Consider the following 144,179-nt stretch of genomic DNA (forward strand, 5'->3'; position numbering starts at 1 on the left):
CATTGGTTGATTTAAAATTCACTAATGGTGTTAACTTTAAGTGTCGTAATAATACATAGATAGATAGTTTAGGTACTACATTGGATATTTTATATAAGTATAGGTATCAAATTTGACATTATCCCACAAAAAAATTTAATTAAATTTCAAAATTAGTTTAAAAAAATATTTTCTATATGTTTCCAAAAACATAATTCTAAAATAGTTTTGCAAATTTATAATAAATTAAATACTATTTTAATAATTAAAAATAATTTAATTTTTTTTTCAAATTAAAATGTTTTCCTTAAGTTAGCTTAAAAATCAATGTTTTTCAAAATGAAAACTGGTATAAAATTTTCAAAAAAAAAAACATTATTGTATTAATTTTACATTAATAAAAATATTTTAGAAAAAAGGTGTTGCACTAGAACTATTGTGTTTAGACCAAAGTATCTCAACATCTGAAGTAGTTAAATTTACAGAATGTTGCAATTTTTCTCCATAATTTTAAAGGACCTCACCTTCGGCTGCAATAGCAGTGCGAGCCTCAATGATGTTTGCTCCATCAACAACATTAAGTGTCATCACCATTGTTATTTTCATTTTCAATTGAGCTAATCAAGGGATCTTTAGTAATTGGCTCCTATGACTCCAATCACGTTTACAACACTTACAATAAGAACGGAGAAAATGCTCTAGCTCCTTCATCTTTCTTAATAAGATCATTCTTCTTTTTTCCATCTCATGATGTGGCCATGCTTTAGCGTACATTTGCAAGCCACTTGTGTCAATACCTTGCCTAAATTTATTGGCTTCTTCCCATCGAGGCTTTTACTCTCCATGTAGTTCTACCTGATGTTTTCCATGGTAACCAATTCATTATTTTTTAAAGATTTTCCTATCTATAACATCTATATTGAGATTTCTCAAACACATTCTTTATGCTTAGAATTTTGGTATTGTGTTTGCTATTGTGAGTATACCACTTAATAGGAAAATCAAACTCTCCCACAAATTTGTGCTTAATAAAAATGTACTTCTCTTTGTCATAGTGGGCATTGCTCATTGTATTTCTGATGATCCTTTGTTTATTTTTTGAGGGGCGAAGAATATCATCCTCTCTTTATGCTTTGTATTTGAAATGGTGATCTTATATATCATTCTAATTTTGTTTAGCACAAGAGGCTAGCCACATTGACAATAACTTTGGAACAAGTATATCAATGTTCACTATGAGAAGCCTACAAATTGTTTATGGGTGACCCCATACTCTTTCAAGGCATTCGCGAATAATGGAGGCAACTGTGAATGAAAACTTGTCTCAAAGATGTACAATGGTAGGTGAAAGTGTCAAGACCCATCTATGCATGATCAACATGTAGGACTTTATCAAGTCCACTCAAGTCCAATTATTGCCTAATCGCTAGACCCATTAATCCAATTGTCGCGTGGCTAGGAGGCTATTTTGCCCCTTTAAGGGGCATACCAAGAGAAGACCCAAACATAGACATGTCAAGGATTGAGGGATGACTGGTGAGTGAACTTTCTAATAAATACTCCCGCCTTCACCATCAAGATAATACCATCTCCTTATATCAAAACTTTGTTGGACCACCTACTATTAAATCCTTGCATGACCACCTTCTTTCCACCTTGCAAAGGCGAATTTGAAGGGAGGCAGGCAGAGGTCTTGGCTCCCCAAAATTGATTTTTTTTCAATTTAGTCCTCTTATAAATAGAGAAATTATAAATTAATATATAATGAATTTGTACTTTGGCCCCCGAAAATAAAACATTTTCAATTCAATCCTCTTATAAATAAAGAAATTATAAATTAATATATAGTAAAATTGTACTTTAACCCCCCATAAAAAAAGAAATAATCTATGTTTAGTCCCTTCAAAAATAATGAACTTATAAATTAATAGATAATAAATTTATATTTTAATTTATGAAAAAATAAAAATAAAAATTTGAATTCGTCCCTCTCTGTAACTGTATGAACCGTTTTTCCCTCCCTTTTCAATTTTGCCTAAACACTGGTTGAATTTGATAAAAACAATACATTAAACACAAACTTATTAAAGATTTAAAAAAGAAGAGTGATAATTGGAGTTACACATCAATCGCAACAAAGATGATGAAAATAATTTCACAAAAAGAAAAAGGAGTTTCGTTCTCGTGGTAGACGGCATCTATGCATTGTGTGGGAGGTGGCAGCAGCAGCAAGCCCATTTATGAATTTATTAAACTCAGTCACAGCAGTGACTTTATCTACGTGTCCTCTTGGCTAAGGCTGGGCCATCAAGAAGTAGTTATGTGTGGACCATTCCCCTTTCTTTTTTTATTTTATTATATTTGACATTGCACTTTCATTCTTTCTTTCTCTATTTTAGACTTTTCTTGCATTTTATTTATTTTCTAGTCCAAGAATTTTGGAGAGAGAGAGAGAAGTTCCTTCTAGAAAAACCAATGTTGGGCAGTTGAGTAAAATGAATGTATTCTGTTTATTTTCATTCAGTATTACAAAATACATTTTATAATATTTAAAATGGCTAAGTGATAGTATCTTACAATATGTCCTTAAAGAGGATAACAATTATGCAACTAGTTAAAATGGTCTTTGGAAGGAAAGAGGGTTACAACGGTGTGAAATTCCTCCAAGAGAGATTTCTCTTTGTTTAGTTTAATCTTCCAAAAGAAAATTTTAAGATTTTAATTTTAGACTACCTTGTAACTTTAAAACTTTTAAATTAATTTTTTTAGAGAATTTTATTTTCTAAAATTTTCCAAAGCAAACCCTTTTTTTAAAGGAAGAAAAGTCTTTTTTTATCATGGGATAAAGGGAAAAGAAAATGCAATCATTATAAACCTAACGAAACGAATTGAATAAAATTCTCTTCCTTTATTATGTTTCCACTTGGGCATGGTTAAAAAAGAAAATACAGCCAAGCAGCAATCTAAAAAGATAAGTTGATGTCACGTGTCCCAGTAGATGATGTCATTGTGTTCCTTGAATCCTTGATCTTTAGTATAAAAAAGGAGGAACCCCTCCCCACCATCACCACCATTATCATCATTATCACATCCATTCCATCTCCCTAAAACTAAGAAACAAAGAATCCATATCTGTCTCTTTGGTCCTTTACCCTAACCCCCCCCCCCATGCTTAAGATGGAATATACTAGTGAAGTAGCTGCTCAATCTCCTTCGCCTAAGTCTTCCAATTCATCGTCTTCTCCTCCTCCTCCTCCTCCTCTTCCTTCTACATCCGTTGTTATTAGCCCTTGCGCCGCTTGCAAGATCTTAAGGCGAAGATGTGCTGATAAGTGCGTCTTGGCACCTTATTTCCCTCCCACTGAGCCTACCAAGTTTACCATTGCTCATCGTGTCTTTGGTGCTAGCAACATTATCAAGTTCTTGCAGGTATCCTTTTTCTTTTTCTCCATAATCACTCTCCCATTCACCCTAGAGCCTGATAGTGTGAAATGGTAAAACACTGTAGCTTCGGGTTAATGCGTTGACAATTGAGGCCAAAACAGATAATATATTTATGGAAAAGTCATTTGGTGGAACGATTTTTATTTTCTATAAGGGTGGGGCAGGGTTGAGACGTATAGTTAAACACAAATTGAGGTTTATTGACATAGTCAAAAGACACTGCATGTGGAAAGGACCCTACTTTCTGCATTAAAATGTTGGCACTTGCTAAATATGTCGCCAAATGTACTTATCCGTTTCTCGTATATGCAAATGAGGGAATTGACTGTCCCGCATTAAATAATTATTTGTGGTTGCTCAATAGTCAATTATGATCAGATATGCTAAAACGAGGGAAATTTTCAGGAACTTCCAGAGTCCCAAAGGGCTGATGCAGTAAGCAGCATGGTGTACGAGGCGAGTGCCAGAATCCGAGACCCGGTTTACGGTTGCACCGGGGCGATTTGTCAACTGCAAAAGCAAGTTAATGAGCTCCAAGCACAACTAGCCAAAGCTCAAGCTGAAGTGGTGAACATGCAGTTGCAGCAAGCCAACCTGGTGGCTTTGCTTTGCATGGAGGTGGCACAGTCTCCTCAACAGAATCCCCACCAACCCATCAACGATTTCCTCAGCAACAGCCCACAAAGCTACCACAGCAACCCTAGTTTCTTGGATGACAACAACTTAGGTTCATCATGGGAGCCTCTCTGGACATGAAGCACTCAAGCTTTATATGCATATGTTTAGAAATTTTATGAAAATGAAACTCTCCCAACTCTAAGCCAATGGCTCCAAAGAAGGAGAAGTTGAAGGAGATTAATAAAATTAACTTGGTAGTAGATGGAAGTTTAGGGTCTAATCACTTTGTTAAAATTAAGTAGTAGTAGATTTGCTGTTGCTTCTGTTTTTTTTTTTTTTTTTTTTTGGATAGTCCCGGGATGTTGGCATGAAGTAGATATGTCTTTTTCCTCCATGTAATTTGCTCCCATGTTTGGAGAGAAAGAGAAATATGTACTCCATTTTTTTCTTCCTAAACTTTATATTTGTGTTCTGATTTTTGAAATTATAACAACTTTTAGGTCACCTACTATGATTACTTATAATTGATGTTTTGGTTTAGTTCTTTGTTAGATTAACTAGCTCTTGACCATCTCAGCAACTACTTCCTCTGATTTTGACTCGGGATTTAACAAGTAAATTAGTTTTTTTTTTATAAAATATTGGGTAAGAGATGCGATAACTAGGTTCGAATCTGCGTAAAATAAATTTTGACAAGAGTTTTAATTCTACTCCATATAAAACAAGACAATAAGTAAATTAGTTGTTGTATTTATTTTTAGAATTATCTATATATTTATTTTATAATCTATGTTCGAAGTTTATAATTATCTCTTTCAACAATATTATCTTTAAAATTTGATCCGGTATCTCTCATTGATCATATTGTGCCTTACTATTTCCCGTCGTCGTTAAATATTATTATAATATTTTTATAGAAGGTATAAGTTGTTAATAGATGAATTTTGAAAACATGTCAACAGAAATTTAACCATAAATACTTTATGAATTTTGTAACTAGTTTTAAGAAATCACAATTATTGAATTCTAAATATAAATCTGGAATCTCTTTTATCTAAAAAGACTTAATAATGTAAATGTAAACTTTTTTGAGTTGATACCTGAAAGTTTTAAATATGATATTTATATAATTATATCAATGTATGAAATATGTGTTGGTGGAGTGCTAATTTGAAAGTGGTGATACAACCTGGAATTTAGAGAGAAATAGCAGAAGAAAAGAAGGAGGAGAGAAAGAAACAAATAAGGAGAGAAAAACGTTTTTTGTAATTCAATTCCAAAATTCACATAACCACCTCCTTAACAGCTAAAAATTTAAAGAGAAAAACAAAACGGTCTTGGGAAATTAGTTACATTTGCCAGCTAAGTTCGTTATCACCGTTTCATTAAAACTTAGCCTAGGCTTGAAATGCCCCTTTTAACTAAAACTGAAACACATCATTTTAAACAGCAAGAACTTCCTTTAAACTCATCGTTTCATCCCTATTATTTTATTTTTCGAATTCTACCTCGTAATAAATATTGCCTTCCAAAAAAGACTATTGTCCTTAAGGATCAAAATAAGGAAAGTTGGCCTGAAACTGTTACAAAGGTTCCCAAGTAGCATCTTTAGCGAAAGTGTCCACCCATTCCACCAGGACTTCGGTACTTGCTTGATTCCCTTTCTTCACCATCCTCTTATCCAATATTCTCATTAGTTCCTTCATCATGGCTCCATGAATATCCACCAAGGGCAATTGAGATTGAACTGGAGCTGCTCCTATATGCTTTTTCAACTGAGACACATGGAAGGTAGAATGAATGCTCGAGCCTGGACGTAATTGTAATTGATAAACCACCTGCCCCACCTTCTTCAATACAAGAAAATGACTAAAATACTTAGGAGAGAGCTTCTAATTAAGGACCCTTCTAACTGTTTGTTGTCTATGTGGTTGCAACTGCAAGGAGACCAAATCTCCAACTTGAAAACTCATGTCAATTCTATGTTTATCAACAAGTTGCTTCATACGAGTCTGATCTCTTTTCAAGTGGAACTACAACATCTTTTGAGTAGCTTCGCAAGCATGTAGGCTTTTTTCCACCACTACTACAGGTGAGTACCCCTGCCAAATAGGGCATATGCTGTGGAGGAGGAAGCCCATAAAGAGCTTCATATGGGGTGAGCTGAATGGTTGAATGGAAAGAAGAATTATACCACCACTCAGGAAGTGGTAACCAACTTGACCACTCTGCAGGCTTCTCCCTTAACATGTATCTTAAGTAATTCTCCAAGCAACGATTAAGCACCTCAGTTTGTCCATCCATTTAGGGGTGATAAGCTGTGGATAGGAGAAGCTTAGTACCAGCTCGTTTGAACAACTCTTACCAAAAGCCACTCACAAATATCATGTCTCTGTCCGAAATGATAGAATCGGGCATTCCATGTAGTTTGTACACATGGTTCAAGTGCTCCTAAGCTACTTCCCTGGCTGAGAAAGGATGAGATAAATCTAGGAAGTGGCCATAGTTGGTCAAATGGTCTACTAAAACTAAGATTGAGTCTTTCCTCTTAAATATGGGTAGGCCTTCAATGAAATCGAGACTAATGACAGACCAGGCCCTTTATGGAACAAGAAGTGGTTGTAAAAGTCCTAGTGTAACTACATTTTCAAATTTGCATTTCTGACAGACGAGGCATTCTTTAGTCCAACGATTGACATCAGTTGTTAAACCCATCCAATACACCAAACCAGCCAAACACTTCCTAGAAGTTTGAATCCCTAAGTGCCCCTATTGCACTAGCATGAAAATACTAAAATAACTCTCTCTTTAAGTTCACATCCTTCCCCACTACAATCTTTTCCTTTCCTGTGCAAGAAATGCCCATCCTAAGAGTATTTCTCGCGTTAGGAGTGACCATGTTACTGCACTTTTTGGATGATCCAAGTGATCTTAGCATCATCTTAATAGGGTTGTTGCACCCTTAGCAAGAGACTAAAGATAACAATACTATTAGCAATGAGAAACAACTGACCTCCTTCTAGTTGAGGTTACCTGAAGAGGGCATCAACCACTCGATTATTGATCCCCTTCTTATAAAGGATCTCAAAGTCATATCCTAACATCTCAGCCACCCACTTTTACTGAAAGAAAGTGATGTCTACCTAATTAGATAAGAACTTTAGAGTGTGGTGGTCAGTTCTAATCTTAAAATACCTCCCCACCAAGTAAGCATGCCACTTTCTTAATGCCAAAAAGACAACCAACATCTCATTTTAATAAATAGAGAGTGATTGTTGTCTTACTCCCAATGCCTTACTTAAGAAAGCAATTGGCCTACCCTGCTGTTGTAAAACTGCCCCTATCACAAAATCACTAGCATTTGTATCCACAGAGAATTCCAACTAAAAGTTTGGAAAAACTAACACTGGTATTGAACATAAGGCCTCTTTCAAAGCCTGAAAAGCCAAAGTAGCCTAATCAGTCCAACCCTAGCCATTCTTTTTCAATAAATTAGTCAAAGATTTAGCCAAAATAACATATTGCCTAATAAACCTTATATAGTAGCTAGAAAGACTAAGGAAACTCCTCAATTCTTTGACTGGTTATAGAATAGGCCATTAGGAAACACATTCAACCTTGAATTGTCCATAGAGACTGTCCTATTGTGTATCACATGCCTCAAGTACTCAATATGAGCAGACCCAAAACAATATTTACTTCTCTTAGCAAATAGTTGGTGACTCCTCAAGATTTCAAGAACTTCCTTTAAGTGTTGTAAATGTTCTGCCCATGTGTTTAAATATACTAAAATATCATCGAAAAAAACCAATAATGACCTTCTGAGCAAGGGCTTGAAGACTGAGTTCATAAGGGCTTGGAAGCTTAAATGAGTATTAGTGATGCCAAAAAGCATCACCAAGAACTCATAGTATCTTTCATGGGTCCTAAAAGCTATTTTGTGTACATTTGGCTCTCACATTTGGATCTAGTGGTAACTAGACCTCAAATCTATCTTAAAAAACACCTTAGTTGCTCCTAACTCATCCAATAATTCCTTAATTATGAGGATGAAGAATTTATCTTTAATAGTAAGTTGGTTTAATTGTCTATAGTCAACACATAAGCTCTAGCTTCCATATTTCTTTTTTACCATAATAATCGAGGAAGAAAATAAGCTATTACTATCCCTAATTATCCCAACTTGGAGCATTTCCTATATCAACTTCTCCATCTCTCTTTTCTAAACAGTAAGACATCTGTAGGGTTGAATTTTAACCAAAGCCTCCTAATCTTGCAAAGGAATTTTATGTTCTTGCATCCTAGAGGGTGATAGTCCCTTTAGTGTTTGGAAAACATCAGCAAACTCATTCAGCAGGTATTGGAGTTATTGGTCATTGATGGTAGTCCCCTCTATCAAAAGGGTAACTTGAGTAGGAGAGCTCATCACCAAAGTACAATGCCCTAACTCCTGTCCAATGGCAGCAAAAAATTTGAGAAAAGAACCAACACTCTTCTTAGTAATAGAACCAGGAACAATGCCATGCATAATGCATGGTTTTCCTTTAACCAAAAATTGCATGGTCAAGGAACTAAAATTACAGATGATGTCTCCTAGAGCCAACAACCACTATACCCCCAACACCATATCACATCCCACCAAACATCTTTACACACCTCCTGGTAAATAAAAAACTACTATTGGCCACAGTAACTTTCAACTGATTATGGTGCAACACAGAAAGTGACAACTTGTGCACTAATTTAGCATCTATAAAATTGTAAGTACTGCCTGAGTCTACCAAAATGATAGTCCAAACAGACCCCGCTCGAGTTGTAACCCTCATCATATTATAACCTTGTAAATCAGTAAAGACATATAAGGAAATAATGCGAGACTAATGAGGACTCTCCTTCAAAGCAGCTTCTTCTAACAATTTAGGATATTCTTGGAAGTCTTTGACCTCACCAATAGACATAGGCTTAAGTAAATTTTGATACAATTGTGATTTGACACACTTGTGTCCCACTTGGTACTTGTCCCCACACCAAAAATAAATACCCTTTTACTTACGTTTAGCCATTACAGTGGTAGAAATGGTCTTGTAAATAGGCTTATTAGTAGGAATACTAGACACAGGTGGCCCTTGGGAGGAGGAAATAGATTTCACAGGTGCTGAAGAATGACTTGACACAACAGAATGACTAAAAAAGAACATTGCTGAGTTGTTTAAGGGAACCAAAGTCCTCTTAGAAGAATACGAGAGAATACCCTCAACCTTCCTAGCCAACTAGAACCCTTCGACCAAGGATGATGGTTGGAAGAGTTCAAGGTATTGACCAGTCTCAACCTTCAAATTACTCAGAAATATATTAAGAGCATATGGTTGAAGAAGGTGAAATTGGTTAACCAAGGTAACAAAAGCACATGATATTGTTCAACAGTACCTTATTGTTTAAGGCTAACCAATTCTTTCATGGGATCACAAAAGAAAATAGATCCAAACCACTCCTGCAAGTTACGAGCATAGCATGGCTAGGTCAAAATATGGAGGCCACCATTCCTTTAGGAGTAGAAATGGTTCCAATCTAGTACTTGACCCTCCAAATTCAGCATAACCATCTGAATCTTGTTCGTCTCAAAAGTGCCCTTAGCTTCAAATAATTATTCTAACTTAGCCCACCAACTTCAGAAATCAATGCCATCAAATTTTGGGTACTCAAGCCGAGATGGTCTGATACATCCATCCACAATAGTGGAAGCCTACAAATGAACACAACCCATATCAGCAGGTGGAGGAGGACTTACCCTGTTAGGAGCTTGACTAAATTTTGGAACCACGAATTCTTTAAAAGCAAAACCAGGTGGTGCTCCTCCTTAAAACTCATTTCCCATTGCAAGTAACCTCAGTAGTGGGTGGTCTCAAGTACTAACCAAGCAAAGACTGAAGATCGCCTTTGAATTCCTCCTTAAACTCCTAAAGTTTGGTGTTCAACTTAGTATCCTAACGAACCAGCTCCTCTTAGGTCTTGGTAATCTCCTACTGTATCATGCGGAGCTCCTTCTGTAAATGCATGGACACGCCATCACTAGCCATGGATGGGATCAGAATATCTCTAATAGCTTTGATATGACCTAGAATTTAGAAAAAAAAATAACAGAAGAAAAGAAGGAAAAGAGAAAGAAAGAAATAGGGAGAAGAGAAATAACAGAAGAAAAGAAAGAGAAGACAAAGAAAGAAATAGGGAGAAAAAAATGTTTTCTATAATTCAATTCTAGAATTCATATAACCACCTCCTTAACAACTGAAAACTTAAAGAGAAAAAGAAAATGGTCTTGGGAAATTAGTTATATTTTCTAGCTAAGTTCATTTTTACGACGCACAGTTTCATTAAAACTTCACCTAGACTCGAAAACCTTGTTTAACTAAAATTGAAACACATAATTTTAAACAGCAAGAACTTCCTTTAAACACACCGTTTTAAATCGTAACAAGTGGTTAAAGTTTTATCTCCTAAACCAATTATCAAAAATGGAATAGAGAGTGAAGGGTGAAGGTTTTGCATTGATACCATGAACTGAATCGGGCAACAGACTTTATCGCAAACTTTACTTTCAAGGCCAACATAGAATTGTAACTTTTTTGTAGAGAATCCAGTTGTTAGTAGTTAGTTAGAAGCATTTAGTAGCTAGTTAAAATTAGTTACTGTTAGGTAGTTAGTTAATATCTAGTTGGTTAGTATAAACATAATACATGGAATGTAAATTAAGTATGAATTAAAAGAAAAAAAATTACCATTCTTTCTTCCTTTCTTATTTCATTTGTTATTTTTTCCAGTTATTTTAGCATGGTATCAAAGCAAGGTTCCCAACTCTATTCCAATCAATTTCTCTATGTTTTGGGGTTTTTTTATTACTAGATTTACTATAGTGTTCTTGATCTAGTTTTCTTGCAGTGTTTCGTTGATATTTCTGGTTTTTGTTTTCTTAGTATTTGACGATGGTTGATCCACCACATATAAGTAATCGTATAGTAGATTGAACACCATGATCGTATAGTAGATTGAACACCATACTCTTCTGTGCTCTCTGGTTTCAATCATCCACTATTCTTGCATTTTTCTGACACACTAAGTACATTGCTTGCTTCTAATCAGTTACTTGGCTTTGAAAACTATAACATTTAGAGTTGATCTATGAGGATTACCTTGTTAGCCAAAAACAAGTTGAGTTTCAATGATGGCAGTTGTAAGAAAGAGTCTTATAGTTCTACACTTCATTCTCAATGGGAAAGGTGTAATACAATCAGTCTTTCATCGATATTGAACACAGTGTGCAAAGAACTTTTGGTTGGCATTGTGTTTGCTTCTAGTGCATTTCTTGTCTAACAAGATTTGAAAGAATGCTTGGATAAAATAGATGGCTCTCGTGTCTTCTTTCTTCACAATGAGATATCATCACATGTTCAAGGTACTTTTGGATCCGGTGCCCTAAGTGTAGTATATTCATTTGTATACTTGTATTTTTCTGAACAGATTGGTTTAATAAAATTATTTAAAAATTACATTAATATCATTTGTATATTGTCCTCAATGGTTTTTGCACGCAAAAAAAAATGAAAGAAAATATTGACTCATTGGTTAGCTAATCTTTAATTAATAATATGATGTGTTTCATGGTTAGATTGTAATATAGAAAGATAGCTTTTATTAGTAGATGAATCTAAACATGTCCTCAGTTTAATCGAAATGGAGCAAACTAATTGAAAGACTAATATATTATCTATCAAGTCCAATTGGGGAGATATTTTGTCTTAAGCATCGAATTGGATGACTCCTAAAAGATAGAGACATAGATGTGATTGACTGGACTGACAATAAATCAGACAAGACCCAAGTAGAATAGATTCTAAATCCATTTATGGGTTTATTCACTTGTAACGTTCATAGTGTGACATAACTTAATCTTGAGTGGATGATGGACTATGTATGCATGACTCGTATACTTTTATGTAAGTAAAGTCTGAGTTCAAATAGATAAGGAACCAAAAGTTGGTGCATTGGATATATAAGACTTCTACAGTATGTAGCATCATTCATAGTAGTAAAATTGATAGCCCAAGAAATGAGTAAATGATATCATCTCATTGGCATTACATGATAGATGAAAAGTAAATGTGGCCACAGGTCGTTTGTCTTTATGTCAAATGATTTAATTACTATTTGATAGTAATTGACTTTTAATGAAGGAAGATGTAATGGTTACTATGAGATAAAATAAGATAATATTGGAAGAACGGATTTATCCCAAAGAAGTTAATGATATCCTATGAGAGTAACACACTTATAACAAGATCATTAGATGAGCACTGATTGAGTAGCTTTCTTAACAAAAGATACACATTAGTACTCTAAGGTAGGTTGCAAGATCCTCCAACATTATAATGCACTCTCTACATAATAAATTATATGTATGAGTTTCTAATCTCCACCTCCCAACCAATGTGGATATCAACTTTATATACAATTGAAATCCTTCAACTGGTACTGCAACACCAAATTTGGCCACAACAGCCGAATACATGGATCTATTGTCAATAAATGTAGCTTGTGGGTCCTATTTTGTAGATTATGATCCATGACCTATTTATATTTCATTCCAATAATGCTTAATAATTTAATTTAATTTAATTTAATGTTACCAATAATTTAAAGGGTTAATATTTGGTATATTGGCAATGTACTTTTTTATTCTATAAGCAACCTTAAAAATGTCATGTGTCTTTTTTTTTAATATTTACCTTTTTAATATTTTACTATACCTCTATAAGATATTTATCAACCCTCTAACCCTACTTGTAGAGTCTAAAAACTCCACTGACAGTGTACCAAATATTTTCTTTAATTTAATTTAATTATTTATCATATAAAAAATTGCAAAGAAATACACAGTACTTATCAAAAAGACGAGGATGATGATGCCATTTCCAAAATATGTGAAAATGCAAAATTTATTAGTTCAATTAATATATTATTTTTATGCAAAATTGATCAAGCCTATCGAGCAACAAAGCCCAAGAAGGAGCTCTAGATCAAGGGTGCTTTCAAGAAGGTTGAATGATTATGTACTGAGTGCCATGTCAACTAAAGCCAAGTCAAAGGCAATCTAATGGTACTAGCAAAAAGGAATGGAAGATACCACTTATAGGGAATAAGGCATTAAAGGTTGTGTTGGAAAAAATCGATTAGAAAACAGATTATTTTGCCCAGCTAAAAATTAAAATTTTAAAAACCGGCAATCTAATTTGTGTTTTCAGCTAAATGGATCCTTGTCGTTCCCAGGTTTCAACCGAACAGCCATCTTCGCTATTCTCGTACCAAGAATTGCTTTGAGTGTTGGCTTGAACGAATTCGAATCAAACACAGAACCAAAAGTTATTTATTTTACTTTTAGTGGGAAAGCAAAATTCTCTCTTTAATTGAAACTGGTAAAATTGTAATTCCCAGAAAATAGAATTTATTCTAAAAATAAATTTTCACTACTTTCTGGCAAAATAAAAATATCTCAAAATTGTATATTTAACCCTACTGGTGTCATCTATTTATAAGGAGAAGAAGTAAAACCCCTTATTGAATTAGTAAAATCAATTTCAATAGAAAAACAAAATCTAAGTCTAACTAGGAGAGAGAGTGGTGACAACCCTAATTAAATATACTAGGGTTTGTCGTCCCATGTATTAGCATGAAGGGCTTTTGGGCATCTCTCGTATCTAGTCTAAATTCAAATATTTCCTAAACTTTTAACCTAACACTTTATAATTCAATCCAACTCAATACATGTTTTTCTATCTTCCAAAATAAATATAATAAATTAATTTAAATTAAATAATTAATTAATTTTCCAATTAAATAATTTTCTCAACTCGATTCTAATTCCGTTAAAATCATGATAACTTGACCGTAAAAGAATATATGAGAAAATATATTTAATATTTCTACATTCAACGAATCCACTATGACCAATTAATTTAATTCTGTTTTTGAATTTTAATTAATTAATTAATTAATAATCCTAAAAACCGTAGATTAATGTTTTAAGTCATTTCCATTTCTATCCATTTTTATTCATTTGATTTAACATGCAATTCATTTTCGATTCCAATGAGCTAATGGAAAGGTTGAGTTTTAGTCCTACAAATTTCTTTGAATCTTACAATTATTTACATCTTGAACGGCTGCTTTTCCAACTATAAACACGTCATTTTATATATAAAAGATAAATTAAACCAGAAAATTGCGAAAGAAATTCGTTGCGCGTTCTAATCACGATTAAACATCTTAATTCAGTTTGTTTATAACATATTCGTGAAGAAAATAGAGGTTTGATTTGAGAGAGATCATTTCTTGTTTCATGTTTGGACAATGCACATTGTACCACAAGTATCAGCTCACGTGCTAATGTTTGATTAACTTTTATGGGATTAGCGGATGGAAATTTTATGTAATAGATATATAAATATTTGAGACAAAAATAAAATTTAGCATTTGTGGAAATGATATTGTTTTAAATTATATGTAAAAACATAAAAATACTCTTAAATTTTTTGTTTCTGATAATTTTATAAATGAATTGGGATTCGGTTGAAGGTGATACCTATTTAGTCAAAATTTTAAATAATAGTATAAATGTTTATTTTATTAATATTAGATTATTGTTAGGTGAAAAAAATATGTAAATAACAAATGAAGTTTTAGTTTAATGGTAAAGTATAAATGATGAAAATTAACGAGGTGTAGGTTTAAATCTGATTATGTGTGTATATTTTTTTTTATTTTTCTATGTAAAAGAAATAAAATGATAAGAAACCTTCAAGTTAACACAATTTACTTTGTAAAATGATGGTATTTTCATCTTTTTCTAATCGAATCATTACTTGATTAATTCGTGACACCAACATAATCAGGAACTCAATAATAAATATAAATAATTTTTTTATATATTCTTTATTTATATTTTACAGCCCATATTCAGAGTTCGAGGCTACCCCTTCTAACCATGTTGATTTCAAAATTTAGACTTTCGTGTCCTCTAAAGTATTCATTGGTATTAATTAAATAAAGACAGGTAATATTGAGTCGTGAAACCGCAACAAAACGCGGTTTTGGAAGGATAAATCAAATGATGTGCTTCCCACGTGAAATGATAATGAACCAACATTACGTTTAAGATTTGTCGGTTTTGATAGCCAAAAATTCGTCATCCTTTACCCAACATATCATTTCTGCAACTGGAAAACATTTATGTTCCTTTTTGACCAAATTTTGCTTTAGCTTCATCATTTCTTGGATATGTATATAGGTTAGCTTCATCATTTTGTCCATCTCTAAATTACAATAATAAAATGACACAAATCATTTTATTTAAATATTTTTTATATTTACATAAACTAAGATGAATAAAAAGACAAAGCAGGACTTAATTAGCAAAAGTAAGGTAGTTGAAGGACTTAAATAAGATGGGGTTTAGAAAGGTCAAAGTGAATCCAATAGTGTCCATGGACTACAAATATGACAATGACTATGTCCCCATTCAAAACCTTAGAAGAATATATGAAAAACAATGGCATGTACTTTGTTAAGAAATTTTTAACAACACAATGTGCATGCTTCCAATTGTCATGTTGATGATTTTTTTTTAATGTTAAATATATATTATTTGGGACCTTTGGCACCTAATTTGACTGATCAGATATATATATTGGGGGAATTTATTACTTAAACTTTATAAAGTATCCTAGTAATAAATAATAAGTTTCGGGAAAAAAATATTTTTGGTTGTCTGTTGCCGGTTAAGTCTTAGTTCGATTGATATGAATATTGTTGTCAATGTAAGAGGATGTGAATTCGAATACACTAAAACGTATTATCCTCCTATTTATGAGTTAGGAAGGGACTATAGATAATTTTAAGCATTATATCAAAAAGAGTAAATATAATCGAAATATGTTTACTTTGTTTCGCATTTTATTGTTATAATATTTTATTTTGTCAGTTGGTTTAGAATGAAGACATTAAAAAAGCCATCGCAGTCCTTTTAATTTCACTTGCTGCTTTCTTTCTCACTAAAACTGATTAAATAGGTGGATCCATATGGGGATGTGTAAGAAATTTTTTAAAAAATCCATTTTATAAATCTAAGGTATTTGGAGTCTAAATTTGCGATTACTCAGAAATTAAATCAAATTTTATTTTTAAAAAAATATATTTAAGTTTATTTTTTATATAAAAATAAATATTTTATATTTAAAATAATAAAAATAATTTAAAAGTTCTTAAAAATTATTATTTTCTAGAAATATCTATAAAAAATTGAAATTTTTTCAAATATAATTCAAAAGCCATAAAACAAAACTTGTCGTCTTGTCAAAATAAATTTAAACATTTAAAACAAAAAAATTATATGAAAAAAATCAAGAATCGAGCCAAGCGGAGCCGAACAACCGATATCATCCCTAATTATATACAAGTCAAGAGAATCTTGGCCTCCAATTTCTTTTTTTTTACTAGATAAAAACTTTATATATATTTATAGCATAAATTTAAGTATATAAAGAAAGGGGAAATTAACTACCATTTTTGTTTTCACTTATTTATAGACTCTTCAATTTAATTGGTTTATCATAAATATAAACCAATTAGTGGTGAAGAGTATAATTTTACGTATATGTGTTTATATGGGTAAAAGATTTAGAAAATTAGAATAATTGATGTTTGAGGTGTGAATTATATTATTATTGTCGAAACCGTTTTTTGAAAGCAAAATTTTAGTTGTCGACTTTAAAAACAAAACTGGAGTCGCCACCGATCCTTAATTGAGGTGTGATCGGCTCACCTTAAAAACAATTTTGGTCTACGAAATTTGAGAAAATAGGTTCGGGAGTCAGTTACGCACGAGGATGGGTTAGCACCCTCGTAACGCCCAAAATCGGTACCAAATTGATTATTTAATGTCTTGGTGTCGAAAATTTGAAATGATTTTAAAAGAAAACTTTAAACTCGTGAATGAATTAAAATAATAAAACATTCTTATTTTAAAGAAATAAAACATCACACCCAGTAAGTTAGGGCACAATATTTTTAAATCTTCAAAATACCGAATATTACCTTTTGCTTTAGAAATTCTTATTTCGAGATAATAAAATGTCATGACCAGTAAGTTAGGACCCAACATTTTTGAATTCCCGAGAATAAGCTTTTATTTGAAATTTGTGAATTTATTGCAAACAAATACTTGGCTTTCTAAATTCATCGAAAAATAATCGCAATCCAGTAAGTTAGGACACGATCTTTCTCGAGAATCATGAATGTCAAATATTTTGGAAATTTGTAAAAATATGATGATTTTAATGCTTTGGTAAAACCAAAATATATTTCCCAAAAGGTATGTTAAAAAGTTAATGTACAATATGAAACAAAAACTTTAATTTAAAACATATGTGAATAAATATTTACAAAATATATATACAAGTACAATATACAAGTAAATTTGCAAATATGTGTACACATTTATTTAACACACATATACAAGGATACATATAAAAAGGAATGAAACATGTAAAGCAAAAGCCTTGTAATAATTTCTAAAAAAAAAAAAACATGTACGTACATATTATAGAAATATATATATGTACATGTAAGAATTATGAAAATAAAATAAAAAAATAAAAGTATGTACATGTGTATATATTTACAAAATAAAAGAAATATATAAGTATATATATATAATATAAAGTATATAAAGGTTAAAAAAGATAAAATATAAAAAATATAAAACGTATGTAAAATGCATGCATTCATAAAAGTTATATATATTATATAAAGAAATATGTATATATATACTATATAAAAAATGCGTGTATAAATATAGAAATAGTAATAAATGATAATAAATAATATAGTAATAATTTTAAAAAATAAAAATTTTAAAAAAAACGAATTGCAAAAAAACAAAATAACCAAAAAATGAAATTAAAATAGAACGGGGATCAATTTGCAATGCACGCATTATATGAGGGGCCAAAATGGAAATAATTCCTTTCCCCAAACAGTGCGTTTAAATAAGGATCAAAATGAAACAAAATCAAAGTGTGCAGCCACATTTAAAAGAAACAAAAACTGATTTAAAAATGATTTTAAAAATTGAAGGACCAAATTCGAAATGGACCATTTAAAGGAATAGGCGCGGATCCTGGAACCGGGTCCGGTCGACGCGCGGATCCCCTCCCAAACGGCGCCGTTTTGCTTTAATAATAAAACCAACATTTTCCTTCAAAAAACTGTTTCTGCTTCATTTCATTTTTTCCTTTTTTAAAAACATAAACAGAGGGGAAAAATGGGGAAGTTTGTCTGCTAGGTTTTCCAACCCTAGCCTTCATGGCGCCATTGACTGCCATGGAACCACCGTGAACGGTGCTCGGATCCGGTGCTCAAAACCAGGTAAGCACCCTTTTATATTTTATATTATTCTTTTGTAAAAAAATGGAAATCAAAAAAGAAAATGGGGAAAATCACCTAAAAAAACTGCTTGTGTATTGCTCTTTGACCTTTTTTTTACATCCCCTTTTACAGATTTTTTCCATCCGTTTTATACCCGAAAACAAAGAAAGATAAAAAAATAAAAATCCCGCAAAATACGAAAAGCATCCTTATTTTCTGTTATTGTTGCGTTTGTATATGCCTTTTTTTTTGTTGTTTGTTTCTATTCGTTGCTGCAGGTGTGACGTGCGCGATGTTCGCGGAGGTGTGCGTGCAGACGGAGGCGCGCAATGGGGCAGCAGTTGTGGCACCAGTTTGCTGGCACTGCTTAGGGTTTCCTGTTTTTGGGCTGTACAAGGTTAATGGCTTGGGTTTGTTAGTCCGAAGGGTATTGGGCTAGGGTTAATTTTGTTTTTGTTTTTTTCTTTTTGGGTTCTTTAGTGGGCCGGGCAAAAATTGGGCTCTACAATTAACTTTAATGATATTTTACGGGTTTTGTTAATTGGTAAGAAAATAATAAGGAACAAAGAAGAGCGAAGTGTTTATTGGTAAGAAAATAATAAGGAACAAAGAAGAGCGAAGTAATTAAACACTCAACAAAGATTGGAGGAGGAAGTCTTTTCAAAAGAAAACGTGGAAGTTAATGAGTAAGTTTGAAGGCGGTCATGTATGCCAAAAAATAGAAAATATAATGGTGATTCTGTTAACAAAATCTCCACTTAGTTTCACTAAAACAATAAGAATAAAATAAAGATGTAAAAAACCCGTTTGAACTAAATTGAGCTATCAAGCTCAGGCCTCCTACACCTGTGTCATCCTCTTATTTTGCTTCATTATTTAAACCATGTAACCTTCCAACAAAATATAATAAAAATATTCAGTAATATATATATATATATAATTTTGAGGTTAAAAAGAATAAATTCACCTTAAAAAAACTTAAATTATAAAATTTTAGAAATATCAAAAATCCAATTTTATCATACAAATAAAAATCCCTTCCGATTCACTCCAAGCTATAAAAAAGGATTTTGTTAACAATTTTTAATTTTATTATAGTTAAATGAGGTTTATAAGCACTAAATTAAGAAAGTTTTTAAATTTAATGCACTTCCTTTATTAAATAAAGAAACTAATCGGTTTCAAAAAGTATAACCTTAACTAAAATCTGATGATTGTTGTTGAGGGGATCTACTCTTCCAGAATGAGTTTTCGAAGTGACATTCTCAAAAACGTTGATTCGATCTCACAATAACAAATATACTCCAACAATTTACCTATATAGAGTATGTCAAGAGTTTGAATCCCACCAAGGGTGAGACACTCAAGTTGCCTCTTGTTCGCTGGTTATACGTCCACGTAAGATCAAGATGTCTTCCTCCGTGAATTGTACACAACTCTCCAAAGGACCAGATCAACATCCTCTAAAACAATACTTCAAAAAAATTTACCAAAGAGTCGATCCCCCTCAATAATCATTCAAAGTATATATGTTATAATTTTTGTTTGTCATTTATTAAGGTTAATAATAATAATAATAACAATGTAGTCTTTTTTAAGAAAAAAAGAAGAATCTAAAAGGAGTAAGAGCATAATTATTATTAGTGGGCAAAGGTAGAAGTGTGGTGCGGCCAAAAATGGAATGCTTGGCCAATGGCCATTCATTTATGATTTATGAAACATTTCCTTGAAGTAAGTTTTGTTTTGGTTTTCAATTTAATGAGTTCCCCCATATGTATTTACCTCTTTGGTTTCCAGCCCTTTCTTCATTAATTATTATGTTTTTAAAACATCACCTCATTTAATTATCACTTATTTGTTTTCAACATAAAATTGTACAATTGTGACATTTCATGGGACAACATTTTGGACACACACATTAATATATTTTTAACTTCATCCTCATTTTAATTTTAATTAACAAAAATATGATGCAACTGAAAAATAATATTATGTATGTTGAAACCTTTTTTTTGAAAACAAAAATATAGTTGTCGACTTTAAAAAAATAAAAATTAGAGTCGCCACCGATCCTTTATTGATGTGTAATCGGCTCACCTTAAAAATTATTTTGGTCTACAAAATTTGAGAAAATGGGTTCGGGAGTCAGTTACGCACGAGGAAGGGTTAGCACCCTCGTAACGCCTAAAAATCGGTACCAAATTGATTATTTAATGTATTAGTGTCGAGGGTTAAAAAGATTTTTTTAAAACTCAAATGATGAAATCTGAAAAGGATAATCAAATGTTCAAGTTAGATAAAGAAATCGAGACCCAATACGTTAGGGTACAATTTCTCAAAATCCCCGAACTTTGGATATCGCTTTTTAGCTTTCAAAGAAAATCTTCATTTCGAGAAAGTAATATGTCATGCCCAATACGTTAGGACACCACAAATTAAGTTCCCGAAAATGATTTTTATACTTATGCACTTTGAATAAAGAATATTCTCGGTTATTTAGAATTAATAAAGAAAATCGGATCCCAATACGTTAGGGCTCAATTTCCTCGAAAATCCCGAATATCGAATATGACCTTTTGTTTTAGAAATTCTTATTTCGAGACGACAAGATGTCATGACCAGTAAGTTAGGACCTGACATTTTTGGATTCCCGAGAATAAACTTTTATTTGAAATTTGTGTGAACTTATTGCAAAATAAATACTTGGCTTTCTAAATTCGTCGAAAAATAATCGCAATCCTGTAAGTTAGGACACAATTTTTCTCGAGAATCATAAATGCCAAATATTTTGAAAATTTATAAAATATGATAATTTTAATGCTTTGACGAAACCAAAATATATGTTTCTTTAAAAGTATGATAAAATGTAAAACACGTACTTTAAATTATACATGTATATGTATCTACAAAATATGCATATACATAAGTATGATATATAAGTGAATTTTTGCAAACATGTATATGGATATATTAAAACATATATAATAAAGTTATAAAAATAAAGTATAAAAATATGTATAGGTATCTAAAAATATATATATAGAAATAAATAAAAATAAATAAAATAAAAATATAAATAAATTATGTTAATAAATTATGAAAATATATATATGTTTATATATAAGAAACATGCGGAAAAAAAATATTTATAATAATTTTGAATAATGTACGTATATATATTATAAAAAATGTATATATATTTGAATTATAAAATATATAAAAAACTATATAAATATTATAAAATATAAATATAGTACGTATATATATGTATATAAAACTAAGAAAATAAAATAATAATAAAATATAAGATATGTATATATTAATAAAAATATATATATACATATATATAATAAGATACATATGCGCATAAATATATGTAATAATAATAAATAACATTATAATAATAATGATGCAATAACAATATCGATAATATAAAAAAACTAAAATAAACCTAAAGCTATCAATTAGGGATCAAACGGTAAAATAAACAGAATTAAAAGGCTGAATTTAAAGATATAAAACACTAAAAAGGATTAAATAAAAATGCGCGCAACAGAAGGAGGATTCAAAAGGAAATTAACCCCATCTTCCAAAACGCTGCGCAGCAACACGGATCAAATTGAAACAGTAATAAAACACGTTGCAAAATTTAAAAGAAATAAAAAAATAATTTAAAAACACTGTAAAAGCAGGGGGACCAATTGCGCAAATGGCCCACTTTGAAGAAAAGCGCGGATCCTCCCCGATTCAGATCGGGTTGCACACGGGCATGGCCTATACGGCGCCGTTTTGGGGGTCACTGCAGACCCCAAACGACGTCGTTTTAAGCCCTATAAAATCCCATCTTAAAACCCTAAAAATCAATCTCCTCTGCCATTTCCAATTGCGTCGTTGCCATCTCTGCTCTCCGTCACTCCACCTCCCTCTCGTTCCGACGACGAAATGAAAAGATCCCCCAACGCTGCTCGTGACAGTACGTCCCCCCTTTACTCCCTTTTTCGTTTATTTGTTTTAAGAAACAAGGAAGAAAATAAAAAAAACAGTAAAAAGAAAAGAGAAAGCAAAACAAAACCGATCACCTTCAAAAATTGTTTTTGATTCTTTGTTTTTTTGTATTTCTTCAATATTTTCTTTACAATATTCGTCTCTCTTTTTACAGATTTCTCTTTAGCTTTAATAGCCGCCATAAAAATCAACAACCCCCCTTTTGTTTGCTGTTTTCAGTTCTTTTTGTTGTAGGTACGGGCATTGTGCGAGGTGTGCTCAACGTACGGGGCTATTGAACTTGGGTGGTTGCTACGCCAGGGGCGGTTGCTGCGACGTGGAGCGTGCTGCGACGTGGGGCGTGCGGCGCCAAACTGCTGCTTAGGGTTTCTGTACCTTTGGGCCAATTGGGCCCTGTAATTGGGTTAAGCTTGGCCCAAGTTTTATTGGGTTTAATTGCATTTAATTTGGGTTGTGCAAATGATTTTGGGTTGGTCTTATTTTGAATGGGCCGGGCAAAAATGGGCTATTACAATGTAGAAATATTGAAACTCAAACTCTCTTACGCTATGCTTGTTTCACTGAAAATGGCTTCTGGAAAATGACTTGTTTTTTTAAGAAAAGTTAATATTTTCTGGTGTTTTGATGAATCTGTGTAAAATATTTTTTTGTTGTTTGGCATATTTCTTGAAAATATTTCATAAAAGCTATTTTCAATGAAACAATCATACATTTGAGATTTTCTTATCTTTTCAATGTTTAATTAAGTTTGTTTTATATTTGTTAGGGATTGACCCGATTAAGCAACAGGTAACAAAAAAAAAGCGGAATAAATTGAGAAATTGAACACACAAATTTAACGTGGAAAAACCCCTCCAAAGAGGATAAAAAACTACGGGCAAAGATAGTTTTACTATAATGGCAAAAGAACGAAGAGTACAAAAGATGGAGATAAAACTAAACCCCAAAAACCCGAAAACAAATAACCCTCAAAACGTAAACACAAAATTCTCTAAATGTGTTATGAGTTCTAATATCTAATGGGTGTTTTTACTAAGGTTGTAAAAGAGCCTATTTATAGGCTAAATTCATATGTCAAATAATAATAAAATAATCTAAATTAATCAGTGTTTGACTGAAACAAATAAACAGAGTTTAACTAAAAGATTATTTCTCAAATTTGACTGAAAATAGGAGTCATACTTAACAATATCTATAAGTTTATATTTTACATTATTTTTTGCAAAACAAACACGACATAAATATATTTGTTATAGAATATTATACAACAAATTCTTTTTAACAATTGAAATTTATTTTATAATAAGAAAATATTTTTATTATTTATTCATTACATAAATTGAGAATATAAATGATATAGATTTCGGGTCTAATAAAAGCTTTATGGGTTGACAAAATTTCACGATTGAAATAAATAGATATAAATAGTATAGATCTAATTTCATTTATAACAAGAGAGAAAAACTTGTACAATTACTTTTGGAAAGGGATATGAATGAATTTTGATATAAATTGCAATTTGATACATGAATTTTGATTTAATTTAATTATGCATATGAGATTTTAATTATGGTTCAAATGTATATACAAAACTTTAATTTTGATCTTATTAATATAATATTTTGTATTAGTCTGGATAGTATTGAATGAAAGATAAATATTGTAATTTGAATATCTCATTTTAAAAACAAATAATAATTTATTTTAATTTCTAATAAAATAATATCCACTTAATATTTTTTACCTTATTCAACACTTTTTTTATTGAAAATTTTATATAAAGTACAAAATTAAAATAATTATCAAACACATCTAAAATATAAAATATTGATAAATTTTGGTTTAACAAAGACATCCTTAATTTGTGTCAAAAAAAATTATAATAAAAGAGAGTAAAGTAAAAGGCCCAAAACTTGAAGAGCCCTATCCATCACCGAACCACTAGCGTTAAAGGCCCAGAAATAAGCTCACGATAATTTTTGGGTCAATTTTCATCGTAAAATGATAATTAATATTTATATTTTCCATTTTTGAAAATTTTCATTTTGCGAAAAAAAAATATTTTTTAATATTTAATTTTTTAAATGCGTTTCATAAGTATAATAAATTTTCATTTAATTCACCAATTTTCAGTAAAAGAAGTGTTAAATAGAATAAGCAAGGAAATAGCTACTTATTATTTAAGGTTGAAAAAATTAAGTTGATTTTATTTTTTTAAATATATTCAAAATAAAGGGACAAATCTCAAAATTATATACTACTTTTGATTCAATATGCAATTTGATATATGAATTTTGATTTGGTGTAATTATACACATGAAACTTTGATTATAATGGATACATGGAACTTGAATTTTGGTTCAATCATACACATTTAAAGAAATAAATACATCGATCTATTTTTGTATCAGATAAATCTAATTATACGTGTATGCAATATATAAACAAAAAATGATGTCATATACAAAATTGTGTTAATAATATGTGAGAATTGGATCAAATCAAAATTTCGTGTATAAAATTGCACATTAAATTAAAGTTTATGTAGAGTTTTGAGATTTATCCTAAAAATAAATGATCTCTTTACTTTTGTTAAAAATTAAAATATTAAAATTATTTTATTTTATTTTATTTATCCAAAGCTATCTAAAATAATATGTTAATAAGATTCAAATTAAGAAATAAGTAGTTTTAAAAAATCAAGATTTATTATTATCAAACAACATAGTTATATTCAACACTTACGTCCTATTTGGTTGGGTTGATATTGGCTTATTGTGTACTCTTTTTAAATGAGTTTTTTTTTCAAATGAGTTTCTCTTCTAATTTTTGTCTTGAAGTTGAATCAACTTCTCGATTCAAGATACTCTTTTTATTTTATGACTTCTCTTTATTTATTTATTTTTAAGTTCGATTTTATTATATTTTTTAATGATCTGCTAATGGATTTGAGTGACAATGACATGATGTTAGAATTTTTCATGACATTTTACCAATTGTCTAGACTATTTTTATTAGGAACAAGATGATTTCGTGGTGGTTTTGTTTAGGAGTAGATTGTATTTGCTTGTGAGTAATTATGTGAATATACACATGTAATGTCAAGAATATTGTGATGTTAGTTTTACAAGGAAAACTATTTCATGTTCTAAAATTCTTAAAAGTTTTTTGTTGGATGCTATTCAGATTGTCGTGATTGAAAGATTGCATTAGGTTATCACTATTAACTTTGATTATTGTTATTTGTAACATTATATGATACTTGATCCTATTTTTTTTTATGTTACATTGCTGGGTATGTCTTCTATTATTCGTATTAAAATTGTCTTTGCAGAGATTGTTAAACAGTTACAGGTATTTCATAAAAAAATTGACTTGCTCCAATATTAATGTTAAGAGAAGTACTAGTCGAGCTTTTAACTTGATTGGTTCTACGGATTAAAGGAGGAGGACACTAGGTGCAGTAAGTCATTGGAGTGAGATGATGACACTAGTAAATTGGTTTTTTGTTCACCTAATCATGGAGAAAAGTTTAACTTATTATATGCCTAAAATGACATCATACACTTTATATATATATTTGCGAAACATCATAGGATTAGAGTTTTTGCCCATAATGATGAACAAACATGCATTAATGAATTAAGAATGTCTAAAGTTGTCTTTTTTTTAATTAGGGTGAATTACTACAAAATAAAAAAGTAGGTTGAACGACACAAAAAAACTTGTTAATTGATGAGCAAGTTGAAATTTTCCTTTTCATATTAAGAATCGAACTTGTAGTGATACATTTCAAAGATTAGGTGAAACAATGAGTAGGTATTTCAATAGAGTCCTTATTAGTGTTATTAAAGTCGAACACTTGCTATTTAGAAAGACTAAATCTATTCATAGTGATTCAACCAATGACAAGCAAAAATGGTTCAAGATAATCATTTGAAAATAATGTTATTGATTTGATATACATATTACTAATATTAGTTAAATTAATTTAAATAATCTTTGTGATTAAGTGTTGTTAGAATTTTATTGTGACATTAGATGGAACACACACCAAAGTATGAGTGCAACTTGAGAAGAAACTTAAGTATGGTACAAGGAAAAAGTTTTCTAGGATCCCCATTACTTGAAGAGGTACTCTAAGTTAATCCTGAAGAGGTTTATTAATGAATAAAACATTAAAAGAGAATAGCTTTGTCGATCATGGCATGATCAAATTCTTCATAATATCGGGTTATTCGGGTCTGTTTGTTTTGTTCAACTTTATGTTGAGAAGATTGTCTATAAGTTCTATGCCCACTTGAATAGAGGTATTATGGTTGTGAACAGAAAATGCTACCACAAAGTGTTCTTACGAGAAGAGTGGTTCAAGTTTGGTCTAGAAAAAAATTGAAAGGTGCTAAATTGCTATACAAACAACATCGTTGAGCTTGATGAATCCCTAGATGACTCAAATGCAGCATTAACTAACAACCTCTACACCTCCTAGCCTGAGAAAGGTACATTGCGTGCTTTATCTTTAGCTCCTATTTATGATACACTTTTTGAAATTGTTATTCGTAATTGGCTTCCTATAGCCAAAGAGATATTGTGAGTAAAAGAATGGTTTCTATCTTAATAAAGGTTGTTGAGATGATTGAGTTTGACCTTGGTCAACTCATATTTGATGAAATTTCAAAGTATAATAAGAGGTTGTTCACAAGTTACCTATTGCCTTATTCGTCCTTAATCTTTCGAGTCATATCTTCTAAAACCCAAGATTGGTTCGTGCCACTGGACAATATGAGAAACCAGCTCTTGAGCTCAAATTTTCCCACAAATGGATGGAGGGAAAACATTTTGTGAATGAGCTATAAGAAATCTTAGACCTTGAGTCTAAACAAAGCTGAACAAGAAAATACTACTTCTTAGGGAACATCTATTGTCACAAACACTACTTTTATCCTTTAGGGCATCAAGGCTAGAACCATTGTTGACCTTCAAGCCTGCATTGAGTTTAATTAAAGACATTATGATAGGTCAAGAGTTGAGGCCAAAACTGTCTAGAAGATGATCAACAGAAAGGGCCTTGCTAGTTGATCTCCTACCTTTGGAAGATGATGAATAGGTTGACACTTTGTTGACCAAAATAGGGGAGAATGAAGAGGAGGTGCTGGAAGCTATGGGTTGAGGGGGAGGATATTCAAAGGAGGAGATGTGTTTCTATTATGTGTTTTTGTTCGGCTGGTATTAAGGGGGGCTTATTATTTTGAACTCTTTTATAGTCTTTTATTCTTTTGGATTAATGTAATTAATTATTTGTTGCTACTGCTACAAACTTCATTTGTTTTTGATAAATTTATGATACATTCTGTTATGAATTTCATTTACTTTGATGCATTCTTCAATTGCATAAATAGCTTGCTTAGTTATAATTATGGTTAGATGGTTATGGATGCAAATTCATTTTAGTATTAATGATTAATTGCTTAATTATTTTTTTAAGTTTTTAAGTTAATGGGAATATTCTAAAGGGGAGTTGATGTTTCTTGATGATATAATTTCTAATATTGTAAATGTTTTGTTCAACAAATTGTTGAAGAGGGAGATTGTTGAAATGGAACTGGTATTTTAGTGTCAAGGGAGTATCCACTCCTAGACCACATGAACTGTTTAAGTCATTTTTATATTTGAAGGTTGACAATTTATTGAATGGTATATATAGGTTGTACTGAGTATATGGGTGATATTTAGATCATTAATGAAGATCATACCACTTAAGGAAACATATTTTGGAGATTGGATCGAATCAGATCACCTTATTGAATCCCTTGGATGATAGATATTGAATTGGATTGAAACATTGATTGCTTGGTTTAGTTGCCAAGAGTGTATGTTTACTTTATACTTTATTATTATATTGTATTCATCTTATTCTATTGTAGTTTAATAGGGCTCGATATAGATCTTCTTATATTAGCAAGTCTCGAAATATTCTATACAATTGAGAGAGTTGTATAGGTTATTGTAGAGGTGTTCATGGGCCAAATTGGATTCTGATCGGGCCCATGCAAGGTATCTAGACCAATTTTGCAAGCTCGGGTTTGGCCCGACCCTAAAAATGAGCTTACTTTTTTGCTCAAGCTTGACTTAATTTAAGAAAGGTAAACCCGATCAATCCATATTTGACTTTTTAGATTAGTTTTTATTTAAAAATATTTTTTAAATATATAATACACTAAATGAATTCAAAAAATGCTAAAATATATATAATTATTATTTAACATATATAATTAATATAATATTTTTTAAAACATAATATATTCAAGTTGGGTTGGATTAGGCTTGGGCTAAAAAATCTTACCTCAGGCTCTACCCATATAAAAAACGGGCCTTAAATTTTACTTAAGTCCATTTTTTGGGCCTTATATTTTTGTCCAAACACTCTCATTTTTTCGGGTAAACTTTCGGGTGCGGGAGGGTGACCCAAGCCATGAACATGTCTAGGTTATTGTATATAGAGAGAATTAAGAATTTAATTTAATCTTGTGAGGAAATTTTATTTTCTAAGTGCACATTGATAGTAAAATCTTTTGTGTTATGATTTTACTTACTGAAATCATAAGGATGAATTTAGTGGTGAGAGTATCGTTCTTCAAGGTAGAAAGGTGAGGAAATTGTCACGACTGTGTGATAGATTATAACCACTTGTGGTAAGTGTTGAATATAGTGGATATTTCTCAATAGTTTAGGTTCTTAGACATGGAGAAATTGAATTGCGTAAACAAAATTTCTATTCCTATTTACTTTATGTTTCAGGTAATGTTAAAAGGAGTGTCCACACCCTTGTCACTCCTTGCTTGTTTGCAAGCTACCATTTTGGACTAAAAGGTTTCTTCCCTATCTTTCTAATAGATTCTGTTGGTGATTTGAATCTCGTCAATTCCAGTTGGGTTCTGGATTCATATTTCGCCTTCACCTTCAATATCTCATAGGGTGTTCTGATGTATATATGTGTTTGTCTTGTCTCGATCGTAAAATGGTTTGCTTGAACTCTTTATTATTTTTTTTGGGAGGGAATTTTGATCGGTCTTAAGATTTATGTTTCTCGGTTTGTTCTTTCTTACCGCAAGATCCTTGGCTTTTATACAATTCTTATGGTTTTCAAGTCTCCATTTGTTCCTAACTACCATCATCCTTGCTTGAAAAGTTGATGATACTTGGGAGTGGATCCTGTCACCTGATGGAGAGCTCAAAATGAAAAGGCACTGGACCCAAGCCTTCTTCAATGAAATTTGGTTAAGTCTTTGTGATGGGTGTCAAAACCACCAAATATAAATTCCTACGATAAATATAGCAGTAAATTGAAATCTAGAGCAATAGGGTCGAATCCACAGGGTCTGGTTATCTAATTTTGCCTTTTCTTATGACTAGATTTGCTGTCACGATCATAGCCGTGCCCACGACTTGTGCGTAGTAGTACTGAAAAAAAAGGGTTTAAATTGATTAAGATAATAAAATAAGGAAATATAAAGTGTAATAAAATAAAATAAAAACAAATTTGAAAATGCAAAAAAAAATTTAAGAAAATAAAATAAATTGGTAAATAAAATATTTTTAAGGTCAGCCTTAGCCTCGGTGTACTCTGATCTTGAATCGATCCTTGAAACAAATTTTTCCTTCCAAGCGATAAGCTGGTTATAGCAATTGAGGATCCCTCAAACTGCCAACTCTTCCTCTCGTAGTTGATCCTGGTATCACCTACAAATCGACCCTTGTCGAATTTCTAACCACGTGGCACGTACCCGTAATTTAAGACTTCAATAGCCTTGTGATTTGAAAAGCCCAACTTGAATTAACGGCCTCAACCGTGTGGGTCTTTTAAATCCGATCACTATCTCCCTTGACGGAATCCAACTAGCTTTTTCCAATTGAACACGCCAATTTGTTCGCAGGATTTTGAATACAGCATTGTTGACTCAACTTCCTAACTGTACACCAAATGATTCCAACCCAACGCGCGCTTTTTGAATTGAAATCGAATCAACTTTGAGGGACGAATTTGTACTATCCTATATACCGGAGAGATAGCGAATGTTGAATTGCAAAGTATTTAGTGTGGGTTCATATCTCACGATTATTTTGTCGAAGTGATAACTGGGCTAAGGCTAAAAAGGATTTAGTTAATCATGAAAAGAATTATAATAAATGGTTTAAATGAAATTATAGAAAGTGAGAATGAAAAGGGCTTTGGAAGGTAATTAAGCCTAAAGTTGAAAGTAAAAGAAAAAAAATTGAAAAAACATAATAAGGGTAATAGTGGAAAGGGAAAGAAAAAAAGAATAAATAATTTATTAAATCCTAAAGGAAAAAGTGTGTTCAATTGGTTGTAGTCACTAGGTATTTATACACACCTTTAGTGCTAAAATTTAGCTAGATTTTTCCTAAATATTATTACTAAATAATTCTAGATATTATCACTAAATAATTCTAATTATTATCACTAAATAATTAAAAATTTAAAAATCGAATTTAAACTAGTTACAGAGTTTTAACAATATCAAAAATGCTTCAATCTTTATCCAGCCACTTTTAAAAAAAACTTCAACCCTTCAATCTTTAGCCAATCATCTTTGAATCTTCAATCTTTCAATCAAGCCATCTCTTTGCTTTTTGTTACAATTTAGCCCATTTTCGTAAGAGTTTAAATTCAGCACACCAACTTTATTCACTATAAAAAAAATCCAAATTTAATAGCATTTTATCCGATAATTAGCCAAAAATAAATACATTAAAAATCCGAATTTATCTTGCTAATAAATTCTCCCTACTTAGCCAATGCTTGTCCTCAAGCATGATATCCACTAAAAATAATTTGTCAATCCCTTTCAAAATCAAAACTCCCTTTCCTAGTCAAGTATACATCAAACAATTAGGTTAATCAAAAATAAACAATTGCTAATCTCAATCAATAAGCATTTTATAAAATCTCAAACAGCATGTTAAACTCAACTATTTCACTAAATTTAGGCATCAAACATGCGAAATGGTCATACCCAATATATACTTTTATTTATATCTATATACATTTTTTGTTTTTATTTTTTTCAAATGTAGTCAAGTCTTTTAACGCGAAGTGAGATGACAACCAAGCATCTCACCCAAGTTACTCAACCCGACACGTTCTCTTTATTTATTTTTAACTAATTTAGGACATAATCAAACCTTTTTACACGAAATGAGATGACAACCCAAGCACATCATCTTGGTTACTCAATTTCATAGGTCCCTAATCGATTTATTTCAAGGTAGCTTAGTTAGTAGAGTGTTACAAGCTTCGGCTCGTCACCAAACCTTTTGATGTGAAATGAGATGACAACTCAAGCACCTCATCCCGGTTACTCAACTTGGTTACATTTCTAAATCTTCACTCTTAACAGAGCTATTAGAAAATTTATTTATTTATTTATTTAAACGAGTATTTTCATTAGGCAAGTTCAACAAAACCAATAATTTTCATGAAATATCGACTAAGGTATAACATTTTCAATTCTACAAAATATTCATTGATCAAACAAACAATAGTTATTCATAATTCACTCACTTATTTAAGTAAACTAAACATAAGAATTAGAGGTTTATTTCCGAAATGAATTAAAAATTAATCTTAGCAAAATACATGTAAAAAGAAAGTATGACATGATGCTACGAACCCCCTACTTAGCCTACATTGCCCCCAATGTGCTAAAAGAATAACAAGAGTGGAGAAAAGTATACTCCCCGTGTATATTTAATGGGTCAGAAGATGGTGGAAATGACTGCTTTGCAAAATAGTAAGGATGCTTGATATGTTGGCTTCCATTATATCGAGGTAAGCTTCAATGCGATGAAGTTGTTCTTCTACAACTAAAGGTGGTTGCTCCTAGAAAACAATACGATCAAATAGATTAAAACAATATTTTATTTAATTCTCAAACTAAACTAGAATTCAAAATTAAATTAAATAAATAAAATAAAAATAAATGTGGGTTACCTTTTATAAAGCGCTTTTGTTTAATGTTATTAACTCAACGACCTGAGTGTTATTCATTATGTTTCTCAAGAATTAACTCTTCCATTATGTGCAGTTGGAATTCCTCCATTATTGGTGGATTAAGATGTCCTTGAGCTTCTCTGTTTGGGTTTGCTTTTTCCTTTATCAGAATCCTTAAATGTTCCGATAACGATTTGAGTTCCAGTTCCGAAGCCTACAAAATAGCAGGCAAGAGTTTAGTTTTAAAAGGAGAAAGTTCAAAATATTTACCTTGACTTCTAGGAAATTGTGGAGTCTCCTATAAAATAACGGTTTCACAAATCGGTTCTTTGAACGTCATTAACTCCTTTAATTTATCCATCGTATCAAGGTCTAAACTCTTGAAAAGTACAGTTTGTAACACATCCTCTTCATGATACTCAAAATGAAATTTCGTTAGTGATTCAATAATATCAACTCTAGAAGTATTCGACATTGTACTGGGTTAACCCATCGCCTCATAAACATTAAATTTTACCACATCACTGTCAAATTCCATAGTGAGGGTTCCACATCAAACATCAATCTTTGTACATGTGGTATTTAGGAACGGTCTCCTAAGTAGAATATCGGAAGCATTTCTTGAATGGTCGTCCTCAATATTGATGATGTAAAAATTTACAGGAAAAATTAGTTTATTTACCTTTACGAGGACATCTTCCAACACCACTTCTGGATATACGCATGACCTATCTGCCAATTGAATAATCACCCCTATTTCTTTCAAAGGACCCGTGTTTAGCAATTTAAAAATAGATAAAGGCATTATATTACCTATTTTGCAGGATATAAAAAACATACTTTGGTCCTTACACTTAGGCATGATTTTCCTTTGTAGCACTAGAAAAAACATTTTCTCCCCCACTCACCCATTTGTTTCCTTGGAACTTCTTTTTGTCGGTACATAGTTCTTTCAAAAATTTTGCATAGCTTGGAATCTATTTAATTGCATCAAGTAAAGGAATATTAATTTCTATCTTTCAGAATGTCTTAAGGATTTCTTTTTCCTCTCATTCTTTTTTAACTTGAGCGAGCCTTCAAGGGTATGGGGGAGGTACAACACATGGTTTATAAGGTGCCGACTCAGTGGGAGCTGCTGGTTTGACTTCCTGTTCAACGTTGTGGTCACGACTCATGCCTGGCACTAGTTCTGACTGTTTTCCATCATTTACAGTCACAGCACTTGGATTTGGACGTGGGTTCAGCTCAATTTGATATGGTAATTTTCCTTGGTTCTCCAAACGACTAACCGTAAGAGCTAACTTACTTATTTGCTGATCCATTTCTTAGAGATGCGCTTCAGTCTTTTCTTAGAACTTTTCGGTACTAACAGCTAACCTTTCTACTATGGTTTCAAGAGATGACTTTGGAGGTTGATACTGTTGAGGTGGATGTGGTCTTGTTTGATATGGTTAATTGTATCGAGGGTTCAATCCATAGCTTAGATTTGGGTGGTCTCTCCACCCTGAATTGTACGTATTCGAATATGGATCATAGCACCTTTGAGGAGGCACTGGGAAGTTCCCAACGGCATCTACTTGTGCAATTGTGTCTTCAAGTAAAATCGGGCATGAGTCAATAGGATGATCAGACTTAGCACAAATCTCGTACAACCGAGTTGGATTCGTCTATCTTGTAAGCATATTTTTAACCACGTTAGTAAGTTCATCAATCTTATTTACTATGGAAAGAGTACTTAGCTCATGAACCCTTCCCGTAGGTTCCATAGGTGGTTGATACTGTTGAGAATTTACAGCCATAGTTGAAATTAATTCTCTAGCTCTTTGGGGAGTCATGTTCACAAAAGCCCCTATACTAGCAGTATCAATCATCTTCATATCCATTGGGAGTAACCCTTCGTAAAAATACCGTATGAGTAGCTGCTCAAATAGGCCATGTTATGGGCAACTTGAGCACAACTTATTGTATCATAAAGTGATTCTACTTCCTTTTGTTGAATTCCGACTATACTCCTTCTTAATTCGGCTACTTGAGCTGCTAGGAAAAACCTGTCAAGAAACAATCGAGACATATCAATCCAAGTATTAACAGATTCCGAAGATAAATAAAATAGTCATTCTCTAGCAGAGTCGACTAATGAAAAAGGAAAAACTCGTAGTTTTATTTGATCCTTAGTTACTCATTTTGGTTCCATACTTAGACAAACCATGTAGAACTCTTTCAAATGAGTATGCGGGTTCTCATTTTTCAAACTGCAGAAAGTAGGCAATAAATATATTAATCTCGACTTCAACTCGAAAGATGTTTCACCTGTTGGATAAGTTATGCATAGCAATTGTTGTTCGTCCAGTGTAGCTACAAGTTGGCGTATAGTTTGATCTGCCATGTCGTCTAAATATTCGGATGAGTAAATATCTTCGATGTAAGATCCTTCTTCAAAGTCGGGTTGTGGTTGTTTACCGCGCCGAATAGCTTCTCTTCGAAGTATTCGAGCCAACTTTTCTATTTCAAGTTCAAATGCTAGAGTCCTCAATTCCAACTTGGTCATAAAGAAAACAAACAAAAATTAGAAATTTTCACCAATCCCCGACAACGACGCCAAAATTTGATGGGCGTCGAAACCACCAAATATAAATTTCTACGACAAATATAACAGTAAATTGAAATATAGAGCAGTGGGGTCGAATCTACATGGACTGGTTATCTAATTTCGCCTTTTCTTGTGACCAGATTTGCTGTCTCGGTTACAGTCATGCTTGCGACTTGTGCATAGTAGCGCTGAAAAAAAATGAGGGTTTAAATTGATTAAGATAATAAAATAAGGAAATATGAAGTGTAATAAAATAAAATAAAAACAAATTCAAAAATGAAAAAAAATAAATTTAAGAAAATAAAATAAATTGGTAAATAAAATATTTTTAAGCTTAGCCTTAGCCTCGGTGTACTCCGATCTTGAATCGATCCTTGAAATAGATTTTCCCTTCCAAGCGATAAGCTGGTTATAGCAATCGAGGATCCCTCAAACTGCCAACTCTTCCTTTCGTAGTAGATCCGGTATCACCTACAAATCGACCCTTGTTGAATTTTCAACCACGTAGCATGTACTCGTAATTTAAGACTTCGACAACCTTGTGATATGAAAAGCCCAACTCGAATTAACGGCCTCAACTATGTGGGTCGTTTAAATCCGATCACTATCTCCCTTGACGAAATCCAACTAGCTTTTTCTAATTGAACACGCCAATTTGTTCGCGGGATTTTGACTATAGCACTGCCAACTCAACTTCCCAACTGTACGCCAAATGATTCCAACCCAACGCGCGCCTTTTGAATTGAAATCGAATCAACTTTGAGGGACGAATTTGTCCTATCCTATATACTGGAGAGATAGCGAATGTTGAATTGCAAAGTATATAGTGTGGGTTCATATCTCACGATTATTTTGTCGAAGTGATAACTGGACTAAGGCTAAAAAGGATTTAGTTAATCATGAAAAGAATTATAATAAATTGTTTAAATGAAATTATAGAAAGTGAGAATGAAAAGGGCCTTGGAAGGTAATTAAACCTAAAGTTGAAAGTAAAATAAAAAATATATATTGAAAGAACATAATAGAGGTGACGTAGGAAGGGGAAAGAAAAAATGAATAAAGAATTTATTAAATCCTAAAAGAAAAAGTGTGTTCAATTAGTTGTAGCCACTAGGTATTTATGCACACCTTTAGTGCTAAAATTTAGTTAGATTTTTTCTAAATATTATTTGTAAATAATTCTAAATATTATCACTCAATTCGAAATTTAAAAATCAAATTTAAACTAGTTACGGAGTTGTAACAATATCAAAAATGCTTCAATCTTTATCCATCCACTTTTTAAAAAAAACTTCAACCCTTCAATCTTTATCCAATCATCTTTGAATTGAATCATCTTTGAATCTTCAATCTTTCAATCAAACCCTCCTCTTTGCTTTTTGTTCCAATTTAGCCCCTTTTTGCAGGAGTTTAAATTCAGTACACCAACTTTATTCTTGATAAGAAAAATTCAAATTAAATAACATTTTATCCGGTTATTAGTTAAAAATAAATACATTAAAAATACGAGTTTATCTTGCTATCACTCCGATATGTCTTTTTCATTTTTTGCTATTGTGTTTTGGTTGATGTTGCATTTTAGTTTTTATGCATATATGTTTGCTATTGTGTATAGTGCTGATGTTGCTATATCTTCTTGCAACATTAATGAATATAACTATTGTGATTACCAATGCAGTAGAGGAAGATTATGGTGGTTGACACCTTGTTTAAAGGCTTCAACTTTAGTCCTTTGATATAAGCTCTTCCTAACCCTGGGGTCTGTAATCAAACTCGAGGGGTTTTCGTTGTGTTCTTATATTGTCTATTACTCGTCTTTTGTCTCATGTCTTGTATGGCTCCTTGATTCTATTTTTGTAAAGAGTCATATTATCGACAAACCCTCTTTTATCCCTAGTTAAATCCTTTCTACCTTATGCCATAACCTTTAATTTGAAAACAAATAATAAGATTTTTTCTTATCATTGTTTTATATTTAAAATTTAAGGCTAAGAGTTAGGGTTTGAATATAAAACAAATAATAAGATTTCATTGAAGCATAAAATAAGTACATACATGTAAGGGATAAATTTCAAAACTAATTTAATATACAATTGTATATATAAGCTTTAATTTTATGATACATAAAATTTTGATTTTTCTAAATATATATCATTAAATCAAAATTAAGACTTAACATGTACATTTAAATTACAATTAAAATTTCAAAAAATTAAAATTAAAAATATAATTACAAATTAAATCAAAATTCACCCTACATTTCTCGACGCTTACAAAGGCTAGATGGCCTGATAAGTTCCCAGTTACGTCAGGACTAAGGAGTAAAGGTACATCTAGAAGTCAATCGACGGGGAATCTGTTTGTTGGGAATGGCGACGACAGCAAGAGGAGTAGGAGACTCAAACCCAGACGACGACGACGAACTCAACTTTTTACTTTCCCAGCAGCACCACGAACTCATGGCTGCCCATTCCCTCGAGTCCGACCTCGACTTTGCCTTCCAGCTCCAACTCCAAGAAGCCCTCTCCGCTTCCCTTTCTCCCCACACTTCCCAACCCCCACCGCCGCCGCCACAGCCCCCCGTCCAAAACGACACCGTCTTCTCCTTAACGTCTCAAATGCTCTCCAAACTCCAACAAGAATCACTTGATCACAAGCGCTGCCTCCTCGAAACCCAGAAACTCAAGGACGACCTCAAGCGTCGGGTCCACGACGAGAAATTCGCCCGCCGGATTGCCGACATGCCCGAAGAACTTTGGGAGGATTGGGGCGATTTCTTCGAACGTCCCTTCGGTGAAGGGTGTTCTAAAGAACTTTGTTGGGATGAAACTGACAGCGAGATCGACTCCGTTGATGGTGTTTCTGACAATGAATATGATTTTCGTATTTACTTCAAGGGATTGATTAGTGAAGAAAAGGTTAAAGACAAGGCATCCAACTACGCGGGGATTGGAGTTGCGATTTGTGATTTTAGGGATAATTTGATTTTGGAAATTACAAAGCCTTTAGTTGGAGTTGGGTTGAGCAAACAAGCAGCTGAGCTTAAGGCGTTGATCGAAGGGCTTAACGCTGCTTTGTCTTTGGAGCTTGATAGGATTGAATTCTGCTGTGATTATTATCCCATTTATCAATACGTAAGTTCCTATACATCCTTTTATTTTCCCATTTTGTTACAATTCATGTGAATTTCTCTGTTTATTTATGTTCATTTTCTTATTAATATTAGTACTTTCTCTTTTGCTACGGGAACTAAACTTAAAAGATGGTTTTCAATTCAAATGTATAATCATCTTATCGAGTTCAATTGCCACCCGTCCTCGGTTCGATCCTTGGACAATCCTACCCCCTATCCCTTATCATAATATGTATAATCATCATGAATCTTAACTAATTTATAGATGATATATGCCTTTCATTCTCATTGTTTTTATAGCATATAAAATCCATATACATTCTCTAGAATTCATGTCTCCAAACATAACACACAAGAAAATTTGAAGAATTGATTGTCTGACCGAAGTATATAGTACATAGTGTTTTGAAAGGATGGAATTTGGCAATTTTCATCTTTTATATGGAATAAAAATTAAGAGTTAGTATTGCATTTTAGTCATTGGTTCATTTCTACTTGAAAAAAAAAAGTAAAATGGAGAAGTAATAAAGAATCAGAGTAGGAGGAAGTAGATATGCTAGTGTAAATAATGGAGTCGACTTGGCTCTAGTGAATGAATTGAACTCATGAATCAGTTATGTCTTAAAAAGTTGTATTTAAGTCTGTTTTTATTTCCTTTACAAAAAAATGTTATGTTTTATTGTCGATGAGTACTATATATCCTTTCAGGGTCACTGAGAGTTTGGTGGGGTTATCTTGTTTGGAAAATAAGTACTAGGATTTTAAATTTAGAGAAAAATGTGGCAAATTAAATAAAAGGGAGTTATGGTGATACAGAAGGAAAGCAACTAAATGAAGGAGATAATTAGGGTTCCATTGAAATGCTCACTACAAACCCCAATTCATTTTTATTTGATAACTACTCTGTTGTATGGTGCCAAAGCGTTGGTAAAATGCTCTTTAGCCATGTTTACAACAGGTGATACACACTATCAGCAGCATCTCATTGACAGGTTGTTGTTTTGACTGAGATCAGGTTATGCTGTGCTTAACCATGGGCCATTTAAGTTTTCTGGTTGTTAAAATATTGCCTTTGATCAAGTAATGCTGGATATACATGTCACAAGATTGAAAGAACATCATTGATCATACTTGGGTTTAACTGTATTTGTGCTTTGTAATTATATAAAACTATCTATTGAAAGCCTCTTTATCTTCAAAATAAAGAGCCAAAGGGAATGTTGTTTGTGATGTTTTTGGCAATACAGATTACTAGGAGATGGCCTCCAAAGCAGAGGAAGATTTCAATGTTAGTGAATCAAGTATTACTTCTTCAAAGAAAGTTTACTGATTGCCGCCCCATACTCATGGCACGTAACGATATTAAATATGCCTTTAAGCTTGCAAGGGAAGCAATAGTATCTCAGGTCACTCAGCCTGTAGAGCAAAATGAAAGCAAGAGTGTGAAAGAGACTTGTGTTATCTGCTTAGAAGATACTGATTCTGGGAGCATGTTTTCAGTTGATGGATGCATGCATCGATACTGCTTTTCTTGTATGAAACAGCATGTGGAGGTGAAGTTGCTACATGGGACGGTGCCCAAATGTCCTCATGAGGGTTGCAAGTCTGAGCTTACTGTTGACAGCTGTAGAAAATTTTTGACCCCTAAAATGATTGAGACATTGAAACAAAGAACGAAGGAGGCATCAATTCCTGTCACTGAGAGAGTTTATTGCCCATATCCTAGGTGCTCAACCTTAATGTCAAGAAGTGAGGTTTTAGAATATTCTAAGGATGCACTTGTCAGAGCTGAAAGATCTGGTGCCAGGAAATGCCTGAAGTGTCATGCCCTTTTCTGTATCAACTGCAAGGTTCCTTGGCACAGTGACATGACATGTCAAGATTACAAAAGAAAGAATCCCCTTCCACCTGTAGAAGATCTTAAGCTGAAGTCACTTGCAAGCATGAATTTGTGGCGCCAGTGTGTGAAGTGCAACCACATTATAGAACTTTCTGAGGGTTGCTACCACATGACTTGCAGGTATTTCATTTTAGTTATGGTTTTTAGTTTTCTTTTTTGTTGTTGCTTTTAAAATATTTTGTCCCACAAGTTAAGTTTGTTCAAAAACCAAGATGAAGGGAAGGGAAGGAGACGGGGAGTGGTGGGTTTGAGAAGGTGCTCGCAGGGATGCTGCTTGAAAACAAGGGATGTGTGCTTGAATTGGAAGATCATATCATGATTTTCATATGAGTTATCAACATTTGGCACCATTCCCTTGAATACCTGTGCCTTGACCGTGTTGGGACTATTATTTCCCCTGCCATGTCTTGATGTATCCCATACATATTTCTGTGTCAATGGCATGTATGTGTCATATACGAGGGTGTTTCCCATGTCTGTGCTTTGTAGATGTCATATGTCAGATAGTGTTTAAGCTGACAGCTACCAGTAAACCATATTCGCTATATATATTGTTATGCCAACAAAAGCTGCATCTCATGGTTGGTTGTTTTTGCAGATGCGGATATGAGTTTTGCTATAATTGTGGGGCTGAGTGGAAGAACAAAAAGGCAACTTGTTCTTGCCCGCTTTGGGAGGAGGATTTGATTTGGACTGAAAACAGAGACACAGATGAAGAAGAGATGGATGAAGACTCTGACTACGATGATGGTTGGTTTGTCTTCTGAGGACTCTTAACCCAATTTTCACCATACTCTTCTCATCCCATCTCTCTGGCCAATTCCAAAACTTGGTGACCATCTTTATATGTTTATAGAAGTGTTTTTGCATATACAATGTTTTTAGCCAGGCTTCTGATCCATTTGGAAGAATAGTGAAATGCATCAGGTTTCCTTTAAAAGAAACCGTCCTATAATAAATCTAATCCTAGTAGTGGTTGCATCACATAAGTTGAAGATTTGAAATTTAACATTTCTACCTGGTTTTTTTTTTTTTTAATCCGAAGTTTCATCTAATTTCACAGCATATGTACACATAAAGAACAATATATAATGTTAAAATTTTATAAATAAATGAACATATACGTATATGTATATATATGGTCTTCTCATAAATTTATGCAACAATTTTATCCATGGGTGTAGTTGCATTCTTGATCCTGATTGTTTCTTTATTTCTAACCTTTACCCGGATGAGTTGGATTCATTATTCATATAATTGATGAATATTTTAAAAAAAAATTGTATTAATTAAATCTAAATTATAAGATAATATTGTATTGTTAAATAACAATGTTATCTGAGATTCATGAAAATATTGTACCGTTCGAGTTTAGTACGTGTTTAGGGCAAATCTTAAGAATTATGATAAGAGGATTGATTCTCTTATTTAGAGAAAATTTTAAGGTGGGGTCTTCAAATAATAAAAATATTGAGCTTAATTTTTAATCCACTAAAGAAATACTTTTTTTATAATTTCGACTAAGAAGGGAATGTCAGATGAAATTAGGTGTAAGGAGCAGATGAGTCATCTGACACCAATCATGTGCTGGGGGATCAACCTTGATTTCTGCTCTATCTGCTTTTTCTTTTCAATTATTTATTATGTAGGGTAAAGTCGGTGGATAGCATCCTCCCATGGCTTCTTTTGCCTTCAACCTACACACTTTCAAACAAACAACACTTGGAAAATATAAATGTTCCTTTTGGTGTCAAACAGGAATAACTACTTCAATCTTTATTTGATTATATTTAAAAGGAAATTTATAATCCAACCTCTCTTTCTCTTTTAGAGAGAGCAGCAATCGGAAAAATTCACCATTTCTTGGTGAAAATTAGAGGATCTTTCATGTTAATCATAAATCTATTTACTCATTTAAACGATACTCACTTTTCATGTTTTAGTTTAGAATTTTTAATGGTGTTAAAAAATAGGGGACACATTTAGTCCATAAAAATATGTTATCTGATATTCCTTTAACATGACATTGGCATTCATAAACAAATTTCAATTTTAAAAATATATAGAATTCTATAAAATGCTTTCAATTTTATCAAAAAATAAAAAAATATATATAATCCATATATAAATTTTTTTTAAAAATAAAACTCTGAAATTCTTTTATGATATATAAATTATTTACATAAAGAATTCAAAATAAAATAGAAAACTAAAAATATAAAAGTTCTTAAATTTTATATAAATTTTGAAAAATTTTAAAAAAATCACAAAAATATATCAAAAATTTAAAAATATATTTCTCAGTAACATATATATATATACACATATAAATTAGTTTTTTTAACATGCAATTAACAAACAATTCATAGTTTTTAAATATGTGGATATTTATTTCAAAATCGAATTTGATTTGGAATTTCTATTACTTCTAACTGAAAAATGAGTGAACATTACAAATAAAATGAACAAGTTTGTATGTTAAAAAGTTAAAATTAAAATCTAGTAAAATTCTATTAAATTGACTAGTCAATGTGAATCTAATAGAGAGATGGAACTTCACATTCTTCCATGGATTTTGGGTCGGACTTGGAAGAGAATATGTAGTGTATTAAATAATTATTATGATACGCAAAAATATATAGTGTATTAATATCAATATTATAATAAGTAAAAAGCTTATATAAAAAATAGATACAAATTTTTCTATTTAGGTATTTTAAAATTAAAATTAACATTAAGTAACAAAAATTCCATCTCTCTCTTTACCTCTCCCGCCCCTTCCTTCTTCATGTTCTGTGTCTTCATCATCTTACAATTTGTCATGTCCTCAAAATAGAGAAAATGGGCTTCTCTTTCTTTCCTGTTTTGATTTTTTAATATTGAAAATGGGGTTTGTTTCAATGGCAAAGAAGATGAATGTTTGTTTTAGTACTGAAAATGGAAGTTTGTTTTAATGGGAGAAATTTGGAGTAGAGTTTATTTTAAACCATTTTAAAAATTTCTTTGTAGAGAAAATGAAAATGATAAAAATGAAGGTGGAAGGGGAGAGATTGAGAGATTATATTTTTTATTTTTTATTGAATCTTAATTATAAATATTTTTATTTAATTAAAATGTCACGTGTTTTAATTTGATTGGTTCGAAAATTTTCTTACGTGGAGTTAACTATTGGTACCTAAAGTGGTGGCATAATAAAACTTTAGATACCTAATTTGACAAAAAAAAAATACATCACCTAAATAAGAAATTGCATAATTTGGGCACTTATTTTTTATATAAGCCTAATAAAAGTTGAATTTTGCATTAATTATAAGTCAACACACATTTGAATGTAATGGAGCCCAGGTAATATTTTAATTAAATAATATTTATTTAGAGAATTAAAAAAATTAAAATCACACAAAAAAAAAAAAACTCAACCACCGTCTTTACTATGTTATCATTTCATTTTTCTCTGTTTTAAAAAATGTATAATTACGCGGATTAAGTCTTAACTCGATTAATATAATATTATAGTTGCTAATACAGAAGGACGTGGGTTTGAATGCGCTGAAGCGCATTATTCTCCTATTTATCAGTTAAAAAAGAGCGTTGAATACTTCTAAATATTGTATTAAAAAGAACGAATATCATCGAGAACTTATAATCAGATTGTTAAAAAATATATATGTAACTAATTACAGCGGGTCAATAGAATAATATAAGTAAATCCTAGGTGGATCTTCAAAAGAAGCGGCAAAAGCTTAGCTCAGGGAACCGGCGGGAAAAGATTGAGCAAAAGCAAATAAAGAGCTTGGCGAGTAAGAAAAATGCGAACTTGAAGGTATCCAACACATCTTCCTCTGTTGTGAACGTCTTAAATCCAATCCCACCGCTTTTAGCACTACAACTTCTACGGTTGTCCATAATCTCCATCTACAAATCAAAGCAATGCTTTTCTAAGAGACATAACACAACTATAGAGGCGGCAAAAGACGAGAGAAAAAGAAGGATAAGGAGGAATGGGCGGCGGAGGGGTGACGGAATGGTGGAGAAGAAGAGTTGAGTGCTGATGTTGGGTTGGGTTGGGTTGTTCTTTTGAAAGAGAAGAAAGAAAAAAAGAATGTAGAGGGGTTAAGTTGGTTTTTTTATAGCTATCTATAATAATTTTTAGAATTATTTGTAAACGTTAAAGTTCAATTTGTTAATTTTTGTTTTTTAAATTTAAAATTAAATTAATAAATATATAAATATAATAAAAAAAACTCACATCAACATCTCATATCATAACATGGAATGACTATAGTTTTCAAGTTTTCTATTGTCTACATATACATGAATAGCTTAGCCTTATAATTTTTTTAAACTACATTATTATAAGGTCTTTGAAGTATTCAAAATTTTTAATTAAGTCTAATTATGATCGATTTTATACACTTTCTTTGTTAGCACTAATTGCATTAATCAATAACATCTTTCATTTTCCTTTTATTCTACAGTTCAGACTTTTTTCATTCTCTTCTTCCTTCCCCTCTGCTTCCCTGGTCGTTTCTTCCCTTTCGACCTTGCTTCTTCTTCCACCTGTTTCCATCTTCCTCCGCCCACAAGCTCATGGTCGGCGTAGCTCTGGCCACCATGAGCTCTCCCTTCCCCGCTTTCTTCCATTTGCTCCTATCTACTGTTATTGTTTGCTTTTATTTTGTTTCTATGTGCTTGTGTTTTGTTTTAGGTACGGATCTTGGTTGCATCATTGCTTTGCCATGGTTTGACTTAATGGGCTCCCCAAAAGAGGGTATTTGGCTTCTGTACCGGGTAATCTCTGCCACCCCCTAATGCTCCAAGTTCGCGGAGCAAGTCTAAGGTGTATGTTTCCGCCTAAAGGCTTTCGTGGTTGGAGGATTCCAAGTGGATTGCAATGTCTATCGAGGTGAAGATGAAGACTAAGGGATTAGAACTAGTGTTGGTTTTTTGGTGTTTAGAACAAAGTTGACGCTTTGTGGGGTTTAGTCTATTTTGTTTTTTGTTGGCCACTTGTGGCTTGATAGGCAGGTTGTGCCTATTTTCTATTCGTTGGACGTGGTGGTGGTTTTGAGATTTTCTTACAGTGTGTTTGGTTGGGTGTATTGGCTAATCGGTAGCCCCACCCAATCCCCCCTCATTCCTATGTTTGGTTCATGGTATTGCTAATACCATTGTAATCGGTTACTAATTTAATCGGTGGATTTCACCGATTTGTAATCCCCCCATTTTGCCCAGATTAGGCGCCGCATAGGTTTACCATCCCTGTTATACCCTCTCATCTGCTTCCCCTTTGTTTCTCTTCTGTTCCTTCTAGCCTCTGCCGATTTTCTTGTTGGTAAGTTAATCCCCTCCAGATTTCCTTGTTGCTGAAGCCTTAGTTGCAGCTTCTTCAAGCTTTCGAACTGCACTTTCTGATTTCCTTGTTGGTAAGTTAATGGGTTCTTCAAGTTTTCTTCTTTTATGATATTATTGGCATAACTGAGTAGTTTTTCCTTGTTGGTAAGTTAATCCCCTTCAGATTTCTTTCACTCTGCTGATTCTGCATGTAATCGGTTTCCCCTTTTCTGATTACAGCTTCTTCCTCATCGCACTGTGCCCGGATTTCTTCATTTACAGGTGAGTTTTCCATGGTTATTTTGTTTTTGGATGAGGGTGAGGAATTGTTTCTTTTAATTCTTTTTCGAGTTGAGAAAATTGATAGTCTCCTTCTTGCATCTACATATCTCTTTGATCGTTTAGTTCTTATCTGGTTGATAATTGTGTCCCGTATTTTATTTTATTACATTACTTGTAAGCCCATTCCTGTCTCCCTTATGCCAGTTATTTCATCTCCTGCAACAGCATCTAGCTTTGTGGGTATTTCTTCCTTTGTTTTGCCATATTCTATCTCCTCATTTATGGCTCCAGTTCCATGTTCGCTTTCCTTGGAAGCCAATGTTGAAAATATAGTTTGAATTTTCTCCTCTGGTTCCTCATTAGGAAGACCCTCATCAGCAATTGTGTCTACTACTTTAAGCTCTCCTTGTTCTTCTTTTGGCAAGCGTACCTCTTCTATTCTCTTTGTGTCAGAAGAATCTTCTCGGCTCTCATGTTTTACTTCAGCATCCTTGTGGATCTCTTCTTCAATATTCTCAATCAGGTTTGCAATTCTGATATTTTCACCCTCAGAAAGCAATGTGCAAGCAGAACTTTGAAGTTGCTCATCTAGTTTCTCTTCAGTGTCTTCAGTTTTATTGGCTTCCAGTTCTGCTGTTGGCCCTTTCTCAGGTTCAGCAACCTGATCTTTCTGCATGTAAAGTGCATCAGCATCTCTTTTGATTACCTCCGCTTCATTGTTGTCATTAAGTGGGACTTCAAGTGCCAAGTCGGAGGATATATCTTCAAGCTGCCCCATCTCTACTTCTTTAGTCTCTTGATTGGCATCACCTTTAATGGTTTCTAGACCCATCTTGACTGAGCTGATATTCAATGTATTTATGAGCTCCTCCTTCACAGCATCGTTTAAGCTCGTCTGTGCTCTTAAGTCTGTCACAACTTCAATATGACTCTCTTCATGGCAGAGTTTCAAGTCGTCGATAATATCAGCTTTTTCTTCTGCTTCTCTATCTTCACTGGACACTTTTGCAGGATCTGTGGACTCTTCACCCTGTCTCCTTTCTTCTAATTCTTCTATAATGTGGGATCCTTCTTTGTCATGGGTTGATTTTCTTTCAACCTCTGTTTGTTCTGCTTCTATGTGCTCTCTGGACTCAGCTTCCTTGATACATTCAGTTGAGACTGAATTGTAGTCTTTTGCCTGTTAACACATAGTTAAAATGTTTGAGATTTTGACACATAAAAAGAACTATTTTAATAGAAGTATATAACTATTTATTAAGAATTACTGAGATGACCTTATTTGCTTCATCTCCTCTTGATACTGGAGGAAGTTCATTTGTACTACTTTCTTCCTCCATGACATGTTCTTTGATGGCTTCACTACCATCAGCTTTCTCGACTTCCTTATCAACCTGCCAACAATGATAATGTAACTGAAATGCACCTTGAATAAACATGAAGACAAAATATCTCTACAAGCTCTTTACCTTTTCAGACAAAACGACAAACTTGGTAACCTCGTTTTCATTTTCATTACTTTGGTCTTCAGCCACGGGTTCCGAGTCAGATTTGGGCTTTTCTTCAAAACCTGCTAGTGCTGGCTCAACATTCTGTTCGAAATTAATACATTAGTCGAGGGCTTGAGAAATCTGCTACTTAAATGAAGAGAAGCAATTGAATGGTGATAACTGATATGAACAAACGAACAAGATTAGACATACTATACAACTATGTTTTTCCATTATCGTATACATATGAAGTTTTGGTTTTTGTTTTCTATTGATAATTTGATTTGACGAGGTTCTTCATTGAGTTAACCATGTTCTATACTAAAATCTGAATCCAGTTTGTCATTAGAACGTGAATTCAACAAGTCTGTTGCAGTCCCTATTACATTTACATTTGCATAAAATATTATGCTAACTTTGAAAGGAGGGTTGAAAGTAGTCTGACCTCTTCTGTTACTGTTATAGTTTCAATCCTGGAAATTGAAGCATGGCTTGGATCCTCAAAAGTTTTATCTTTAATCTTGCTTGGATTACACAAATTTAGCATTCACATACTCATGTAGCCAAAACTAGCGGAAGCAAAGTTGCTATGAATTAGTCATTGTTATCTATGGTGATTATTGATTACAATTTTACTAAAGAAATGTATTTATGGATTATGATTTATAAAAATATTATTACATTTTAATTTTTTTAATTGAATTGGGATTCATTTAATAATCAAAACACATTTAAAATAGTAATATAAATTATAAATAAATATATTATTAACTTCTTTTTTTATCGAAAATACAAACTTTTTATAATTTTCCCTCATAGAAAATTATAAATTATTTTTAAATAAAAATATAAAATATAAATAAATTTGTATGATTGATACAATCAACTAATTTCGTAAAGTACTACTAAGCGAAAGCATGTTTATAAATAAAATTGGTTCTACTTTCTTTGATAGCAGTGGCACTAATAATGGTTCAGTTTATTTTCAAGTGTCGATGTTTTATTGATTGTAGTTTTAGTAATTTTAGATCTAGTGTTTCCTTTTTCTTTTTTTTAGTTTCATTTTTTAGAAATTTACTAAGGAGATTATGTCATTTAGGGGATTGATTTTGTTAATATAAGGGAGGGCAATCAGGGATCTAGCTTCCCTTGAATAAAAATTTGTAACAATTAATTTTTATTTGATAATGTGTAACTGCAACTTCAATTCTTTGATAGTGTCTTCTAATTTTAATATGTTGCAGTAATGGCCCGTCTGCCTTTAATTGCACAACGTGAGAGGCGTAAAAGAATTGGCATTGCATTGACACTGTGGTTGGAAATTTGTAGAACTGCGATTTGGTTCTTATTTAGAATGGGTGCCAGCCTTAGCCTATAGACTTATAGACCAAGGATTAGGTTCTATACCTTAGATTTTTATGCAAAACGAGATTATGTGAAAAGGCTTGTATATGCTAGTGATGAGACTTGTATTGAACAAGTTAAGATGAATAGAAGTGCCTTTTTTAAACTATGTGAGATGTTAGAATCGATAGGGGGATTGAAGTCGTCAAGAAACGTGCTTGTTGATGAGCAAGTAGCAATGTTTTTACATATCATATCCCATCACCTAAAAAATCGAGTTATCAAGCATCACTTTAGAAGGTCCGGGGAAACTGTTAACAGAGCATTTCATAGTGTTTTAAATGCTGTCATACGCTTACAAAATGTGTTATTTAAAAAGCCAGAGCCAATTACAGCCGATTCTTCTGACACAAGGTGAAAATGGTTTAAGGTATTGGACTGAGTTTTATATATAGCTTGTACAACATTTAGTTGACTTAGATTTAAATTAGTATTCTAACTCAAGGTTTTATATCATGTGATATAGAATTGCTTAGGTGCTCTTGATGGAACCCACATCAAGATTAGGGTACCAACAGTTGAAAAACTTAGATATCGAACGCGAAAAGGTGACATAACAACAAATATGCTAGGTGTTTGTACACTTGAGATGCAATTTGTTTATGTTCTTCCTGGTTAGGAAGATTCAGTTGCCGATGGACGGGTGCTTCGAGATGTCATTAGTAGAAGACATAGGCTAAAAGTTCCTCATGATAAAGTGTATAGTTAGAGGAATTTGAATTATTCATTAAGATCAAACTTTGTGTGTTGAATTAATCATTTTAAAAAAAATTATTTTATAGGTTATTATCTAGTTGATGCTGGATACACAAATTGTGAGGGATTTCTTGCACCATTTAGAGGACAGCGATATCATCTGAACGAGTGGCGTCAGGGTTACCAGCCAAGTTCTCCGCAAGAGTTTTTTAATATGAAACATGCCTCAGCACGTAATATTATTGAAAGATGCTTTGGCTTATTAAAACTTAGATGGAATACTTAGGAGTCCATCGTTTTATCCTGTAAGGGTGCACAATAGAATTATTATTGCATGTTGTTTGCTCCATAATTTTATTCGAACCCATATGAGTATTGATCCCATTGAAGCGGAGGTGGGAGAAGGATTACCTACTAATGTGGTGGATGACGATGAACCGAATATCACAAATATTCATCCATCGGATGCTTGGGTTACTTGGAGGATGGAACTAGCCAACCAAATGTTCGATGAATGGCAAGCATCTAGAATTAGTTAGGTTTAGGGAAAAACTGAGTTTGAATTGATTTGTTGATGTTATTTTATGTATCTAGTATATGAAACTTTGGTAGTGTTTGATTAAAATTCTGTATTGTTCTAAATTTTATGTATCTAGTATTGAACTAACGATATAATATTATAAACTGTTCACCTTTTGATTCATGATATTAAAAATAGTAAATAATGTTAATTTATTTTTTTTCTTAAGATAAATATGTCAGGTGTTCCACAATCACATGCTTCTTCTCAAGCTGCTCGAGGAAGCAAAAGAAAATGGGTTCCAGAAGAAGATGCAGCCTTGGTTTCTTGCATGGTGGATTTGCACAATGTAGGAACATTTAATGCTGATACCGGGTTCAAGGCCGGTTATTTGAACGAGCTAGAAAAAATGCTAGAAAAGACTTTACCAAGAGCAATGTTAAAGGCGAAGCCAAATATTGAATCTCGGATTAGGTGCCTAAAAAGGGAATGGTCAGTCGTCTACGACATGCTTAATGGCCAAAACAATAGCGGTTTTGGTTGGGACGAGCATAGGCAGCTCGTTGTTGCTAAAGATGCAGTTTGGGAATCCTATGTAAAGGTAAAATGTATTTCAAGTATTTATTTTTTTTCTACAAAACTTATAACTAATATGATTTCCTATTTTTTTTAGAGTCACAAAGAAGCCTCTCAGTTCAGACATCGTTCTTTCCCTTACTACAATCAGCTTACTGCAATATACGCAAGAGATCGGGCAACTGGGAAAGACACTTAAATAGCTGCTGATGTTCTTGAAGAAATACATGCTGAGGATGAACGTACTATAGATATGAATGAAGAGAGAAACACATTCTATGACTGTGAAGACGACATGGATGTTTCTGGTACGGACCCGCGAGGAGATAGAGACCAAGGGGGTTCCTCATCTTCAAACAAGAGAAAGAAGAAATCTGATGCTCGTGATAATGTGTATTCTTCATTTGAAGATGCTGCCACTTTGTTGGCCGAAAACATCAAGGCCGTTAGCGATCAAATCAGTAGGAGTATTGCCTCCAAGTGGGTAGTTCAGCAGAAGTCAGAATAACATGAAAAGATGGAAGAGAAAGTTTCAAATTTATATTCAGCCTTATGGTCAATTGAAGGTTTAACCAACGATCAGCGGTATGATGCTTTGAGTAAAATTCTCGATCATCCAACTCAAATGATCGTTTTCTTTAGTTTACCTTCTGTTGCCTGATTGGAATGGGTCAAAAGATTTCTTTCTCACCATTAAATATCAATGTTCAAACTTTTTGATGTTGTAAAATTATATAACATATGGATTATGATGTACAATTTCATTTTCATCTAACCTTTTCTTAATATAAGTTAATTATGTTTATGCAGAATATAATTCTCAAGTTATTTATTGATTTTAGTAAATTCATATAAGAACATTTTATTATTAAAAAGAATTTTATGAAATTATATATCAGTATTAAATTATATTTAATATTAATTATTTTTAATTGTATAAATTCATATAAGAAAATTTATTATCAAGAATTTTATGAAATTAAATATTAATCATAAAATTATATGTAATAATTATTATTTTAAATTATACAAATTCATAAAATATAATTTATTAGTTATAATTATTTTAAATTTTATTAAATCATATATTTTAATTAAAATATATTTAATATTAATTATTTCAAATTTTCATTTATAGTATCATATATTATGACTTGAGTAAATTCATATAAGAATATTAATTATTAATAATTTTATTAAATTATATATTTTAATTATAATATATTTAATAATAATTATGTTAATTTATATTTTACAATATTATATATTATGATTTGAATAAATTCATATAAGAATATTAATTATTAAGAATTTTATTAAATTATATATTTTAATTAAAATATATTTAATAATAATTATGTTAATTTATATTTTACAGTATCATATATTATGATTTGAGTAAATTCATATAAGAATATTAATTATTAAGAATTTTATTAAATTATATATTTTAATTATAATATATTTAATAATAATTATGTTAATTTATATTTTACAGTATCATATATTATGATTTGAGTAAATTCATATAAGAATATTAATTATTAAGAATTTTATTAAATTATATATTTTAATTAAAATATATTTAATAATAATTATGTTTAAATATGATTAAAATATTTATTATTGATAATAATAATCTTATTAAAATTTAAATAACAATAACAATAATCATTTACCAAAACAAATTTATGCTAAGGGTATTTTAGTCATTTTAGTTTTTTCCATTATGCTATTACACCTCTATTCCATTCAACCAAACACAAGATTACTATTACGCCTCTATTCCATTACATTCAACCAAACAGTTAATTTACTATTACACCTCTAATCCAATACAGCGAACCAAACGCACTCTTAGAGCATGTTTGGTTGGGTGTATTGGCATAGCCAATACACCCCTAATCGTGGGCCCCACTTATTACGCCTCTAATCCTTTGTTTGGTTCAATGTATTGCTATTACGGGGCTAAACCATTACTGACCTAATCGGTGAAATCCACCGATTTCTAATCCCTGTCTTTAGCTCAGTTTAGGTGCTGCTTCAAGTTTTATACCCTGTTTACCCTCCCAATCGACACATCCCTTTTTCGCCTTCTGTTCCTTCCTTCTAGCTTGGGGTTTCTGCCTATTTGCTCCCTCTGTCCCTCTGCCTATAATACTCTCCAGCAATATACACACCGACGCACAAGGAAAGCACTATTGGTAAGCCTTTATTTCTCCTACCCTGAACTTTTCTCCAGAAACAATCACTCTTATCATGTTTTTCGTTTCCTTCATGTAAAGCAGTTGCTATACTTTGCTGGGTCTTTTTTTTTTTGGTTTTCGTCAATGATGGGATGTTCTAGTTCGAAGTTAGAGGATCAAAAGGCCCTCCAAGGAATGTTTTTGAGGTGATTAGAGAGATACAGGTTCAGTTTGTTAAAGCTTCTGAGTCAGGGAGTGAAATTGTAAAGTTGCTTGCGGTGGGAACACTTCCCTATCACCGTAAACATGGTAATGATTTTCATCATTATTTTACTAGATTGTTGTGTTATTTTATCTATTTGCTCTAATAGTAATACTAGCTGCGGGGTTTGGTAACTTTTCTGCAACAGCTTCGAAGATGTTGCAAGTAGTTACTCATTCGTTATCATTAGTATCATCTCATCCATCTACTTCTAAGACTTATTCATCGGCTAAAAATACTGATCCGGCTTTTCTAGACTTCAATGAAGAATTGGCCAAGAAACAGAGAAACCTTTCCTCTACATTGCAGAAGTTGTATCTTTGGGAAAAGAAACTCTATTATTTTGCTTTTTCTGTATATTTTATTTGTTAATTTGAAGCCTTTATGTTTCTCTTCAGTTCCTGGAAGAGTTTGAGTGGCTGTGAGATTACGTCCACATAATGTAGAAGAGTTAGTAGCAGATGCTGATTTTGCTGATTGTGTAGAACTTCAACTAGAGGTATTATGTTGCTATCTGACAGTTGGATATGCAGGGAATACAATTCTCAGTGACCTTAATTTTGTTAGATGTCTTTATCTACTTTCTTTTATCTGTTTGATCTTGAAGTACAAATGATTGAGGAAAAGCTAAGAGAAGGGCATATCGATTATATTTTGTCAGGGTTGGCATCTTGAGGGATGCATCAGCCTAAAAGTGAGTTTATTCAAATGAAAATGGAGAAAAGTAGCAAATTCTTGAATAATTATCACTTCATTTCAATTAGTCAAGAAGGATTTAGTTTCTAACCACCTAAGAAAAAGTGAAGTCGACATGCCTGTACTTGTTCACGTAGCTCACCTAACTAGCTTTTAGATTTATTGAAATTAACTCCCATCCAGTTTCTGTAAGTGTTTATTACTTGATTTTGGTAAAGTTCTCACCAATGCTTCAACTTTTCTCTTTCAGCTTAAAAGGTTAAAGCTTCGCAAAAACAACTGGGACACAGACACCTATGAGTTTGATGAAGCGCTGACAAAGTTTGCATCGTAAAAACGTGTGTATGAAGTTGTTGCAAAGCCAGTTGTTGAGGTTTGAGTACAGGGCTTTTCTAATTGTACCAGAATTTGTTAGAATTTTACTTGTTATTAGTTATTCTTCCTTGGCAACAGCAGAGGCGGTGGCTGAAAATAGTTTCAACCTATCATTGTGTTTTGTGTCGGTCTTCTCCCAAGTTATCAATTGTTTTGTTCTGCTGTACATAACTGCTGTGTTTGGTCATAGCTTATAAAGGATTTGGTGCCTTTTTTGATGCATTATTCATTTTATTAACAAGGTCATTGTGTATTTGTGTTCATAGGGTGTTTTGGATGGTTACAATGGGACAATCATGGCTTATGGTCAGACTGGTACTGGCAAAACATATACTCTTGGTCGACTTGGGGAGGAAGATACAGCTAATCGTGGAACAATGGTCCGTGCTATGGAGGATATTTTGGCAGAAGTTTCACCATAAATTGATTCTGTTTTGGTCTCCTATTTGCAGGTTGCATATTAGATATTCTTTTCTAGGAGATACATATTACTGCAGATCTTGGTGTTTGATTTCTGATATTGTCATGAATTGTGCTAATTGGTCTAAGCTTACTTTTCTTTTAGAATTTTTTTTTATCATTTTCTCCAAAGTTACAAGAATTTTAAATTTTAATGTGCCTAATAGCTCTGTTCATTGAAAATTTTAAATTTTCTCCAAAGTTTCTGCATTCTTCCTGAATGGGCCATGTGCTATATTTTTGCATTCTACTTTGTATGCTTTAATTAATGCAGATGATTAGGCTTTGTAATTTAGATATCACAAGGTTTGATTAGATTAATGAATTACTGCTAGGAGAACAACTAGTGCTGGAAAAAGAGAAGCAGCACTCTGTTCTGAACTAGATCACATAAACCTAAGACATGATTGTTCATTTTCTCATTTTCCTTGTCCTTATTCTTGCTCTACATTTCTTGTCTTTCCAATTTAATGTTGTCCTGCATTGTTGCTATTTTCTGCACTAATAATTGATGGTTATATGTTTGTGATTTTATGTAGTGGTAAGACGTTCACGATGCAACCATTACCTCTCAGAGCTGCACAAGACCTTGTTAGATTCTTGCATCAGCCAATTTACCGCAACCAGAGATTTAAATTGTGGCTTAGCTATTTTGAGATATATGGTGGCTTAGCTATTTTGCTTGCTTACTTTCTGAGGCTGTCAAAGAACAAGTACTTGGCTGGTGATTTCTTCAGCCTTGCTGACCTGAGCCACCTACCATTTACGCAGTACTTGGTGGGTCAAATGGGAAAGGAATACATGACAACCAACAGTAAGCATGTGAGTGCTTGGTGGGATGACATTAGCAGCAGACCGTCCTGGCAGAAGGTTCTCCAGCTCTATGCTCCTCCTTTCTAAGAATTGAAAATGATGCAATCTGGGGATGGGGTCTTTTTAATGATGTCTGCTTTGTTGTTTAGCAGTTTGGTTTGGTTTGGGGTCTGGTCTTTGACTGTTTTAAGAGGCCAACTAGTTATCCTATGTTAGATATAGTTACAATAAAATGTTGGTAGGGGTAGGGGGTTACAGTTATCGTTTTGTTTGCCTATGTTTGATATTATGAATAAAGATGAAGAAATCATGTAGATATCAAAGAGAATCAAGTGCTCAATTGAATGTGCTTCAAAGGCAATTTTTTTTTTATTTTCTATGGTTTTATTACTTATTGATTTTCTTTTTGTTGGTTTAAATCTTCGAAATAATTGTCCAAAAGGTTTTGGTAGTGTTGGCATTGGCATTAATAAAAGTTTGAGCTTACTATGAGTATAATTTGAACCCAAATGTGGTAGTGTTGGCATTGGCATTAATAAAAATTTGAGCTTACTATGAATCTAATTTGAACTCAAATCACATTTGCGGTCACCCAAATCATATTTGAGGTGATAAATACTTTATCCATCAAGTTAATATAGGGTTCAAGTTAATTATGGTGTTTATTTATTGTTAATAATTTATACAAACTTATGATTATAAGTAGTGTAAAAAAGGTAAATTATTTACTATGATATCAAACAAGTGAAGTGGCTTAATATAAGTTAATAATGTTTATGCAGAATATAATTCTCAAATTATATTATGATTTTAGTAAATTATATAAGAATATTTATTATTAAGAATTTTATGAAATTATATATCATTATTAAATTATATTTAATATTAATTATTTTAAATTATATAAATTCATATAAGAAAATTTATTATCAAGAATTTTATGAAATTATATATTATTATTAAATTATATTTAATTAAAATATAACTTTTTCTTAGTATAAGTTAATTATGTTTATGCAGAATATAATTTTCAAGTTATATATTTAATAATAATTATGTTAATTTATATTTTACAGTATCATATATTATGATTTGAGTAAATTAATATAAGAATATTAATTATTAAGAATTTTATTAAATTATATAGTTTAATTAAAATATATTTAATAATAATTATGTTAATTTATATTTTACAGTATCATATATTATGATTTCAGTAAATTAATATAAGAATATTAATTATTAAGAATTTCATTAAATTATATATTTTAATTAAAATATATTTAATAATAATTATGTTAATTTATATTTTATAGTATCATATATTATGATTTCAGTAAATTAATATAAGAATATTAATTATTAAGAATTTTATTAAATTATATATTTTAATTAAAATATATTTAATAATAATTATGTTAATTTATATTTTACAGTATCATATATTATGATTTCAGTAAATTAATATAAGAATATTAATTATTAAGAATTTTATTAAATTATATATTTTAATAAAAATATATTTAATAATAATTATGTTTAAATATGATTAAATTATTTATTATTGATAATAATAATCTTATTATAATTTAAATAACAATAACAATAATCATTTACCAAAACAAATTTATGCTAAGGGTATTCTAGTCATTTTAGTTTTTTCCATTATGCTATTACACCTCTATTCCATTCAACCAAACACAAGATTACTATTACGCCTCTATTCCATTACATTCAACCAAACAGTGGATTAGCTATTACACCTCTAATCCAATACACCTCTAATCCCAATACACCTCTAATCCCAATACATCTCTAATCCAATACATCTCTATTCTGCAAACGTGATTGGACATTAATAATTAGGGTTTACATAGGGGATTAAGGACCCATTGTTTACAAACCCCACCAAATACAACTCCATATTGATCTTCTTTCACTAGAAAGTTGAAATAAAATTGACGGCTGTTATTTATTACCAGTAAAAAATGCAAGGAAATCACACGACCAAACAGCCCACCGTCCCTCATAGATAAAAACACACTGACTGACAAATACCCATTTTGTCCACTCTGTAAGTTTCCCACCTTTCATCACCATTTAATAAAAAGGGGTCACCTTTTTTTCCACACCAAACCTTTTTTCCTTTATACTAAAAGACAGATCCCCTTCTTCATCGATTCCCTTTAACTTGTGCTTTACGTTCAAGCTTTTTTCAGTGGTTCTTGTTAAAATTGGACTTCAGCTTTTTCATCCTCTGTTTTCGTTGAAAAAAATGATGGGCGGCGAGGGGTTTAGAACAGCATCCGCCGCCGCCGGCGTAGCACCGGATAAAGCGGCGAGTTTTAACGATGTGGTGCGTGAATTCATGAAGGGATTGCTGGAGATGAGCGTGGAATTCGGGAGAGGTTGTCGGGATGTAGTGCGGCAGAGTTTGGTTACAGAGGATTCGTTTTTAGTGAGGAATTTCGGTAACGATTCTTACATTGGTCGAAAAATCAAGGTTCCTAAAGACAATGTTTTAAGGAGATTGAGATTGTTTAATGAGTACTTGGTTCCAGAAGACAAAGATCCTTTGCATGCTTGGTCTGTAATACTCTCCGTCTTCCTTCTTGCTCTTGCAGGTATTCTTAAGAAATAAAATGGAACATGGTTACTAGGATTATTTCTCAAGTTTTAAGATTCTCATTCAGATTCAAAACCTTATTATTGCCCACACAAACATAGGTACCTTTGGTTTTTATTTTTCTGTTGATCAATTACTGATAAAAAGGAGCATTGCTGCAGTCTTGAGTTTAAGTATAGAGTATGATACTGCAATCCCGGTGGCAAAGAACGTGTACATACATCCTCCTAGTGCCGATCGAATAATTCTACCGGACGGTAGATATATGGCATATAGAGAGCAAGGCGTTCCAGCCGATAGAGCTAGATTTTCGATCATCATTCCACATTCATTTCTTTCTTCCCGACTTTCAGGTTTGGTATAGAAATGCTAGAGTATATAGCAACTTGGTTTTATTGACCTATATGTGTTCATACAATTCATACTTAATTTTCTCAGTTTGTGTCCTTTTGCCCCCACCCCCACCCCCCCACCAAATGCTAGGGATTCCTGGACTTAAGGCTTCGCTATTAGAAGAATTTGGAGTGCGGTTGTTGACATATGATCTTCCGGGTTTTGGTGAGAGTGATCCTTACCCCTATAGGAACCTCGAGTCATCAGCATCGGATATGTTGTTCTTAGCAAATGCGCTTGGTGTTAGTGACAAGTTTTGGGTTGTAGGATACTCAACTGGTAGTGTGCATGCCTGGGCTGCTCTCAGATATATTCCCGATAGACTTGCGGGTACTAATTTCATTTAACTTCAGTAACTTAAGTTTTTACAACTGACTATGCACTCTTGGGGAAGTGATCATCTTTGGTTCACCATGGCTAATTTGCAGGTGCAGCTATGTTTGCTCCAATGGTCAATCCTTATGATTCACTGATGAATAGGGGAGAAAGATATGGAATCTGGGAAAAGTGGACTCGGAAAAGGAAATTTATGTATTTTTTGGCTCGAAGATTTCCTAAATTTCTATCTTACTTCTACCGGCAAAGCTTCCTCTCTGGAAAGCATGGTCAGATTGATCAATGGCTAGCATTGACACTGGGAAGAAGGGTGAGTGATTTTCTACACTATGAGCTCTCTAAGGTTCCGGAATCCAGTTAAGTACAGTGCATAATATGCAATTTTTTGTTTCCAAGGCACTCTACGGTCTTAAATGTGGAAATGCATAATATTCTAAGCGAGTTACTAGATTTTTGCAGCATTTCACTTGTCAAGCATCGAATCTAAATTCATATATTGTCTTTACAGGATAGAGCTTTGATAGAAGACCCTATCTATGAAGAATTCTGGCAAAGGGATGTCGAAGAATCAATCCGACAAGGAAATGCAAAACCTTTTGTGGAGGAAGCTGTATTGCAAGTTTCTAATTGGGGATTCAGCCTTGCAGACCTCAAATTACAGAAGAAACAGAGAGGAAAAGGAATCCTAAATTTGATCAAGTTTTTTCTTAGTGGCTCTGAGGAAGAATATACTGGTTTTCTTGGTCCAATACACATATGGCAGGTATAATTTCATCCTATGTTGCTGTGACTCTTCCATTTTCTTGAACTACTCGTATCTTTCACTTGTGTCCAACACATATCTAGACATATGATCCTTCAAAGACCCTCCAATTACATGGAAAAACTTGTTAAAGAAAAAGAACATACCTATGTTGGAATGGACCTGTATCTGGTACTCAAACTCACCTGAGTAACATAGATTCCATCCTTATTCATACATTGCCGCTGCATTAAACTGTTCTGCTACACTTTTTCCTGTTCATTGAAGCATTACGGATTTACTGATCTATTGTTTTCTAGTGTAATATGTGATAGCTGAGAAGTTCTTTGCTTTAGAGGCTTCCATTTTACTTTTGTTTTTGTGGTTAATTTGTTGCCAACTATTATCATATTTAACTTGCTTTTTACATTTTGGATTCTTGCAGTCACGTTAATATAATTTCTTGGAACTACATTTTTTCCAAAACCTATTTGCTCAATTTGGTAACAAAGAAGCCTCCTTGTACTAATAATAAAAATAAAAAAAGGCTAGCTTTCTGGTATTGCTTAAACATGAAATGTCTAACCCATAGAGCACTTGATAGATGCTTAGTACATCAAACTTTCTTTTCGGAAGAAAGTACCATGGCACTAAGTTACTGCGACACTTCATTTTTCTTGAAGAACCCCTTTTCAACTTCTATGTCCAGCCCATAGGTATAACCTCCATAGACCCACATGATATGATATATGGAAAAACTTAGAAAAGCTTGAATATACCCATGTCAAAACCTGAGTCCTAGTAACAAAGCCTTGGTATATAAGATCATCAATGAAACAACATTTGGTTTTGATTCCCAAGATATGAACTTTTAATCTAAAATCGTACGAGTATTAGTTTGCTTGCAACGTATAAACTATGGTTTTATTTTGCAATTTGAGAGCAGAACAAGACATGGATTTCTATTCCCAAGGAAATTTTAGTTGAACCTTCTTTCTTTTTAATTTTATTTGCTAAATTTTTTGGTGTTATACAGGGGATGGATGATAAAGTAGTCCCACCTTCAATGACTGATTTCGTTCATAGGGTTCTGCCAAGTGCTGCAGTTCATAAACTCCCATATGAGGGTCATTTTACATATTTATATTTCTGTGATGAATGCCATAGACAGATATTTACCACACTTTTTGGAACCCCACAAGGCCCTCTCCCTGTCAACAATACCATAGAAGTGGAACAAACACCATTGGATGATATACAAGTGCAGGAAGATGCTTCAACTCAGGATGATTTTAAGACAGACTGAGATATCGAAGTTTTCTACAATTAGGTTTGAGTTTTGACATGTAATGTAAGGTTGGTTGTATATATAGCATAGGTTTATTCTATCACTTGTGATTAGAAAAGTTGAATAAAATTTTCTCATATATTTATGTGGCAATGGAATGGAGATTTGAGAAACATTTTGAAGTTGTTGGCTGGCTACAATGGAAATAAACATAATCAAGGAAAAGGTGATGACTTGTTCTGATTTGTTGTTAGCTGCTTTCAATTTAATCTTGAGACAATAGTTTTTTTACAGCTTATTATTGTGAATTGTGTTATGGGCTGACCACCTAAGGCTAATTGTTGCCTTAGCTGTATCTAATGTCTGCAATAAGCCATGACCACTCCACTGCTAAACAAACTAGATTTAACTGTGAACTCTGATACCCCATGTCCTTAAGAGACTTTCCACGTTTTCTAGTCAATGTTTTCAGCGAAGTTAGGTTTGGCTGGGGAAACAAAACATAGAAATTTGGCTAAATTATGTGATAACATAGGGGATGGGGTTTGATTAATGGTTTGGCCTTTAAATTATATCAAGGTACTTTGAACATAGAGTTAACGACGTATGTTTTAAAAATACAGTGACATGTGAAAATTATTATAATGCATTTATCCATGTTAGTGGCATTCACATAAATTAAATTTTAAAAAAAAGATATGCAACAGTCTAAAAAGTTTAAAACATATATATGCAGAAACAAATAAACACCAAAAAATTAGATGAACATATTTAAAAATTATAAAGATTCAAAAAATGGAAATTAATAAAATATATAAATTTGTGAAGAATATATATAAAATTATAAATAATTAAATATTTTCAATAATTACAAAAATTCAAAACAAAAATATTTTCTAAAATATTCAAAATTTAAAAAAAAAAGAGTTTAAAAGTTTTAGAAAAGGAATTTAGTTAAACTTTTAGAAAATTACAAAAATTCAAAAAAAAATGACTGACTTTGACCACTGTGGACTTGACTATCGTTGATAGATCATTGATGGGCCATTGATCGGTATTGACTGATCAACAATGGTGAATTTTTAATTTGAATTTTTTTTTGTATTTTTAGAATTCTTTTAGAAATTATATATTTCAATTCTTTTTTGAGTTTTTTGAAATTTTGAAATTTTAAATTTCTTTTAGAATTTATATATATTTTTTGTATTTTTACTTTCTTTTATAAATTTCTAAAAGTTTGTATTTTATTAATTTTTAATATATTTTATTAATTTTCAAAAGTTTTTAGAAAATATATATATTTTTTAATTTTAACTTCTTTTTTTTTTTGAAAGTTTAGAATTTTTTAGAATATATACATACTTTAAAAAAAAAATCCGTGTAAATGCCACACCATCGTTGACACGAATAAGAATGCCACATGATGCACTCTAATAAGCTTTCATGTGTCGGGTTTTCAAGTATCAAAGACAAAAAGAAGTGATATAATTAACTAATTAAGGGTCAAATCATCAATAAAGCCTAGAAGTTAAGATTCAATCTAATATCTTTTGCCATTTGCTGTTCAAATACAGGTGTAAGGAATGCTTTATAACATCCTATCAAAAGGCTCACGGACAACTTGTAATACCAAACTTAACCAAACCAAAAGCATTATTGCAATTAAGGATGAAATGTGTTTTGACTGAAGCACTTGGGTTTTAGAGTTGATATGTAAACTAAATAATAATAATTGAAAATTGAAAAAATGTCAGTCAACTTTCTGCAATCCCAACAGTTATCAAGCTGTGTAATAAATTCATGACTTACAAGTTCAACTTTATATCAGCTTCTTCTACTATCATGTTCCAGAGCTAGAGTTGGTAGAATTGCCATGGCCTCACCATCAAGAACAAGAAGCTCGCCATTCTTTAAGCACTTTGTTGATAGTTTTGCTCTGAACCGTGTAATAACACCGAAACCATTAAGTCAAACACTACAATCTGTTGTTTAGTTGTGCAAATTTTCAAATTAATTGAGGGCATCTAACTTACATGTATCTCTTCTTGCTTTGTTTAATGCTGATAGCTTTTACCACACCCACAATTTCATCTCCAACGTAAACAGGAGACCTGAAGTGCAAGCTTTGGGAAAAATATATAGCTCCAGGCTAAAAAAATTCAGGTATTCAAAGAGTTAAATTTCAGTCGCATAATAACACTTTACTGAAATAAGGAAAATGCTGTCCGAAAAGAGAAGATAAACTAAAAGGACAAATACATGTTTCAATGAACTTAATTCCAAATTTCCACTTAAAAGTGCTAAATAGATAAGAGATAATTCATATAAATCTTACTAGTTAGAATCCATGTATCCGCTTCAAGAGATATTTTGCAAGCAATCTAACTTGGTCATCCAAAACAATTGTACCTTTTCCTACTGTCTTTTCATTCTAAGCAAAAAATCATGATCAATGTTATTTTCGTTAAAGATTGGTGAGTTTAAAAAGAAAAGAAAAGAAAACTCTTTTATTGAATATTTAGTAAGTCCAAAAATTTATGCAGTCACACCTTCAACAACATTCATAAACACCCTGTTAATTCCTTTTCGTTATTCTTCACTTACTCCCCCACCACATTAACAGTGAGGCAACCACGGACATTGCATCGAAACAACTAGTAGATTCATAGAGAAACCAAGAATACATCTTATGGATGCAGCTAGATGTGTAAAATAACTATTGGTTTTGGACTTCATAAAGGGGTATTCCATGTCAAGTTATAATAGGTTAGTTGCAATGCTGGTTATGGTGGAGGTCATGATACAAAACAATCTATATACCTGGTTACATGCTCAGTCTTGGGTTCAACATAATCTATTGATGTAGCAAAGACAACCTACAGTATTGTTGTCACTTCAAAAGCGAAATATGGACCAGCAGTTGTGGCAACATAACAAAGCACGAGGTTGATACAACTCACACCAACTGATTGATTCTCTAGTGCAACTCCATTCCCATAACAAGTCAGCATACACTAGACCGAGAATTCATTCAGAACCAAACACACAAACATGCACTCACTTTGAACGAGAAAAAGTGATTCAACATTAAGTTGAACTAAATATATCAAGACTGAAGAACAAGTAAGTGACTTGTAAACCAAATGGGCTTAATGATGCAAAACTCGACGAGTCTAGAAGGCAGCTTGGCAGGACTACCAAACCAACATCAGGAGAGTAACCAATGGGGGAGTATTTAAATTGCTAACCATTCTCTAGAATTCTCTTCCCTCTGCTTTCTTTAGATTATATTTTAACACACATAATAGAATGTTCTAAGTTGGTAACAACATCGATCTAAGAACCTATAAATAGAGCTTTTCAATTTAGTGTGCTATGCGTGGAGTGAAGTAATCAATGAGGAATGAGTTAAAAGTTTAAGTCTGAGTAAACATGAGTAGGTGGTGCTTAGTAGGGTGTGACCTGAGTGAAAGAATGACTGACATGAGGTGAGTGTATGCAAGAGTCAAGTGTGGAAGTAAGTGAGAATAAAGAAAAGGAATTAAGAGAATGTTTATGAGTGCATAGTTTTTTTTGCTCTTCCTAAACATTCAATAAAATTATTTTTTATAACTCGCCAATCTTGAAGAAAGTGGTATCAAAGTTGGTTAGGGGACTGAAAAATCAAAGCTAGAGAATCCAAGGGGCTGAAATATAAAAGCCCGCCAATCGAGGGATACATGTGGTTCATGAGAATGGAAAAGACAGGCAGCTAGGGTTACTTGGACTTAGACAATTGAGAATTGCAATTATTGTAGACAGAGCAAGTCGTGTAAAGGGAACCCTGGAGTTGTGCCAGAGTTGTCACAAAAAGAGGTGAAAGCCACTGCCAGAGGAAAGAGCAAGATAAGCATGTAAAATCTTTCTCAAAGACATGGAAACTCAGACAGACATGGACTTCGATAGGATACAATCTTGAGGCATTTTCAAGTTGAAATGGAAGATTTTTCAAGTATTGTTAGTAAGATTTAGGTAGTATTCACTTGCAACTTCACCTTGAGGACAAGATTTATCAAAAAATAAAAAAACTATTAGCAGGGATAATACAATGCCACCAACGGATGTCGAAGAAATTCCTCAGGCAAGTATAGATTCCTCTTCATTGTTCTAATATCTAGATTCTTCTCTAGCGATATAAATGCTTGATATTTCCTTGGGTAAACCAACATACTGCGATGTTGTAAGTCAGTTTAACAATATGATCACCAGCATTGTATCAGACAATTAGATACCCCTAAAGAAATGGTTGAGGAATTCAGGAAAAAACCATTAGAATTCGGAGATACCATCAGAGCAAGCACTAACTTAAGAAAGTTGAAAGAAGGAAAAAGCGACTTACAAAGTGGGAGGAAATAATCCAAGGAAACAGTGATGCAACAAGCAAGCCATGGACAAGCCGATCTTCAAACCCAGCAGCTCGAGCAGACTCAGAATCAAAGTGCAAAGGATTTACATCGTGACTCAGTTTAGAATACTGGCCAACATCGTCATTTGAGAATGTTCTTGTTTGCCTTAAAACATCTCCAATTTTTAGTACACCTGACGACGACGATGAAGAAAAGTATCTCAACAAAGACCCTTTGGCTAAAACAGAACTCCTACCAAACATCTTCGTAAAAATAGGTAAAATGTCCTAATTTTTTCTGTGGGTCATTTCGGCAAACGTTTAAAGTGCAAGCCAGTGGTGCCTCTTGAAAATCTAATAAAACTCACCAGCCGAGGAGGGTCCCTATTAAATTAAACGTTGATAAAATATGATTGGGATATGAGCTATTGGCAAAGGCCTGGTTCAATATTATCTGCTGTATTGATTTCATTTTAATATTGTTAGGAATTGAAATTCGTGTTTGTTTTTACTATTTTAGGTTTAAAAATGATTTATAATTGTACAAGCAAAGGATACAGTCTCTCCCGAACATAATAGACAACTCAAAAGAAATTACAACTAAAAAAAAGGGGCAAGACAACCATAAAAGGCCAAAAATAAAGGATTGGGCCCAAAGCCCCAAAATACAACAATGAGTACAAAAACAAGGTCAAGAATCCAAGCCCAAAGAACCCTAAGTCCACTCTAAACGAAACCTTAAGGCCGGTCGGCAAGAATACAGCTCTCGTCCCTACCAATAAGCAGGGGAGGAAGAGGTTTTCTTGCCTAGCGAAAAAATAAAAAATTTTAAAAATCGAGTTGTTTGTTATATTTATAGTAATAAATATTTTCTGAAAAGTACTTGTGTTTTATGTGAGACGAATTCTTGACGTTCCTGGCTTTCATCTGAACGACCTTCTTTGTTATTCTCATACCACGAACTACTTCAAATGTGAGCTTGAACAATTTCAAACCAAACACAAAACTAGAAATTATTTACTTACTTTCAATAAGAAAGCATATCTCTCTCTTATAAAAATCAGTAAACTCACTATTCACAAAAAGTAGAATTTATACTTAGAAATAGATTCTGACTATTTTTGGACAAAATAACAGTATTTCAAAAATTTTTATTTTTAGTCCTATCAATATCACCTATGTATAGGGAGAGGAAGTAAAACCCTAGTTGAATTAGTAGAATGCATTTCATACATATTTAATAGAAAAACAATCCCCTAATTGAATTGAGAAAGAGAGGGGCTAATAGGGTGTGTCCTCCCTCATATGTATTATGATGGGGATTTGAGCCTCTCCACTATTTGGTCCAGTTATATGTGATTCCTGAACTTTTAACCCAACACTTTATAATTTAATCCAACCCAACATATATTTTTTCTGTTTCTCAAAATAGATATTATTTATCAAATTGATTTTAATTAATTAATTTTTTAATTAAATAATTTTCTCTACTTAATTCTAGTTTTGTTAAAATCATGGCAATTTTACCAAGAAAGAATCTATAAGAAAATATATTTAATTTCTACATTCAACGGATTCAGAATGACCAATTAATTTAATTCCATTTTCGAACTTCAATTAATTAAATAATAATTCAAAAAATTCATATTAATTCTCAGGTCATTTCCATACTTAGTGAGAAACATTATTCATTTTCGAATGTAACTCATTTTTCTAACTTTATCATTTCTATCAAATTTTGTTCATTTGATTCAACATGCAATTCATTTCTAATTTCAATGAGCTAGCGAAAGGACAGATTGAATATATGTAATTAGGGTTCAAATGATTTATAATTAAGTTCTAGCTAGATCTGATCATGGGTTGGGCCACCCACCCAGACTCGAAAACTCGCCTAAAAAGTGGGAGGGTTTAGGAAAAAATATAGGCCTGAAAAATTGGCTCGAATAAAAAATAATGTCCATTTTCTAAACGGTTCAAGCCTCGGGTAAGAATTTTTTAGCCTGATCTCAACCTGAATTTGCCTTTTTTTTTCACTTCTATTTACTACTATTTTGCTAGTTTTTGTTGTTGTTTGATGTTATTTTGTTGTTGTTTGATGCCATTTTGATGTTGTTTTGTTTCCATTTTACTATTATATTACTACTATTCTTTTGTTTTTGTTTGAATATTGTATAACTCTTATTTTATTGTTATTGTTGCTACTATTTTAGAGTCATTTTTCTTGCTAAGTTGCAACTATTTTAGTATTATTCAAGTATGAAGACTTTTTTAATGTATTTTCAATTTATTGGAAAACATTTATTTTAATATTTTTAGTATATTTGATGTATTATTTTTTAAATTTTTTTATATAAAAAATATAAAATATAAAAAAATTAACACAAAGGATCGAGCTGGGCTCAAGTTTAGAATTTTTTATCCGAGTCGAGCTTGGGCAAAATTTTAGGCCCATTTTCGGGTTAGGCCAGGCCCAGGCCTAAAAAAATGGGCCTGAAATTTTGCATTGGCCCTTCTCGGTCCATGATCAAGTCTAGTTCTAGCTTTTCACCTATTAATTATAAATTTATTTAGTCATGAAGTTATTCCACTATAGGATCATGATTGAGCTGTCCTTAATTACATATCATTACGAAAGATACTCGATCAGTGCTCGTCTAATTACCCATAAGTGTGCTACCTTCATAGGTTATCCTTAATCTCTTTGGGATAAATCCGCTCTCTCAATATGATCCTATTTTACCTAATGGTAACCATTACATCTGTAACAGCCCGATTCTGGGTCTAGTTAGAATAGTGGTTTCGGGACCACAAATTCGACGAGAGAAAATATGATTATTATTATATTTTCATGGTTTACAATTTTACGAAAAAGTTTCGTAAAAGCTTTCGTTCGAAAATTTCGACGTTTGGGCACTCAATTTAGTCAAAAGGACTAAATTGTAAAAAGTGCAAAAGTTGAGTTCTACATGTTAGAAGTGTCTAATTGTTATGAAATTATAAATTGGGGGTCCTTATATGGTAATTAGACCATTAGTTAATTGATGGACAAAAATAGACATAAGAAAAGGGTGAAATATATTTTTTTAAATGGGGGCATTTTAGTCATTTAGTAATAAAAAGAATTAAAAAGGGAAAAAGATGGCAAAATGTACTCATCTTCTTCATGGTGAACGAAATCAGCAAGGGGGAAGCCATAGTTAGGGTTTTTAAACTTCCAAGCTCAATAGTAAGTGATTCCAAGCCCCGTTTTTAATGTTCTTTACGTTTTTGGAGTCCCGGTAACTTAATTTAGCTTATTCTATCAATAATTCGTGTTAGGGTTCATATTTGGAAAAATACCCATAGGTGAAATGTGTTTACTTTGCTGTTTTATGGTGGAATATGAAGCTAGAAATTATGTTAAACAACTTTTGCTAAGCGATTTTAAACGAAAACGGGTAAATTGACATAATCGGTAAAAATAGTTAATGTTCAAAAGTATGTGTTAGAGTGAGAATTTGATGTTGCCATAGAAGGGAAAAATGTTCAGTATGTCATAAAACCTAATAATAAGTGATGAAGTTTAATTTCCGAGCTTAGGGACAAAAGTGTAAATATGTAAAAGTTTGGGGGCAAAATTGTAAATATTCAAAAAGTTGGGTGGAGGATTATTTTAATAAATGTGAACATTAAACGAGTTAAATTTGCTATTATAGATCAAGAGAGACGAGAAGATTATCTTAAACGAGGAAAAGAAAAGATAGTGGAGTGAATTGCAAAATTACGATATTTTGCACCGAGGTAAGTAAACACGTGACTTAATGTATTATTTTGGTATTATTTGATATGTGTTGAGATTTATTTGAATATAAAATAAATGTTTGACAAGATTCCAAAAATGTTGTTAAATTGGGAAAGGTGGTAAGGAGTTGCAAAACACGATTTTTGGTTGAACACTCGGAATAGGCCGGAGCATATTGCATATAAAGGGGTTGCTGTGTGCTGATTCCCCTATTCATTGGTGGTTGCTAAGTGCTGATTCCACCGTATTTTAAATCTGAAAGGGGGTTGCTAAGTGCTGATTCCCCGACCCATTTGGTGGTTGCTAAGTGCTGATTCCACCGCATCTGAAATGTGAAGGGGGTTGCTAAGTGCTGATTCCCCCAAGGGGTTGCTGTGTGCTGATTCCCCGATTCATTGGTGGTGCTAAGTGCGGAATCCACCAACAACGGTTAACATTCCGAGTGTTCAACGAGCAAATTGAGAAGGTGAATATTCATATATGTGATGGACGAGTTTATGGGAGGAATATCGGGTTTGATACTTAATCAACCCATGTATAAGATGGGAGGAAAAATAAAAAATAAAAAAGAAACAATTTGAATGCAAAACTGTTTTGAATGGCAGCAGTTGGGCAACTTTGAAAAATCACCATAAATGGTGAAAAATGAATTGGAGGTTGAATAAAATATGAAATTGAAGCGGAATGAGTCTATTTTCATATGAAAGAAGTGGGGAAAGCAAAGGAATTATATATTTGGGGATATTTAAATTTTACGGAGACAGGGTTGGATTGAATTCGAAATCCCCTGTTCCAACTTTGGAAAATCACCAAAAATTATAAAAAAATAATTATGGCTTTAAATTTATATGACTGGATTCCTTTTTGAGTCTATTTTTAATAGAAACAAACGAGAACATTTTTTGAAACTTGTATAGAGAGTTATGTGAATTTTTGTAAGGGGAGGTCAGGACTGTTGGGTAGTGAAATAGGGGAAACTTTAATGAATAAAATGTACTAATTTGCCTGACAAAAAATTCTTAAAATTTTATGGTAGAAATATATATGAATCTAGTTTCAGGGAAAATTTACGGAATTTGATTTGGAGCCCTGTAGCTCCTGATAAAAATAAATTAGTGACTATGACGCAGAAATACTGCTTGCTGGAATTTGACCAAATAATGAAATTTGTTTGTGATAAAAGTTATATTTTGGTGTAATCATGTGGGAAATTTATCCACTTGTCATATGTTTACTTACTAAGCTATATGCTTACTTGCTTTTATTTTTCCCTTGATTATAGTGATATCCATCAACTTAGAATTGGGACGGAGTCGGACAATCATCCACACTATCATCCGCGTTTGGGTATTTTGCTACTGGTATTCCGGAAATTATGGCATGTATAGACGACTTTATGTAATGTGGCGTCACTGTATATATATATATGTTATGGTTCGATCTAAAATGTGGCGTTTATAAATAGTTAAATTGTGTATCTTTATACAACTGTTTTGGTTGGAAATTTGAATTGTGGTTGGAAATTGTAGGGGGTTTAAGCAAAAACAAGCAGAAATGCTGTCGAAATTTTTTTTAAAAAAATAGTAATACCTCGTACTCTATTCCGATAAGGAATACAAGTAAGGGGTGTTACAATATCTACCTTTATGAAAAGTCAATTACTATCAAATAGTAATTAACTCATTTATCACAAAGACAAATGACCTGTGGCCACATTTATTTTTCATCTATCATATAATGCCAATAGGAGGATATCATTTACCCATGTCTAGGGCTATGAATCCCACTTTTGTGAATAATGTTACATACTGCAGAAGTCGTATATGTCACACCCGGATTTCCTTAAGACTTGGATTTAAAGAAATTTTGGGCAGTTAATTGAGCAAAGTAAATAGTTGGAGAACTATATTGGGAAATTTTTGAAAGTTTTGTGTTGACCGAGCAAATAATTAGATTTCAATTCTAGTTTGGTTATGATGGAATCGACTAGTTCCATAGTGGGAGACATAATGATCTCTGACAATTGGCTAAAAAGGTTTAAGAAATCGTGTATAATATATATAGGTGAAAGTGGACATTCTGGAGAATAAGAAAATTCTTTTTAACTCAGTCTATAAGTTCATTTGTATTGCTTTGTCTTCTTCTATTGATTTGAAGAATGGGAGGACTTAGGAGAGCTCTACATGGAGCTGTTGTTGTAGAAGGTGAAGTCTGGATGTAGAGAAATCAAGGGACTAGTAAGCTTTTTAACCTTTCTATGCTCAAGAATTTGGGAAAGAATAAGGGTAAGGTATGGGTTTTAAGGTCTGAATGTATTCGATTTAACTAATAAATGGTTGTCATGCTTAGCTGTTGGACAAAAGAGGCTCTGGCGTTTGGACAAGCTAAGCTGACGATGATAGAGGAAGCAATGTGAGTTTCTGTACTCCACTTTTGGGTGATTGATAATGTTATATTGCATGTCCAAACCATTTCACATCTATTCTGAGACATGACTAGAACTATGGTTGTGTATGGTTAAGGAAAATGAGTATTTGGTGTATGAATAATATTGTGAGTGTGTACTCTTGCAAGTCTAATTACTGAATGTTATTGGTTGAGTTTAACACATAGATGAATGATGTACTGTTTATGAAAATATTTAGCGAATGAAATGCATGAAAATAATTGTTAAGATTGTATGCTTAGTACGGATGAATTTTACCTTGATGGGGTAGATGAAGTTAAGAATAAGGGGCGGAATAGAGGAATGGGTAGATTGAAAAGGGAATTCAAGGGAGTTAGATGACATCGCGAAATGGTTAGCTAATGGATCGCTAGAATGGAACCGTGATGACGATTATCGATTGATCCTTCCAGGCGATACTGTGACAATGGTAATTAGGTTCCTTAGAGCAACACTGCTACGGTAGTCTGCAGGCTCTATGCAGCGACACTGCGACGAGGGTAAGGTCCTGCAGGGCTACACCTCAAAATAGGTTTATTTATGTAAGACCAACTCAACTAGGGTAGCCAATAGGGTCCGCTAAGACATTAAACATAGGGTTACATGTGTAAGACCTTAGTTCGGCTATGGCAACATGGGTAGTCTGTCGGACAGTAATCACAAGGTAGTCTACCGGGATAGTAAACACGGGGTAGTTTGTCAGGATAATAAACACGGGGTAGCTCGTCAAGACATTAAACATTAGGTTACATGTGTAAGACCTTACCTTGGCTATGGCAACATGTAAAGTCCACATATCAGTAAACTGAAAGACCTGCCAAGATATAAAAGAGATGTCACGTTGTGACTTGCACAGCAAGTCAAAAGACAGAATAAATTTAACGTGTCTGGGGACACGGGCTAACGGGGCAACTAGGGGATTTACTAAAGGCCATGATGAAGCCTAGGAAGCGTCTTAACTTAATACATGTAAAAAAAGGGGGGAAAGATTCCTTAGGAAGCATCTTAACTTAGTATGTAAGGTTAGACATACTATAACGACCCGATTTTAGACGGTGTCAGGAAATGTAGTTTTGAAACCTCATTTTCGTAAATCAAGTCTATAAGGATTAAATAGGAATATTTACAGAGTTAGTATGAATATATATTAAAGACCGGTTAAGTTATTTAACCAAGAAATCGTTAACTAAAGCTTAGGGACTAATTTATAAAAGTGCAATTGCTATTGAGTTTTAAATTAAAAAATGCTTGAGGACCTAGTTAGAAATTATCCAAATGACCTAAATGGTGATTAAACTATTGTTTTTCCAATAGTAAGTGGGAAGTGATGGTGAAAGCCACTAAACTCTTATAATTGTGATTAGTACATATATATATGTCTTAAATTAGCAATGAAACATGGCTAATTAAGATTAATTAAATCTTAATCTTAAATATATATAAGTGAATGGAGAGAGAATTGAATTATGCAATTCATTCTCCTTAAGACACCATCCATAGTCATTTAAAGAGAAAAGAAAACTTTCAAGTTTTATTACAAGCTTCGGCCTTCAATCTCCATAGGTAATCAAGCTATTTTCTTCAAAAAAATTTATAGATTCTTGATCATGGGAGCTTCATTAAGCTAACCCAAGCTTAAATTTATCAAATTTCTAATTATATGTGAATTTGTTATTAGCAGGGATTTGTGAAATTGAGCTTAATTTTGATGATAATTTGAAGTATGAGCATGAGCATTTTAGGACTAAGTTAAAAGGTAGTGAAAAGTAACGGAATTGACTAGAAATTTAACTAGGTTTGATAATTGATTTTGTGACATTCGGGACTAAATGGAATAAATTGTTTAAAAAGTATAGGGTCCCTAATGTAAAGATGTGAAATCGTATTTTGATTTGATGTTAGATATCGAAAAATATGAGTATTTTGAATATAGAGACTAAAATGAATAAAATGCAAAATATGTTGATTATGTGTTTGTGTAACAGCTCGTTTTCAGTGATGTCAAAAATAGTGGTTTCGGGACCACAATTTCAACTAGTGAGTTATTATTTTATTATTATTTTAATGTCTTCGGGATTATATTAAGGTCGTATTAAAATTTCGTTAAGAAATTTTGAAGTTTATTTAGTTAATTAAGTAAAAAAGACTAAATCATAAAAAATGTAAAAGTTAAGTTCTATTAGTTAAAGCGGTCTAATGGCTATGAAATCTTAAACTAAAGGACTTGAATGGTAAATATGTCATTTAATGAGATAGTGGATGTGCATGGCAAGGTTTTATTGTAATTTTGATAGTTTTTAAAGGTTAAAATGGTAATTGAATATTTAAAACCTAAATTAAATAAAACCAATTTGGCTTCATCTTCTCTAATCTTCTTCATCACCGAAATTAAGAGAGGAGATAGCCATTTTTATATTTTGAAGGTTCGATCAAGCTGGTTTCTTGCATGTAAGTGATTTCGAGTCTCGTTTTTAATGATTTTTATGTTTTTGAATCTGTTTTAGCTTAATTTAGCTAGCCCGAGAATTAATTTGCAAAATTATTAAAAGTTGAGGGGCTTGTCATGGTTGTTTTTGAATAAGTTTTGATGTTAGTTGATGGATTATTGATCTTTGTTGTTAAATAAACATGTTTTGTTAAGTGATTTTTAGGCTCCGTTTGTTTGCCAGTAAAACATTTTCTGCAAAATATTTTCCTTATTTTACGGTGTTTGTTTGGTGGAAAATAAATTACTATGGGAAAACATTTTCTAAAACACAGGTAAGTGAAATGGCTTTTTACTGAAAACGTCTTAGCGATTTTATTTTTTAAGACATTTTCCATTTTCCTCTACTCTCATCATAGCAGTCATTCTCCTTCACTCTCTTCACAGCAGTCGTTCTCCTTCCTCTCTGTCCATCAGCCTCGGCCTTTCCTCCCCATCTCTGTTTGTTGGCCTTACCTTCGAATCTGAGTCTCGTCATCTCGTCGTCCTTACCAAGTTTGCATTTTGAAGAAACCCCAAAATCTAGTTTTCCAATCCTATCAAGGTATATCACTACCTTTTATTTTGATTACTCTGTAAATGAGCAATTGGAATTTCCTTCATCGGGTTTAATTTGTTGCTTTTCTCTTTGGCTATTTCCCTGATTATTTTTTTCTTCAAAGTTATTGTATTTTGGTTACTCTGTAAATTCGTTGCTTTCTCCATAGCCACATGTGAGTTTCTCTTTTTCTCTTTCTATGTGATTTTTCAGAGTAAGTTGACCAAGATTTTAATTGGGGGTTTTGGTTGTTTTTCAAGCTTGGTTCTTGAATTAGCATTTTTTTTTTGGTAATCTCTTGAATTAGTTTTTGTGTGTAAGGGAAAAGATATTTGGTATATTTGGTTTTTGTTTTGTTAAGAGACTGGGATTTTTTGGAATTGGAATTTGTTTCTTGAATTGTTAAGAGATTGGGATTCAAGACCGATTGCCATTTTGGGTTTTTATTTAGCATATATATATATCAGAAATTATTTTTCATTTTTTCATTTGTTTAATAGTCTATTTCCAATTGTTTTTTCATTTTCCGTTTGTTTTAAACTCTAAATGTTAACCTTTTGTTTTATCGGAGAACATCAATCTAAATATTTTGTTACAATGCAGCATGTTTGACACTATAAAAAGCTAGTTCATCTACAATTTTCTTTTGTCGCATGCAGCTTGTGATGTATACGCTGTTGTAAAGCTTGAGTTAGCATCTTCCATCCTTTGCAGGCAATAAAAGTTTATTTCTACTATATTGCAGTGAGAAGAAACCTGTATATTTTTGCCTTTGTACTTCCATTCTGACATGCACGCTCTGACATGTTTGATAGTTTCTGATTATGCTACCATGTTATAGACTGATAAAGCTGTAAATTTGCTTGTAGTAATGTAATGTATCTATGCATGCATGACATGATGTAGACCTTGCAGGGCCACTACATTTGTTGTGCATATTATGATCTTTAAGCCTGATGCTTTGCATTCTTTGCTTTGAGATATAAGTCATAAATTAGATGTTGGAAATGCTTGAGTCTGATAGATGAATTCATAACTTTAAAAGTCTAGAAAACCTGTTTGTCCCATTATTAATCTGACATGACTTGTCTAATTATCTCTTTACAAAATCAATAAAGATTTTTAGCAATTAATTATCTTATCATTGCTTGAGAAACTTTCATATATGTATGTATGCACTTTAGTCATGGTAGCTTACTATTGTTTCAGGTAGTTTAGGAGTTCCAAATATTAAAATTCCAAAGTTGTGTTTCGGGAAATTTGTAGAAGGCAAAGACCAATGCGATATATTTATGGCGAGGGATAAATCTCTGCTTGATGTACTTTATTATTGCATAGTGAGGTATGGGGATATAGAGTTGAGATAATAAACTATTGTGCCTTCACTAATAGTTCTTTTGGTTCTTAAAGAAATACAACAGTCTCATAAAGACATATTTACTATGTAATTTTGCTTGTTTCACATTAGTAGCATATTCCCTCGTGGATGGCTTTACTAACTAATATTTTCTTAAAAGCCTTTCGTGAGTGTTTGGTAAATAATTCATATATGCAGAGTTGTGTTTATATGTATAACAAAAGAAATACACATTACTTGTGTAGTGGTTTATAAATAGAAAAGTAGTTTTTGGTTTGTTTACATTGGAGGAGAATATGATAGTTTCTATGGTGCAACTTGACAACATCAATTTCTTCTCTCGTTCCTGTTAATCCACAGTCTAATATTATCCAAACCTAAGCCATAACATGTATGTGGATATTATAAGGTAATACTCCCGAATGAATATGTTTTATATTAAAATTATATATTTATAAAATTATTTTAATAAATAATTATAGGTAAAATGAAAATGTAACAGCCCGTTTTCAGTGAAATCAGAACAGTGGTTTCGGGACAATAAATCTGAGTCCAGAAGAAATTTATTTTAAAATTATTTTATGGTCTACCGTATGATAGGAATATCGTTTAAAAATTTTGTTAAGAAAATGTTATCGATTACATGTTTAATTGATAAAATTACCAAATTGCATGAAATGCAAAAATTGAGTTCTAATAGCTATAAGTATCAAATAGTTATGGAATTCAAAATTTGAGGTCCTTATATGGCAAATAGACCATTAAGAGAAGTTAGTAGGTAAGTATGATGATTCATCCATGGAAAATCAAATAAAGAAAATGACTAAATTGGAAAGTAAAAAAATAATTAAAGATGATAAGTAATAAAATAATGAAAATATCATCATATTATCATTTTCCCAAATTATTTTACATGGAAACCCTATTTAGAAGAGCTTGAAGGTAGCAAGCTTATTTGGTTCAATTAGGTGAGTATTCAAGTCCCGTTTTTAGTAATTTTTATATTTTAGAGATCGTAATAGCTTAATCTAGCTATCTCAGAGATTAATTTGTAAAGTTATCAAATTTTTAGGATTTTTCCATGGAAGAATATAGTTGAATTATGAAATTTTATGGTAGCAAATGAAAGGTTGTTGATAGATAAACAACTTTTGTAAAGGGAATTTTGATGAAATTATGATTTAAGGACTAAATTGAAAAGTTGTAAAATTCATGGAAAAATTCTAAATTTTATGAAATACATGAGCTGTTATTGTGATATGTACAAATCAGCTAGGCTTGGAATAAGGATTAAATTACATAAATTTCATTTTCCAAGCCTAGGGATGAAATTGTAATTAAATAAAAATATAGGGGTAAAATGGTAATTTTGCCTAAGATGTGAATTGGATTGAATTGAGTATGAATTGTATTAAATTGAGCTAAATTTTCTCGTATAGATCTGGATAGACCAAATACGGAATTGGATCGAGGAAAAGAAAAAGTATTGGATTAGTATATTACAATTCACGAACACTTGTCAAGGTAAGTTCGTGTAACTAAATTATGTATGTTTATATGTTTAAATTTAATGTTGTATATGTGAATTTTATGAATGCCATATGTATGAAAATCGGTCACATATCTGATAATGCCCGACAAATATTAAGTCTCGTTTGAATAAATGAAATTCGATGGATATAGGGTTCTCATATTGGTTGTGGTTAGACCTGTCCATGGGCCGGGTCGGGCCGGGTTCGGGTCGGGCCCGGAAAAAGTTTTTGGCCCGCCTCCTAGCTCCGAGCCTGGCCCAGCCTGAAATATGGGCCTAAAATTTTACCCAGGCCCAGCCTGGAAAAAATATCATAAGCTCGAGCCCGGCCCGGCCTGGCCCATTTTTAAAATAAACATTAAAAAATTATTTTAAAAATAAAAAATAAAAAAAATTATTTTAAAAGTATTTTAAAATTAAAAAATAAAAATAAAAAATATATTTATTATATTCGGGCCCGGGCCAAAAAAGTGGTGCCCAAGGCCCGCGCCCGTTTTTTAAACGGGCCTCATTTTTTTGCCCAAGCTCATATTTTGGGCCTATATTTTTACCCGAACCCTCCCATATTTTGGGCGGGCCGTAGGGCCGGGCCGGGCCACCCGGCCCATGGACAGGTCTAGTTGTGGTCCTGCATATGTTGTGGACACACTACAGTTCCAAAGAGCGTCCCGTTATTAGCTCTCATGAGCATCCCGATATTTGGCCCTCTCGAGCTTCCCGTTATATGGTTCTTGCGAGCTTCCCGTTAATAGCTCTTCGGAGCATCCCGATTTGGTTTTGTTTCTGCATGTGTTGTAGACACACCACAACTCTTATGAGCGTCCCGACATTTGGCTCTTCGTGAGCCTCCAGATTAAAGGCTCTTTGTGAGCTTCCTAATTAATTGCTCTCTGGAGCTTCTCGATATGGCTCGCTTGAACTTCTCGATATATGGCTATCCGGAGCTTCCCGTTAATGGCTCTTTAGAACTACCCGTTATTGGCTCGCACGAGCTTCCTAATTATGACTCTTATGAGCTTCCCGTTATACAGCTTGGATAAGCTTCCCTTTACATGGCTCATATGAGCTTCCCGTTTTATGGCTCGAGAGAGAGCTTCCCGATAATGTGCTCTAAGGAGCTCTCCCGAATATGAATTGATGAATTACAGTTTGTACGCTTCAGGTGCACTATCTGTGTATCCATCGATATTTTTAATAAATTCAACAGGCAAAGTTCCGACATGGAATAATCTGAATTTGAGATGAATTATTATGGAAATGAACATGTTATATGGATATATGATGTGGAAAGCATATGTATATGAAAATTTTTACATGATAAGCTCATCTTTGATTCTTGATATTTACATGAAGTAAATGACTAACATGTTTCTTGAGGTTATATGTGTTTAGGCAAATTGCCAAATTTCTTTGGATGAATTTTGTATTCTTACCTTAAATGTAAATGTATGGTAAGTTAATTTCCCGTTATACGAACTTACTAAGCATTAAATGCTTACTCTGTTCTATTTCATCTGTTTTATAGTACTTTAGAAGCTCGTTGGGTTGGAGGCTTGACGGAGATATCTCACACTATCCATCAGCTCGTTTCAATATAAATAGTAAATTAAATTTTAGGTTATAATGACATGTATAGGCTAAAAGTGGTCAAGAATGGCATGTGTGTATTTGGTTGAAATTAGCCATTGGTATGGCTTGTAATTGATATGTAATAAAGTGGCCTTAATATGTTGATGTGTGTTTGAAATGGATAAATGATGGAAATCATATAGGCATGTTGAGGATTGGTTTGAGATAGTATAAATTTGGTAGAATATGTTTATATATATATGGTTGTATTGGTAAGTTTGTACACTTGGTTATATGAGGTATTATATCATGTAAAAGACTTGATTTTGGTTGGTTTTGAATGTCTTGTATTGGCTTGAGAATATATTTAAGTGTTTATGTAGGTGAAGGGCAAGTTTGGGTGAGAAATATGGCTTGGAAATGACCCTATTTCGTCCATACGGGCAGAGACACAAGCGTGTGTCTCAGCCGTGTGTGACACACGGCCTAACACATGGGCATGTGTCTTGGCCGTGTGTCCCCTGCATCTTTAAAATTTAAAACATAATGCTCAGGATTTTTCACACGACCTAACACACAGGCGTGTGGCTTGGTCATGTGACCCCTACACCTACACACAGCCTAGCATATGGGCGTGTGACTTGGTCATGTGACTCAAGTTAGAGAGTTACACGGGTACAGACACAGGCTGAGACATGGCCGTGTGCCCTAATTCGAATGCCCACAAGGCCTGAAACACGGGCGTGTCTCTTGGCCGTGTGAGCCACCTGGGCGTGTGTCCCCTACACCTTGGATAAATTTTGAAATTTTGCGAAAAATTTTTGAGTAACCGATTTAGTCCCCGACTTGTTTCTAATGTATGTTTTGGGCCTTGAGGGCTCATATAAGGGACTTTATGAATAATATCTAACATGGATGTTAAATAATATGAAATGTCAGTATTTGATCTGTTTATTTCGGTAATGCTCCGTAACCCTATTTCGGCGACGGATATGGGTTAGGGGTGTTACAAAAAAACTAAAAATAGTGTATTTACAAGTTACCAACCATGTATAATCACACTCAAATATAATTATTTAATGAATATTTATTTTTATATTCAAAACTGGAACCTTTGAAAATCAAAAGTGTAAAACGAAAAAACAGTGAAAAATAGAATTTTGTCTTTATAATTAAATTAAAAAATAAATAAATAAGAATGAGGTGAGAAATGATATTGTGGTCACAATATATATAAAAAAAATGTAAAATATAAATTTATTGATAGATATAAAATAAAATCAATTAAATTTTCAAATGTATGTTTCATTTAAAATAATTTTTCTAAAATATTTTCAGAAAATCTGCCAAACAACAGAAAATATTTTACACAAATTCATCCAAATACCAGAAAAGTAAATTATTTCCAGAAATCATTTTCTGGACAATATTCTACTGGCAAATAAACGGAGCCTTATTGGATTTTGGAATTAGGGATTAAATTTTTAAAAGTGAAAATCTATGGGTTTTACTGTGAATTGACGATAAATATGGGTTGCTCTAAGGTCCCTTACAACATGGGTTAAGTTTGAATTAAGTTAAAATGGTTAGATTTCAAATTATGAGCTTAAGAACTAAATTGTGAAAAGTTAAGGTATTAGGGGTAATTTTATAATTTTGCATAAATATGAATTATGGATTAAATTGAATTATATAAGTACTTAATTGAATGAAAATATTTATTTAGATCAAGATAAATCACATACGGACTTAGATCGAGGAAAAGCAAAAGCTTCAGATTAGCTCGACTAAACTACTACGCCCTAACTATCAAGTTAAGTTCGTATGAACTGTAATCATTTTAGTGTTATCTAAATTGAATGTTAATTATGTTTTTTTAATATGGATGAATCAATATATGAATGTATCAATCCTATGATGAATTGACGGATAACGAGTCTCGGTTGAACCTTAAGAATTCTTAGGATACAAATGACATGTCATTAGGGATTTCATGTTCCGGGTGCTGGTTCTGAATGTCCTATCGATGGTTGAGGTCCTGCATTTATAGCGAATTCTCCACAGCTCATGTGAGTAGCATCGTGTAGCTTACATTCTGACCCGCAGCTCGTGTAAGAAAACCCATTTCACAGCTCGTGTGAGCATTGATGTAAAGGAAATGTTACAGTTATATTTAAAGGCACACTATGTGTGAGCTTTCCCGAGTATCCGATGTTATTTTAGATGGTTCAACGGGTATGAAAAGGGAACGAAATAGTAAGTATGCAAATGGATTGAATCATGACTTTATGAAAGCATTTATGAACTAAATGATGTTAGTACATATGGAAATTTATATATCTTATGGTTAATTTCATTTTGTATCATGGACAAGTATAGGCTTTTTTTAAGTTTATGGCATTGGTAACGATTTATACTTATTCTATGAATTGAATTATTGAAATGGTAAGTTAAGTTTAAGTCTATACGAGCTTACTAAGCATTCGTTGCTTACGTAGCTTTTTTCTATTGTTTTATAGATTATCAGAAGCTCGACCGATTGGAACTCGTCGGAGACCTATCACACTATCCAGTGGTCAATTCGGTAGTTTTTGAGTATTTTGGCCAAGGTTTATAATGGCATGTATAGGTTGTTTTGTAATGGTATTTAATGAATGGGTTAATGTAAGTTTTTGGTAAGTTTAGGCCTTGAAGATACGTTTGATTTGGTGAACTATAATGTAACAGCCCATTTTTAGTGGAATCAGAACAGTGGTTTTGGGACCACAGATCTGAGTCTAAAAGAAAATTTATTTTAATATTATTTTATGGTCTGCATTATGATAGGAATATCGTATAAAAATTTTGTTAAGAAAATTTTACCGATTACGTGATTAATTGATAAAATGACCAAATTGCATGAAATGTAAAAGTTGAATTCTAGTAGCTAAAAGGATCAAATAACTATGGAATTCAAAATTAGAGGTTCTTATATGGCAAATAGACCATTAAGAGGAGTTAGTAGATAAGTATGATGATTCATCCATGGAAAATTTAATAAAGAAAATGACTAAATTGAAAAGTTGAAATAATAAAATATGACAAGTTAATTAAATAATAAAATATCATCTTTTTTATCATCTTTCCCAAATTTTTTTATGGAAACCCTAGCTAAGAGAAGAGAACTCAAGCAAGCTTACTTGGCTTAATTGGGTAAGCATTCTTGTCCTGTTTTTAATGATTTTTATGTTTCCGAGATCGTAATAGCTTAATCTAGCTATCTCGGGGATTAAGTTGTAAAGTTATCAAAGTACTAAGGTTTTTCCATGGATGAATATGTATGAATTATGAAATTTATGGTAGAAAATGAAATGTTGTTGATAGATAAACAACTTTTGTAAAGTGAATTTTGATGAAATTGTGATTTAGGGACTAAATTGTAAAGATTTAAAATTTATGAAAAAATTCTAAATTTTATGAATTACTTGGGCTGTAAATGTTACATGTAAAAATCAACTAGGCTTGGAATAAGGATTGAATTGCATGAATTTCATTTTTCGAGCCTAGGGATAAAATCGCCATTAATTAAAAGTATAGGGGCAAAATAGTAATTTTCCCTAGGATGTGAATTGAATATGAATTGTATTAAATTGAGCTAGATTTACTCGTATAGATTCGAATAGATCAAACACGGAGCTAGATCGAGGTAAAGAAAAAGTAACGGATTAGTAGCAACCAAGTTCACAAACATTGTCTAGGTAAGTTCGTGTAACTAAATTGTGTACATTTATATGTTTGAATTAAATTTTGTATATATATGAATTGTGTAATTGCTAATTGCATGAAATTGACTACATATCCGACAAAGCCCAATAAATGTCAAGACTCGTTTGAATAAATGAAATTCGATGGATACAGGATTTCCCGTATTGGTTGTGGTCATGCTTATGTTGCGGACCTGCTTATGTTGTGGACACACCATAGCTCGAAAGAGCGTCCCGTTAACATCCTTATCGAGCTTCTCGTTATATGGTTCTTGCGAGCTTCCCGTTAATAGCTCTTCGAAGCATCCCGATTGATTGTGATTCTGCATGTGATGTAGACACACCATAGCTCTTATGAGCGTCCCGTATATATGGCTCTTCGCGAGCTTCCTGATTAAAGGCTCTTTATCAGCTTCCCAATATGGCTCTTGAACTTCCCGATATATGACTATCCGAAGCTTCCCGTTAATGGCTCTTCAGAGCTACCCATTATTGGCTCGCATGAGCTTCTCAATTATGGATCTTATGAGCTTCCCGTTATACAGCCCGGATAAGCTTCCCTTTACATGGCTCACATGAGCTTCCCGTTATATGGCTTGAGAGAGGGCTTCCCGATTATGTGTTCTAATGAGCACTCTTGAATATGAATTGACGGATTACAATTTGTACACTTCAAGTGTACTACCTGTGTATCCATTTATATTTCAAATAAATTCAACGGGCAAAGTTTTGACATGGAATAATCTGAACTTGAGATGAATTATTATGGAAATGTATAGTTATATTGATATATGATGTGGAAAGCATATGTATATGAAATTTTTGACATGATGAGCTTATCCTTGTTTCTTGATATTCACATGAAATACATGACTAACATGTTTCTTGAGGTTATATGTGTTTAGGTAAATTGCCAAATTTCTTTGGATGAATTTTGCATGTTTACTTTAAATATAAATTATTGGTATACGAACTTACTAAGCATAATATGCTTACTTTGTTTTATTTCCCTCTGTTTTATAGTAATTCAGAGGCTCGTTAGGTTGGAAGCTTGGTGGAGATATCATCACACTATCCATCGACTCATCTCGGTATAAATAGTAAATTAAATTTTAGGTTATAATGGCATGTATAGGCTAAAAGTGGTTAAGAATGGCATGTATGTGTTTGGTTGTAATTAGCCATTAGAATGGCTTGTAATGGTCATGTTTTGATATAAATATATGGTATTATCATGTTTGAAGTATGAAATTGATGAAGCATATATGCATTTGGTATCTAGGTAAGTATAAGTTTTGGAATGACATATTAATAAATTGTCTATTAGGGTGCCTAAAAGCACTTTGGTTGTATGTGTAATATGTCAAGTTTAAGACATGGTTTTGGTTTGTTTTAAGTGATTTGATATGGTTTGTGAATGTATTTAAGTGTTATTGTAGGTGGAAGACAAGTTTGGGTGAGAAATATGGCTAGGAAATGGACTTATTTTGTCCACATGGGCAGAGACACGAGCGTGCGTCTCAGCTGTGTGTGACACATGGCCTAGCACAAGAGCGTGTGCTTTGACCATATGTCCCTTGCATCTTTAAAATTCAAAACAGAATGCTTAAGATTTTTCACACGGCCTAGCATACGGGCATGCGACTTGGCCGTGTAACCCCTGTACCTACACAAAGCCTAGCACACGAGCGTGTGACTTGGCCGTGTGACACAAGTCAGAGAGTTGTACGAGTACAGACACGGGCTGGGACACGACCGTGTGCCCCATTTCGAATGTCCACACTGCCTGAGACACGGGCGTATCTATTAGTCGTGTGGGCTACACGACTTGACTACACGGGCGTGTATCCCCTACACCTAGGAAAAATTTTAAAATTACGTGAACAATTCTCTAAGTACCCGGTTTAGTCCCGACTTATTTCTAATGTATGTTTTAAGTCTCGATGGCTCATATAAAGGATTTTATGAATAATATTTGACATGATGTTAAATAATATGAAATGTTTGTTTTGATTTGTTTATTTCGGTAATGCTCCGTATCCCTGTTCTGGTGGCGAATACGGGTTAGGGGTGTTACATATAATCCCTTACCAAAACATGTCATTTTGGTCACTTTTAAATACATGTATATAAGGTTTTTTTGGTATGTTTGTAATGGCTTGATAATAGTCATTTGTGATATAGCAGGTAATTGAACTAGGTTATAATGTTTGAAATAAAGTAATGTTGACTTATTTTGGTATGAAATGTTTTGGTATAATTGTAGTGCCTTCGAATGGAATATTGGTTAGGTGATTTAAGATGTTTGAAATGGCATGTTTATGCATGTTTGAACCCCTTGAATATGTGCTTAAATGGTTTGTATAGTTATGCATGAACTGGTTATGAAATGACTTGATTTTAGGTAGAATTTTGAATCCATACGGCCTGAGACACAAGCTGTCACACGGCCGTGTGAGACACACGGCCTTGCGACACTGCCGTGTATCATTTGTGAATTCTTAGGGTTGCAAGTCAGTGAGCTACACGGCCTAGCACACGGCCTGGCATATGGGCGTGTGTGGCATCTCAGTGAGTTACACGGGTGAGGACACGGGCTGGGACATGGTCGTGTGTCCCTTGTTCGAAAGTTACACGGCCTGACCACACAGCCATGTGACCCTTGTTTTCCAATTTTTACAACTTTTTCTTAAACTTCTCATTTTGTTTAAAACTAGTCCCAAATTGTTTCTAAGTTATTTTTAAGGCCTCGAGGGCTCAATTTAGGGATAGAATGCATGTGATTGAATGAATTGTGATATGTTTAATTTATTTAAATAATATGATGTTAAATGTTTTCAATTGTACGGTAATGTTCTGTAACCTTAATCTGGCGACGGAGACATGTTAGGGTGTTACAGTTTGAATGTGATTTGGATGTGAACTAGTGTCATTTTTATAATTAAATTATTGAATGTAGCTAAAAACGACGCTGGGTTATCTCAAGAGAAAGAAAAAACGAAAGTCATAGATGAATGATGAATCTATGATTTGTACTTTTATTATTCGAATTCAATATATTTGTATATATATGTTTTGTTACAAATTGGCTATTGAGGTAAGAATCCTACTTGTTTCATGATTCGGTAAGTATATAGTGATACGAAACGTATAAATTGATTTGAGATACGTATAGTATAGATGAGTAGCATATGAGAATATGATATGTGAACATGTATATAATGTGTAATTGGAACATTTGTTACCCTATTAACTATCTCGAGCAGAGTCGAGTATAGTTGACATGCCATAGGATTGGATTTGTTTATGGGATTATAGTTCGGTTTATACTAATGAGGTGTAGAGTGCATAGTATACTTCGGACATCCAATGAAGTGCGAAACACACTTTACTTCAGTTATATTGATGAGGCACACATCGCAATTTTTACTTCGAACGTTCCGTTGGGACACTGGGTGACAGATATGTTGGTGTGATGGTTGGATGATCTGTGTATCCATCTTGAGCCTGTATCCGATTAATAGGGATTATAAAACATGAACTTGTTAAATGATAGTCGATATGAAATGTTGATGAAAATGGTATACCATGTATATATATATGAAATATGACAAATGATAGCATGTGAAAGATCATGCGAACCGATTAAAGAGAGCCTTGAAGGTCGATACAGATAAGAAACGAATCAATAGATTCGAGAAAGAAATGAGATAATGAAATAAATGTGATGTGATGATAGAAAACATGGTATGATATATTCATATGTGTTGCCAACTGAAATAAGAAATGAGTTTGAAACGTGAGGCATGATTTGTAAATTGAAATGGTGAAAACTAAATTGTGCATTGATTGAAATCTTGTTATGCTATTTCTAACGTATTACTGATTTGAATCATGAAAGTACCATTGAGTTTTATCGCTTAGCGTATAGTTTGTTTATTCCGTGCACAGGTACCAGTAAATCTCAAGGTTCCGAAGAGTGAGACAGCATCCAGATCGCAGCTTTTGATTCAACAAGTTTGTATAAACTCACTTTGTGATCAATAGATGGCATGAACCTAAGGTTGAGTCAGTCTTAATTTGTGAGTTACTATTTTGGTATTTGAAATGAAAATTGTAACTTGAATATAAGTAGATGAATTGTAAGCATGTATGGATGAAGTTAAATGGGTAGTTGAATTAACATTTGAGATTAGTTGAATTGCATTTTTGGGTTATTAGACCAATTGAGTTATGGATTTGGTAGGTTGAATCGAATGATGCAAGGTTTGAGGGAGTCTTCCTTCAAAGTCACGATACCATTTTATGGATGTCACGACACTAGCCCTCAACGTCGCAACGTCCCTTGCTGAAGTCACGACATCAACCTTCTGTTTTCAGAGTCGCGACACCACACTATTGAAGTCGTGATATCCAGCATTTTGCGTTCAATGTCGCGACGTGATTCCCTAAACGTTGCGACGTCAACTCGGTACTTTGGAAAATTTTACATTTTAGTCCTCAATCAACCTCAGTTCACATAAGAGCTTTTGTAAGCTCGTTTATAACCTAAATTTGATTGAATAACATGTTATAATTAAGAATTGATCATAAAGACTTGTATAAATTGTTTATTTAATATGCAAATGAAGTTGTAGTTGCTCTAGCAACAAATGTGACATCTTGTATTAGGACCCGATGATCGGGTCGAGTATGGGGTGTTACACATATATTGAGGAACGACAATCGGACAGTTGATCAGCTGGCTAAGGAAGCATTTGACAGAGAAGGAAGCTTATTCTGGGTGGAGGAAGCTCCGAAAAAGGTCTTTGAGATTTGTGCGACAAATCGATGGTGGATTGACCCACTAGATTAGATGCAGGATTAGGCTTAGATGAAGGGAGAAACAACTGCTTGTTGGGAGTATTAGCTCATGGGACATTGTCTGGTGCTCTTCGATGGAATGATTGAACTTGGCTGGAGGCTTTTTTGGATTTTCTCTTGTGATTTTCACAATTTACATGTAAGGGGATTTCCTTCTGTAGCTGTTGAGGAAGGGAGCACTATGTCTATTGGTTTTCTAATGAGAATTACAAGTGTGAGTGACACACAACTATACTCAATTGCCTGTTCTCTTATCTTTTAATGAAACTTTTATTATTCAAAAAAAAAAAAATTCACATGCGTCCTTAATTGATATTTAAGAAAATAAATAGATTAAAACACTGAATAATTTTTAAAACTGCTTGCGAAGTTAAACTACTTTATTAGTACTGTGTGTAATAATCTATTTTTAATGAATTTGACTTATTGATGGTTTATTTTTTACTATGTAGAATTATATTAGTAATTATTATGAGAATCAATTATTACAAACAGCAATCGGAATAATTAATTTAATAAACTAATTGAATTCAAATTAACTTACTCACACTGTTTAAACAAGTGAAGCTCAAACATAAAATCTCAAAGTTAATTAAGTGAATTGATATCATAAATAAATATTAATCTATACTAATTATAAAGTGATTGATTGAATTAGTATTACCAATCAACATCACATTAACTCGATAAAAAATTTTAAAAATTTATAAATACTAATATAATAGTGTTGTGTTTTTATTACTAAGGTTGATTATTTGTTTTTATTTTATAAATACATTGGATATTAAGTTTTGCGCTGGTGTTTTTCTTTTCTTTTCTTTTTCTATTTTTCAGCCATTTACATGTGCGAATTGTAACCAGACTTTGCCTTTAAGAGATCTGATAAATCTCACCAGATTCCAACGGTGTCTAAACTGTAATATGCCACCTAAACTCTCAAACCATGCATGCATTCCACGCGTCTCCCTTCATCCTTTCCTCTCCTCTACATATACCACTCCTTTTCAACTCAAAACCAGACCCATAAACAACTACAGAGAAGATCATCGATCAGTTAAGGGGAAAAAAAGGCTAAAAATGGGAAAAGGAGTGAGCTTTTTGCTTCTAGCACTTGTTCTCTGCTATGGGGTGACAGTGACAATGGGTTACAGAGGCGAGAAACAATGGAGGAAAGAAAGAGAAAGGAGGGAAGAGGAGATGGAACCTGAAGAAGAAGAAGAAGAAGAAAGTGAAAGTAGAAAGAGTTGGTTCTTGATGCCAAAATCAAGGCCTGTGATGACAACTGATGCTGGAGAAATGAGGCTGGTGAGAAGCCCTGGAGGGAGGACCGTTGATAAACCGTTGCACATGGGATTCATTACAATGGAGCCTCAGTCCCTTTTCATCCCCCAGTATCTTGATTCCAGTTTGATCCTTTTCGTTCGTACAGGTATTATCCTTTTTCTTTTTGTTTTCCACTAATATTACTCTCTCATCCCTAGCCAGTAGGGGGCAATGCTGATGGGGTTATTGCAATGGTTGCAGGGGAAGCCAGGGTTGGGTGCATTTACAAAGATGAGATGGTGGAGAGACGATTGAAGATAGGGGATGTGTATCATATACCTGCTGGGTCAACATTTTACATTTTGAACCCAGGTGAGGGGCAGAGGCTTCACATCATCTGCAGCATTGATCCCTCAGAGAGTTTAAATTTGGATACTTTCCAGGTAATAATGAATTAAAACCATCCATTATTTATCTCCCCCATAACATTTTCTTAGCTTATTAAAAGTTGGTTGAATTTGTGGATTGCATGCAGTCTTTCTTCATTGGCGGAGGAACCCATCCAACATCTGTCCTTGCTGGTTTTGGTCCTGAAACTCTTTCTACAGCCTTCAATGTAAGCAAAGTACATGCTATCTATGGCACCAGAGCTTGGTGGTTTCGTGCAATGGGCTAACTCTAACATAATAATCAATTCACATAATTACAGGTGTCGATGTCGAAATTGGAGGAAATAATGAGAGGGCAACAAGAGGGTCCAATTGTGCATGTGACCAAGTTTCATGCACCAAGCATTTGGACAAAGTTGTCTCAACTTCAAGAGCAAGATAGGCTAAAGCAGGTGAAGAGAATGATCCAGGGAGAAGCTGATGAAGACGAGAAAGAGTGGTCATGGTGGAAACTGTTTGGTATGTTTTCTGGGAATGAAAGAAGAGTTTTCGGGGATAAAGCCCCCGACTCATACAACATCTACAAGAGAAAAGCCGATTTCAAGAACGACTATGGATGGAGTGTTGCAGTGGATGGATCCGTTTATAAACCTTTCAAACACTCTGGCACCGGCGTTTTCCTTGTCAATCTCACTGCGGTAATCAGTCTTTGAACTTGGCAACTCTATCCCATTGGACAATTGCTTATAAGGTAGCTCATGTACAATTTCAGGGATCAATGATGGCTCCACATGTGAATCCCAGAGCAACTGAATATGGCATTGTGTTAAGGGGAACAGGTAGAATCCAGATTGTGTATCCAAATGGAACATTAGCCATGGATGCGAGGGTAAGAGAAGGGGATGTGTTTTGGGTACCAAGGTACTTGGCATTCTGTCAAATAGCATCACGATCAAGCCCTTTCGAGTTCTTTGGGTTCACAACAACATCAGACAAGAACCGGCCTCAGTTCCTAGTGGGTGCAAACTCCCTGCTGCACACCTTCAACACCCCAGAGCTGGCGGCTGCATTTGGTGTGACGGAGGAGAGGATGAGGCGTTTCATCAATGCACAAAAGGAAGCAGTTATCCTGCCATCAGCATCAGCAGCACCGCCTGACGAGGATTTGAAGGAGAGGGAAGAGAAATCTGAGGATGGAGGCCCAAAGGTGATAAGGAACTTTGGGGATCAAATGATTATGGGTTTTGATTAAATGAATTGAGTTGTTGGGTTTGGGGTGTGAATGGGAATGGGAATGTAGTAGGGTTATTGCAGGCTAGGAAGCTTCTTGTTTTCCAGTGTTAGGTTTTTGAGCTTTTGCTTGTTTTAATGTTTTATTTTCAACCTTGTCTTCTTCTTCTTCTTCTTCTTCTCTTTTCATGGAATAAAATCAATAACCATGTTCATCCTTTTGTAGTTTGTCATACAATAGTCTCCCGATCAAACAATATAAAAAAAATTTACACCATCTTTTCTTTCAATTCTAGGATTATTATTGAGCTCAATCAAAATGACAATTATATTTATTTGAACGTTGTTAAACGATATTTGCTAGCGGGGCCTTGTCCACTTTTTAAGGTTTTTAAAATAAATTTAAATTTTAGCTTTTTTTTTATTTTTTTGAATTTATAATATTTTGGAATTTTTAAAGTTTTTGTAATTTTATTGCTAACGAATTAAATTTTTAATCACCACTAACAACAATTATTTCAAAACTAAAATCAAAATCAAAATGCATATCCTACCATATAAATTAAAACACCAAAATTGACCCTAAATTTTTGTAAACAAGTCAAAACATAAACCCCAAATAAAAAAGAAAAAGGAAAGGTAAAAATTGAAATCTATCTAGTGTAATTGATGAGCACTAAATAGTGGATGGTTTATAAATAAATATTGGTTAACTTTATTAAACATAATTAAATAATCATTAATTTATTATCCTAAATCTAGAATATTAGTTACTATTAATGTTTAATTATATTTAAATAAAGTTATTAATATTTATTTGCAAATTCTCTAAATTTTTGTTTAATTTAATGATGATTGTTATATTATTATTTATCTATGGTGCATGAGATTTATTATCACGGTGCATTAAACATTATTCATAATTCATTTGATGTTTTAAAATATTTATATATTAAAAAGGGGTAAATTACCTCATTAGCCACTTAAAAATTAGGTCATTCTTATTTTAGTCACCCCAGTTTTTTTCTTTTGTTAATTTGATCACCACCGTTAAAGAAATTGAACAAATTGGTCATTCCACAGTTAAATTTAACAGAATACCCTCCTTTTCTTTTTCTTTTTCTTTTATCTTTTATCTTTTTTTCTCTCTCTCTTCCTTTTAACTCAAAAACCCTAGTTGTCATCTCCTTTAAAGATGTCGTTGCTTCCTCTCTTAAACCACCATTGATCATCGTTGTCTTGTTAATGAACGACGCCAATGGACACTTCTTTCTCCCTATTTTCCATGTTTTCTTTCCCATTTCTTCTTCTTACCCACAACCGCCTTTTCTAATCATCGTTGTTGTGATCATCCGATATCTTTTCTAGAGTAAACTTGTCAATCCAAAGCCACCAAAGCAAAGCTTAAAGACTCCTATTCTTATCTATAAGATTAGATTTCTCAAAAAACCCCTCAAAAATTGTGAGGTCATTCCCAAAGCTTTAGAAGTTTTGTGGTTTGATCTCCTAATCCCGCCATTGACATGGTGTAATTTTGAAATGTCTTTCTATTTTTGATCTCGCTGGTAGTGGTTTAAAGGAAGTAGCAATGATACCTTTAAGGGAGGCAATGGCTAGGATTCTTGGGTTAGAAGGGAGAAGATGAAGAAAATGAGAGGAGAGAAAAAAAAAGAAAAATTATAAAAATTATAAAAAGGCAATTAATTATGAAAAGATGGATTTAAAGATTGAATGATCAGTTTGATCAATTTCTTTAATGACGATGATCAAATTAAAAAAAAAATTTAGGGTAACCAAAATAGGAATGACTTAAGTTTAGAGTGACTAACAGAGTAGTTTAAAAAATAATGATAAAAAGCAGGAATTTGGAAAAAAAATTCAAATTGGCGAGAATAACAGTTTATTAGTATTATTATATGATAATGATAATAATAAAAGTAAATTTAATTAAATATTAATTAATATGAAATTAGTTAATTTTGTTATATCTTTTAAATGTTCTACTTAAAAGATAACAAACATATTAATGATTAATAAAATTATAAATCTATAAAATCATTAAATATGATTGGAGAAATTAAAAATAATAATAATATTATGTTTTAAATAAATAAATAAATACAATTTTATTTTAAATATGATATAGTTAATAATGTTAAAATTAATTTTTTATAGTTAATAAAATTAAATGTGAGAGATTAACCTTATATATAGGGTTAACATTATATTAGCCCCCTAAAGTTGCACCAAATTGTCATTTTGGTATTTAAATATTTTTTATATCAATTTGGCACTTAAAGTTTCTAACTGTGTATCAAAGGCAATAAAATATTAAAGTAATAGTTCTTTGTAGATAAAATTTTGACTGAAATGACAAATTATTTTGTCTAATTATTTAATATTTTACTAATGAGCTGTTTTTCCCATTTTTATTTTCATTACTTTTAAAATTTTATTTTATTTTTCAATTATTTTCAGAATTAGTGGACTTTTATATAAAGTAGACCGATTTTCATTTAATTAGAAAATATATATTTTCTCAAAAATTATTTCTATAATATTTAATATTTTTAAAAAAATTAAATATATAAAATCACAATGATTATTTAAATATTTTTTATTCTTATAATAAATTAAAATAAAAAATTAATGAAATTATATTTTGGGCCTAAGTCTAGAAGGTGGCCTGAGTCCATGAAAAAGAAAAAGAATGAGGTGAAAAGGCACGTGACATGTAGCTTCGTTGGGTTGTTTTGTTTACCGAACCTCGGCGGAGCCGTTGAGTTGAACTGAGAACTGAGAGAACTAAAACTCCCAAATCTCAACATATCTTACGATACATCTCTTCCTCCCGCTTTTCGATTCTAACCCAACAAACACACACAAAAGCTCACCAGTCATGAAAAACGACTGTCGTTTCGCTCTCCTCCTCCTTTTCTTGACTTCAATTACCCTTCACACAAAAGCGGAAGTCATAACCCTAACTCCCGACACCTTCTCCGACAAGGTAACCCTTTTACCCTCCCTTTATCCCCCATTTAATGTCCCCAATTTAAATCAAACAAGCTCTCTTTTTAGGGTTTTTTTGTGTGTTTGTTTTTGTCAAATTTTAATAGCTTTGTGATCAGTTCCAATTTTGTTTAATTTCATTTCGATTATAATTTATCCCTTTGCGCAACTTCTTAAACATATTCTCTTCTATGGTTATTGATCTTTTTCAAATTCAAAATCTGCCATACTGCACAACAGAAAATCCCACTGGTTAACAATTGGGTATATGAATTCGGATTTAGGGGTTTCTTTTTCCCCCTATGATAAATAACTCGACGTATATATTGCATTTCCTTTCTTTTTCAGGTAAAGGAGAAAGACACGGCCTGGTTCGTGAAATTTTGTGTTCCTTGGTGTAAACATTGGTAATAATTTTCTGCCTGGTTTATTAGTTTTGTTGGATCGAGCTAGACCTGATTATAGAGCTTCCACCATTGTAGTTTTTTTACTAATGACTTATGATAATAATGGGTTTTGATTTTCCTTTTTCTTTTTTTTTTTTCAGTAAAAACTTGGGGACGTTGTGGGATGAGTTAGGAAAGGCAGTGGAAGGAGAAGACGAAATAGAGATTGGAGAAGTTGATTGCAGTGTAAGCAAACCTGTATGCACTAAAGTAGACATCCATTCATATCCCACGTTTAAGCTCTTTTATGATGGCGAAGAAGTTGCTAAATATCAAGGTGACATTCTAATTTCACTTCTTTTTTAATGCAAACATTGAATTTCAGTTCAAACTCAAGATCCTCTCTTTGTGTTGTATATGAAGGATTAATGTTTTTTTTTCAAAAATGAAGATATTGCCATCTGTACTTAGTAATTAGCACCCTTTACACTTAGTTACTTCAACTCACTAGGCATTGAATGCTTTTGAGACCTAGATTGGATACTCAAACATACCAAAATAGGCATTGTATGGTATTAGTGTAGGTCAACTGTGTACTCTGATAGTAGAAGCAAAGAGGCTCAATCGAGTAGAATCTTTTATAGAGTAGTCTCTATACGGTTGAACTACTTTATCTAATGCCTATCTATATTGCCTGAGTTCTTCTAAAAGGTACCTTTACCCTGTCCTTAGTGCATCTAGTGTGCTGCTTGTCGGTTCTTCTGGATCCAATGTCTGAGAGGCTGGCATTGTCCTGAAGTATGCCGCAACTGCTTCTTGAGAGGGACATGTCCGCTTTTTTTAAATAATCACATAAACCAGTTGTTGTGTAGTGAATTCTTAAGATCCATAAAAAACATAGTAGAAGCCTAGAAGGAACCTGGGATGATTAACCTACATCTGAGAGCCCTTTAAGTTTTATATGTAGGAAGAAAATGGAGAATCGTCTTCTGCTGTGTATTTTCTTGTAGCTCCGGCTGTTTTGGGTTTAAGCAAATTCAGTTGGGAAAAATAAGTAAATAAGTGGTTGTATATCTCTCATCTTATCATTTTTGTTCTCCTCTATTTTTCTTGAGCATTTTTCTTTGGAATTGAAAGACTTGAAAAGTAAACCACATGTATATCGTCTCATGTGTGCATGGCACAAAAATCTAGTTCCATTGGTTGTTCTAAAATTAGCATCTGTTACATTAGTGATTGAATCATGTTGCCAAAAGTTTGAGTTCATTTTTCTTTGGAACTCCGACCATTATAAATGGTTATGATGTCGTGAAATGTCTGATGTGAGCATTCTTGTGTATTTATCGTAAATCTGTTTCTGCTTAAAATAGTAAATTTTCCTTAGTGTACAAGGCTTTTCTTTTTAAAGGCTATCTAACATGGTGTTGGGTTTTGTTGTGATTTGCATCTGGCATTCAAGGAAGCCTGATTTTAGTCTTCGGAACTGCTTGAATATTCTTTTCCATTCTGAGTGATTTGAGTTGATTTTAACTGAATATGAGTCTAAACCAGCGAGTAGAATAAATCTGGTTATTTGTAATTGATCTGATTTTGTTGCATGATGCTTTATAGTTGTTTTGCTTTTCACCGTGAAATATATTTGGGTTTAACTTCTATGCATAATAATAAGCTTCAGCTAATAAAGATTTCAAATGACTATGTTTCGGAACTATTTTTGGTGTTGAATTATTTTCCCCACTGCATGTCATGCAAAATGTTAGGGAAAAGGGATGTAGAATCGCTAAAAGCATTTGCTTTGGAAGAAGCAGAAAAGGCAGCAGAAAAAGCACAGCTAGACACTGATAAAGAGTTATAATCATTCAAAAGGTAAGCACCAAAGTCTCTGCATTGTGCTTAGATGTTCTTCCTTTATATAATTTGCCTGAAATCTTTGGAAGGAGGAGAGATCCACTTATACTGGTGCAAAACTAATATTACTTTACACCCTTTCATAACTTTTTCTACAATTGATATTTTAACAATCCAACCATCATATTTCACTTTCTATTCATGCAGATCGTGCATGTAAAGTTTGGAGTAAAGAAATGTTTTTTAACTATTTGTTTTATGTAAAAAACTCTCAACTGTTAAATATATGTTAATATTAATATTTTAAATTGATATGATAGAGATATTAGACCGATTCGAAATTTTACATGCATGACAAATATGATTATATTAATAAATTTAACGGTTAAATCATTAAAATATTAATAGTAGAAAAAGTTATGAGAGGGTGTAAAACCATGTTATTTACAGCACTGCAAGTGGATTCTTCTCATTTGAAAGTATAAATCTGCTTCTATGAAACCAAGATCCAATGTAAAAAAATGCAGCTGATAGGTTCCACAAGATAGGACCATCTAAGATCCACTTACACCCGTTTTACACCGTTTTTAAACCATTAGATAAAAAAATGATTTAGGGCTGAGATTAAAGCACATCTTTCATCGTTTTCATAAATGGTAAAAAATTAATTTTTTTCTTCTTTTTGGCACACAAAAACTTTCCTTCTCATTGCTGCAATATATATATATTTCCTTTTTTGGTTCGTCTGAAACAGACAAAAATGAGCAAGATCATTAGTCCTCAAGAAATTATCTCCATTTTAAGTTTTTATTTTATTAAAATATGTTTTTGAAATCATTATTTACGTACTTGTTTTTATATGCGTAAGTTTGAACTTCTAGAACTATTAAACAAATCAAGAAAACTCAAATTCGAGATTGAAATCAAGCTTGAAAATAGAACTTATTTTTTTTCTTCTATAAAATAAATAAGCTTAACCAAATGAAATACAAAGAAAATCTGATTTTTTATGTCAAATTTTAAAAATAAAATTCAAACTTAATTGAACCAAATTTTAGACCTTGAGTTTCGAATTGAGCTCCTTTATTCTACTTGTGCAAACTACTTTATCTGTACCAAGAAAATAAACTTTCAATTCATCTCAACATTTTTCGTATTGAAAATATAATATCAAAGCTAAAGCATTGCAATGCAGTGTGATTGAAAATATAATGCTGAGAAGGAAAATTTGAACCAAAAAAGAACGACCTCTACATTTGTGTTAATGTTTTGTTGCGGATCTTGCTCATCTTCATCCATTTCATTGGAACCAAAAAAAGAAAAATTGTAGTAACGAAAAGGAAAGTTCTTATGCCAAAAAGAAAACTTTTAATGTTTTACAATGAATGAAAACCAGGAAAGGTGTTTTTTAACTCATTAATTTTGATCTAATGATTTAGAAATGGTGTAAAACTCATTTGAGTTTTATATTGATGTAAGTGGATCCCTTCCTCTTAGAACAGTGCAGCTAATAGTTCCACAAGATAGATGACCATCTGAGTTGCACACCACCAAAATCACTTATTCATGCTTCCAATTTATGGTGCACAAAGTACAGACATAAAATCTCTTGCATCGGATGAAGTTGCAAGTATGTATATATATATATATACATCTTGCCCTGTTGCTGTAGAATCTTGCATAAATGTTTCTCAGGGAAATTGGTTTTACATACCGACTGTAATTCAGCATGTTCTTGGATTACTGCTTGATGCATAATCATCCATGCAGGAATGGAACTCCCGAGCAGAAACAGGGTACTGATGGTCGTTTACTAGGGGATGCTTAAATTTTGACGGCACCCCCAACCTACACATGTTATTTGCTTTTCTGGATTTTGTCACTGATCTGATGTTTTTTTTTAATGCTTAAAACATGTCTGAATTTGAGAATTTTTAATCTTTAGTAAAACAAACCAAATTTTCCATAAAAGGAAAAGAACAGTACCAGAGATTTTCAGGATCTGATTTTGTATTTGTTTTATAATATTCTAAGTAAAGCTTGTACAAAAATGAAATTGGATAACTTCAAATTTGGACAAGGTGGACGGTCTAAATTAATTTAAATTTTTAAATATTTCATATGGTAAAACAATTCTTTTTATTTTTAATTATTTATCATATACATGTATATATTTTTGGGTATTATCAAAAATTTTCATTTTAGGTATCTAAAATAAAAAGTTTGCAATTTAGACATGTATGTTACATAATCTGTTCATTTTGACTACTTCTGTTAAAAAATTTAACAGAAATTTGACATGATATTTTCTTTTTTTATGTGTGGATTGACATAATTTACCATTACATACTACTTTCTTTTAAAATTTAAAGGATTAAAATATAATTTGTTTAATAATTATTATTATTAATCAAAATAAAACATTTTATTATTTTCTTGGTTTGGGTTCCGGCTCACTCCGCCATCGCTGGGCCAGCACAGTCCTAAGTTGTTCGACTTAGCCGTTGCCTCCCAGCTCTGCTCAGCCATCCAGTTCCTGTATTTTCAAGTGACTTGTTCTCAAGATAGCTTGTTGCCGCTAAGATACGACTCTATCAAAGCTTCTAGATTATCTAAACTAGAAGGAATTACCCCTTCAAGCTTGTTTTCAAGTGAAACCCTTTGGAGGGAGACCAGATATCCCAAACTGGGTGGCATTTTCCCACCTAGTTGGTTGTTTTGTAGCTTTAAAAATCCAAGCGTGGGCATTTGACCAAAATTTGATGGAAATGGTATCTCTCCCTCTAGATGATTAGCATACAAATACATGACTGAAATGGATGTTAGATTGTTTACCGTTGCTTACTTAGTAATGCATCATTCAAGAGTTCCATATTCCTAAGGCCAAGACCACCTCCATATAGCAAAAACATGCCTCCACCAAAAGCATCTTATAAAACGATCAGCTCTATCAACAATGTATGGAGCCTTAAAACAAGCAAAAGATAAATAGGAATAGAGGACAAGACACTTGGAATTAATGTATATCTACCTCCTGGGAAAAAGGTATGAAGATCTCTAACTTGCCAGTTTTGATTGTATCTTCTTGAGAAACGATTGAAAGAAAAGCTTCTTATTGCTTACGAAGCCCACCTGAATACCCAAATACTTACCCAGATGGTTAATTTGCTTCGCCCCTAAAATATTAAACATCCAATGTCTTTTTCGTATCTGCCCTAAATGGTTAAAAAATAGTTTTCACTTGCTCAGATTAATCCACAATCCAGAGAATTCTAAGTATTGAGCTAGTATAATTTTGAAAGCTCAACACGACTGTATCGTAGTAACTAATAAATATTTAACACTCATGTCTAGTATTTCCACTTTCTCTTAATCGTAGCTAGTATAATTTTTTAATAACTAAAATGTTTTTGGTGCAACTAATCCCAAAAAACCCAAAGATATTTTATCCACTAGCAACTAAGGTTTAACCCTTCTTAATTTTTGACTTAATCTCTTTTCGCCTTTGTATTTGTTAGGATTTGCTAACTGTCAACCCAAATGGCCAAATAGAATTCGGATTTTCGACCTTGAAGAAGAATGTTCGCCAACACAGATAGTTCACTGTGGACCTTGCTGGGATGCTGGATGCTCGCAAAGATAACTCGCGCAGAAAGCTCACTTGGAGGGCTCGCATAAGCCTCGCAGGAATAAGGTTGCAGGCTATGTTCGTAGAAGGGATCGCGAGCCCTATAAGAGACCCTCGCCTATAACTAGCAGGTATGAGGCTCGTTAGAGGAGTCAATCCCAGGATAAAAAAAGACCGCTTGCTCTGCAGACACACGTCCAACAAGCCAACAGAGGCCCAGTGAATGTCATCACCAAAGACAGTGAATGTCAATGCCATCAGTCCCAAGACTAAGACAAAATAATGAGCCCTATTGTGAGTTGTAATAGTAGCAGTAGAAACATGTATAAATACCCCATGCATTCCCCTTAATATGATACGAGAAGAATATTACTCAACAGTATTATAGTTAAATTATCATTTTGGTGCCTATATTAATTTTTAACACTTTGGCCTTTGTAATTTTTGCTATTAACTTTAGCCTTTGTATTTTATTTTTGATATATAAAATAAGGGTAAACCATATAAATGGTCATCCGACTATTAAAAAATTTCTTGTTAAAAAATTCGAATTAAAAAAATTACAAAATAATTATTTGACTTATCAATTTATTTTTGGGCAAATTACACATAAAAGCCCTATTTTTTAAAAATTTACCGAAATGGGCGTGGTATTTTATTATTTACTGGAATGGGTCATTTTCCCCGAAATCGCGTCCACATCAGCGCGATTACTTACGTGGCAACAAATCGCGTCCACATAAGCGCGATTTGCTGACGTGGAAGCAATAATTCATGAACAGTTTATGTTTTTTAGCTTGGAAAACTTTGAAAGGCCATAACTTTTGGCTCGATTGTCCGATTGAGACGATTTTTTTTATTTCGAATAACTTTCGAGATCTACGCGCTGGCAAATTGCCGGTAGTTTTCATCGAAAAAAATTCTTTTTGCCTCTAAATTTTGATTTTTTCGGTTTAAAATTGAATTTTGAAACATTCAAATCATTATTTTCCTTATTTATTTGAAGTAAACACCGGATTCTTTTACAGAATTGTTGTATTATTTTTTCTGATTTGACACGTGTATGGAATAGGTCCGATAAATCATTAGAACGTAAGTAATATAATTAAGATAAAAACAATGTTTTTATAATATGTCAATTAATTAGTTTAGTTTAGTTGGTTTAGATGCTTGCTCTTTTCCCTTAGTACCTTGGTTTGAATCTTCTTGCCAATTAATTAGTTGCAACTTGCGCTAACGTGGACGCGATTTCCTGGCGCGTACCCTGGCATCGCGCTGACGTGGACGCGATTTCGCGGAAAATGGACCATTCCGGTAAATAATTAAAAATTGGCCCATTTCGGTAATTAAAAAAAAAAGACTTTTATTGGTAAATTGCCCTTCATTTTTTTAGTCTAAAACCGTTAAAACACTAACGGTAGACTACTGTGGCAGTTAACTTAATGACATGTATTTTTTTTTCTATTATTTTTTTCCCATAATTTTCATGTAATTTTATAATTAAAAAAAACTATTTTTAACCCCAAAACGGTGTTTTAAAACTCTTTGATTGTTGTTCATTATAACAGCAGAAACAGTGAACTAACTCTAATGAAAATTTGAAAATTAACTGAATCAAACAACATTAGATAATTACAAGCTTGCCACCCATCCATCATTTATAATATTAAAAGTTAAAAAAATGGGGAAATAGTGTAATTTGATTATTTTTAGTTACTGATTCAAGAATAGGTCATCGATCCCCAAAAAAATGAGACCGGGTTGGGTCACGATTCATAGTCCAGCTCCAGCTTTGGCGCGATATATCTTGCCAAAAATGTGGAGAGCGGCGACAAATGCAATAAAACAAAGAGTCATGATTAGGACAACGGTAGGGGAGATCTTCAAGCCTGGAGCATCGTCTGTGTAGAACCAGAGCATGTTGCTTCCAAAATCGGAGCCGGCGGAAGGCGGGGCAGAGGTGGTAGCGCCTCCCATAACCCTGCAGCAATGCATTCTTTTCCCCTTTATTCTTCAGGGCTTTAAAGCACCTAAAACTTATCAAAACGGTACCATTTTGGGTTTATTTTTTATTTTATTTTAACGGTTTTGGACTAAAAAGATAAATTGATAAGTTAGGCGACTTGACTAGAGGTGTCCATGGGCCGGGTCGGGCCCAAAAAAATTCAGCTCGCATCCTAGGCCCTGGCCCGACCCAAAATATCGGCTTGAAATTTTGTCCAGGCCCGGCTCGGGAAAAAAATTCTAAGCCCGAGACTGGCCCATTTTTTAATAAACACCAAAAAATTATTTTAAAAATAATAAATAAAAAAGTATTTTAAAAATATTTTAAAAATAAAAAATAAAAAAAATTTATTATATATTCGGGCCGGGCTGGGTCGGGCAAAAAAGTGGTGCCCGAGGCCCGACCTGTTTTCTAAACGGGCCTCTTTTTTTACCCAAACCCATATTTCGGGCCTATATTTTTACTCGAATCCTCCCATATTTCGGACGGGTCATCGGGCTGGGCCCGGTCGCCCGGCCCATGGACACCTCTAGACTTGACAATAAAATTTCTAATAATCAGATGACTGTTTATGTAATTTACATTAAAATAAAAATAGAGATTAAAAGAAATAGCACAAGTACCAAAGTCACGGTACGGGCCAAAAGAGTTTAAGCAGAGAATTAAGGGTTCTGAAGGCATCTGGACGTAACCTCTAACTTAACCCGACCCGCGATCACTTTTTCCGCGAACCTTATTTCTACAGATTCTTGAATCTTCCGTCGATTCCGATTAACCCTAGAAGGAGCACTTTATTCTCCAAGTTTAGCAATGGAGATGAAGACGAAGACACTACTCATACTATACGCAACTCAGACGGGAAACGCATTAGATGTAGCCGAGCGTATTGCACGAGAAGCTGAGCGAAGAGCCTGCACCGTCGTTATTAGTTCAACCGACGATTATGATGCTGTAATTTATCTCTTCCTTTTTCTTTTTCCATTTAAAAATATTTTCTGAGTAACTTACTTGATACTGTTTTGCAGAATTCGTTGCCTGCTGAAGACACTGTCATTTTTGTTGTTTCTACCACAGGCCAAGGGGATACTCCAGATTCTATGAAGGCAAGGCTAACCCTATTTTTTTTCTTCAAATATCCTATTTTTGTTCCTAGTATGCCTCAAATTTATTGTTTTCGCTTTCCTAATCTTTTATATACATACATTTATTATATTGCAGGTATTTTGGAGGTTTCTTCTGCAAAGAAATCTTGGCAGCCATTGGTTGGAAGGAATTCACTATGCAGTGTTTGGATTAGGAGATTCAGGGTACCAAAAATATAATGTAATGGTTTTCTACAGTTGATTTTATTGCATTTTTAAATTCATATCTACTGTTTTTCACACAACATTTATTTATATTATATTTTGTTTTTATTCTTCATTTTTTGTGGCTTATATCAGTGCTGTTAATGTTCCTCATCTTTGAGTACAATGTTTGAGGAGCCCAATGACTTCATATACTCTTGATGACATTATGATTATTATCAAATGCCTATTTTCAATGCGGATCACTATTATCCATATTGCTTCATGAAGGCCACTAATTCCAATGTCCCGAGACATCTTCACATTGAAGGAAAAATAGGGAAACAGGGGAGGCCACTCTAGAAACATGCGTTAATGTCTCGAGACACATTATGGGATTTTGATTTTTAGAGTTGGATTCAAATCAGGACTCCGCATTCGACCTCGTATAGCCCCGGGGTTTAATTAATGAGATTGTTATACATTTGTAAGGCATGATTACATTCGTGATTGATATTAATTTGATTTAAGCCATAAGCTATGAATACGGTGGCTTTCTATGGGTTTCTTGTTTCTATTAAATTGCTTGGCATGTAGTTTGATTGACGCTGTTCCTGGTGCATAATTAGAGCGAAACTTAATTTGGCATGTGGTGGCTGCAGTTTGTTGCAAAGAAGCTTGATAAAAGACTTTCAGACCTTGGGGCTACAGCTGTTGTTGAGAGAGGTTTGGGAGATGATCAGCATCCTTCAGGGTATTATAGTCGAGTACTTTTAAGAAGAATGTCATTTAACTTGGTCTGATAGCAGTTTCTTCTACAATATTCTTCTTATTTCTGCTTTCTCTAAATGATTCACTGTTGAATCAAAACCTGTTAGAAGTTAGAACATGCTGCAAAAACCATACAGACATCAAGTGAATAAAGTCCTGTGGAAACAAAATGTTGGGGAGTGTGCATGATAATCTAGATTTTAGAGAGATTTAAGTGATTTATAGATGATATTTAAAGAGAGATGTAAGCGTCCATTGGTGAATGGTTACATTCTTGGAAAGCATCACCTTTACTGCCGAGAGTGGATAGTTTACATCAACACTGGTATTCTGAAAAGTATTAAAAGCTTTAGAAGCTATGTACTGTCATTTAGAGCTAATTGGATATGGATTAAAAGCATAGGGTAGCTTTGAGGAACCTTGTGGCTTATGTCACACAAACTTTGTACTTCATGGTTAAGAAATATCTCTATGCCACAAATGCATTCCAAGATCATCCAAGTTGAAATAAGACATGAACCTTTGTTGTTACTGGTAAAAGTGCCAAATAGACTTAAGAATCATTTAGATTGAATTGCAAGAGATATGGATTTCTTCTTCACCCACCAAAATACAGGATAGTTTTTCTTTTTTTAAAAAATTGGAACTTTAATGATGCTTATTTTTAAATGTGAGTTAAAATGAAACTCAACTAGGATAATATATTTTCCTTCTAATTTATAAAATGTTAATTGATATTTGCACAGGTATGAAGCTGCTTTGGATCCTTGGTTATCATCATTGTGGAGTAGGTTAAATGAGATCAAGCCCCATTTCTTTCCAAAAGGTCCAGATTTTTTGGTTCCAAATGAGGAATTAATTGGCCTACCGAAAGTTCAAGTCACTTATCATAATGTCAATGACATGGATTCCCGATTATCAACTGCAACAGGTAACTCGAAAAGAAAAGAAAAAAGTAGAAGGGTATTGAGCTAGGGGATGCTAAAAATCAGAACAGGCTAATACCAAATTGTTGTTTAAGTAGTCATATTGCAATTGAATCGTCAAGATGTGTAACATGGGGGAAAAGAAAATAACAACACTATTGTCCATTGACTCTAGATGATTAGTTTGGTTTGAATTGTTTTCTCTTTCAGGGGGTGAAAAAAGAAAAAGAAAAATCAAGCAAAGCAAAGCTAAAAATCTGAACTTTCCCCTTCTCAGTCTTCTCACTGACAGAGAAAGATTAAGCTGAAAAGATGTTTTTCTTTTGAAGGTTTTTCCCCCTTGTTATTCAGTTTCAACCAATGTCCTCTCTGACTGAAACCTTTGTGCACTTGGTTGATTCCTAGATATAGTTATGTCATCTTCTTTTCTCTTTTCTGTTTTTGTCTCTCCTCTGATAACATGCTCTTGTCTTGTACTTTCTCAGATTTTAAATACCTTCAGATGCAAATTGGGAGGGCTCGTTCAATGTCTTCCGGAAAAGTTCCTCATGAGAAGAGCAAGCCTGATGCCTTTCTCAAAATGGTAGTAGTATATTTTCTATGTTATGATAAAATCTATGTTATTTAATTCAATGTTCTTCATTTTAAATTCATATTTCGTGACCATCTTGTTCAATCCTCTGTCTTGCCCATTTGGTATTATACTAAACGATGGCACAGTTTTCACATGGAGTCATATTTATCCACTGTTTACTGATTGTTAAAACCTTTTTGGCAGTTGCTTCCCATGGTTGGTTTTTGGGCTGTTCATAAATATTAATTTTGGTGATATTTGGTCTATCTTTCTTCTTATCCCTGATGTTTTAATATTCCTTTGCAGGTGAAAAATTTCCCATTGACCAGAGCAAGCCATGAAAAAGATGTGTGTCACTTTGAATTTGAATTTGTTTCTCAGGTAGGTCGTTTCCGTTCTTTCCATTTTATTGGGTACATCTTTACGAATCAAACCATGTGCCTTGTTAGTTGCTTGATGTTTCTGTTCTTTTCTATATGTTGTAGGTGATTAAGTATGAAATTGGTGATGTTCTAGAGGTTCTCCCTTCACAGAGTCCTGCAGCAGTTGATTCTTTCATACAGCGCTGTAATTTGGATCCTGAATCATTCATAACAGTAAGTTCTTTTGCATATTGGTATATGGTAGTAATCCTTCTTTCTGATTTACATGTGTCCTTTATCGATATTATAGATTTTGCATAGACTTCATGTTCAAACAATTTTACAGCATTCATTTAGGGACTTGTCCTGGAAGCTTAGATTTATGATTTATTTGAGAAAACTTTTACCCCTTTCTACCTAACATTATGCTTTGACTAGATTTTGTAAAGGAAGGAAGAGAAAGGAAAATAGAGGTTTTTAAGGGGAAGTTTGCTTCATTCCACTGTTTGGATAGCTAAAAATGAACAAGGGAAAGCAAAGGAAGGGATTATGAAAATCCTTTGTTGGTTAAGGAGTGAAATGGAAAAGAAAGAGTATGCTATGTTATATTGCTCCAGTTATACCCTTTGTCAATTAAATGATTATGTAAGATAAGAACAATTTTTAGATTTTTTTTAAGTCAATATGGAAGTTGAAGAAGGAAAAAGTTTTTCAATGAAAGGAGTTATTTACTGCTTTTCGTGGTTTGACTTATTTCAATCAAGGTAGAAAGCTTGTTTCTACAATAAGTAATATCGTCTATTGTGGTTGTGTAAACTCTTTTGGCCCTGTCCCAATCACATGCATAAGAAACCTCAAAACCTGATCTTGCTATATACTAACCTTCTTGTGCTGTTAATATGGTTTATTTCAGGTCCATCCTAGAGAAATGGAAAACCGCCATATTGATAACAATGTAAATACTTTGGATGTACCCATTAAATTAAGAACTTTTGTGGAACTGACAATGGATGTCACATCTGCTTCTCCCAGGCGCTATTTCTTCGAGGCAAGATCTTGTATGTTTTAACTTCTTTGGTTTTCCATCATGGTATTGAGCTGTTCCTTCAAATGCTTTGTTGAAAGGTCTTAAAGGTTATTTTTGAGAAAAAAGAAAAAAAAAATCACAAAGGTTTCTATGATTGATTCTGGTCTGACATCAATGTTTGCAGGTGATGAGCTTCTTTGCCACTGCTGAACATGAGAAAGAAAGACTTCAGTATTTTGCTTCACCTGAAGGAAGAGATGATCTTTATCAGTACAACCAGAAGGAAAGAAGAACTGTTCTGGAGGTAAAGTGAAGTGGATTTTTTACATAAATGATATTTTCTTGCTTTTGATTTTTTCTAATGCTCGTCCTTTGTATGTTGCTCTTTTTGAATTTCATTATTTTCTCCTTAATTTTTGATCAAGTAGAGTATAACTTTTGAGAATTACACCTAAAATTAGAAGTGGAACATTTTTTTACATCATTCTGTTCTTAATTGCCTCCTGTTAGTGGGATGCTTTTCTAGTTATTGGTACATGTAAGCAGGGCTAGACTTGGGAAGATAATGATTTAAATCTTGCCAGAGGAAGGATTTTCATTACAAGTAGTGGTTTATTGGGGTAGTCTTCTTTTGTTAATTTTCTGAACAATTAGAGCAATGCTCATTAGATATTTTAGTTGTAGATTGGTAAGTGCCAAACTTAATATTAAATCATACCTAGAAATGTTAAATTCTTGTATCTTATGCATGCCTTTATATTTTCGCTTCTTTTTAGTATTTTTGGTACATATACTGATTGAATGGTTAGAATCAGTTAAGATAAGCAAGCAGATATTATTAGGTGATCTCAATCATATCTTATGCTTGGCTCGTGTGAGATTTTTATTCTGTCATTTTTGGTGTCGATATGGTCGAAAGTAGGATAGCATGAAATTACCCTCCATACAGTTGTGTACTAAACACTGCATGATTTTAAAGAACGAGTCCAACTTCAGCTGAAAAGAAATGGTCTCAATATTTGTGATAAAAGGTATTGGAAGATTTCCCTTCTGTGCAAATGCCATTTGAGTGGTTTGTGCAATTGGTTCCACCACTGAAAACAGAGCTTTCTCCATTTCTTCTTCCCCTTTGGCTCACCCAACTCAAGTGCATTTGACTGTGGATGTCGTGTCATGGACAACACCTTTCAAGCGGAAAAGACAAGGCCTCTGCTCAACATGGCTGGCCAGTCTCGATCCTGAACAAAGTATGATGTGCTAGATAGCTCCGATTCTTTTGCTTTCCTTGTTCCAAGTTATGCATATAGCTTGTGTTAGTCTTACTGATGCGGTATTTTGTTCTAACAGGTATATACATCCCAGTATGGTTTCATAAGGGTTTGCTGCCTCCCCCACCACCTTCGCTTCCCCTCATTGTCATTGGTCCTGGAACTGGTTGTGCACCTTTTCGTGGATTTGTGGAGGAAAGAGCTGTACAGAGTCAATCTAGTACGATTGCTCCAACGCTTCTCTTCTTTGGTTGCCGTAATGAGAATAATGACTTTCTGTATAGAGATTTTTGGTTGTCCCATTCAGAAAATGACGGAGTGCTTTCAGAAGCCAAGGGTGGTGGGTTTTATGCTGCCTTCTCGAGAGACCAACCCCAGAAGGTTTATGTCCAACATAAAATGCAGGAACAAAGTGAAAGGATTTGGAATTTGCTGTGTGAGGGAGCGGCCATCTATGTTGCAGGGTCTTCAACAAAAATGCCATCAGATGTGATGGTAGCCTTTGAGGAGATTATATCTAAGGAAAGTGGGGCTCCGAGGGAATCTGCGGTGAGATGGCTGAGGTCTTTAGAAAAAGCTGGTAAATATCATGTTGAAGCTTGGTCATGAGACTGGGCGTTGTGAGTAAAGGGATCAAAATTGAAGGTACTGAGGCAATTTATGAAACCATATAAAAAGCAAAGATTTGATTTGTCTTACTGTGACTGTTCTGTATTGTGGTATGTTTAGGTGTGCAAAATTTGTTGGTCGAGAACAGAAAATCTCAAGAATAGTACCATTATTGAGGTTTCCAGTTTGGAATTCTTAGCTGTTGCCATTTAAATCTCTGGTTTTTAAGTAGACTTGAATCCAATATAGTTGGTTCTGTATCGGTTTTGGCGGTATTGGTTGGTGCAAACTGTTCCAATGCTAATTCATTGTTTCACATAGGTGAAAATTTCAGTCTATATTGAACGTATTGTCTTGTTGGACGTCACATTTATCGCATTGGTTGATGTATAAATAATGTTAAAAATATATAAATTTATTATTTTTCATCCTTTATATAGTCTTCAACTTTAAAGTAAAAAAGATTAATAAATTAATAAAAGACGAATGTATAAAACAAACAAATGAAAGAGGAAAAAAAAGGGCAAAATCTTGTCTATGTTTTTACGGGACTTCTTGTTTGATGAATGAGATGATATTATTTATTGTTTATTTCTAAAGTTTATTGATAATTATTATATAGTTTGATAAATATATATATTTGAGAATACTGTCAGGAACAATAATAACATAAATTACATAAAAAACGAAAACTATAAAGAAAATTGGGAAAGCAAACCAAACCCAAATGAGGCCTCTCTTTGAAGGAGACCTTAACCTGCGTTGAACCTTCAAGCGAAACAGCAAGTGGACGAAACAAAGATATCAAGAAATTCCCTAATTCGAAGCCTATTGAAATCTGGACTGAGGTGGATCGAGCAATCTTCTATCTTCGTTAGCAGCAAAGGTGGCCAACAACGATGCTTCCTTCACCCAAAAACAATCTTCTGTTCTTGACACGCCCCTTTGAGCCACTGCATGTGCAACCTAGTTCCCTGGTCTAACTATGAAGGCGAACCCGTAGTCCAAAAACATAGTGTAAAGCTAGCCACACATCCCTTGCAAAATCACAGTATTGTAGAACATGATTCACATCCTTGACAACTTGATAACATCTAGGGCAAAGAGGGTTATTCGAAATCCTCTTGTTATATAATCTCGATTTTGTAGGCACAAAATGTTTCAAAAATTTCCACAGAGCAATTCGAATTTTTGTAGGGCAAGGGAGCAGTCATATCTATTGATATAATCTTGTATCCATATGTGTAAATTAGGAGGGCTCAGTAATAATCGGTACCCACTACGAACACTATACAAGCCTGAGTGTTCACCACCCCATACTATACGGTCTTCTTCTGGGAAACTCAAAAATGAAATGCTTTTAATAATATTAGCTTCGCCGTGGGAAAATACAGAATTAATCAGATCCAAGTTCCATGACATAAGATCTTACACCATAAGGTCTGACACCCACGTAATATGATCCATTTGTGGGTACTGAATCTTTCGAGAAGTAGGGTCAAGCTACCACTAATCATTCTAAATTAAGATTGATGGACCCATGCCAACCTTCCATCTGACGCCTAGTTCCAAAAGTCCACACGCACACCATATGTTTCGCCAAATCAATGAAGGGTTAGAACCCAGAGACGTATTAAGGAAACATGTAGATGGATAGTACTTTACTTTTAGTATCCTTCCACTAAAGTAGTCGGGTTTGTTAGAAGGCGCCAACCTTGTTTAGTAAGTAAAGCAATATCGAACTTTGATAAGTCTAAAAAGCCAAGACCACCGTCTCCTTTTAAGTCACATAGAGAAGACCAATTACACCAATGAATTCCCTTTTTCTTAGTAGACTTTTGCCACCAAAATTGAGTCATTAAAGCTTTCAGTTCTTTGCAAAAAGATTTAGGTAATAAAAATACATCATTGTATACGTCTGTAAGGCCTGGAAAATGGACTTTATGAAGACTTCCTTACTCCCTACCAGAGTCCGAGCACCCCAATAAAGGATCCTACTTCAGAACCTACCCTTAAGACCTGAGAAAGCTCTTTTCTTATTTCTCCCAAACATAGGTGGTAGGTCCAGATATCTCTCCAAGTTATTTGAATTAGCAATTCTCAAAATTCGTCTAACATCTGACTGATTCCCCTCAATCACATTTGTGCTAAAAAGACGTTCAACTTCGCAAATTTTATAAGTTGGCCTGAACGTCTAGCATATTGTTGCAGAATTTGTTTTAAGGTATCGGCTCCCGTAGTTATAGCCTCCCCAAAAATAATGCTATTGTTAGCAAAGAGGAGGTGAGTAATCAGAGGCAGGGATTTAAATTGCGGTCGCGGTTTCGGTCGCGTCGCGTTTATCGCGGTCGCGGACATAACGGACGCTATTGCGGTCACTGCGAGTATCGCGGTGGTAAATTTTTTTAAAATTCGCACAACTTATTGTAAAACATAGTAATTATAATTATAATTATAAAAAAGTCACTTTTAATGATTTTTAGAGTGTTTTCTAACACTTATGAACCTTTATTAATATGATATGAGAACACAACTTTTATAATCATTAATTATTCTTACATTTATTTACGAATTTTCTAAGAATGTTATATTAACTAATAACAAAGTAAAAAAAGAGAGGAAATATTAAACATTTATCATATTTAATAAGTTTCAAAGTTTTTATAGATAAAACAATTGAAAATTCATACCTGAGAGATGTCTTCAATATTTCTTGACAGTTTTGAAGATGGTGAAGATATAAACATTGTATGCTGCAAAAGGAAAAAAGGAATAGATAAATGTATAGATTTTCATTAATTATTCCTATTTCCTACCACTTATTCTCACTCTCATTCTACTTTCATATATAATTTAACATGCTTCGATTCTTAATTATCTTTTCATAAAATATACTCCATTCATTTATCTAAAGATATCTATTATTTTAAATGTTTTAATATAATCAAAATTAAGAACAGTAACAAAAGTTCTCTTTAAAAAAAACATACCTTACAAATGATGATAGTGGTACAATTTAGTTTTCACCAATTAGTCGAATGACGAGGAAGATCAAATCCTTCACCTTCACTTTGGGAGCATTCTTGACTTCATTCTCTTGGCCTTTGTCCAAAAATATATCCAAAAAAAGTAACATTTTCACCTTGGTTTTCATTTAATTGATATGGAGGATATATTTGAGGAGGAGGATACATGAGAGGTGGAGGTGGGTGATACATTGGTAGAGGAGGATACATTTGAGGCTGATATGGCACACCATAATTAGGAAATGGTGGATAATAACCATATGGTTGTGGATAACCATGTGAAGGTTGAAAATATGAAGGTTGTTCTGGTGGATAAAAACCTTGAGTGCTAGTAGATGAATCACTATACCCAAGGTTACTAGAACTCGATCTCCTACCAGATGAAGAGCCTATAGAAGTATGCTTCTTGCCTTTTCCCTTTGATGGAGCTCTAAGTTCACTTTTATCTCTCATAGGTTCAGGAAACATATTTTCATCAAACTTTGATCTGTCACGAAAATGTCCACCAGTGGTACCAACCCCATATTCTCCTCCATACTGACTAGAAGACCTAATTTCACCTCTATCACCATTATATCCATCATCCTCATCAATTGGACTTAAGCTACCACCATCGGGTCCATTGCCACTTTGACTTGGAGTTGAACTAGAACTTGAATGAGACAAAATTTGTTGTTGAGATTGATCAACATCCATTTCATCATCAGAGGTATCCACAGGCAACACACCGACATTTTCACCATCTAACAATGGATTCTCTTTCTCATGAAGCCATTCTGATAGTGGATCAACATCTTCAAAGATATGATCAAGGCTGATAGGATTAAAACTAGCATTTATATCATCAGTGCTCATTCTTTTTTGATGCCTCATCTTAAGCCTCATATTATAATAGGTAAACACTAGTTTTTAAAGTTTTTTATACTTTAACCTATTTCTTGCCTTGGTGTGAATATAGTTAAATGTGCTCCAATTTCGTTCGCAATTTGATGCTGAAGTTGTTTGACTAAGCACTTTAATTGCTAATTTTTGTAATTCGGGAACACATGTGCCGTATATTATCCACCACTCAGCTGCATAATATTATTTAAATTTCAAAATAACTTCAAAATGTACAATATAATTAAATAATATAAATTAAATTAAATAATTTAATTAACTATTTACTCGGATTCATTTGCTTCCAAGCTCTTTGTGCCTGTGGAGTACCGAATGTCTCATGTTTATCTCTAAATAGTAACAACTGCATAAATAAAAGATAGAGTAAAAATAAAAATGAAAATTCTATTTCAAATTATGTAACCAAGTTACAAATAATAGTACTTGAATCTAACCTGGTTAACCATTCTAACTTGAGTATCAAGAGAAGGTTCTAATCTTTCAATTACTGATCTTGTACCTTCTAATGTTTCTATTAGTACATTCTCAGAATGCTCCACCCTAAATTGAAATTGAGGATTGAGAAAATAACCTAAGTATAGTTTATAAGAATATCATCAAATAATAATCTAAAGCTTAAAATAATAAAATATAAAAATAGTTCTTAATTATATGAAACATTTTTTCTTACCAGCTGAATGCAAGTCGGAACGCATAAAATTCCATCTATTGTCAATAATCTTTTCATACTCTGTGAAATATCAACAATCTTGTTGAGTTGCTCGTTTAGCTCTATCAACAGCCTCATAAATAAAGCCCATCGTTGGTTTTTCATCACTATCCACCAGTCTCAATACTTTTACTAAGGGCTCGTAAACTTTTATGAGGTCATTGGCTTTTTTCCAAAAATCTTTTCCCAAAACAATATTTTTGGCTTCATAAGCAGGCCCTAACTTTTGCTGTCCCCACTTTGATTCCTTAAATTCCTATATATTCATAAGAAAAATTTTAAAATAATATAATTTAAATTATTTGGAGCTAATAAAATCACTAAAGGTTGCTAGATTTAAGTAATTATATTAACTAATTATAAAATACTGACCTTTGAATTAAACATTTCTCTCAGACCTTGCTTTTGTCTTGTTATCTCTTCAAGTTGAATGAAATGAGTTGCAAATCGAGTAAGAGCGGGTTGAAGTATTTGTTTCCCTTGTGTATACTTCTTCATCAAATCAACAGTCCAAATGTGATTGTATATAAAGCAAGTCACTTTCTTTGCCTCATCTAGCACTTTTGCTACACTGAGCTTTTTTCCCAATATCTTCAAGGCATAAATCTAAACAGTGAGCTGCACATGAGGTCCAATATAGATGTTTCCTTTTCAACATTAATTTTTTTCCAGCAGCTTTCATTGCTGCCTCATTATCAGTCACTATTTGGACAATGTAATTTTCTCCAATTTCTTCTACAACTGAATCTAACAAACAGTAGTAGAATTCAGCATCTCTACTACGGACACTTGAGACATCTACTGATTTCCAAAAAATGGTTCCTTTACTGCAATAAATAAGGAAATTAATGATGTGCATTTGATTCAAACTGTTGGTCCAACCATCACACATTAGAGTTGCACCCAAATCTTTCCAATGAGTCTTTAGTCCATTTACCCAATCACGAACTCGCTGATACTCTGACTCCAAATACACATCTGAAACCTCATAAGGTGTTGGGAGCTGTACACCTTGTCCAACTTCTGTTGACACTTGAATTAAGTTATACAACCATGGAGAGCTTGCTAATTGAAAAGGAAGTATTTCATATATTAAAAATTTAGATACCGTTTCACCTATCTTCCTTCGAAAACTCTTTAAAAAAGAGTCATTGACCTTTGGTTGCTTTGAACTTTTGCTTCTAACCAATTCAGGTATAGCTCCCCTTAAGGTAAACTCAGACTCACTTGGGATGGATTTACTTGTTCTTTCTCTATGATATTCTCTAGCTAATCCTTGAGAAGATCGCCCTTCTTCATAAATGTTATCCCAACCACCAGTACTTCGTCTGAATTCTTCCCTTCTATGCCACTCATGTTGTGATTGGATACTTTCTCGAGTTGCTTGCCTTATAGCAGAAACCTCATTAATGAATTCCTCGTGTTCATCCTCCTCTTCTCTCAATTGAGATAAGAATTCATCTTTTCTCCTCTTTTTGTCTACTTTCTTTGTGTTTCCTTCTTTCAGCAAATTCATCATACTTTCTCTAATGACACCTGTTAATAAAATAAAAATAATTCACGCTTTATATTATTATCAATTATATATAATCTTTATTGATAAATTTACAATAACATTTAAAAATAATAATAAAGTATCACATACCAGTAACATTAGGGCATGGTGCAACATTGCCGGTTTTATGAGCAATGTGCTCTTTAAATCGTGTTATTCCTCCTTTCACAATTTTACCACAAAGTTTACATACGATATTTCCTTTCGCATTTGGCACTGGAGTTCCAAAGTGCCAACCTATATCATTACTTGGTGCACCCTCCAATCCTTTAGTCGGGAACTCTTCACGTGGTGGCATGCTTTATTTTTATTTATATATAAGAAACATAAAAATATATTTAGAAATATAAGCAACTCATTTATTATATTATCAACAATATAATACAAAAAAAGTAAATATCATTAACATGAACAATTTAAATTTATTGTATAATCCATACGTTATTTATTTATTTTTTTAAAAAACAACAATACACTATAACCCATTATTACTTGGTTCCAAAGTTTTTGGTATAAATAGTTTGTTTTGTTCCATCTTAATAAAATTTAAATTCAAATTGGACCAAATTTAAAAATTCAAAATTTTCTTATTATGCAAACAAAATTATATTTCGAAATCTTTTTTTTTAACTTTCTTAAGTTAAATCTAAAGTTTTTTTTTCTTTATTGTGTTAATTTTGCTAATAAATGAGAAGCCTTTCTAAAGCTTCTTTTTTTTTTCCTCTCTAATATGAGTTTATAAATATTTGGGTCAATGCAAGATTCTTCTTTAAATTTTTGGGCTCTTTCATTTATAAATATTTGGGTCATGCAAGATTTTTCTTTAAATTTTTGGGCTCTTTCATTTATAAATATTTGGGTCATGCAATATTCTTCTTTAAATTTTTGGGCTCTTTCATTTATTGTTTCTAAATAAAATGAATATTTTTTTCTCTCTCTTTTTCTTAGATATGTTTTACTTTTTTTATTTACTTGTTACAATTAGATTCTTAAATTGCTTAACATTTATATTTGAAGGTACCATTTCATTGGAAATTTAACTATAAAGTACATGTCATATTTAACTATAAATTTCATTGGAAATTTAACTATAAAGTACATTTATATTTACTCAAGGGACTTAAGGGGAAAATTAACTATAAAGTACATGTCATATTAAAAATTGTGTCCAGAAATTTATATATGTATTTTTAAATTTAATAAAGAAATTTTCTAATAATTATTTTAAGACAATTTTTAACAATTGACAGGTGGATAAAAGCACAATTTACATGCCTATGTTCTAGTGGTTAAAATGGACGGTGGCTGTTCCTAATTAATGAGTAAAACAAGAGTCAAAGAAGAAACAAAACAGAGCAGCTTAGCAGCATGCGAATTGCCAAAGCAATAAAGCCATAATCCAAAACAAAAAACAGAAAAAATAAAAGAAAATGAAACGATTCTTTCCTTTCTAATCTATTCCGTAACCCTAACAAGTAACACCCTAACCAGTAGCCTTCAAGGCTCCAAAAGCCTCCAACTCATCTCAACAAAAATGGCCGAATCTCTATCTCTACTGCTGTTGAAACTTCAAATGGTGTCCTCAATAGTCAATTCTAAAGAACATATTTGCACTGCACTGCAGATTCAAGACAAACAAGCAAAAATCAAGACAAAATTTCAGGTACTACTTACTTGAAAATTATCGATCTCTGAAGTCTGAATGTGCAAGTGATTAGGGCAGGCCAGCAGGGTTTGCTTTTCAGATTCAAGTCCTCGGCAGTCGGCTCCTCCTTGCTTTCATCTGCTGCTTGTTGTTTGCCCATATATAAGAAACAAAATTTCATATTTCTTTTTCTATTGCTTTTGAGTTTTGAAACTTTTGATTACTTTTTTTTTGTTTTTTTGACTTATTTTTACTTCTTTTGATTGAAAGCTCTCTGATTTTGCACTTTGCAGGTAAGGGAATATATTCCCTTTTGTTTTTCACTGTTTCTGTTGATATTTTTGTTTGAGGGGATGACTTTTTTTTTTAATTTACTGTAACAGAAAATAACGGGAATAACGGCCCATTATTGCCGCAATTGGCCGTTACCCATTAAATTGAGGCCGCGACCCACCGCTATTGGCGTGACTCCGCTTCACACTGCTATTTTCAGCAAAAATGGTTTCGGATTGTGCCGCTACCGCTATATAACGGCCGCTATTCTGATATCGGACCGCTATTTGAATCCCTGATCAGAGGTGCTCCTAAACAACCCTTGCCATTCGAATCTGTCCATCCAACGATACCATTCGTAAAAGAGAAGAAAGGCCTTCTCCATAAATAAGAAATAAATAGGGACTCAAGGAATCCTTCTATCAAAGACCTCTAGTCGGACTAAACTTGTCCCCCACTATTCCATTAGCCACAATCAAATATGTCATTACTGAAATAAATCGCATAATACGAATAACCCATCTAGAAAAGAAACCCATCTTCAGTAGCATTACCTCAATAAAGTGCCACTCAACATGATATTAAGCCTTATTCATGTTTAACTTTACCACAAAAGACCTTGCTGACCCATCCTCTTATTTTTAAGAGAGTGAAGAATCTCATAAGCAGCCACAATGTTGTCAGAGATAAGACAATCAGGCGCAAAAGCACTTTGAGCCTTGTCAATACATAAATAAATCACTTCTTGAAACCTGTTAACCAACATTTTCGAGGCAATCTTAAAAATAAAATTGCAAATACTAATAGGTCGAAAATGAGTCATATTAAGGGGATTAGTAATTTTTTAGATTAATGCAATGTTGGTGGGATCAATAGAGGCCAAAGGGACTTCACCTTTCAAGCTAGCAATGCAAAAGCTAGAGACTTCTCTTCTTATGATATGGCGAAACCTTTGGTAGAACACAACACAATCCATCCTCCCCTGACGCCTTGAGGGGACTCATTGAATGTAAAACGGTAGTGACTTCCTCACTAGTGAAATCTTGAGTCAAGTGTTCATTCATATTAGCCGTTATGCATCTATCAACACTTGTAAGTATCTTACTGACATCTAAAATACCAAGTGAAGTAAAAATCAATTTGAAATATTCATGAGATACCCATTCTAAATCACTGTCCTCTTCTACCACCATACCACTATTATCTTCCAACTTATGGATACGATTCGTCTGATGTCTTTGAGAAGCAAATCGATGAAAAAATATCGTATTCTTATCCCTATGTTTTAAACAGTTTGCTCTCGCTCGATGCTTATAATATAATTCCTCCTTGTCATAAGCTAGATTCAAAGCAAGTTTAATATAATTGGCCATTTTTACCCGGGCCCAGACTAAACAAAAAACAAATAGTCCATTACAACCCAAACTATTACCCAGCCCAAATGAAATTACAATAGCCCAAAACCTAGCCCAAAACCCAACTAAACCCTACAGCAGCCCAACACCAAATCAAAAAAAAAAAAGAAACCCTAGCCACCTAGGTCTTCTGCTGCCGTCCAATCATCTGACTAGTGCCGCACCTACCTTTTGCCCATCTACTCCAGCGCCACCTGCAAAATGAAAAGAACACGCAACATCAGCACAAATAGCAGAGAAACAATAACAAACAGTAGCAAAAAAACAACTATGTATTTAGCTATAAAAGCAAAAATTCAATGTAATCGGAGGGGGGTTTTGTTTTAGAAATAAAAAAAAAAGAGAAGACGATTCAAAAATAAAAATAAAAACTTGAAAAGTGGATTTATTTTTTCTTTTACTGTTTTCTTATTCTTGTTCATTTTCCTTTTATGCTTATTTTTTTATATAGGAATCAATAACAAAAAAATAAAAAAGGAAAAGAGGAACTTACCGGGGTAACAAAATTGGTTGTTGAAAGGCCGGTGGTCCTCTTCCTTTTTGTTTTTTGGGTATTTTGAGATCGGATCCGTATTTAGGAGGCCGGAATCTAAAAACGAGGGAAAAAAGAGAAAACTTTTTGATTCTCTGCCGCCGTGCACGACGCCGCCGGCGCCGGCAACCGGTGGCCAGTGCGATGGCGCTCGGCCGGGCCATTGGCCGGACTCTATGACCAGGGGATAGGGGATTTGAGAGAATCCTCTATTTTTTTTTTGAAACAAGAAGAAAATGAGCCTATTTTGGAAAATTTTGGCTTTTATAATGCTAAAAAAACGACACCGTTTCATTCAAGGGCATTTAGCACCAAAATGGCGCCGTTTTGGCCTTTACCCGAATTTCAACCTGACTCGCCTGTGTAGGATCCGCGTGTTTTTATGCGGAGGGGTAAATAGCGCTTTTAGCCCCTCCGCTTTTTAATGTTTTCTCAATCAGGTTTTCTTTTATTTTTAAATCTGCCCCTCCAGTTTATTTCGATTTCAATTTAGTCCTATTCGAGCGTCGCCGTTTTAGAGGAGAAGGGAAAATTTTCCTTTCAGTCCCTCTATGTTATTCGCGTGTTCAATGTAGTCCTTCCTTTTTCATTTATTTACAGATTTAAGCCCCGAATCTTGTTTCGAAGTTTAATTTAGTCCTTTTGTTATTATTTATTTTCTTAATAATTTGATATTATTACTATTATTATTAATTATTATTGTAATTATTTGTTCATTTATATTTTTTTAACTTGAAATCTTTGTTATATATATACATATACATGTGTTTTTATATATATATATACATATGCATATTTTTATAATTTATCTATATATACATATATGTGCCTATATACATTTTTATATTTCATAATTATATATATATCTATATATATGTCTATAAATGTATTTTATTTTCATAAATATATATATTCTTTATACTTTTTAAAATGTATATTCTTTATATTTCATAATTCGTATATACCTACATATATACTTTTTATATATTCCATGATTGTTATATACGTATATGTATGTACATACACACTTACATTCTTTTTTATGTAAAATAATCGTAAAATATGTGAATATATTTTTCATATTTCTATATATTTTTCATATTTCCATAATTTTATACACATATATATACATCTTTTATATTGTTATAATTTTATTCATTTTCTTCGTTTATTTATTTATTTACATTTCTGTTATTATTATTTTTATGCTTTAGTTTTTATTTATTTATTACATGTTATTATGCATACATGATTGATTTTTTATATATATATTTGTCTTCTTATTTATTTATCTTTTTGTTTTTGCTCTTATTATTTTACTTGCATGATCATCATAGTTATTCCGTTATATATAATTTTTATCCAAATTCAAAAGGAAAATTTTTCTAAATAAAGGCAATACTCGATATTTGGGATCTTTGAGAAGATTGAGCCCTAACGTATTGAGTTCCAATTTTCTTCGCTGAATCTAAATAATCGAGAATGCTCTTTAATCAAAAATATAAATAAAAAGCTCATTATTGGGAGTTCAATACGTTGTATCCTAACGCATTGGATATGACACGTTGTTTTTTATAGATGAGGATATTTTTTCTAAAAAATAATAAATGCAATATTCAATGTTTAGAATTTTGAAAAATTGTGCCCTAACGTATTGGGTTGCGATTTCTTCATCTGACTTAAACAATTGAATATCTTTTTAAATTTTATTGCAAGAGTTTTTTTTGGACAAGCTCATTTTTGAGGAGGTGAAATATCATGCCCTAACTCATTGGGTGTGACATTTTCTCTCTCCGAAATGAGAGGGTCTTAACGGGTAATTTGATTTATACAAGTTTTTTAATAAATGATCGTATTTTAAATCTCTTTAAAGTTTTCAATTTTTGACACTAAGATATTAATTAATCAACTAGGTACCAATTTTGGGCGTTACAAGGGTGCTAACCCTTCCTCGTACGTAATCGACTCCCGAATCTGTTTTTCTGAATTTCATGGACCAAAATCGTTGTTTTTATAAAATTAAATTATTTATTAAAAACAACCACTTTTCAAGGTGGCCCGATCACACCTTATAAAAAAGGATTGGTGGCGACTCCCGTGTTCGTTTTCATTTTTCAAATCCAAATCGACCCCGTTTTATCAAAAAAATGGTGTCAACAAAAGCAAGTTTAACATCAACATTTTCCCCATAGAACCTCATTTGTTGGAGTTATTTCATTTAACTTTTCAAGTTGTTTTTGAAGATCTAGCTGAACCACACATTTTATTTAACTTTTCATTTAACTTTTCAACTTTTTGTCACGTTTTATCTTCCTAAACCACACATTCAGCCTCTCACTAATGACTTGGAGCTTATCTGAGACAAAACCCAACGAGTTTACCCAAATCCTATTCACTTCAGATTCACAAGAGTCTTCCAATAACCATGCAACCTCTAACTTGAAATGCCACCGTCTAGGTGACCTAATGAGACCAAAAGTAGTCTAAACCAAAACAGGGCAATGATTAGAAAAAGGATGCAACAGATGTGATGTTTTATATTACAGAAACAACTGCCCCCAGGATCCATTCGTAACACCCTTATCAAGCCTTTCCCGAATATTATTACTCATCATTTTCCCTCTCTCCCAAGTAGACACCATTGTAACCCAAATCCTCCAAAGAACAATTCTCTAAGGCACCTCTAAAATCATTCATTTGACATTCATTTCGAAATAACTCTCATTGCTTCTCAAAGGAAAAAAAAACAATCTCGTTTAGGTCCCCAATTACAAGCCATGGTACCTCCGGGCAATAATCCAGCTGTCTTAATAGATTTCAGGGCTCCACTCTTCTTGGTTCTTAGGTGCGCCATAAAACCCTATACATTTCCAACAATTTCCTTCAGAATCATCAATAATTAGAACATCAATATGTCTTCTTGAAAAAGAATGCAAAGAAACAATACAGTTATGTTTCCAACCAAAAGAGAGACCACCACTTCTGCCAACTGAATCAACATCAACTTTATTCTGGAATCCACATATTCGACGTATATTCGTCATTCGAGTACTCTGTAATTTCGTTTTAATTGAAAAAATTACAGAAGGGGTTTAGATCCCTTAGCACATGCTAAAGGCAACGAACTATTCAAGAGTTCCCCAAACTTCGGGCATTCCAATTTAAGAGTTTCATTGTGATAGGCTAGCTTGTTGAGCATGGCCCATCGATAGAGAAAAATTTCCATCATTTAAAATTATATCACTAGAAACTCCTAATTTATCTGACTAGGAGTAGGGTTGTTTAAGTCTATCCACTTGCACAATCGACCTGTCTTCCCCTTCAACACCCATTTCTTCATCAAAATCTATATATAGTGACCCTTGATTATGGGCCATAATTGAGTCAACATTCGACCCAATAGTAACCTTGTTTCGTGGGCTTGAGGACTTCACACCTGCTGACGTCACATTAATGGTAATATTCTCAACCATATCTTTTTAAAGATTATCACCTAAATTATAAGAATGAAATTTTAGATATCTCTCCTGATGTGAGCACGAAAAATCTAACAGATGCTTTACAAGTGCCCATGGAATCAATTACAAGATCAAGGGCTAAGAGGCTTAGAGGCTATTAATAGTTTGATAACAAACATTTGGACCAAGTACGAATATTTTGTGTCACAATTCGGGTCGAATATTGAACTAAATCCTTGCAACATGTTGATTGTTGACCCATGAACTTTTGGGCCATGGAATAATCGTTCAGTATTTCATATTGTTTTTATTTTAGTTTGTGTTTATTTATTTTTCGTTTTATTTAATTAAAGCGTGTTTGTTGTGTGTTATCTTTAAAAAAAAATAAAGTTTTGGTGATTTCCATTTATAGCTTTACAGGTACATCTGATAATAATGAACGAATCTTTAAACAATAAGCATGGATGGACGGTTTCAAGTATGGAGCATGGACAGTTTCATTGCATAGAGACATTTTTTATCATTCAAATACATGATTATGGATGGTTTTAATGCATAGAGACGTTTATCTCATCTAGATACATGGCATGAACGGTTTCAAATGCATGATGTAATACCCCTAACCCATATCCTCGCCAAATTAGGGTTAGGAGGCATTACTAAGCATAACATAACTCAGAACAAACATACATTAAAATTCCATAATTTTAATAGTCACATATGATAATCTGAACCTAATATTAAACATGCAAATTTTAATTTTTAGATTTTTTTTCTAACCATTTAAAATAAACAAGGATATTACAAACTAATAAGTCCATAAGAAAATAAACCATTTTCATATATATATATTATAATCACTTACACTATTACAAAATACGACCCACAACTCATTTATCTAGTCTGTACATGCCATAGTTAGAATTTAAACATTTTAAATACCGAAACTACAGATAGGATGATGAACTTGCTGACGGCCCCTGAGCTTGAAGCTTGATCTTTTTAAACTATAAAATAGAAAGACATGAACAAATAAAGTAAGCTTTTATAGCTTAGTAAGTCTATAGCATACCCAAAAATATAATAATTAAATATTACATAAAAATCAAATAATTTCCTGATTCCATAAATATACATTGCAACCTTCACATATCCTATTAAGTAATACTTAGAATCAAATATACATTCACATCAATTGTGTATAAGCGAATGCTTATTTATATACATATATATTCAATAACTGTTAAAACCGAATATACATATGTATTTATACATATGCATTTAAATGTCAATCTAATATAACAGAACACATCTTTACTTGTCAAATTACAAATCACCAGACTCATAGAAACTAATAATTATATATATACGAAATACATATATATTCATATGCTTAACAAATATAAAGATTGAATAGGTACAGGTATTTATCTTAAACATATAACTAAAGGTATATGTGTACTTACCCTGTACATATACTCAAATATAAATATGAATATATTAATCACATTTCATAACCCATCACACATATTTGTATATTAATCATAAATACTAACCTAAGTCATACTTAAACATAAATAACCAAATGCTTTATTGATCAACAATTACTTGCAAATAAATAACCAAACATATTTATGTTCCCATACGCGCAGAAGTATATTTCTTCAATTTCTTATGCCAAAAACACATTTATTAACATGTATATACCTTTCAATTACATTTAACAAGTGCATAGATATATACATAAATTTGTCAACTACTTAGGCTGAATAAAAGTGCAAACTCCTTCAAATACTTGAGTCTGTACAACTCACACATTTTAGACATATTCACCGGCAACTAGTCTGCTAGGTTTTTTTTTAAAAAAAAAAACTTGATTCAATTCACCGACAATTAGCCTGCTAGACTTAAAGTCCGAATTATTTCACTGGTATTAAGCCTGCTGGACATAAAGTCTGAATTACATCACCGGCCTTAAGCCTGCTAGACTTTAAGCCTGAAAATTTCCATTTCAGATATACAAAATACTTCCTCAAATAATCATTAATAACAAACACACATATTCGTTGTAGTCCATGTTCAATCATAAAAGAGTTTATAAATCATATTTTCAACTCAATTCAAACACTTATAAATTTTATAAACACACATATATATATTACTACTTAACTAAATTCAATACAAGAACTTTAAATATATATATACACTTATTCGAAACTAACTATACATGTATATTTGTATGTATTCAATACTACCCATATATATAAACTTAACATCCATATCTTGAAATATGTTTAAGACCTATTCGAATGTATACATATATGTTTCAACTCACATTTAAACACTTATTCGAAATTACCTATGCATATGCAATATACACACCTTTAATCCATCCCAAAAGTTATACATGAATGTACATGTATATGTTCGAATCTTATGTTTACATTTATAATTCTCATATCATCAAATATTTTCAAATAAAAACATAAACATATAGATATATATTTAAGTATTCAAACAATGTATATATATTTATCTATATACCATTCGTAACTATATTTAATTCCAAAACTTATATAGGCATATATCCATATATTCGAATATGGTATACACATATATACCATTCATATTTCAAACTTATTCATTCAATGAATTTTTTATTATAACTCAACGAAAATACAATAGATATACATACATATATACTGATTTAATAACATTAAATAGCTAGTAGACTTACCTCGGACGATGAAAAATCAAAATCGGATGATTATTCGACGACTTTAGCTTTTTCCCGATCTAACTCTGATTTCTTTGGTTCTTGATCTAAATATATTCAAAATGAGCTAGTTTAAATATTATCACATTCAATTTAGTCCAAAAACACATAATTGGGCAAATTACCATTTTCCTCTGACATTTACACTTTTTGCAATTTAGTCCCTATTGCATAAAACACAAAATACTCAAAATTTTCCCACACTATGCGAGGGACGAATGTTCATAGACTTCATACAAGTCCACACATTTCTTTTAGTTCACATTTTAGTCCCTCAAAAATTTATTTTCACAATTTAGCCCTATTTACTTAATTTCACCAAAAATTCAAAGCCAAAACATGTTAATCTAACACCTATGTTTCATATTTCATCAACTAACATCACAAATCACAAATTATCATCAATGGAAAAACACAAACTAATCAACAATTACAAAAATTCAAGCAAGGGTCTTGTAGTACACAAAACAACGATCTCAAAAATATAAAAATTATTAAAAACCGAAACCAAAACATAGCTTAATCTACAATAGAAATGCCGAAACCCTAGGAAGCCATAGATGAGTTCTCCAAGCTTAATATTCGGCCAAGATGAAGAATGTTTTCATGTTTTCTTTACTTATTTTAATTATATGATATAATTTACTAATTTACTAAATTAATCTTATTATAATAAATATATATAACATATATTAAGGACAATGTTGTCATATGCCACCCACTAACTATTTCTTGGTCTAACTGAATCTTTAGACCTCCCACTTAAAAAGACAACAACAAATAGGTGCTTTTAAAATTTAACCTCTAAATTTTTATTTTATGTGATTAAGCCTTTTTTTCGAATTGAGCCTTCAAACGATCAAATTTTCACACGAAATTTTCACACATATAACTTAACATGCGATAGACACTAAAAATAATATTAAAATATTTTTTTGACTAGGATTCGTGGTCCCAAAACCACTATGTTCGATTAGGGTCAAAATTGGGCTGTTACACATGAATACATTTTCCCTCAATCAAATACCTCAGCATGGACAATTTCAAAAAAAGGAGACATTTTTCATCCAAATAAATTTGCATGACTGTTACAAAGCTTGGATGTTTCAGTTATTCAAATTGGACATTTTATTACATTCAATTGCATGTTTTATGACCATTTGAGTCATCTTTTTACATTTTAGACACCTATAAATAGGCATCACTTGTAAGCTTTATGGAGACAAGATCAATATACAAATTGTGAGTTTATTCTCTTTTGTCTCTTTGAGAGAGTTTGTTCTGAACTTATCAAGATTTCAATCTTGTGGCGTTTATCCTTTTTTTGATATTATCACTCCCCTTTCCCATCCCTTTTTGTGAGTGTGGCGATCATTATACTGCTGGTTCCTATCTCTTTATAGATAGTGGGTCACAATCATCTGCTTTCAACTTCCATTTCTGCTCAAACTTTGTAGAAAACGGGTTACGTTCTTCCATAATGTTGATTCTTTTTTGGGTTTGTGTCGGGTTGAAGTTTTATCATTTCATCCATTATCTTGTTTAACTTATTCTTACTTTGTTATTTTGTTTTCAAGTTACCTGTTAGAATGATTGAATAACCAATTGTACTTGTGATCATCAAATGATTACGAGCATGCATCATCCCCTTTATTCCCAAAATTCTAATATTGGTAACCCCATAATTTGGGGCACCAAAACTATTCTCCTCCTTCAGCCAAACACTCTTTGGCGCCATCGCTTGCCTAGTCGGAGCTTGAAGGGAGATGTCCAACCCTAACTTAAAATCTTACTTTTCTTGGAGAATCCTAACAAGACAAAAACTTTCCCCATGACCAAGTTTTCCACAAAGAAAGTAAAAAACCACTCGCCTACTTGCATTATTCCTTTATACCCCAATGAAACAACTTTCACATCATACTCAAGGAACACCCCAATAAAATTACCTAGTTGCTTTGCCACCATCTCGGGCATGAACCCATGCGGTAGATCATGGAATAGAACCCAAAAATCTACAGTAAACAGTGGCATAACCATTGGTTCGTCCCCATCTTTTAACTGGTGCATAACGAGAAGATGAGAATTGAAATTCCATGGTCCTCCAGCCTTAATTCTGTTTACATCCACCGTATGATATAATCAAAAAATATACCTTCTTTCATTCTGATCAGAAATCGAAATACCCTCAATCGAATGCTAAACGTTTGCCAAAGTTGCTTGCATTGACTGAAAATTAACTAGACTCGACGTTAGAAAAGAGCCCACAAAACAATTATCAAAAGAGACCATTGAATCTGGTTTCTTTGTACCCAACTACAACACCTCATCCTCCTCATCCCATGGGATAGATTGGCAATATTCTCTTCCACATCTGTCATCCTTTAACAATGGTGGAAATAGAGAGCAATGAAACTAGAAAATAGAGAAAAGGAAAAACGTGCTATAAAGCAAAGACAAGAATGCTACAAAGCAGAGAATAAATTTACTTCATAGTTGATAAATATTTTATATTTGAAATGCTTATATTATTTAAACTATTAAAATTTATAGATAATTAATATCTTATTATAAAATATTTTAATTATTTTATATTACATGAAATAAATAAAATTAATTGTATAATTGTATATTTTTTAAATAATAATTACTCTAATTAAGTGAAATATTTAATTAATTAAAATGAAATAATTAAATGGGTAAATAGTGACATAAAAAAGTTAATTAATAAATTTAAGTAAAATACAAATGACAGCGTTTCGCCAGTAGTTTCGATAGTGTCCAGAGAGTTCCCAGAGAACCCCCGGCTTTAACTGTAGTCAATCAAACGAAATACAAGGGCAATTTCGTAAAACTGCCTTAATTGGATCTCCTTGTGTAACCCTAACCCTAGCTCTTGTTGCTTTTTCTCAATATATATAGTAGGCAGAGCCCTTACCGGTTACCCCAATTCTTCATTTTCATTTTATTGTTCCTTCCTTCGCCGTCTACTGCTCTTGTGACCTCGATTTCAAGGCGAGTAGTCTCATCTCATTATCCTTTCTTTTCTTCTATTATTTTTATCTAAGACGATGATTTGAAGCTTTGTATATATATATGGATTCATCTTGTGTTGAGATTTATGATTTGTTGTTGATTTTAATCTGTATTTTTGAGGTTCGATTTTTTTTCTCTTTCAATGTTGATTTCGCGATAGATCTTGTTTTTATTGGATCGAATCTAAGATAATAAGGTGATCTGAAATTATTTTGGTGTATATTTTTGTTTACTTTGCTTTTTCGGAATGATACTGTTTGCCTTGGGTAAACAACTTGTCTTCTCATTTTCTCTTTTTATTATTGTTCAACATAAGCTTAGTTGAGACCATGTCTTTCTTCATCTCTGAGTTATGAATTTTAATCAGCCTAGCTCTGAGTTTAGAGATTTTCTTTCTAGCAGCTTTTGAAAACACATTTATGATCCATGTGAAATTTCATATGTACGTTTTTTTAATATTTTGATTTTAACTGTTCCCCTCTTTTTGTTCTTGTGGTTTTGTACAGTGAAACAGAATGGGTAAGGAAAAGACTCACATTAACATTGTGGTCATTGGCCATGTCGATTCCGGAAAATCGACCACCACTGGCCACCTGATCTACAAGCTTGGTGGTATTGACAAGCGTGTGATTGAAAGGTTTGAGAAAGAAGCTGCTGAGATGAACAAGAGGTCATTCAAGTATGCTTGGGTGCTTGACAAGCTCAAGGCTGAACGTGAGCGTGGTATCACCATTGATATTGCCTTGTGGAAATTTGAGACCACCAAATACTACTGCACTGTGATTGATGCGCCTGGACACCGTGACTTTATCAAGAACATGATTACTGGTACCTCGCAGGCTGACTGTGCTGTTTTGATTATTGATTCCACCACTGGTGGTTTTGAGGCTGGTATCTCCAAGGATGGTCAGACTCGTGAGCATGCTTTGCTTGCTTTTACCCTTGGTGTCAAGCAAATGATTTGCTGTTGCAACAAGGTAAAAATCATTATCTGTTTACATTTGTGTTATTGGGAGACTTTGATGCTAATTTTTGTTTGTTTTTTCTGTATAGATGGATGCCACTACCCCTAAATACTCGAAGGCTAGGTATGATGAAATCGTGAAGGAAGTCTCTTCCTACTTGAAGAAGGTTGGATACAACCCTGACAAGATTCCATTTGTTCCCATTTCTGGTTTTGAGGGTGATAACATGATTGAGAGGTCTACCAACTTGGACTGGTACAAGGGCCCTACACTTCTTGAGGCTCTTGACCAGATCAATGAGCCCAAGAGGCCTTCAGACAAGCCTCTCCGTCTACCACTTCAGGATGTGTACAAGATTGGTGGTATTGGAACTGTCCCGGTTGGTCGTGTTGAAACTGGTGTCTTGAAGCCTGGTATGGTTGTGACCTTTGGTCCTACCGGTCTGACCACTGAAGTTAAGTCTGTTGAGATGCACCATGAAGCTCTTACAGAGGCACTTCCTGGTGATAATGTTGGGTTCAATGTTAAGAATGTTGCTGTTAAGGATCTCAAGCGTGGTTATGTTGCATCCAACTCCAAGGATGATCCTGCTAAGGAGGCTGCAAACTTCACTTCTCAGGTCATCATCATGAACCATCCTGGACAAATTGGAAACGGATATGCCCCAGTCCTCGACTGCCACACCTCACACATTGCTGTTAAGTTTGCTGAACTTTTGACCAAGATTGACAGGCGATCTGGTAAGGAGCTTGAGAAGGAACCCAAGTTCTTGAAGAATGGTGATGCTGGTATGATTAAGATGATTCCCACCAAGCCCATGGTTGTGGAGACCTTTTCTGAGTACCCACCCTTGGGCCGTTTTGCTGTGAGGGACATGCGTCAGACCGTGGCAGTTGGTGTTATAAAGAATGTTGAGAAGAAGGACCCATCCGGTGCCAAGGTCACCAAGTCTGCTGCTAAGAAGAAGTGAACCGTGCTGGTTAAATCTAATGAAGTTTCCGCAGATGGAGTATTTTATTATCATAATAATAGTTTGATAGACTTTATCATTTATGATATAGTTGGTCTTTTGCTTGGTTTTGCATGTTATAGTGTGTTGCCATTGTTGTCTGGTAACTGTTCTCAGTATTGGGTGCTTGACAGACGGTGGCATATCTATGGGTGGTCTCTAGCGTTACCTGGTTTTGTTTAATTTACTACTGTATCTTGTCATTGTCAAGAGGTGCCCCCTTGGTTTTCCAAGGTGGCTTGAAACTTTTGTTTATGATTTTCGTTGAAGTTGCGGAATTATTTATTATGAAATCATGCTGTATTTTTGCGTTTTGGTAGATTTCAGTCTCTAATCATATCTTTTCCTTAATTTGCTTTTACCTCTAAAAGATAATGGATTTGCTTTCATAAACTAAATATTTGCAAATTTATTAAATAAACTTCTAAATCGTACCATACAGCAAATATAAACATCTCATTTATTGGTTTTTTCTATTCGACCGGTACCTACTGATATGATTGATACGGGCAATAATGTTTACGTGAGTGGAACCTAAATTTTGTTGTTTTCTTCACTATCATAACAATGCATTTTGCTCGGTACCAAATAGACTCTCGTTATTGGAACCCTTGTGCAATCAGTTTTCCAATTAATAAAGCACCTAATTGAAGTCTTAGTATTCATAATATTTTTGAATCAATTTGATATTTCTTTCATGATACTATCTCTATTAATTTAACAATTGAATTACCTTCATAAATTAAATATTTAGATATTTTTAATATACTCAAAACTCGATATATATTATCTATGTGAATGAAATATGAAATGTAAAAGTTGAATTGTTAAAATATTAATCATACAATAAATTATAGAAATATTTAAAAACTATTTTAGTTTTAAATATGCACTGATGAAGTATTTTGACTTTGATATCATTATTTTTTGTAACCTCGACACCCACAAATTTTGAATTTCATACTTTTTATTAAATAATATGTCCAAAATCCATTATCCAATCATTTCGTGATCATAAAAAGACTATATAATGAACTCAATAGCAGTGTCATGAAAATACTATATAATAGCAGTGGGTATCCAAGTACTTATGAAAGTAACACCAAGGGTCTGTTTGTTTCATTGAAAATGGTTCCCTGAAAATAATTTCTAAAAAATGACTTACTTTCCTGGAAAAGTTAATATTTTTTGGTATTTAGATGAATCTGTGTAAAATATTTTCTATTGTTTGACAGATTTCTTAAAAATATTTCATAAAAGCCGTTTTCAATGAAACAAACATACATTTAAGATTTTGTTATCTTTACATTGTTTAATTGAGTTTATTTTATATCTACAAATTTATATTTTATGTTATTTTTTCATATATTAAAAATATTTTGTTAAATTCAGGTTCATTACAACGTCATTTTTTAGTTATATGACTACCAAGTGAGTATTTTTTATTTAAAAATGTGACATCAACAAAATTGACAAAAAAATTTATAACAATGTAAACAATTGGACTTGATTTTCAAATTTGAAAAGTAGAGGGACTAAATTTTTGAAAATAAAAGTACAAAGACTAAATTGCAAATTTGTGAAGAGTACATAAACTTATGACATATTTTAACCTTTATACTACAAAAACATTTATTATTAAAATATTTATAATTGTAATAAATATTTATTATTAAAATATTAATATTGAATTTTTTAATATGTGAAGAATATTATTTAAAATTATTATTTTAAAAAATTATTACTAAAATAAAATTGAAATATTAAATAATTTATTAAAATAATAAATTAGATTAATAATTTATTATATGACTAAATATAAATAATTAAACATGTATGTTTAATAATATTGAAAAATATAATATTTTATATTAATATTTTTAATATTTTAAAAAATAAAAATAAAAATAAAAATAAAAATTATTATCAATATAATAATATTAAGCTTGATTTAAATTAAATTTTATATAAAAATAAAATTACCTCTAGAGGAGCTCTTTTCCGGAGAATGATTTACACTTTTTAAAAGTTGTAAGTAATTTTATAGAAAAAATAGTTTATTTTACGTTGACCTAAAAGTCATTTTCCGTTGACCAAACTAATTTCTATAAAACAAATAAAAAATGTAAAAAATATTTTCCGTAAAATCTTCTACATGTACATGTAAACAAACGGACCCAAAATTGGGCAATGCCACACTCCTCCCCCATAAATTGTAAGGTTTTATTTCAAAAGCAATGTAAAAAATCATACAAAGTTGTATTTTTTCTCTCAAAATGTTGTCACCTGTGATCGTGTTACGAAAATATGCAATACCTGTAAAAGGTTCAGTAACTCAATTAATTAAGTGTTGATTTTTTATAATACATAAAATAGTAGATGTGATTAGTTTTGTAGCCAATGTTAGGTTATTATTATGTTTATGAAACATTGAAAGTAAAATTTTAAGTTGTGTTGTGGGAGATAATGTTATCTTATTAATGTTTTACACATGGGTAATCCTCGTTAATTTTATCTGAATTATTGTTATTAAGAATTTTTAAAATTTTTTTGTTATTTTTAATGTTACATTTGTTGAATATGTTTTTTTGTATGGTATACGAAAGTTGTGTCATTATATATGATTGTCATCGTAATAAGTTAGCGATCAGGTTGTTGGAATCATTGTTATTAAGATGACGAATAAATTACGATTTGACAACTTTAAAATGACGAATAAATTTTTGGCATTAATATATTTGAATGGAGATATGTATTTGATTGATAGTGAAATCATATTTCAATCAAATACAATTTTCAACATAACCGTTAACGTAAAAACAAAAATATTGAGAAAATCCAGATTAATAATACTAAGTGCATATATATTTCTAGGATCCATCAGAAATGGTGTAATACAAGCCCCTTAAGCTCTTGAATTGTCCAAGGGTTCCCAAACCCTTTACAATTCCAACATAGGATCCTCGTGATGCACAGGGGGTTGCTCTCCAGCCACTGCTGCTTTGGGAGCGAGCAAACCACTCCCCAAAGAGCTAGAAACCACACCATCCATTTGAGTCATTTTAGTTTTCTTAGTAGTAGATTTTGGACTAACTGCAACTTTATTAAAGTTGAGTGATTAAAATGAATGTACAATAAAATTGTCTAACCCTGAATTAATGATGGTAGACTAAAAAAACGATTTATAACGATAATGACCTTTTTGTAAATATTTTATTTTCAAAGTTTAAAATGAAAATTTATGAAAGTTTGATGACTAATTATACAATTTACCCATAAAAATGAGGTTTAGTTTATTTGAATTTTTTTAACTTAATTTAGAAAAAAAATCAGGTATAGGTCGTTTTTTCTCAGTGCAATTTGTAAATTTAACTCTAATGTAAAAAGGCAAACATTTAGCTTGCTATTATCAAGTTAAACAAAGATTATGTATAGGTGGATCGGTGTAGAATTACGATTCACATCATATTTTTAAGAATTTACATAATTTAAAATCACTCGATTAATTATATAATACACTGAAATGCTCTTTTCAGAAAATGTAAAATAAGTACAACTTCTTTTTTCTTTGGAATAAGAGTAAATTATAGCATTAGTTACTAAATTTTGGGTAAGTTTTTGTTTTGGCTAATTAACTAAAAAAGTTACAATTTAGTTATTAAATTATTCGAAAGTTTTCATTTAAGTCATTAAACTATTCAAAAGCTTTTATCTAAATCACTTAACTGTTAAGTGTATTCTTTAAAGCTTTGCTAGCAAACTCAAGCGACGATTCGACGATCAATATGGTGGATCAGTACCCATCGATGAGTAAAATAACATACGTAAGATTTGAGCCGATTTAACGATTAATGTCAGAGATTGGGGAAAAAAACTATTTGAATTTTGGTTTGTAGGTTTGTGACGTTCAAACCTGTTTCATGAAAAAAAATTGAACCATAGAAGATAAGGGAAAAGAGAGCTTTCAATTGGTGCAGACAGTGTTAACAGATAAAATCATATAACATCAATTTTAATAGTTCAATGACTTAAATAATTTTTTAAATAATTTAATAATTAAATTGTAACGGATGGGTTAAACAAAATACTTGAGGAGAAAAGAATTAACTAGGATTTCCAGAAAAACTTGAACCAAAACCAAAATGAAGAGTGACAGTGTTTTGTAATGCTGAGAAAAAAAAAAGACTAAATTGAGAAATCGAGCCGAACCACAATTTGGTTCAATTTCAGTTAAATGATGTTATTAAATGGTATTAATTTGGTTTGGTTTCGATTTATTTTATTTGACATTAAAAAGTCTAAAAAAAAGTATAATATTTTTTGTACATATAAGTCCAATATATAAATTGATTTAAAACCCAAAACAAAATCCATTGTTTCTAAATTCTAAATATTTAGTGTTAGTCTTTCACGAAATTATTGTTTATTTATTATTATTGTTAAAACTTCCAAGAATTCAAGTGTTCATATCTTTTTAACTTATTATGTACTGGGCAGTGGCAAACTAGGGGGCTGGCAAGGGCCCTGGCCTTCCCTAAAATGGAAAATTTCTATTTAAGCCTATTAAAATTTTAAATTTGTAATAATAAAAGTACACTCTGGCCCCAAAAAATGATAAAAATTTGATTTAATCCTTTAAAATTATAAAAGATATAGACTATTAAAATAGTAAAATTGTATTTTAACTATTGTGAAAATATACAATTTAATTTCGCCCCCTAAAAAATTTCCTAATTTCTCCCCTGATACTGGGTTCTTTTACTATTATTATTGTCGCTAAAACTTCTACTATTTTGGTTATCATTATTAACATTTTCAAATTGGGTTGTTGTCATTGCACATTAAAAGTTATAAAATATAAATAATTTAACATTTGATTATGTTCAATAAAAATTGAAAATGATTAAATCCCAATGACTAGACTAGACGATAATTGATACCTTCATGAAGGATGAAACTTTTTATCACTCCCCTATATCATAAAAGGAGGCTACAACAAGATCATCTTTGTCCGACTTTCCTCTCCACCAAACATAGGGAGATTGGGAGAGGCAGAGATGGAGACCCATGGGTCCCTACTGATTAGGTTCATTGCCCTCATTCTCGTTTCAATAGCTAATCATCTATGCAGCTTCAGACCCGGTCAGGTATCAATGAAAGTTTAATTGAATTTTTAATAAATATTTATAATTATAGATTTTATAAATTACTTTTTAGATAAATATATTAAATGGGATTTTATGTATAATTGAAAAAAATTAACATGGTCAAATAGTGTCTAAAAAACATAAAACGAAGATAATTTTAACTAATTAAAGTTGAAAAATCTAAATCTAAAGTAAATTTTATCTAAATAAAGTCCAAAATCTCAAAACCTAAAAGTAATATGAAAATTCGAACCGGTTTAATATAATTAAGTAATAATCGATTTTTTATATCCACCGATTAGATTTGGTTAAAAAAAAATCAAATATCCCAATTCAATTAAAAAAAACCGAATGGGTCTCACTCCTAATGCTTTGTGCGAACATTGTTTTCCCTGAAAATCACTGGCCAGGGAAAAAAACCACAACCAATTGGGAGGCAAAGTCATAAATTTACTTATTTATTTAATTTTTATCAGTGCAATATCATAATTCATAAGAGGAAGACGGAATTTATGATTGATAGCAAGATAAATTCATATTTTTAATATATTTATTTTTAGTTAATTATCGAATAAAATACTATTAAATTTGGATTTTTCTTATAAAAAATGAAGGTGTGTTGAATTTAAACTCTTACAAAAGGGGGCTAAATTGGAACAAAAAGTAAAGATGAGGGCTTAATTGAAATATTGAAGATGCAAAGATGATTGGATAAAAATTGAAGGGTTGAAGATTTTTTTTAAAAGTGGCTGGATAAATATTGAAGGGTTTCTGATATTGCTACAAATCTATAATTAGTTTATATTTAATCTCTAGTTTAAACTTGATATTTAAATTTTGACTTATTTAGTGATAATATTTAGAATTATTTAGTGATAATATTTAATAATAATATTTAGAATTATTTAATGATAATATTTAGGAAAATCTAACTAAATTTTAACACTAAAAATGTATATAAATACCTAGTGGCTACAGCTAATTGAATACACACTTTACCTTCACATTTAATAAATTCTCTCTTTTTTCCCCACCTGCGTATTAGCAATTCAATTGTGCTGACTAGATCTATTGGCCCGACCCGGCCCGAAGGCCCGCTCGAAATGTGGGAGGGTTTGAAAAAAATAAAAGGCCCGTAAAATGGGCTTGGACAACAAAATAAGACCCATTTAAAAAACGGGCTAGGCCTCAGGTAAGGTATTTTTGGCGCGGCCCCAGCCTGAATTCACTAAAGGCCAAAAAAATCTGTTTTTTTAATATTATTTTCTAATTGTTTTCTCCTTATTTTGCTACCATTTTACTATTATGTTGCTACTATTTTGTTGTTATTATTTCAATATTATATAAAACTTATTTTATTGTTAATTTTGTTATTATTTTAGAGGCATTTGCTTGTTAAGTTGCATCTATCTTAGTGTTATTTATAAAAATTAATATGGGCGGGTCGGGTCAGGCTTGAATTTTAACATTTTTATCCAGGTCGAGCTTGGGCAAAGTTTTAGGCCCATTTTTAGGGTAGGGCCAGGGCTGGGCCTAGCAAATGGGCTTAAATTTTTAGTTTGAACTCTAGTGCTGATTCATTCCTTTTATTTTCTTTTACTTTCAACTTTTGGTTTAATTACCTTCCAAGGCCCTTTCCCTTTCCACTTTCCACTTTCCACTTTCCACTTTCCACAATTTCATTTAAATCATTTATTTTCAAACATAATTCTTTCCATGATTAAATACTTAGCAATTATTGTTATTTTGTCATAGGAATTTATATTTGGTGGTTTTGACACCCATCAATGATAGTATTTCAACCCATGTGTTAAGTGATAGACAGTATCTTTTACTTCTACTTATTTTAAGGTTGAATTTAATTATAAAATATAGGGGTTAAATTAACATATGTGGACCCTAACGAATAGATTTGTTTATTGGTTGGGTTACTTGTCCAAATTTGATAGCTTCGTTCAAAGTTTTAATAAATGAAAAAATATAAAATTATTAAAGATTAAATTAAAAATAAATAAATATTTTTTAACAAAGTTAAAAATAATATGGGTTGACTTAAAATGAGCTTGAGTTAACCATTTACAAAAATTGGAAGGCTTTGGTAAAATTTTAGACCCATATTTCGAATCAGAAAAAAATTGGACAAATATAAAATGTATTAATATCATACTTTAAGCCCGATATAGGTCGGTCCATAAACACCTCTACTAACTGCATACGTTGGAGAAAAGTCGAAAATACAACGAGATTTAACTCTTAAATTAGGCTTAAAATTTGAGCTTGAAAAAGTTGAACTTGGGTAAAGACCCAAAATGAAATTGGTTTAAGAATTGGGCCTCGTGGACTCTTTAATTAGGCATTTGCGCTCCCAAAATGAAAATGGGGCTGTCTAAATTCGAGTTTTGACCTTGATCCTGCTTTGAATCTAAACGAATTTAGGATGGGTTTGGATGGGCGATTGGGTGCGGTACGGTGCGTTTAGCTTACTTTTTGTCTCACGCTACAGTACCGCTACAGTATCTAATCTCACTGCCACCGCTGTTTTTATAGCGATTGGGTGCGGTACGATGCGTTTAGCTTACTTTTTGTCTCACGCTACAGTACCGCTACAGTATCTAATCTCACCGCCATCGCTGTTTTTACACTAACCACAGGTAAACACACCGCCCATCCAAACCCACCCTTAATTGTAGACAGTGGATGTTTGAAATAGGGCTTGGACCATCAAACTTTTTATTTGGATCAGAAGTGTATTGAATTTAAAAACTTTTAATGGGTTTTTTAATTGGACCACCATAAATCATAATTAAAATTTAATTTTAAAAACAAAAGGATTTTTTTATTTCAAATCGAAAACCTACATGTGAATATCCAAATATCCACCATCTCTTATCACATTTTCTCATCAAACACCATCTAACTAAAACCAAAACTAATAAATTCAGATTCAGAATTAACTGAAACCAAAATACGGTAAATTTCAATTTAAACTTAACAATGAGCACTCAATTCAATTTAGCCCAAAATTCAATTAAAAATTCAAGAGTGAAATTTAATTTAGTCCCTAAAATCGATGAAATATAGTTTTACCCTTAACTCAAAACCAATCTTTTCATTTTAATGGTAGAGATAAATTAAACTCTAAAGTTAAATTTAAAAGTCAATTTTTCTCAAAAAGTTTGCATAAGCCCATTTTAATAAAATCAAGATCCAAGATGTTTGTATTCAAAAGTTTAGACAAAATCATGTATAGTCATGGGCCATGGACCAAATCCCATGACTAATGCACAAAAAGCATCTCATAGAGATTAACTAATTAAATAAGGTTCATTTGACCCACTTGAATTGACCCAATTCGTGGAACACATGGAGAAACCTATCTACTTGAAGTTTTGGTGGCTTAGTGAAACACTTCAGTAAAACTAGAGTTACCAGGGTAATTATTGTAGATCCTAAGAGATAAAGATGTATAGAGTTTAAATCCCTTAGGACACTCATCTTATAGATAAACGCTAATCTTAACCGTCGATGTAATTAGATCTATACTGTTGGATCTAGGGGAATTCAACTATAAATAGAGGCATTTCCCTCATTTGTAATCACTCAGTTGTAATTCTTCATAGTATTTGAATACTATTGAGAGCATCTACTTAAAAACTTGGTGTGTTTTTTCTTTCTTGTGGCTCTTTTGTACTTTTGTTTTTCTTTTATTTTGAGTTGTTTTCGCTTTAGTTTTGGTGCCTTAGAGAATTTTATTAAGAATTCTCACTTTGCAAGAGTTAATCTAACTTAAGCAGATTTGAAACCATGAAATTGCCTAAGGTCGAATAGATTGCGAGACTAAAATTCTAACTCCGTGACAATTGGTATCAAAACTGGTGTTTGAATATGCCAATTGAGATGAAAAAAAGGAGTAGAAGAACATGTTAAACTGATGAAGACCTGTGGAAGGGGTAAAAAAGCTAGCAATTCGAGGGATATGCTGTCAGCTTTGGAAGGCAAGGTTGCCAAACTTGAGCACTTTAAGAGGGATGTGAGGGAGACCATTGAGGTAGTCGAAGGACACACTGATGAGTTAGACTTGATGAAAGAGAAATTCATGGACTATATGGCGAAACAAGATGTGATGAAAGAGGCCCTCAATGTCACTAGGGGTGATTAGACAAAAGAAAGATGCTTTCGAAGTCATGGTAACGACTTTAAAGAAATAGGTTGTAGAGCTTAAGGGGGAGCTCACTATATGTAAAGCTACTTTAGGTAATTAAATGTTGGCTTTGGATTATAAGTAGTGTAGAAGAGATGTTCCCAAATCGAAAAAGTTTAAGGGGACAAGATGAGGGATGTAGATAATTTTCTCTAAGGGATGGAATGGTATTTTAGTGCGATGGGCATCGGGGATGATGCCACTAAGGTAAACACTGCTGCAGTTTATTTTATTGATGTCACTCTCTTATAATGGCGTTGTAGGTCCACAGATGAAAAATGAGGTGAGATCGCAATTGGAACTTGGGAGAAGTTCTAAAAGGAGTTCAAAAAACATTTTTACTTGTAGTATAGAGTTTGTTAAAGACATCAGTGAGCTAATGCTTCAAATCTCTAACTTGAGTGAGAAAAAACATTCTACTAGTTTAGGGATGGGTTAAAGAAGTAGGCAAAATAAGAGTTGCACCAATAGAACATCATTGAACTTACTGAAGTCATGGTCGAGGCAGAGTCCTTTGTCAAGCTTGGCCCGAGAAAAGACAAGTTCGAGTCTTCCAATCCTAAAGAGACAGACAATGGTGGGGGAGACCATGAGGAAGAAAGATAAGTTAAAATGGGAAAAGTGACAATGATAAGAATGGTGGTAATGGGATGTAGAAGCCGAACAACAAACCAAAGAGGCCAGTGAAATGCTTCATTTGTAATGGACTGCATATGGTGAGGAACTATCCAAAGAAATGTGTACTTTTTACCATCGAAGGGGATGATGAGCCAGACAAAGCAACGATGAGACTTGGGTTGATCATGCGTTTTGTCGAAGCCAAGAGGGTTAAAGAAAATGATAATAAGCCAGTAAAGTGCTTTTTATATTGTAGTCCGCATAGGATGTGAGATTTTTCTGAGCAATCTAAGCTGTCTGTAATCACTAAAGAAGATGAAGCAGAGCCAGAGAGTAAGGCTTTAAAGCTTGGGTCAATGATGCTCAAATCTCTAAAGCAAAGAGGGATCACAAGTAAAAAGGTTGATGTATGTGTACATCAACATTGCAAGTAAAAAAAAAGTATCCTTGTTGATACAGGGGCATCATGTTTGTTTATATTTGAGAAAGCCATAGGTAAACTTGGTCTTTCAGTTAGTAAATTGAATAAGAAGATCAACACAGTTAATTCCAAGAAGGTCACAACTGTGAGAGTAGTACAAAAAGTTGAGCTATAGATCGGTTAATAGAAAGACAATGAAGACTTCGAGCTAATTAACTTGGCAACTCTGTTCTTGGTTTGGATTTTCTTGACAAAATTAATGCTTTGTTGGTTTCTTTTGCTGATTGTACATGTATCTTGGATACTCGACAACAACAATGCATTGTGTTGGTGAATCGAGACATGAGGAGTTGAACCAAGGTACCATTGACAATCCAACTAGCTAAGGATGTTCCGTGTGGTGGGAATATTGACTTGGTAGATTGAAGTGCTACAAAAACCCCTTTTGAAAATGCTAAAGAGTAGAAAACATATATAAAACCTGTTGAGTCATCAGTGGGGCTACCACCTATAAGAGAGGTGGGTTGTGCATCAAACTTTGGGGGAAAAGTGGTGATGCAAACTGGACAGTTGGATAAAGTAAGTTTTATGAGTGAGGTACATATCAAACACTCATCTAGTGTTTTACATTTTGACTTACCGTTAGTTGGGCAAAGACATAGGGACCCTTTTAGAGTTTTGAAGCGGGTAAGTAGAGAGACTTACAAACCAAAGTTAGCGGTAAGACTCAAGGTTAACCCAATGTTCAATGTGATTGTGTCGAAGCCTATTTGTGAGGATCAATGAGGTCTTGATCGAGTCAAGTCACAATAGGGACAAGTATGAGTGATGACCTCTTATGATCAAGATGTATAAGAGAGAAATATAGTTCAAGTTAAGTGACGATGGAGACATAAGTTGAGGCAAATGTTCCGAGGGGTGAAACTACCAGATAGAGAGACTAGTTAGGAATCAACCTAAGCATTGAGATAGTTTCGAGACAAGTTAAACCAGTGCCATTTTGAGGATATGTGGAGGGCGTTGCGAGAATGAATGGGAAAGAATGTCACGAGCTGCGGATCAAAGACCATGACTAATACACAAAAAGCATCCCATGAAGGTCAACTAATTAAATGGGTCTCATTTAACCTATTTGAATTGGCCCGATTCGTAAAACACATGGAGAAACCCATCTATTTGAAGCATTGGTGGCCTAGTGAAATTCTCTAGTAAAACTAGAGTTAACAATATAATTATTGTAAATCCTAAGGGATAAAGATGTATAGACTTTAAATCCTTTAGGACTCTTATCTAGTAGATAGGAAATATAATTTTAGTGCATTGGAGATTTTTTATCTAGAATTTTCACTTTGCGAGAGTTAGGCTGATTTGAAACCAAAAAATCGCCTAAGGTCACACGGATTGCGAGACTAAATTTCTAGCCCTATGACATCTACATGTACATGTTAGAAAACAATGTCTTGGACTGACTGACCATGATAGTGCCTTTTGGATTATTATGTGAAAGTCATAGTGATTCTCATTATGGTAATAGTGTATGTAAATCCTTGGACTTGAGGTCACCATGGTTTTCAACATAGGGAATTGTATATTTTGATGTAATCAAATCTCTTCTGTAATTGGGTGTACTATAAAAATTGTTGTTGGGTATACCACAAACTATGTAATGGGATATGATTGATTAATATAAGATTTGTCTTTTACATATATGGAGTGACATCTTGGGTCCCCTAATAGAGTGAGACTATAAATGCATTTTCGTGCTCAAATGAGCTGATATGAGATATCAAACTCATTTTTGTATATTAATCTACTCAGGAATTAGGAAATAAAAATATTGGATTATACAAATGTGATTGTCCCATGTCTTGTGTTCAATCTACATATTAGGGACAATAATAAACTATATGGTAACATTATCGAGAAAAAGTTTTTTCAGACCACAACATTTCTACAACTTGAGTAACAGTAATGCGGTGCTAAATGTCACTCACTATTTATGATACTTAGAGGGTTATAATAATACTACCAATGTTATAATATTTTACAGGATCATAACCTATGGTCGAACCGATTAAAATTTGTAGAAAAATTGATATTACATTTAAATGTCTGATTGGAATTTTATCACATATTATTCTAATTCAACATAGACTTTTTTATAAGATTTTTTTCCATCACATGAATCCAAATTTGAGTAATCATAAATGGATCATCTTGGGGTTAAAATTTAAATATCTAAAGTATCTTTCTTCCCTTATCTCTAGGGTGATTGTTGAATATTAAGACATTGACAATTTGGTGCCAGAGGGAGTACCCACTCCACTGCCCTTTAATCTATATGGAGATAATTTCTATATTTAAGGTGTTGAGAATTTATTGAAATGATTATTTAGGCTATGATGATTATATGGACGATATCTAGCCCATTATGGAAGATCATATCACTTGGGGAATCATTTATTGGTGATTGGATTGAATAAGATTACCTTTATCTAATCCATTGAATAAAAAAAAACTTGGATTGGATTGGATTACTAAAGACTTAGCTGCCAAGAATATTTGTTTATCTTGTTTGTTTTTATTCTATTGTATTCAACTTGTAATGTGCCTGTTTTATATGGATTATGATAAATATTCTTATGGAAGCAAGTCTCAATAAACTCTATATAATTGAGAGACTTGTATAGGTTTATGTACGGAGAGAATTGAATTCTGAATATGTTCTAAGTGAGGAACCTTATTGTATGAGTGCATAGTGATAGTAAAACCTCTGTGTTGTGATTTTATTTGCTAAATTCACAAGGGGTGAATTTAGTGGTGAGAGCATCGAGTATGCAAAGTAGAAGGGTGAGAGAAATTATCACGGGGTGTGATTGAGTAGGTTCACTTTGTGTAACTGTTGAAAAGAGTGGATATTTCTCACTAAGCTAGGCTCTGCAGATGTAGGGAAATTGAACTGCATAGATGTTTATTTATTGTTTGCCGTTTGGTGCTTGAAGGAGTACCCATCGTCTCAGACACCAATTCAATTGTGCAATTTGTTTCTTAGCAACGCCCTTTTTGCTAACATTGATCGTAGTTTTAGATATGGCACTCCATTCATGTTACCCTTAGAAAAAGGATATAGTAGAAGTTTATAGGTAACTAGTCAATAGGTTTTTTGGGTAATTCAAGTTTCTTTCACATATTCCTCTTTCTAAGTTTGATTCATCATACAATATATCCTATAACTTGTAATGTACTTGTGTTTGTATTCGACTTCACAGACTATACATCTTTTAGTTGCAATGGATATATAAATGAGTACGCAATTGGTTGATTACTTCCAAATCCTCAGCTATATGAAACTGAGAACATTAGTCATAATTTGATTGGTTTAAACATTTTTATTTAATTAAAAATATCACGTGTCATAATTTAATTAATTTAAAAATTTTATTTAACCGAAGTTAACTATTAATACCTAAAATTATAACGAAATAAAACCTCAAGTAACAAAAAACTTTAAATACTTGGAGGAGAAATATTACATAATAACTGTTTTTCATATATGCTTTTAAAAGAAATGGGATGGGATTGCAATCAAAGGGTAAATGAAATAGGTATGAGTTGGATAGATGTGATTGTCAGAAGAAGAAAAAGGTTAGGCGTAGAGTATAAGCTTATTTAAAAATGAAAAAGATGGTACATTGTTTGGTTATATGAAATAATGTTGTTAGAATTTGTAAGGAATAGTTTAAAAGATGATTTTATCCTCTCTATGATATTTTTATGTAAAAAATTAAAATTATTTTCTTAATATCATAAAATTATATTATTGTAATTTATATACTTATAAGAAATGCTTTTACATGTATTATATTTAAAATATTTATTGATTATAATATAATAATTTTATAAATATAAAATATTATTTTTTAATCCCATATAAATACTCTCTTTTCCCTATCTCCCCCTCTTTTCTCTCTATTTTGTAAAATTGGAATTTCTTAAAAAATATTTTAGGGGAACAAATTTTCTTTCTGACTAAATGCCCCATTCAGACTCGAAAGAAAGGAGATTGCAAAGCATTCTACTGAACTAAACTCTATTTTTTAGCCTACCAATAAAGAAATCTTAATACTCCTCCTTTTATGTTGTTAATTGGAATATATTATTGAAATAAAAGGACACCTTATTGAGATAACTGAACATCTCACACGTAAGAATCTTGTTATCTCTTTATGAATCTTGTTCTTAATTAAAATAATTAGCATATAACTAAAATAATCAAATTAATAAATTAGAATACATTTGCATAATTATGATAGAATATAAAACTTGATAATTCAAATCATTAAGTCATACAAATATTATTTTATTAGTTAAACAATATTATGTCAGTTTGTACAAAAACCCAAAATTTAGGGAAAAATTGCAGGTTGTTTTATATTATTTGATGAATTTTAGGGTGTAGTAGTGAGATGCATGACATTTTTATGGAGAGAGTTTAAGTTTAAATATTAAGAATAATATAGTTGGAAGATATAACTATAAATCTTAAAATAATCAGTGCTCAGGATCATAAAATAAATATAG

General features: G+C 32.7%; 12 protein-coding genes and 2 long non-coding RNA genes across 19 annotated transcripts; 11 read left to right on the forward strand and 3 right to left on the reverse strand.

Annotated features, from left to right (window-relative positions):
• Positions 1–3,045: 3,045 nt before the first annotated feature.
• On the forward strand, positions 3,046–4,545 carry LOC107954249 (LOB domain-containing protein 1). Its single transcript, XM_016889749.2, has 2 exons — positions 3,046–3,408; positions 3,829–4,545. The coding sequence occupies exons 1-2, from the start codon at positions 3,148–3,150 to the stop codon at positions 4,177–4,179; spliced, it is 612 nt and encodes a 203-aa protein (XP_016745238.1). The 5' UTR covers positions 3,046–3,147; the 3' UTR covers positions 4,180–4,545.
• Positions 4,546–17,969: 13,424 nt separating this feature from the next.
• LOC121219448 (uncharacterized) lies at positions 17,970–19,057 on the forward strand. The gene is made up of 2 exons (XR_005916203.1): positions 17,970–18,516; positions 18,795–19,057. It is a non-coding gene; the product is annotated as an uncharacterized lncRNA (long non-coding RNA).
• An 18,299-nt stretch (positions 19,058–37,356) lies between these two features.
• Positions 37,357–41,167, forward strand: LOC107954248 (uncharacterized). The gene is made up of 3 exons (XM_016889748.2): positions 37,357–38,257; positions 39,504–40,276; positions 40,755–41,167. The coding sequence occupies exons 1-3, from the start codon at positions 37,493–37,495 to the stop codon at positions 40,921–40,923; spliced, it is 1,707 nt and encodes a 568-aa protein (XP_016745237.1). The 5' UTR covers positions 37,357–37,492; the 3' UTR covers positions 40,924–41,167.
• Positions 41,168–44,387: 3,220 nt separating this feature from the next.
• Positions 44,388–50,971, forward strand: LOC107954247 (uncharacterized protein At2g29880). Of its 2 annotated transcripts, none has more exons than XM_041097631.1 (4): positions 44,388–45,582; positions 45,731–45,772; positions 49,449–50,483; positions 50,556–50,971. In XM_041097631.1, the coding sequence occupies exons 3-4, from the start codon at positions 50,118–50,120 to the stop codon at positions 50,655–50,657; spliced, it is 468 nt and encodes a 155-aa protein (XP_040953565.1). In that variant the 5' UTR covers positions 44,388–45,582; positions 45,731–45,772; positions 49,449–50,117; the 3' UTR covers positions 50,658–50,971. The 2 variants fall into 2 exon arrangements, with proteins under 2 accessions (XP_040953565.1, XP_016745236.1); XM_016889747.2 differs by having other exon boundaries at positions 50,112–50,483.
• Positions 45,731–47,977, reverse strand: LOC107954246 (myosin-3). Its single transcript, XM_016889746.2, has 4 exons — positions 47,708–47,977; positions 47,242–47,364; positions 47,050–47,166; positions 45,731–46,952 (listed from the first exon to the last, which is right to left on the reverse strand). The coding sequence occupies exons 1-4, from the start codon at positions 47,807–47,809 to the stop codon at positions 45,936–45,938; spliced, it is 1,359 nt and encodes a 452-aa protein (XP_016745235.1). The 5' UTR covers positions 47,810–47,977; the 3' UTR covers positions 45,731–45,935.
• Positions 50,972–52,789: 1,818 nt separating the features above from the next.
• Positions 52,790–54,399, forward strand: LOC107954245 (uncharacterized). 2 transcript variants are annotated; one of them, XR_005916207.1, is made up of 4 exons: positions 52,790–52,953; positions 53,305–53,600; positions 53,853–53,975; positions 54,244–54,399. It is a non-coding gene; the product is annotated as an uncharacterized lncRNA (long non-coding RNA). The 2 variants fall into 2 exon arrangements; XR_005916206.1 differs by having other exon boundaries at positions 53,853–53,940; positions 54,244–54,397.
• Positions 54,400–54,991: 592 nt separating this feature from the next.
• Positions 54,992–55,336, forward strand: LOC121219144 (glutathione S-transferase F9-like). Its single transcript, XM_041096822.1, has one exon. It carries the CDS (start codon positions 54,992–54,994, stop codon positions 55,334–55,336), a length of 345 nt encoding a protein of 114 aa, XP_040952756.1.
• A 1,983-nt stretch (positions 55,337–57,319) lies between these two features.
• Positions 57,320–60,875, forward strand: LOC107954244 (uncharacterized). Of its 4 annotated transcripts, none has more exons than XM_016889743.2 (6): positions 57,320–57,873; positions 58,037–58,228; positions 58,314–58,598; positions 58,697–58,914; positions 59,113–59,367; positions 60,383–60,875. In XM_016889743.2, exons 1-6 carry the CDS (start codon positions 57,525–57,527, stop codon positions 60,650–60,652), a joined length of 1,569 nt encoding a protein of 522 aa, XP_016745232.1. In that variant the 5' UTR covers positions 57,320–57,524; the 3' UTR covers positions 60,653–60,875. The 4 variants fall into 4 exon arrangements, with proteins under 4 accessions (XP_016745232.1, XP_016745233.1, XP_016745230.1 ...); XM_016889744.2 differs by having other exon boundaries at positions 58,359–58,598; XM_016889741.2 differs by having other exon boundaries at positions 57,336–57,873; positions 57,977–58,228.
• A 1,394-nt stretch (positions 60,876–62,269) lies between these two features.
• On the reverse strand, positions 62,270–65,597 carry LOC107954242 ((R)-specific enoyl-CoA hydratase). The gene is made up of 3 exons (XM_016889740.2): positions 65,013–65,597; positions 62,668–62,783; positions 62,270–62,570 (listed from the first exon to the last, which is right to left on the reverse strand). Exons 1-3 carry the CDS (start codon positions 65,280–65,282, stop codon positions 62,459–62,461), a joined length of 498 nt encoding a protein of 165 aa, XP_016745229.1. The 5' UTR covers positions 65,283–65,597; the 3' UTR covers positions 62,270–62,458.
• Positions 65,598–88,240: 22,643 nt separating this feature from the next.
• Positions 88,241–90,434, forward strand: LOC107954241 (vicilin-like seed storage protein At2g28490). The gene is made up of 5 exons (XM_016889739.2): positions 88,241–88,763; positions 88,859–89,040; positions 89,133–89,213; positions 89,307–89,684; positions 89,759–90,434. The coding sequence occupies exons 1-5, from the start codon at positions 88,256–88,258 to the stop codon at positions 90,236–90,238; spliced, it is 1,629 nt and encodes a 542-aa protein (XP_016745228.1). The 5' UTR covers positions 88,241–88,255; the 3' UTR covers positions 90,239–90,434.
• A 2,470-nt stretch (positions 90,435–92,904) lies between these two features.
• On the forward strand, positions 92,905–97,460 carry LOC121202933 (protein disulfide-isomerase 5-1). Its single transcript, XM_041097632.1, has 5 exons — positions 92,905–93,223; positions 93,574–93,632; positions 93,773–93,948; positions 95,372–95,477; positions 97,230–97,460. The coding sequence occupies exons 1-4, from the start codon at positions 93,116–93,118 to the stop codon at positions 95,464–95,466; spliced, it is 438 nt and encodes a 145-aa protein (XP_040953566.1). The 5' UTR covers positions 92,905–93,115; the 3' UTR covers positions 95,467–95,477; positions 97,230–97,460.
• A 4,253-nt stretch (positions 97,461–101,713) lies between these two features.
• LOC121203456 (NADPH-dependent diflavin oxidoreductase 1-like) lies at positions 101,714–108,253 on the forward strand. Its single transcript, XM_041097633.1, is given in 13 exon segments — positions 101,714–102,043; positions 102,118–102,195; positions 102,311–102,415; positions 103,041–103,132; positions 103,896–104,080; positions 104,561–104,658; positions 104,956–105,030; positions 105,135–105,245; positions 105,925–106,059; positions 106,223–106,342; positions 107,070–107,136; positions 107,139–107,285; positions 107,386–108,253. Coding segments are annotated over 13 exon segments (1,884 nt in total). The 5' UTR covers positions 101,714–101,902; the 3' UTR covers positions 107,916–108,253.
• Positions 108,254–113,100: 4,847 nt separating this feature from the next.
• Positions 113,101–114,403, reverse strand: LOC121219145 (uncharacterized). Its single transcript, XM_041096824.1, has 3 exons — positions 114,295–114,403; positions 113,667–114,086; positions 113,101–113,582 (listed from the first exon to the last, which is right to left on the reverse strand). The coding sequence occupies exons 1-3, from the start codon at positions 114,401–114,403 to the stop codon at positions 113,101–113,103; spliced, it is 1,011 nt and encodes a 336-aa protein (XP_040952758.1).
• Positions 114,404–127,046: 12,643 nt separating this feature from the next.
• Positions 127,047–129,530, forward strand: LOC107953215 (elongation factor 1-alpha). Its single transcript, XM_016888454.2, has 3 exons — positions 127,047–127,216; positions 127,744–128,214; positions 128,291–129,530. Exons 2-3 carry the CDS (start codon positions 127,753–127,755, stop codon positions 129,170–129,172), a joined length of 1,344 nt encoding a protein of 447 aa, XP_016743943.2. The 5' UTR covers positions 127,047–127,216; positions 127,744–127,752; the 3' UTR covers positions 129,173–129,530.
• The last annotated feature ends 14,649 nt before the right edge of the window (positions 129,531–144,179 follow it).

The sequence above is a fragment of the Gossypium hirsutum genome, chromosome D07, assembly GCF_007990345.1.
Source record: "Gossypium hirsutum isolate 1008001.06 chromosome D07, Gossypium_hirsutum_v2.1, whole genome shotgun sequence".
Lineage (NCBI taxonomy): Eukaryota > Viridiplantae > Streptophyta > Magnoliopsida > Malvales > Malvaceae > Gossypium > Gossypium hirsutum.

Excerpts from the sequence above, each read along its gene's own strand:
- LOC107954249 (XM_016889749.2), top strand. The coding sequence starts at position 3,148 with ATGCTTAAGATGGAATATACTAGTGAAGTAGCTGCTCAATCTCCTTCG. Across the intron at positions 3,409-3,828 it reads ACATTATCAAGTTCTTGCAG|GAACTTCCAGAGTCCCAAAG; the intron begins GTATCCTTTTTC and ends GGAAATTTTCAG.
- LOC107954248 (XM_016889748.2), top strand. The coding sequence starts at position 37,493 with ATGGCGACGACAGCAAGAGGAGTAGGAGACTCAAACCCAGACGACGAC. Across the intron at positions 38,258-39,503 it reads ATTATCCCATTTATCAATAC|ATTACTAGGAGATGGCCTCC; the intron begins GTAAGTTCCTAT and ends TTGGCAATACAG. Across the intron at positions 40,277-40,754 it reads TGCTACCACATGACTTGCAG|ATGCGGATATGAGTTTTGCT; the intron begins GTATTTCATTTT and ends TTGTTTTTGCAG.
- LOC107954246 (XM_016889746.2), bottom strand. The coding sequence starts at position 47,809 with ATGCTAAATTTGTGTAATCCAAGCAAGATTAAAGATAAAACTTTTGAG. Across the intron at positions 47,365-47,707 it reads CTATAACAGTAACAGAAGAG|AATGTTGAGCCAGCACTAGC; the intron begins GTCAGACTACTT and ends AATTTCGAACAG. Across the intron at positions 46,953-47,049 it reads GAGGAGATGAAGCAAATAAG|GCAAAAGACTACAATTCAGT; the intron begins GTCATCTCAGTA and ends ATGTGTTAACAG.
- LOC107954247 (XM_041097631.1), top strand. The coding sequence starts at position 50,118 with ATGTCAGGTGTTCCACAATCACATGCTTCTTCTCAAGCTGCTCGAGGA. Across the intron at positions 50,484-50,555 it reads TTTGGGAATCCTATGTAAAG|AGTCACAAAGAAGCCTCTCA; the intron begins GTAAAATGTATT and ends TATTTTTTTTAG.
- LOC121219144 (XM_041096822.1), top strand. The coding sequence starts at position 54,992 with ATGCAACCATTACCTCTCAGAGCTGCACAAGACCTTGTTAGATTCTTG.
- LOC107954244 (XM_016889741.2), top strand. The coding sequence starts at position 57,525 with ATGATGGGCGGCGAGGGGTTTAGAACAGCATCCGCCGCCGCCGGCGTA. Across the intron at positions 57,874-57,976 it reads CTTCCTTCTTGCTCTTGCAG|GTACCTTTGGTTTTTATTTT; the intron begins GTATTCTTAAGA and ends ACACAAACATAG. Across the intron at positions 59,368-60,382 it reads GTCCAATACACATATGGCAG|GGGATGGATGATAAAGTAGT; the intron begins GTATAATTTCAT and ends GGTGTTATACAG.
- LOC107954242 (XM_016889740.2), bottom strand. The coding sequence starts at position 65,282 with ATGTTTGGTAGGAGTTCTGTTTTAGCCAAAGGGTCTTTGTTGAGATAC. Across the intron at positions 62,784-65,012 it reads GGATTATTTCCTCCCACTTT|CCTGGAGCTATATATTTTTC; the intron begins GTAAGTCGCTTT and ends GAATTTTTTTAG. Across the intron at positions 62,571-62,667 it reads CAAAGCAAGAAGAGATACAT|AGCAAAACTATCAACAAAGT; the intron begins GTAAGTTAGATG and ends TACACGGTTCAG.
- LOC107954241 (XM_016889739.2), top strand. The coding sequence starts at position 88,256 with ATGCCACCTAAACTCTCAAACCATGCATGCATTCCACGCGTCTCCCTT. Across the intron at positions 89,041-89,132 it reads TAAATTTGGATACTTTCCAG|TCTTTCTTCATTGGCGGAGG; the intron begins GTAATAATGAAT and ends GATTGCATGCAG. Across the intron at positions 89,685-89,758 it reads TCCTTGTCAATCTCACTGCG|GGATCAATGATGGCTCCACA; the intron begins GTAATCAGTCTT and ends GTACAATTTCAG.
- LOC121202933 (XM_041097632.1), top strand. The coding sequence starts at position 93,116 with ATGAAAAACGACTGTCGTTTCGCTCTCCTCCTCCTTTTCTTGACTTCA. Across the intron at positions 93,224-93,573 it reads CCGACACCTTCTCCGACAAG|GTAAAGGAGAAAGACACGGC; the intron begins GTAACCCTTTTA and ends TTTCTTTTTCAG. Across the intron at positions 93,949-95,371 it reads AGAAGTTGCTAAATATCAAG|GGAAAAGGGATGTAGAATCG; the intron begins GTGACATTCTAA and ends GCAAAATGTTAG.
- LOC121219145 (XM_041096824.1), bottom strand. The coding sequence starts at position 114,403 with ATGCCACCACGTGAAGAGTTCCCGACTAAAGGATTGGAGGGTGCACCA. Across the intron at positions 114,087-114,294 it reads TGCGAAAGGAAATATCGTAT|GTGTCATTAGAGAAAGTATG; the intron begins GTAAACTTTGTG and ends TTTTATTAACAG. Across the intron at positions 113,583-113,666 it reads GAGTTTTCGAAGGAAGATAG|TGTCAACAGAAGTTGGACAA; the intron begins GTGAAACGGTAT and ends ACTTAATTCAAG.
- LOC107953215 (XM_016888454.2), top strand. The coding sequence starts at position 127,753 with ATGGGTAAGGAAAAGACTCACATTAACATTGTGGTCATTGGCCATGTC. Across the intron at positions 128,215-128,290 it reads TGATTTGCTGTTGCAACAAG|ATGGATGCCACTACCCCTAA; the intron begins GTAAAAATCATT and ends TTTTCTGTATAG.